General features: G+C 40.8%; 1 protein-coding gene across 4 annotated transcripts; it reads left to right on the top strand.

Annotated features, from left to right (window-relative positions):
- Positions 1–37,359: 37,359 nt before the first annotated feature.
- On the top strand, positions 37,360–131,298 carry LOC147435971 (truncated transcription factor CAULIFLOWER A-like). 4 transcript variants are annotated; one of them, XM_086488869.1, is made up of 8 exons: positions 37,360–37,633; positions 37,710–37,815; positions 127,267–127,316; positions 127,396–127,501; positions 127,649–127,690; positions 127,779–127,817; positions 128,188–128,330; positions 131,153–131,298. In XM_086488869.1, exons 1-8 carry the CDS (start codon positions 37,452–37,454, stop codon positions 131,160–131,162), a joined length of 678 nt encoding a protein of 225 aa, XP_086344995.1. In that variant the 5' UTR covers positions 37,360–37,451; the 3' UTR covers positions 131,163–131,298. The 4 variants fall into 4 exon arrangements, with proteins under 4 accessions (XP_086344995.1, XP_086344994.1, XP_086344996.1 ...); XM_086488868.1 differs by lacking the exon at positions 131,153–131,298 and adding an exon at positions 128,728–129,193; XM_086488870.1 differs by lacking the exon at positions 131,153–131,298 and having other exon boundaries at positions 127,779–127,908; positions 128,188–128,325.
- Positions 131,299–144,179: the final 12,881 nt, after the last annotated feature.

Genomic DNA, 144,179 nt, shown 5'->3' with positions numbered 1-144,179 from the left:
TGAGAATCGGGTAACTCAAGTCACCGAGGTAATTATCACAGTCAGTTTCCATTCGCACCTGATGCTGCAGCACAGATAACGGAAGCATTGGCTCACACTCTCACTAGAGAAACTAGGGACGTATTGAGTTTGTTTCAGGAAAGCACACCACCCTCTCCCACAAGCTTGGACAGTGACTAAGCACGTATAAACTTCACATGAATCAGTACAACCTACCTCAAGACAGATCACACATACCAACACGTGTACGCTCAATCAAGGTAATACTGGACTTGAAGGCTCACTACCAGCACGTCATCGACACCATGCTGGGTAGGGAGCGGTTTTTTGAGGTTCTGGCATCAGATTATCCATTTGTCTTACCTTTGGTACAAGGCAATGTACCGTTTGAAGTTTTAATCTATGTCCTAGTATAAGAGGGTATACACGCCTCCTTGTAAAGAAGAAAAAACTTTTGCAAGTTAAGCAGTGTGTCTTTCTAGCTCTCTCTCGGTAATCATGGAAAGTGTAGCATTTCCAACATTTAAAGGAAAGAAGGGGGAGGATTTGGTAACAGACTTCCTAGATGACTTTGAAGTAGCATGTGTAGTGAGCAACAAAGATACGGATGAGTCCCGGGTTAGAATCTTTAAGCATCTCATGAAGCTAGAAGCTAGATCATGGTACAATGCACTTCCACAAGCAACCAAGGATGACAGGGAGCCTTTAAAAACCGCTTTTAAGAGGCGCTTTGGGGGAGGTACCACTTCAGAAAAGTTGTGGGACAAGTTGAGAGACTTGAAGCAGGAGGGTCTTTTAGAATATTCCACCTATGAGTCCAAATTTGTGGATTTGTGGGAACGGTGGGTTGAGTCACTGGAAAGGGGGGAAGATGCACCCGATTTTCTAAAAAAAATCGGTTCACGCATGGCTTATGGCCGCTTCTCAAGGAGAAGGTGAAAGGTAGATTCCCGGCTACATACGAGTTAGCCGTTGAGATTGCTCGCCTTAAGGACAAGAAGCTGTGAATGAAAGCCAAAGAAACCGAGTCAACAGAAGCAGGAACATCGCATTGACCAACAACTACGACAACCACGATTCCACCACCACCACCACCGCTTGGGGTAAGAGATGACCAACAGGATATGTTGGCCCATATTACTGACTAACTGCAAAATTTGTCTGTCCACTTAATACAGCAAGGGAGGAGTCAAGAAAGAGATCAAGACCCTAGAAGAGCACGACGACAAAACAGGGAGTATCACTCTTAATGAGATTAACAAGAGTGCTTGGGTGGAGAGAGAAACAAAAGCATAACACCTAGTTCAATAGCATGAACAATACTTCAAAATAGAGAGAAATTAAGCAATTGACAACAGTTGAGGACCGGATTTGTATGGAGCCGGTCCCCCCTCCAGAAGGCTTTGTATTATGGTTTCTCCCATCAAGAGAGACATTTTACAATACAATTCCTTGTGTTCCTTCAATACTAGCTAGTGCAATAAAGATGGAAACTTCATGCACTAAGCAAAACACGTATCAAACACAGCATCAATTACCTCACGGTCTCAGACCCATTACCTCACACACCTTGGAATATGGTGAGAGATAGCAGGGTATGAGAGTAGATTGAGAGGAAGAAGGAGTATTCTTACGAGAAAGATGTACATACATCTCCTCACATAATCACTCAAATTAGCATAGCTTAGCTTAGTAATTAGCATGGTAGAGAAGATGAGCATGCATTGAAGCTTGGCTCTTGGTTGGATTTTCATCACAAAGCCAAGAGTTGTTGGTGTAGGTCTCCCTTCTCACAAGCTTGGAGTAGGTGGTAAGATTTCCATTAAAGCTTGAGAAGGAGAAAGAGTCTTCTTTGCTTCACACATGAGATTGTGTGAGTGTGTGTGTGATAATGACTTCCAAAAATCAACCCCCTCTCTCTCTTGGTCGACCTTCCTTGCTAATTACTCATGCTACAGCCCTATTGGATCTCCCCAGCCTCAGCCAATGGGAATTAAGCAGCATAGCATTCTCATGAAATTCTCACTATGTTCATGCTTTTTTCCGTTACACACAAATTACTAGGCCATTAAATGTCACATTGGTATCAGAACACAAGGTTTCTCTTTTCTTGCTCAAGAAGGGAGGTCCTCAAGCTAGCTGTAAATGGTTGGTACTATTAATTGCATGTGAGTAAGTAGAATAGGGATTTTTCAGCCTTGCAATGCGCCTGCCTTTGTGCAGTTAACGGGGCATCAACGTCGAGATCTATGGTCTTAATAGTGGAGTCCTATGGGGCTTGCCTACGGCTTAACCACTATTGAGCTATTAGAAGCTTGACAGGAGCCGGTGTTGTTTTGGTGTTGAATGACCCTCTCTTCTATTCCTTGCAATTAATGGTATTCGAGCCACGGGTACATTAGCTTGAGTGCTTTTTCTAAAGGGGTAAAGAGGAGTAGCAACTAGGGCTTGAAGTGCCAAAGTAAACCTAAAATGTTTACACCTAAAAGTTTTTAGAATGGCTGACAATAGTAAAGAGAGTGAAATTAATGTTGAAAACTTTGATTTTGCTAATGAGCAAGCTACTAATGATGCCCCGATGCTTGTTAATTATCTTGTTTCTAGCCTTCAACAAGCATGGGCAATCCATCACTCTAAAGTGAAGTGCAACGGAAGCTTCGTGCTCATGGGATTCTTTAAGCTCCCCACCATGACGAGAGAGCACCTAGGAAGCCTCCTTGTGAGACTTCCAAAAGAGGTCTCTCTCCGATTCGGAAAGAAGAAGAGGATCCATATGAAGGGCTCAGCAATTTTCTCCTTGATGACGCATCTCCTTCTCAAAGGAGAAATCAAGAGCCTCCACCGAAGGGACAAGAAAGAAGTGAGTCTCCCGCCACCTCGGTGGAGATGGCTCCACAAATACGGCGGTCTAAACGCTCTCCATCACCTCCAAAACGGAAAAGACCATCGCATACTTCTCCACACAATACTTCAAAGAGGGATGACAAAAAGCAAGAGAAGAAAAAGGTGAGAAAGAGAACACCCTCTTCTTTATCCTCTTCCTCTTATGAAAGTGATGGTGAAGACAACAAAGATCAAGGAAAGAAAAAGCCAAGAAAGAGGTAACCCTCTTCTCCATCTTCCTCAAATTCTTCATCTTCTAAAGAAAGTGATGGTGCAACCTTTGAACCATCAAAAAGAAGAGGCCATAGGAAATCCTATGCTGCGTGGAAGAGGTCATCCAAGCTGAAGAAATTCAAAGAGGGAGGGAAGAGCATCTCTTTCCTTACCTACGATGTCACTTTTGGTGCTACGGACAAAGTCTTGGCCTTTATTCAACAATTTGATGCAGCGTTTGGAGATGAGGGCTTCACGGAGTCCTCTAAGCTATGCCATGTAGCTATGAACTTTCAAAAGTGTGCCAGACAATGGGGGTCTAGCCTACGGGCTAGCGGTGAAGCTGCACAAACATGGAAAGCTCTATGAGCTTCCATTATGAAGCAGTTTTTGGCCACCGATGCCAAAGACAAAGTACTCACCGAATGGAGAGGCTTGAAGCTCTCTCCCTATGAATCCATTCACAAATATGTAGACAAGTTTTGGGACCTACAACTCAAATCCACTGTCTTCAAAAAGTTGAATTTTGGAGAGCAAAAGCAATAATTTTGTGCGGGCTTAACTGAAGAAATGGCGGAGTATGTCAACTCCCAAAGGCCATGCACCATATGGGCGGTTATACACCATACTATGGCGGCCTCTCGAATCGATTTCCAAATGGGGGCTAAAAGAAATTCTAAGCCCACGAAAAACAAGGGTACCAATGAGCCTAAGGGGAAGGACAATGTCCAAAAGTCTCCTAAGGGCAACTCCAACAAAGCTAAAGAGAAGGGAGTTTACAAAGGCAAAAATAAACTCTCTCCTTAAGAGCTTGAGCTTTATCACAAGGATAACCGTTGTTTCAGTGCAGTGAGTAAGGGAATGCGTACTGCGCTTGTCCCCAAAAGAACACCCGCCATGAACCTCCTAGAGCTACCTTGGTCGAAATCCAAGAGGATGAAATTCACCACGAAGGATCTCCTCTATGCCATGCTTGGGGAAACGTAACAGAACATGATGCTTTTATTCTTTTTGACTCTAGTTCTACTCACAATTTTATATCTATAGATTTGGCCACCAAGCTAGGCATACAAGCCTACGAGATGGGATATGTCCTACCCACAGACGGTGCTTTCAAGGGACAAGAAGCTTCATTCACTCCCTTAATCGGGAAATCGAGGCTCCATGTCCAAAGCTATGTGGACAAAGAGGAATCTCCTCTCAAGCATGAGGATGTAATCCTAGGGGCACCATGGTTTGATCGCATGGCTGCCAATGTTAAATTCCCTGAAAGGAGAATCTCTTTTAAGTTCAAGGAAAAAGATATGTATATAGATGCTAAGGAAATGGGTAACACTATACCCATTGTACATACACAAGCTTTCAACAAGTCAATAAAGAGCTCTATTTCCGTGTACATGATTTTTGTTAAAGATTCTCAAAACGAACCTAATGTTTTTGCAAAAGAAGATATACACAATCAAAAGGAATTAGAGTTATCCAATTTTCTCAAGGGGTTTCAGGATGTATTTATTGACGACATCCCTTGGGAGCTACCTCCTAAACGAGGTAATGATGACCATTCAATTGAACTTCTTCTAGGAAATTCACCGCCTAACAAACCTCCTTATAGAGTTTCTCAAGCTCAAAGGAGATTATGCGGCAAGTGCATGAGTTAGTTGAGAAGGGCATGGTTAGGCCTATCTCATCTCTATTTTGTTCTCCTGTGCTACCAGTGCAAAAGAAAGACAGCACATATCGTATGTATGTCGACTATAGAGAACTAAATAGGATCACTATCAAAAATAGGTTTCATGTTCCATGGGTAAAAGACCTATTTGATAAGCTACAAGGGTCCACCTACTTCAGTAGGATTGACCTAAAAAGTGGCTATCTCAAATAAGGATAGTTGATCAAGACGTTGTAAAGACCGCTTTTCACACTACGTTTGGTCTTTACGAATACATTGTCATGCCACATTCAACCGCTTGATGGAGAAGCTATTCAGGCTTAACCAAACCTTTACTGGAGTGTTCTTTGATGATATCATCATCTACTCTAATTCATTAGACGAACACAAGAAACACCTCCAGGTAATATTTCAAGTTCTAAGAGAGAATAAACTCTATGTTAATCGAAAGAAAAGTGATTTTTTCTTACAAGAGATTCAGTATTTAGGTCACATTATTATCCAAATGGATCCATCAAAGTTAGAGGTAATAAAAGGATGGCATAAACCAAGGAATCTTCATGAATTAAGAAGTTTTATAGGTATGTGTGCATACTATAGATGCTTCATAGAAAAGTTCTCACTAATAGCACGACCATTACATGACCTAACAAAGAAAAACATTGGGTACACATGGTCTGCCAAGGAGAACAATGCTTTCCAGAAGCTTATCTCTCAACCTGTGCTTACACTACCGGATCTCTCAAAGGATAACCTAAAGGATAACCTAAACCTTGTCAATGCTTACAATGCTTCCGTAGAGTAAGCTACAATTGTTAAAATGAACAAAGTTTTTGTCTTATAAGACTCTCTTTTTCTTTATTGTGCACAAAAATAAAGTAGTATGTATGCTTAGATCAAGTTTGCGCATACGACATCTCCCGAAAACCAAGTAGAGCTTGTCACTCTACTATGGAAGACTGATAGGACTAATGTGCAGACATGCTTGCGGCAGCTCTCTCAAGCGCCAAATGGACTAGTCATCCATTCTGGAACGATGTCTTAGGGTAACATAGGGATCCTCTACCTGCTACGAAAAGGACTAATGAATATGCTTTATCTTCTCTACCCCATAGTCGAGGATGACTATGATTTCAAGAGAGAGGTAATTTCATAATAATCAATATCTAATTCTCCTAAATGATTTTTTGATGTTAAATTGATCATGTAATATGGGAAGTGCCAGGGGAGAAAAAGCTAGAATATTGGCTAAGCTAGCAGACTGGCCACAGTAGGGATCCAAACGAGGAAAAATAGGGATCCAAAGGGGGGCCCATCTGCAAAAGAGCTATGTGCAACAATGGGCTCTAAAGACCCTAAAGTTCGGTCCATTAAGACTTCCAAAATGCTAAGGTTCCAAAATTTAAAGGTTGTGTCCAAAGGTCAAACATTAGGGGAATTGGATGCTTTGCGTGTGTCCCAAAAAGTCTTTGTCAAGACCTACATAGGAGGGGGTAATCCCAAGAAGTAGGGGATGAGAGAGAAACACCCACACACTCACAAGCTTCCTTTTTACACAAGGGGAAAGAGGGACACATGTCAGCTCCCTAGGCCATATGCCCACAAGGTGTAGTCAAATCCTATTGGATGGCCTTGGAGGTGGACCAATGAGAATTAGGCTAGAGTAAGTCTGGTTTAATTATTTTAAAAACACTTAATAAAAGAACCAATAGGAAGTAAGCTCTCTAGAAGACTATTGGACACTCTCCCAAGGGGTCCAATGAGCATTCAGCAGCCCAATGGCTTGCCTGATTCTTATTGGCCAGGAGGCAAATGGGTCCAATGAGATTTTAGTTTCATTAATTAATTACCTAAATCTCTCACAAAAGGGGAAAGGGGGACACATGTCAGAATGCTATGCTGCTTAATTCCCATTGGCTGAGGCTGGGGAGGTCCAATAGGGCTGTAGCATGAGTAATTAGCAAGGAAGGTCAACCAAGAGAGAGAGGGGGTTGATTTTTGGAAGGCATTATCACACACACACTCACACAATCTCATGTGTGAAGCAAAGAAGACTCTTTCTCCTTCTCAAGCTTTAATGGAAAGCTTACCACCTACTCCAAGCTTGTGAGAAGGGAGGCCTACACCAACAACTCTTGGCTTTGTGATGCAAATCCAACCAAGAGCCAAGCTTCAATGCATGCTCATCTTCTCTACCATGCTAATTACTAAGCTAAGCTATGCTAATTTGAGTGATTATGTGAGGAGATGTACATCTTTCTCGTAAGAATACTCCTTCTTCCTCTCAATCTACTCTCATACCCTACTATCTCTCACCATCTTCGAAGGTGTGTGAGGTCTTGGGTCTGAGATCGTGAGGGAATTGATGTTGTGTTTGATAAGTGTTTTGCTTAGTGCTTGAAGTTTCCATCTTCATTGCACTAGCTAGTATTGAAGGAACACAAAGAATTGTATTGTAAAATGTCTCTCTTGATGGGAGAAACCATAATACAAAGCCTTCTGGAGGGGGGACCGGCTCCATACAAATCCGGTCCTCAACTGTTGTCAATTGCTTAATTTCTCTCTCTTTTGAAGTATTGTTCATGCTATCCAACTAGGTGTTATGCTTTTTGTTGCTCTCTCCACCCAAGCACTCTTGTTAATCTCATTAGGAATCTATTCTAATGAAATGCTCACTATGTTCATGCTATTTTCCGCTACACACAAGTTACTAGGCCATTAAATGTTACACAATTTGCCTATGGAAAGTGAGGTCATGAAAGTATGCTCAATATAAATGTATAAAATCATTGGGGATTTAAAAAATTCTCAAGGTGTTGATGTACAAGTGGAGACCAAGTACAAGTCTGTGGTAAAGAAAGTGAAATGAGTGGCATTACCTCTACCAAAAGACTATATGGATAAGATGGATCAAGCTACTTTTCAACCTAGTCCTCGTGAGCTAAGCGAGATTGGACATAAGTTCACACATGATTCTTTGAAGGAGTTAAAGATTGGTTGCAAGGATAGTTTGACAGATGTTGAAAGAGTATGCTTTGAAGACATGATTGCCAAACACGGAAGAGATTTTGCATTTGAGCCTTATGAGATAGGGTGTGTTGATCCATCCATTGTTGCTCCTATGGTGATCTTCAATATCCCTCATGTACTTTGGAACTTGAGGCCTATTCCTGTTCCAAAGGCTCATTTGCCAAAACTCATTGACCATCTTAATGAAAATATCAAGATGGGTATTTTGGAGCCTTCTTGTGCTCCATACTCAAATAGGTGATTCACAGTTCCGAAGAAAAATGGCTCTTTACGCTTTATCTAGGATATGCAGCCTATCAACAAGGTTACAATTAGAAATGTGGGTACAGGGCCAGTTGTAGATGAATTTTCATAGGCATTCGCATGAAGGGCAATATATTCTATGGGGGATTTGTACTCAGGGTATAATCAGTTCCAACTAGCAATGAAAAGCAGGGACCTGACTACCATGAGGACACCTTTGGGTCTAGTAAGGATGTGCACGTTACCTCAGGGAGCAACTAACTCAGTTGCACATATGATGAATGGCATGAAAAAAGTCCTACATGACTTCATACCACAAACTACAATTTCTTTCCTTGATGATGTGCCAATCAAAGGATGTGCCTTTCCTTGTTGTTGTGCCAATCAAAGGATGTGATGTAAGTGATATAGATGTGGCTCTGGACTTGAGGGGATGCCAAAATTATGTGGCAAACCATATCAGTGATTGTGATAATATCTTGTCAAGGTTGGAAGAGGCGAACCTTACCTTGTCTGGGCAAAAGTGTTTGGTGGGAACGAAGTTCTTATTGTGGGCCATATATGCAGGCCGTATGGTAGAAGGCCTTGTCCAACAAAGATTGATATGATTCAAAGAATGAAAGAGACATGTATTAATTTAGTTGAGGGCTCGAAGGTTCTTGGGTGCATGTGTGCTCTATGTTATCTGTATTCCACATTATGCGCATGTTGCAGAACCTTTGTTCAACTTTTGAGAAAGAACCAAAAGTTTCATTGGGAAGAAATGCATACCCATGCCATGAGAAAATTAAAGAAGTTGTTGCTTATGTCTCCAACTTTGAGGAAAGCAAACTATGAATGCAGAAGATATGTAATTGTGACAGTGGATACTAGCTCCACAGAAATTGGATGGGCGATTGGACAAGATGATGATGATGGCAAGCAATATGTGGTGAAATTTTGAGCAAAAGTCCTAGGTACTCGTCAATGTACCTATCCACAGGTAAAAAGAGAGTTATGGGGAGTAGTCACAGCATTGAAATGTGACAAAGAGTATTTGATAGAAGTAAATGTAATAGTGGAGACTGATTGTCTACCCCTTCTTGGAATGATCACAAGCTGCTCAACTCTCGACATTGCTATGTTGAGATGGATTGCCTACATAAAGTCCTTGAATCCAGAATTTAAGCATATTGTAGGGAAAAATAATCGAGTTGCGGATATGCTTTCAAGAGCAAGGTATGAAAATGAAGAAGACATAGTTTTCGAGGGCGATGATGTAGGCACAAGGTTCTATAGTATCTCTCATGCCAAGGGTGATCATGTTTTCCTGTCAAATGCACTTGAGTCATTTACAGAGGACCTATATCAAGGTGATTGGTTGCTCATTGGACACTATCTGAGCACTTTGACAAGGCAAGAAGAATGGACTAATCAAGAGTTCAAAAGAAATTGGACAAAGGCCTATGGATACTTTTTGAAACATTGGTACTTATGGAAGCGTCCAAAAAAAGAAATGGAATTCCCTTGAGAGTCGTGAATCATAAGGACACTCAAAATGAGCTTATGAAAAAGTTTCATTGTAAGACACTACAAGAGGCTATTCATATTAGCGACGCTCACACAGCGACGCTCAAAGAAAAAAATCCCGGCATCGCTATGAGCGTCACAAATTTACAAGTAAATTTGCGACGCTCATAGCGACGCCGGCCGGGCTAAAAAATATCAGAGAGCGCCCAAAAACTCAGATCTCATATCTGAGTTTTTCGGCGCCCTCAAGCAAGGAGCAGGTAACGCTCTCCCTCTCTCTCTCTCTCTCTCTCTTTCTGCTCCACACACACACACACACACACACACACACACACACACACACACACACACACACACGAGGAGAGGAAGGAGAGCCAGGTATGCTCCTTCCCTCTCCTCACTCTCATGTTCCCTTCCCCTCTTTCTCTCTCCCTCTCTCTCTCTCTCTCACACACACACACACACATAGTGTTTTTGAGAGAGAGAGAGAGAGAGAGAGAGAGAGAGAGAGAGAGAGAAAGAGTACAAACATAAACAAAAATGCACACACACATACATAAACAAAGAATGCACACACACATTGAGAGAGGAAAAGAGAGAGAGAGCATGCATAAACAAAAAACGCACACATTGAGAGAGGAAAAGAGAGAGAGAACGTGCATAAACAAAAAACGCACACATTGAGAGAGGAAAAGAGAGAGAAAACATGCATAAACAAAAAAACGCACACACATTGAGAGAGAAAGAGAGAGAAACTAATTTAACGTCGTAGGAAACTAATTAAAATTAAAAGACCTAAAGATCTAGCCGACGAGGAGTTGAACTCAAGACCTATTATTCAAGAGGGAAATGGCATAACCAATCTATCATACTTGGCATGGGTGATAGAAAGGTTATACCATTTATCTCTTTTTATTGGCACACACATCCACACACGCGCACACACAAGAAGAAGAGAGTTATAACGTCGTAGGAAACTATCCTAAAAGACGTTAAAGATTAGGTTAGATGTAGACTTACGTTAAATTAGATTTAGGTTTATTTAAGTTAAATTAGATTAGATTTAGGTTTATTTTTAATTAGATTTATGTTTATTTACGCTAGATTTAGATTTACGTTATATTAGATTAGATTTAGGTCTCCATAGACTGCGATGCCTGCATGAAGCGGGTGAAGAAAGCCCTCAATGGAATATAGGGTATTGCTGCCTTCACTCATGGTGGGCTCCGTCGATCCAAAAGTACTGGTGAAATGTCTTCAGAAGATAGGGAAGAAGACGGATCTTCAGGGCGGCAAGAGTCACTACATCCCCGACAATGACCATCTAGACAACCTCTAGTCATTCAACAGCAACTTCAAAGTTAGTAACAAGAGCAAGAACGGTCCAAAGGGCCAATTGCTGTCGTCAGATGTGGATGGAGATGAGGCAGCGTCACCATCGGAAGTTAACTCTCACATCTTTAGTGATGAGAATGCCAACTCTTGCCGAGTTATGTGAAAAATTATGTGTTAAATCAGTTTTAAGGTTCTTATAATCCCTGTTAGTTTAGTTCTTTGTTTTTAATATAACATAATTTACGTTAGATTTAGATTTATGTTATATTGGATTAGACTTAGGTTTATTTAGGTTTACCCACACACACACACACACACACACACACACACAAGAAGAAGAGAGGTTTAACGGCGTAGAAAACTATCCCAAAAGACGTTAAAGATTAGGTTAGATGTAGACTTACGTTAAATTAGATTTAGGTTTATTTTTAGTTAGATTTACGTTTATTTACGTTAGATCGAGTCCATGCAAGAATTACTTACGGTTTAGGGTTTAGAGTTAGACGAACAGTGAAAAGATCTACTGTGAAAAGATGTTAAGATGCTGTGAAGTGCTACAGCTAGAGAAAAGGCAAAGGGGTTTTGTCCACTACATGCAGTATCATGTAGACGTGGGTCTTTAGATTTCTTGTACCCACAAATATAGGTATTGACCAATAAAGACGAGATTATAACCCGGTGGTTCTGATCTCCATGCACCTCTAGACCGAGGTGTGCGGGGATTGGACATGACTAGAGAATGTGAGGTAGAGAGAGAGAGAGAGAGAGAGATAAGACGAGAATGCCAATAGAATATTAAATTTGTTGTCCAGGTTATAAGATTTTTATCCTCATTATGAGTAGTGACGAGGATGTGGGACCGTCCAACCGAAACACCTATCTCTCAACGAGGGTCTTATGTCCTTGTAATCAATGCAAGCATGCTGTGCGACGGACAAGACGTGTTTCTTTGCAGTACGTTCGCGAATTTGGCGAGTTCGATCCATCTATTATAGATCGAGTTGTTGCCAATTATAACTCGTCGGACTCTGACGCTGGCCAACAAGCAGCAATCTTGCAACCCAATAGACGTGTTCGCAGGCGCTTTGGTCAAGCAGCATATGTGAGGCCACAAGATGTAGCCTCTGACAGCTCGGGGGATGATCATGTAGAGCACATTCCCAACGAGGCAATGTTTGAGCCCGAGATTGATGAAATGATCAAGACGATCATGGACTCAGAAAGGCTTATCTATGATGATATGAAAAGTGAAGCTGATACGCCATTGTATAATGGAGCACGTATGTCTATATTGAAAGCACTCCTGGTTCTTCTCAACATGCAGGCAAAGTTTGGATGGAGTGACACTAGCGTCACAGCGCTTTTCAGGTGATCTATTACAATTAGTTTACTTTAATAAAACTCTAAATGTATAATGATCTGATAGATTTTTACACGACTGTATCGTATTTTTATGTTGTGTAGATTGCTTAAAGAGCACATACTACCAGCTGACAATGTGATGCCAGATTCCCAAGATGAAGCAAGAAAGATTTTGTGAAACTTGGGGATGGATTACAATTCTATCCACGCTTGTCCTAATGACTGCATTCTTTTCAGAGGGGAATACATAGACATGGAGAAGTGTCCGAAATGTGATTCTGAAAGATATCGAGTAGATCTCCATGGGACAAAAATTCCACAAAAGGTTTTGCGACATTTTTCTCTGCTTCCTCGCATCAAGCATTTCTTCAAATGTAAGTCCATGGCCGCCCTAGCATCATGGCATGAGGAGAATAAATCTTCGGATGGTGTGCTACGAATTCCTGCAGATTGCGCAGCCTGGAAACATATAGATGGAACATGGTCGGATTTTGCCAGGGAAGCTCGAAATTTGCGCTTAGGCCTGGCTATGGATGGCGTAAATCCATTTGGTCAAAGATCAACATCTTACAGTGTATGGCCCGTTGTCATCGTCAACTACAACATTCCCCCATGGTTGACTACGAAGAAAGGGCACCTATGGCTAAGCTTGATTGTGCCAGGGCGATATAAAGTGGAGAATATGGATGTGTATCTTCGTCCACTATTGGAAGAGCTACAACAATTGTGGATTGGCATAGAGGTGGTGGATATGAGCCGACACACAGGACGACGGAATGCTTTGATCATAGGCATTCTAATGTGGACCATGCATGACTATCCCGGGCTAACAGAATGCTCAGGTGATCTATTGACACTCCTCACTCAGACACTGCAAATCTTGTTTTTTCCCATAGTTGATCTATTATCATGTGTATACATGCAGGGCTTCAAACAAGCGGATACAGAGCATGTGTCACATGTGGACCTACACTGAATGCACGTAGGGCGCCCTCACTGAAGAAGAAAATCTACGAAGGTCATCAAGCGTATCTTCCAGCGAATCATGTGTTACGCGACGGCTTTTTGGGAAGAGAGCCACCAAGGATGTCTGCACAAGCATGGTTAGAGCAGAAGGAGATGTGCGATGACGGATTGCCTCCAGGGATGAAAAGACTATCTCTATGGTACGAGTTACCATACTGGCTCCGACTCATGATCAATCACTTGCTCGATCCAATGCACATATTCAAGAATGTGGGTAATCTACTATGGGACCATCTGACCGGCAAGAAAGATACTTTGGGAGCCAGAGTTGACCTTAGAAATGTGGATCTTCCATGCTAACATGCTAACCATTCAGGTGCATCTTCTTGTTCACATAGTTGATGAGGTGGAAATAGGTGGCACGGTTCATTCCAGATGGATGTTCTTCTTAGAACGTTTCATGAAAACGCTTAAGGGATATGTGCGTCAAATGGCACGTCCAGAGGGTAGCATGGTAGAAGGTTGGTTGGTATCAGAGTCCCTAGTGTACATTGGAGAGTGGCTAGACAGATTTGATAAAGCCCGGGACACGCTATGGCGAACCATAGATGATGAGCGCATATCTGGGATTGTCATGTGTAATCTCGGTGTTGAGAAGAAGATGACGGAAGATCTAGACGCTAAAATCAACCGATTTTGCATGCTTCACAATCCAGTGATGCAAAAGTGGATTTCATAATATGAGGATGCAAAGCAAGAGCAACAAAGGGCACGAATCGAGTGGAGACGGGGAAGACGACCACCGATGCACTATCCGACGGTTCTGGAGAGCCTACCAACATTCATGAGCTTAAGATGGTTGCACAACCAATTGAAAAGTGCACAACAATGCGGTGACGAAGTGACTGAGGAAGAGTGGGAGTACTCTCGGGGTTGCGCGACCAAGGTAAGTTTGCAATGTACAATTAGCTAGTGACTTTATTTCTAAACGTTTGAACGGCCACTCATAATCTTTGTTCGTTGTAGTATAAGTCATACACAGCAGCATGGTCTAAAGGTCGACATTTTAGGGTGGAACGGATCGACAAAAAGCGTTTTACTCAAGATTGTGGAATCATGGCAAAATTTGAACAATCTATTCGACGACGTTCCTCTGATGCAGATCCTGTGGTGGTGGAACTCACTTACTTCGGCACACTACAAGAGATTTTGAGGATCGATTACAGAGGATTTTTTGTCTACTTGTTCGACGTGCAATGGTTCAAGATAATCATGGAGGGTCGCAACGCTACTGTGCGTAGAGGAGAGTCTGGTTTTCTTGAGGTGGATTCTACTAAGAAATGGACTGACATAAGAGACACTTTCGTACTACCCGAGCATTGTGAACAAGTAAGTATGTAAATAGTTAACATCCCCCTTTTACAAGTTATGTGCTTGAAAGCTCTCATGTAAGTTATGTGGCTCTGGCAAGTAATATTTCATCCTACAAAGTCTACATCAAACTGGTGGTACGTCATAGAGGTAGCCCCTCGTAGTGCAAGGACGTATGAAGGCTACCATGTGCCAATCACAACGGCATCAATGGAGGAGATCAGAGAAGATACTCAATCAGAAGCCGCTGCGGTGGTGCCAGACGAGCATTAAGATGCTACTACTCTATATGGGGTGCATGCAGAGGAGCTACAAAATGAAACAGAGGATATGTGTTTAAACGGAGAGCTCTATATAGATATAGGAAGTTATGCTGAGTTATGCGAGGATTAGAGAGAGATCTCTTAAAGCCACAAATATTGTATTTGAACAATTTTGCTCCGTGTTGTAAAAGCTCTGGCTCTCTAAATACCTTCCATGGTGTATAACGCTCTTTTCTACTCGCGCTCACATCTTTTGATTGAAAATTCTGAGTTTTCGCCTTGCCTCTTCTATCACTCAATTCATTGATTCATTGTATTTATATGCGTCATTACGTGATTGTATTTAATGGTCTTTGCGTCATTGTCTACTCTATTCATTCAATATTAAGTTTAAATATTCGTGTGTTTAATGCAGGTATGGATGATGAGGAGTTTCTTTCTTCTTTGTCACCGCAGCAGAGACGGTGTTAGGTGGAGCGTCATCGCTCTGGCGCATCATCGCACGTTCCTACTCCATCCGCATCTCCCTCTCTTTCGGAGCATTCGGTGCGCTCCGAAGCTTCAGCGTCGACGAGACGAGCTTCACACTCGTCTAGACACCGGCGCTCTAGTGGTGGCGGTGGAGGTTGTTGTGGGGATTCCGCCGCGGATTCATCCACACCGCCTCGTGTTCGACGAGGCTCTTTACCCTCCCATTCTTTGCCCGCCCCCACACCAGCCACAGCATCACCATCTACGCCAGGTTTTGCGTGGCTGACTGTTCCTAGCAGCTACACACCTCTACCTACTCCGCCAGGAGCCACCCCACTCGACACTCCTCGCTTCGAGGCCCAGACGCCGGTGGAGACACCTAACGTCCGTACCCCCATCGACACGCCGCTAGAGACCCCTGCCGGGACACCCAGGTTCACGCGTCACCGGCCAGCGGGCTTGCCTTACTTCGTCGACTTCAGCGGCGGCATCATCATGGATGATGACGACAAGAAGGTGATCTCGCGCATGCGTGGTCTTTGCTCTCAACTGTTTAGACACTACATACTAAACAAATGGAGTGAAGTACCAAGTGATTTAAAAAACAGAGTCATCAGCATACTTCATGATGAGTTTCCCGTTCCAACACAGGATCAACGCTTCAATGAAGACCTGATGAAGATTCGAATGCGCGAATACTGCAAACATAACCGTTCCGAAGTGCAAAAAGCAATCAAGCATGGGTGGAACAGGCCAGATTGGCTTGCCAAAGAAGATTGGAAGAATGCGAAGAAAGCAGCGCTCGAGAATGCCGACAAGTGGAAGCAACAAAAGGATGAAGCCAGAGCGCGAGTAGAGGCAGGGAGCTCGCACCACTTGGGGAGCGGTGGATGGGCGTCATTTGAGGCCGATTTTGTAAGTGTTTTCGCATTGCTCTTTATGTTCGATAGTTTAGGGTTTATGAGTTTTTTAATTCTAACATAATGAAATCTTTGTATGTTTTGACAGTGGTCGATGACAGGACGTGATCCCACACCGTACGAGCGCGAGTACGCAGGCAGGAAGGGCTTAAACGCCCTGATGGACATTCTCAGTTCTCGCGGCGGCATGGTTAGTATTAGGGTTTACTCTTTTCTATTTTTTGTATTGTTTTATAAATGTCGTTATATGTTTATACTTACTGAAAGCTGTCTTATTGTCTTTTTTTGCAGAATCCGACAGATACGCTGCTTGGACGCGATGAGACGTCTGACTAGACGACGTCAGTTTAGCCGTAGCTAGATAGCATTAGTTTAGGGTTTTTCATAGCTTATGTATCATGAGACGGATTTTATACGTCTTTTTGAACCATGTATATTATTACATTTTGCCAATCAATTCTTTATGCCTATGATGTTGTACAATTGTCATTATTACATTTGCCAATCAATTCATTTTGCCTATGATGTGTACAATTGTCAATTTTACGCTTGTCAATTTTGCAAACAATGCGTCTTGTGGGTGACTATTTTGGGTCTATTATCTACCCTTGCACTTTTTTTAAAAAGTGAATCAAGTACAATATGCTTGATGGGTGGCAGGGCATTCAATGCCCTGTCACCAAAAAAAAAATCTCTCGGGCGTCGCTATAACTGTCGCTATTTATGGCTCTGTAGCGTCGCTATAGACTTCTGTGTAAACGTCGCTATAACCGTCGCTATGAACGTCTCTATATAGCGACGCCTATAGCGTCGTATATAGCGACGCTCTTGTAGCGACGCTATTAGCGACGCCGGGGGTTATAAAAACCCAATGTATTTCCGTCGCTAACAGCGTCACAAGAGCACACAACCTCTTGTAGTGAGACCTAGGAGACTAAGACGTAGGATCCTCCTCCCTACCGCCCCTTATATAGGCCTAACGCCTAGCTCTTGCCCTAAGCGGATCCCCAGTCCACACTGGTCCAGTCCTGGACCTTGGCCTAGGTCCATGACCCCCTAGGTTGGGCCTTTCCCCGTAGGACCCTTGTCCTAACATTACTCCCCCCTTAAGGAAGACTTTTCGTCCTCAAAAACTAGAGTGGAAAGAAGAAGTTTTCACAAAAGTTGTAAAGTAATAGACTTGACTGTAGACTAGTCAAACCATCTTAAAACCGTACCCTAAGAATCATATCAAGAGTTGTAATGTGCATATGCTATTTAGCATATCCTAAATGTATGCTCTTAGCACCTCTGAATGGTGTTTCCACTTATATTTTATGCTCGTAGCAGGTTTATGCTCTTAGCATGTCTATTGTCCTTTCTTAAGTTGCAGAATATAAACCTTTGTTTATAACATGCTCATAACTTAAGTTACAGGAATGATTGATGATTTACTCCTTCCGTTCGAAAGAGAGGTTTCATCCTTGAAACAACTGGAGATGTAGTCTCATGCCGCCTTAGACAAAAGAGTGTTAAACAGTAGGGCCCATAACACCTAGTGTGCATGCAATAACAAACTTTTATCCTAGCCTGTAGAATACAAGAATGCATGAATCATCATAGATGAATAGCATTCATTTACTTAGGTAACACACAGAAAACACATGTTTCAGTCTAAAGTGTGTAACTTTTTTCAGTTTCCTTGAAAGTGACTTGCTGACGTAACTCATCGACCAAGTTTAAGTCCTTGACTTGTTCTCAAATTTCATCAATAAACAACCATAACCAATGTTCAAAGTTGAGAACCTGACTTATACATGAAGAGACTAAACCTAGTCGAAACATGCGTTAACTGATAGTAAGTAAACTCCAAGAAGAGCAATAAATGCTTTTGGTGATAATGTACGCACTTTGCATATCCTTTAGCCCAAGATTACACTTTGTAATTTGTCAATCCCCTTGGATAATGACAGTACTCAGATGTGTTTTCCCCACGGTTTACAGAAAGTCTTCCCAAAGGACTGGTAAACGGGAAATCACAATAGCGTATAACATTGTTGAGGAATCAACAATGTCCCGAATAACCATCGTGGTTAATCTTGAAAAATCCACAAACACCCAAACCGAGCCATGACCTCTATTGGTGATTAGTAGACCCAAAAGTAATCTCATAGAGATAGTGCACATAGAGTGCAAAATTCTTCATAAGCAACAACCGGAGGAATATGTATGCCGTTCCAAATCAGCCTTTGCTAAACACTAGGGCCCATAACACCTAGTGTGCATGCATTTAGCAAAAAACAGATCCGAACCTGTATATCCATGGTGATCCTTGCCTTCAACGTTTGGCAAATGTGATGCACCTAGCACACATTAAAGAGGATTGTAAATATTTCTGAAAAGAAAGTAAATACTTTCAGTTGCAATCCTTTGCAAGCCTTGCTGAAATGTCTGAACCATAATAGAAGGTGAAACAGTGATCACTTCTAGGTACAAACAATGAAACTTTTTCATTAACAACTCATAGCCTTTCTATATGTAAAACAACCATCTGTAATGTTTTTTAGCAGCACTTGTACTTTAACAAGCCATTCTAAGTATCCGACAATTTCGAGCCATCGAAATTGCTCCTGATACGTCGTGTTGGAAATGGTCTAGAAAACAATGTGACCAGCACCTAGGGACTTTGTCGTGACACATATTTGAAATAGTGGGCGCCAGTGTCAATCCCACAGACTCATATTCGCCACATGTGGAATATGTCTCAACTAAGGATGTCTAAGAAAAGAACATCCTACAAGTACAAGATGTACTTGTGTGTGTGGAGGTAACTCTAAACACGATGTCACAAGAGTGAGAGGGACCCTCATTCATTGCTCCACATTGGCTAAACCGAACTCCTTGAGTCCCTAGACCATGTTGTATCCCATGTGACAACATGTGCCAAATCGAATCCTACAAGTGGATTCATAACAGCATAATGTACATTAGACATTACGCCCAAAATAGTTGTTTCAATATGCCCTTGGCATGGCCCTAAAATATTCAAGCATATTTAAACGACTTGAGAAACCCAAGCAATGCATACTAAAAACTGGAATAACACCAAATCAATAGATGCGTACCTAGAGATTGAATTAAAGGTTCACTCACCCGTATTCAAATACAGAGGAGCACGTCGTCCACCTCTTGGTAAGATCATGTGTAGAAACTTAGTCGACTAGCAGGTAACGGTAACCAACATAGGTAACCATGTACAGAATGAGTGGAATCAACTTTAGAAGTTGAATTCATCTTTTACCTCATGGTATATTGCGGACTGTTTTCCTTGAAAGTATAACGAGAATAGATCAAACTATGATCCTCCATGACAATGGGGTGATTTAGAAAGCACCCGCGGGGTCTTACCCCAAAACAATGCGTCCATAGACACTCGTAGTGCTAACGAGAGAGCAGGAGATCCACATAAGTGGAAAGTGTAGCTCTTATGGACAGCCATGCTGTCACAACGGTATGTTGCATCTAAAATCCGTGGTAGAAATCAGCTGAGTTGAGTTTATGGTTATGAAAAACTCGAGTCGACTGTCGCACTGAAACTATGTCGTGCAGAAATGACACCATAAACATCCGTAATGACAAGACGCTTGCTTGTCCATTAACGTCGTTATGTAGTCCAGTGGGTAGATCTGTTCGATCTTAAGAACAATCGCCCAAGGAATGCCAACAGTTGGGTCTTACCCAAGATCTGACAATGGCTTCTTAGCCAACCTGTGTGTGGTTCATAGCCCTTATGGCAATTAGTTTTCAATCAATGAACCGATGAAGACTAATGTGAATGGCATCTTGGCCAAGTTCTAGCTAAGCATTAGAGCACCTTGGCTCAAAATGACTCACAAGCAAAACATGTATCAAAGAGCTTCTTAGAAATTTTTCCTTATGCTTCGAAAGAGAGAGAAAGAAGGAGAGAGAAAAAGAGCATGCTGGGCTGAGGAACTTTCCTGTTAATTTTGGTGTGTGTTGACAGCAACCAAAAAATCATGTTAAACAATCCCGAACTTATATTGTCCTTGACAGAGTGTCTGGTGTTATATCGGAAGCGTATTGCATAAGGCGGTAGGATTGAATCTACCTAGCTAGCATGCCGTGCATGTAGAAATTTAAGCCCTTTGCAAAAGTGATGGCCTCAAACGTGAGAGCCCAAAACCATAAGTACCTTGCACAGATGTACTGGTAGGGAGTGATATTCCCTATTTACTAGTTTCCAAAACTTGTGTGCCACTGCCCGTGATTCCAAGTCATTGAGTAGTACCTTGGCACAAGGGAGAAGCCTTGCTTCATGTAAAATTGTCAAAGGACTTTGCTTTACACAAAAGCATTAATTTCCAATGTAAATGTATAAACATGGAAAAATAAACAATACTGAACATGGTCTAACCTGGTCATCCTGCTGTAACTAGTTGTTTGGAGATGTCGGAAGAAAAGCTCCCTCAAATGTAGATCATAACCAGCTCTGTTACGCGAGAGAAATTTGGCCTGAAATATCCTGTAGGCATATGGAGAATTTCCCAAAGGAGTGTGCTCATAGCATATGCCAAACGAGAAAAATCTCAACTTAAGAGTTGTAGATTGAAGCCTTGCTTCACATAAATATGTTTGTGCTAAAAGCCTATGGCGGTAGACACCATAACAAAAAGAATCGACCATGTCAAGCAATTTCAATTGACGTTAACCAGTATTATGTAGGAAGCATCCTCCCTCAGCATGTAAAACCCGTGACAAAGAGTCGGCCATGCCGAGGAACTTGCTTCCTTCTTCAAGTCCAGTAATAGGCCATGCCTGTCATCTTGAGATACTAAAGAATCAGCCCTTGCCATCAAAGTATGTAACAAAATTTGAGTGCTTATGAGAACTGCCACAGGCCTTTGTTGCTTGATAGAAATATACAGCATGGTTTGTAACATTTTGCCAAACAAACTGAAAAATAAAAACTATGCACACCTGATAATCACATGTCGTGACCTGCCGTAGGTCCTTTCCATGCCGATTGCAGCCTTTCTTGGTGGGTGTAAATCTATAATAAGCCTTGCTCACACAAATTTTAAATAACAACACTTGTAATTTACCTTAAGCAACACGTCGCAAATCAATCAGGAACATCATCCTTGTCATAATCTCTTTGTCGAGATTGCTACATGCTCGAAGACATGGCCTTGCCATTGGCTTCCCAATTGCAAATGCTAGCATGAGTGTTATCCTCCTTGATCCCGATATCATTCATTGAAAACTAAGAGTCTGTAATGGCTATTGCCCACACAGGAGCAATAGGCATTACGGGAATGATTACCCACAACTACATTATATGAACATCAACGCACAGAATGACAAGAGAAGGAAGTACAAAGTACACAGACACAGAACAACCCTTGCTTCATTCATCTGTAATCTAGACACAAAGTACAATAGATGATTCCATGAATATCATAGAGATTGGTTAAGTTACATCAAAAGACAGGTATGCCCCTCCATATACAACCGCTGCTCCAGCGCACATCGGGAACGGTGCACACACTCATGTCCCATGATATCCTATGAAGAACTGCCGCTCCGGCCGCCACATACCGCATGACTCTTGACTCCTGATCCGCAGTGTCCAGACCTCCGCAGGACCGCAGGACCGCATGTGCGGCTAATGCCATAACACTTGGCACGCACGGTGGATTGCGCGAACCCACAATCAGCCCCTCCGATTGGAAGGTTCCGGTGATTGCTCTGCACCCTGCTCTGGTGAAGAGGAAACATCAATATAGCCAAAGCCCTGAAAATCTGCAGTATGGGCTCGATAGACCTCATCCAAAAGACGTGGATCTATCTCAATTTGTTCCGGCCAGGCAGCCCGAGGAATAAACTGCGTTGGCAAGGAGATAGATTGAGGCGTCTGTGGCAGAGGAGCAAGAGGTGTATGCAAGGAATAATAACGAGTAAGGTAGAGATTAAGAGCAGCCCAAAATGAAGGGCAAGGTGGGAGACTGAGAGAAAAGGAATGAGCTAAGGTCTCCACCCAAAAAAAGACCCTGCGCCTCTCCTTACAAAATCGACGAATCATTTTCTTCAAACGAGAGACATGAGCCTGGGCTTCAGCACAATCCTCTGTAGCTTGTGCCCAATCAGCAACATCAAAACCCTCTGGAACAACACTCTTACCTCTGTCAATGTTGGGTGACTCGGGTTGGTGCACCACAACCTGCTGAGCGGGTGGTTGTGCTCCCACCTCAGCAGCCAAGCGTGTGCTCCAGCTTTGTAATTGATTATCTAAAAAAGTTCGAAGATCCTCTTGCATCTCCACATTCCAATGCATCCAAATCAGTCATGTTGATCATTACATTGCCAAGGTGCGAGGTTAAGTAAGAAGCTAGGCTATGCTGTGTTCTCAACTGAAGAAGTTCTTGTTGAATAGACCTTACAAACTCAGCATTAGCCCCTCTTAATCTTTGTATTTCTGCCCCTTGCTGGCGAGTAGTGGTAGTCAGCTGTTCATTCTGAGTGTTTAACTCGTCAATCCGAGTCTGCGAAGTCGCTACCTGCGCTTCCAGCTCATTGACTCGTCCCTCTGTGGTTGGGGCTGTCCAGGCCGCATGAATAGACTCTACAAGTCTGCTAAAAAATGTGTCGCATGCCTGTAATTGGTCAGCAGGGATCGCTACTGCCGTAGCCTCCCAGGGTAGCACTGCGGGGAGAATACCTCCCGTCGAGGCAGCCGCATTCGTAATACTCGACGTTTCCGGTTGAGCGGGGACGTCCGCAACCGCAGAGCTCATCCGTAAGGGAGTCGTACTGCTAACTCTTTCCTGAATTCGGCGGTGCCAGCGAGCCACCACAGAATCTTCCCCAATAGGAGATGCAGTTGCTGGAGGTGGTGTTGAAAATTGCTGCTCCGCACGACCGCGCTTGCGGCTTGCTGATCCTGCACCTGCAGTGGCCATCTCCTGGGCTCCAGAGGATACCACCTCCGTCAATGAACCAGGCAATTTCACAGTACCCACCTGTTGCTGCCGTGTTTTCCTCTTCGCCGGCACTGCCAAGCTTTGTGTTTGCGACAGAGGAGGATTAGTTCCTTGGACCACCAAGCAATCATCTTCAAAGTGGCAAAGAGGACGCAGGGCGAGAGGAAACACTTTTCTCAAAGGAAAGATCAATGTGAGCAGTTGGACCACCTTTGTATTGGTTGGGGTACCCCTCCCCAACTGTGCCATCACTCGTTGGCACTCCGCCAGCACTCGCTCTCTGACCACTGCTGCCCAAGCTACTGGCCCAAAGTTGGCCGAATGCAACACATTTCTAGCTCGAGTCGAAATAGTATACGTTTTGTCCTGTAGCCAAATCGCCTCAAGGAACCACCGATATGCATCCCTGGTTGCCACATCTGACAACCCTGACAGTTTATACTCCCCTTTGACCTTCAAGCCAAATTTCTGCTCGACATTTGCGACAGGGATCACATAGGAGACTCGCACCACGCCATCGTTGGGTAAACAACAAATCTTGAGATTCTTTCTGCTGTCAGTTGTATCTGTTGATTGTTGAGGACCACCATATCCCCAACCGTGAGTTGCTCGTTCAAACGTGCTGCCTGCAGGTGCACTGGGATTCCTTGCCAGTCCAGGTTGGCGAACACACGCAGCCGTAAGTCCTGCAGCCATGAGTCCACTTGTTGAAGCGCGAGCTGCTGCACGGGAGTGAAAGGGACACACTGCAGAAGAGAAGCTGTCATGGTGGCGATGAGATGCAGGAGCAGAGAATAAAACACTAAGAGCATGCGACACACGAAACTAGAGAACCACAATAAAAAACGTATGCATGCAATAGTAACCCTTCCACAATGAGTTCCCAAAATAGGGCGATCCACGATGTCGCAACCATCATAGATCTTTTCCCGCTTCCCAAGATTGCATGCAAAAGAGTCCCCAATCATGATTAAGGCGGCTTCCGGCTCTTGTACCGCAACAAAGGGGCACTGAATCGTGGTAGGTGAAACATAATGGCGCAGTCTGAAACCATTGACCGGCACAGAAATAACCTCCCCCCACAAATCCGCCAAATAAAAAGAAATAGGCCCGCATGCTTGAAAAATCCAAAATGGTCCTGACCACCTTAATTTAAGCTTCCCCGGCATCTTCCCGAGACGGGAATTGAAGACAAGGACTAGCTCTCCTCGAACAAATTGCCGTGGTTTCGGGCGATCCAGCCATTTTTTCCGCCTTGACTGCAGATCCTGCAGCACCGCAAAGCTCTACAGCCGATCTTCGTCCAGTTCCTGCAAAACATCCAATCGATAAATCACGGAATCCTCCGGAAGAAGCCAATCCACAATCAACATCCGTAAACTCGGAATCACATGCTCCACCGGAGTGATTGCCTCCATGCCAAATGCTAACTTAAAAGGAGTCAATCCTGTTGCCACTTTGTAAGCTGTTTGATAGGCCCATAAGGCAGAAGGAAGTTTCACATCCCAATCCGTTCTATTCATATTCACTAACTTTGTCAAAATTCGAATCAATTGTTTATTGGTTGATTCTGCTTGCCCATTCGCCTGAGGATAATATGGAGAAGATTTCTTGTGCAATACAAAGTAAAACCGCAGCATTCTCTCCATCACCTTATTCAAAAAATGACTTCCCCGGTCACTAACCAGCTCAATAGGGCAGCCATATCTAGAAAAGATATCCTTATATAAGCATCCCGCCACAGAAATTGCAGTGTTATCCCTCAAAGGCCATGCCTCCACCCATTTGGTAGCGTAATCCGTGGCTGTCAAGATATACTTATTCCGTGTGTGAGCTGCCACTGGTTTAAAAGGACCAACAAAATCCAAACCCCACTTTTGAAAAGGCTCCAAGGGCAAGACTGGCTGAAAAGGCATTCTCGACCGTTTGGTAGGTTGCCCCAAACGCTAACACACATCACACTGTTGCACATAGTTTCTCGCATCTTGAAACAATGTTGGCCACCATAATCCTGATTGGAGAACCTTTCTAGCTGTAATTAGTGCTGCAAAGTGACCTCCGGCAATACCCGTATGTACTTCCTCTAGGACTACTTCCTGCTCCTGTGGTAGCACACATCGGAGTAACACCTCTGCCACCGTGCGGTAATAGAGCTTCTGTTGAAGATGATGAAACAGGAAACAGAAGGAAGACAGCAACTCAGAGTAGGAAGAAGATGGAGAAGGAGAAGACACAGAGCTTGTGTACGAGATCTCTGTAGTCTCTCTCTCTGTATTGGAATAATAATTGTATGTACAAACTCAAAGCTACAAAGCTTATATGAAACCCTAAGAGATAAGGTGTCCTTTCACACCAGATGTCCAGGGGGAAAAACCCAGTGGGAGAAAAGTGCCCCTGGTGAAGCGCGTATACACACTAACACTACTACATGTCTACAAATCCCCCCTGTAGTGATAGTTTGAATCCGTACAAGGTAGCAGATCATCATGTGTATGAGAGTAAGCCCAAAGCTTTTCGAAAAGCTTCAAACTTTTCTCGTGATAACGCCTTCGTAAATAGATCTGCAATGTTATCCTGTGTAGGACAGTAAGTTAGTGTGATCTCCCCTGCATGTAGCCTTTCCCTGACATAGTGGTAGTGAACCTCTATGTGCTTTGTTCTTGCATGAAATACTGGATTCCTTGCAACTGCCATAGCACTCTGACTGTCAGTGAAAATGGTAGCGGGTGCCTGTTGACACTCACAAAGATCTGCCAATAACCTGCGTATCCATACACAATCAACTGTTGCCGTGAAAGCTGACCTGTACTCAGCTTCACAAGTTGATGTAGCCACTGTGGGTTGCTTCTTGCTTAGCCAAGATATACATGCATTTCCCAAGAAAAAACAATTGCCACTTGTGGAATGTCGTGTGTCAAAATCACCAGCCCAATCTGAATCGCTGTAACCAAGAAGCTGCATAGAACTGTGCTTTCCATACATATCCCCCCTTGGAAAGAACATGGCAAGATTAGGGGTACCTGAAAGGTAACGAAGTATGCGCTTCACAGCCTGCCAATGATGCATACCTGGGCTGTGCATAAATCTGCTTGCTTGTGAAACCCCAAATTGAATGTCTGGACGAGTGTTGCCTGCCAAATATATCAAGCAACCAACCGCTGCTGCATAAGTATGTACATCAAAAGGTTCTCCAGCATCGTGCATGCTCAACTTTGATCCAGTTTCTACGGGTGTAGAGATTGGCTTACAATTTTGCATACCAAACTTGTCCAAAATTTTATGCAAATATTTTGCCTGCAACATGTATATGCCATCCTCTGATTGCACAAACTGAATACCCAAGTAATAATGTAGCAAACCAAGATCAGACATCTCAAAGGTTTTTCTCAAAGCATCTTTAAACGCTTCAATTTCATCTGTAGTATTGCCTGTAAGAAGCATATCATCCACATAAAGTGTTAGCATAATGAGAACTCCATCTCTCTTTTTGACATACAAAGTACTTTCTGCTGGACTATTCTGAAATCCCTGGCCAATCAAATAAGTATGTATCTTCTCATACCATGCTCTTGGAGCCTGTTTGAGACCATACAAAGCTTTACGCAATCTACATACCTTTTGCTCTTGACCTTTTACAACAAAACCACTTGGTTGACTTACATAAACTTCTTCCTGCAAATCACCATTCAAAAAAGCAGTTTTGATATCCAACTGATGCACTTTCCAACCATGATGAGCAGCAATTGCAACTAGTGATCTAACTGTGGACGCACGAGAAGTAGGAGCAAAGGTTTCATCATAATCTATGCCTTTCTGTTGCGCATAGCCTTTTGCCACAAGCCTTGCTTTGTACCTGTCAACAGTACCATCTTGTTTCCTTTTTACCTTAAAAACCCACTTTGTACCAATAGGCTTTTTACCTGTAGGCAAGTCCACTAGATCCCATGTATGATTCTTATGAATAGAATCAATTTCTTGCTGCATAGCATCTTTCCACTGAACACACTCTAAAGCTTGTTCAAATGAATCAGGCTCATCTGCATCACAAAGAGTGCTAAAGCAAGCCAAATCTACTTGCTCTCTGCCAAAAGTAGTACCAGCACGTGTTTTCCGTGGCAACGGTGCATCCAACTTGCTATCCTGCAAAGTTTTCTGAACCCATTTAGGCAAGGTTCTTTCTTCCCTGAGAACTTCTTGCTCTTCACGCACAATTTCCTCTACATCATGAGGTGTCACATGCTGATCAAAAGATTGATCAAGATTATCAACCTGTTGTGAATCTTGATTTTCCACAAAAGAAGGAAGCAAACCTTCAAATACATCATGTGTCTGCATATGAGGTACATCAAAAGCAACCATAGGTTGAGCAGTAGTTTCTGCAAAAATTACATCACGACTTTCAAAAATCTTGTTTGTAGCAGGATTGTAAAGTCTATAACCTTTACTTCCACTACTGTACCCCACAAATATACATTTGATTGCCTTATCATCAAGCTTCCCACGTAACTGCTGAGGGATGTGAGCATAAGCAAGACAACCAAAAACACGAAGATAACTGACTGAAGGTTTTTTGTCATACCAAGCTTCATATGCAGTAATGGTCTTCAAGGCACGAGTAGGACACCTGTTCAAAACATGTGCTGCACAAGCAACTGCCTCCATCCATAGCTTATGAGGCAAACTCTTAGCCTTGAGCATACATCTAGCTGTCTCCATTAAAGACCTGTTCTTCCTTTCTGCAACACCATTCTGTTGTGGTGTGTATGGCATAGTGCATTGGTGTTTAATGCCTTTCTTTCCCAAAAAATCCTTAAATGCACCTGACATGTATTCACCTCCTCGATCGGTACGAAGAGTCTGTACTTTGCAACCTGTTTCATTTTCAACCATGGCGACATAATGTTGAAAAACTGCAAACACATCTGACTTTGCTTTGAGTGGATACACCCAACAAAACCTGGAAAAGTCATCAATGAAGGTCACAAAATAAAGGCTGTTTCCTATAGATGGCGTCCTCATAGGACCACATACATCACTGTGTACAAGCTGCAACTTTCGTGTCGCTCTAACTGAACCATCCTGCGAAAATGCAAATCTGTGCATCTTTCCAAGAACGCAACCTTCACATACATGTCTTGGTGGCATCTCCAATAAAGACAAATCATGCACCATATTATGACGTTGTAAAGTCATCAAACTGCCATAACCAACATGCCCAAATCTAGCATGCCACAACTCAGCATCCTGCATGGCCTGAGTCTTTGTTTCTGCAATACATACCTGAATCTGCTTTTCATAACGATCTAGCACAAATAGTCCATTTTCCAGCGTACCTGTAGTGATAAGAGAATAACCATTCTCTCGATCTCGTACAACACATTTGTCATCCTCAAAAATGACCCGAAGACCATTTTTTGCAAGAGAGGATACAGACAACAAATTCTTCTTGATCCCTGGAACATATAAGACATCTGGCAAGCATAAATCTGAACCATCTGAAATGGTAATCAAAATCTTACCAACGCCTTTGATTGGATAAGAAGCATTATTTGCACATGTCACCTTCTTTCCTGCTGGAGCTGCATCCAATGAACAAAACAAATCCTTCCTTGAAGTAATATGCCTGGATGCATCACTATCAAAGTACCAAATCATTTGTGTCTTGTCAACACTGTAAGCAGAAAAATTTGAACATACTACAAAAGCATAAGAATCCTGCACAAAGTTTGCAGACTCTTCTTTAGCTGTAGAAGAATCACCAGAAGCTGAAACAACCAAACTTGACTCTTTCTTCTTTTCTTTAGCAATTCGCTTTTTACACTCACTAATGTAGTGACCAGGTTTCTTGCAGTAGTGACATTTACCTTTCTTCTTGGACTTGTCTGAATCACCTTTAGACTTCTCTGAAGACTGTCCTGCACTAGACTTGGAGTGATGAGCACTCTCTTTACCCCTGTTTTTGTTCTGTACAACAAGAGCATGATCCATACCATCCACCTGTAAAGACTTGTTCTTACGTGATTGATCATCCTGCAATAGCAAAGCCACTAACTCTTCAAAATGAAGAGGGTCAGGATTAGCTCGCAAAGACAGAGTCAAAGAAGTCTGAAAAGTCAAATAAGATGGTGGTAGTGAATTGAGTGTTTTGGAAACCAAGTCCTTCTCTGGAATCACTTCATCAATGCTAAGCAATTGCTCTTTAAGATCCCTGATTTTTGTAAGATGCTCGACAATATCGTCACCTTCGTCCATCTGTATTTTGTCAAGTTGTTTCTTCAAAAACTCTATTCTGGCAGCGTTTCTTCCTCCAAACATAGCTTGCAGAGTGTTCCAAGCATCCTCAGAAGTTCTGCAAGATCTGATATGTGGTGTGATTGTCCTCTTTATGGTTAAGGCAATCACAGCCATAGCCTGTGCATCTTTAGTATCCCATCTCTTTTGCTCTGGAGTGACTTGTGAGGGTCCTGCACCAACAGCTGCACCACGACCAGGCGTGGCAGGTGCAATGCTACCTGGACGAACTTCATCTCCAGATACATAATCCCACAATCCTTTACCAACCAAAACATTTTTGGCCATAAAAGACCAAAGAGAATAGTTGGTACCATCCAATTTGTCTTCGGATGTAAACGCACCAAAAATCTCTTTCTCCGTAGATTGAGCCATACTGTAGATGCACACAAGAGAGCAAAAGAACCTCCAAGAGATTCACAAATCTCCTCTCCAATCCAAGCAAAACTCTACACAAAATCTCAGCACAAAGCTAAGACAAGCTGCTTCCCAAAAGAACTGTTTACCTGAAGAAAATCTGTCAAAAAGCACACCCTCTTGATCTAAACACCTCGGAAAAGGAACTTCTGCTACGCTGCTCAGAACGAAATTCTGAGGGCTCGAACGGCTTCGAAAGGGGGGTAAAACCCCAGGTCGCCTGATCAGAATACTCCCGGAACGTCGAGGATGCTCCCACGAACAAATTTTCCGAAAACTGCCTGAAAACTGCGATTGCGCGCGCGGACGCGAAAACGCAAGTAGAGGCTCTGAAAATCACCTTGCTCTGATACCAATTGTTGAAGATGATGAAACAGGAAACAGAAGGAAGACAGCAACTCAGAGTAGGAAGAAGATGGAGAAGGAGAAGACACAGAGCTTGTGTACGAGATCTCTGTAGTCTCTCTCTCTGTATTGGAATAATAATTGTATGTACAAACTCAAAGCTACAAAGCTTATATGAAACCCTAAGAGATAAGGTGTCCTTTCACACCAGATGTCCAGGGGGAAAAACCCAGTGGGAGAAAAGTGCCCCTGGTGAAGCGCGTATACACACTAACACTACTACATGTCTACAGCTTCCCCATAATGATCTCGAAATTCCTGCTTCTAATAGCCATACGTTTCCTCTGATGGCTGGTCAAGAAGGAAGGTATGTTGCCGCTGTCGAGAAAATGAAACATCTCCTCATACCATGTCCATGGAACGCTCGGAATGACCCTTACCTGACTCGGGACGGTAATATCTTCTGCAGCGACTCCTGTTAGAAACAGAGATGCATCCGGAAATTCATCAGCGACCCTCGTCGGCGGCTCTCCAGAGTCTAGTCGGGATAGGTAGTCAGCCACCGCATGCTGAGCCCCTGGCCTGTGTATGACCTCAAAGTCAAATTCCTGCAACAGAAGCACCCATCGGGCCAATCTTCCCGTCAAATTCTGTTGCCTTACCAGGTATAATAGAGCCGAATGGTCCACATGGAAGAAAAACCGTCGGCCCAGCAGATAGTGCCGGAATTTCTTCACTGAATAAATCATCCCTAAACATTCCCTTTCCGTTACTGAATAATTTCTTTCTGCAGATGATAATCGTCTACTGGCATAATAGACCGGTCGGAACCATCATTGACTTTGTTCCTGCATCAACACACTGCCAATAGCGCGATCCGAAGCATCCACGAACACATGAAAATCCTGCCCCCAATTTGGTGCCAGCATAATCGGAGCTTTGGAGAGCTGCAATTTTAATCTTTGAAAAGCCAAATCACATTCCTGTGTCCATTCGAAATCTATAGCATGAGCTGCCTTGGTAATCGGGATTGCCAAATGCGCGACAAACCGCAAATGCCTCCCATGCCATCGGGCTTGACCTAGGAAAATCTGGCACTGTTTCTGATTCCTCGGTGCAGGCGCTTCCATAATTGCGGCAATTTTATACGGATCCACAGAAATGTCGTCTTCAGAGATGATATGCCCCAGGAGCCTGCCACTGCGAACAACAAATGCACACTTTAAAGGATTCAAACTGAATTTTACCTCTCTGCATTTCGTAAAGCATAACCGTAATTGTTGCAAATGCTCCAATTGTGCTCCAAAAACACTGAGATCATCATGAAAAATCCGCATAAAATCCGTCAAGAAAGGCCCAAAGATTTGAAACATATCCCGTTGAAAAGTGGAAGGTGCATTCTGCAATCCAAACCACATTACTGTGCAGGAAAATACTCCCCATGCAGTAATAAAAGCTATTTTTGGTTGATCCCGCAATGCCATTCTGATTTGATTATATCCACTAAAGCCATCCAGAAAAGTATACATCTCATGTCCTGCTACATCATCCAAAATGGAATCCAAAAACGGGAGAGGAAAAGGATCTGGAACAGTAGCAGTATTCAATTTCCAGTAATCCACACAAATTTGGATTCGCTTATTTTTCTTTGGTACTACCACAATTGGAGAAATCCATTCCGGATTATCAATAGGGGTAATAAAACCCACTTCCAACAGGCGATCAATTTCCAATTTAACTTGCTTTGCCACATTGGATTCATCCTGTACGAATGCTGCTTCACGGGCACCGCATCCGGTTTCAGATTGATCGTATGCTGATAAAACTTAGGATCCAGTCCCTGCATGTCCGCATATTCCCATGCAAAAACATCCTTAAATTCTGTCAGTAATTTGATCAAATCATCTCTAAAACTTGCTTCCAACTGCTTATTAATGTATATGGGTTGCGACTCCGCTTGCTCCCCAAGAAAAACCTTCTCTAATTCATCTTCCTTAACCCTTGTAATTTTTTTCATTTGCGCCTCAAACGCTCGTTCTTGCTAAATCACGTCCTCCAGTGACTCAGGACTTGGAAGCACCTGTTGTTAGGGCTCCCCTATTCCTCTTGGAGTTCCTGAAACCCCCACCGAATGCCCTTTCGAAATCAGAGAAATATCCGCAAGGTATAGAGAAACCAAATCCGGATTCGCTTTGAGAAATTGTTCCTCTTCATCCTCTTCTAATCCTTCCACCATATTAACTGTTTCTGCTATCACCGGCCATGCTGCCTGAACTAGTTGTCGGCATGTTCCCAACATCACACACACTTTTCTTTTACCCTTCTTTACTGTAAGCATATTTGATTCCCAATTATGTTTTACCCTCGCTTGTCGTAACCAGGGTCTCCCCAAGATAATGTGATAATCCTGATTATGATCTTCAATATTCAAAAATACTAAGGAAACAGCAAAGGACAAGCCCGCTACATCCAAAACAATACCCCGAAGTAAACCCACTGGTTGCACTCTTCGCTGATCTGCCATGCGGACTACAAAGGGTGCAGGCTTCCAATCACTGAGACCAAAACGCTCACACGCTGCTTGGGTGATAATGTTTACCCCCGCTCCTCCATCCAAGAGTACCTTGTCAATGTATGTGCCATGGTATCGAACTGAAAGTTCTGGAATATGGATATCCGTGATCCTATTTGCCGGCAACGGGGCTGAATCATCATCCTCGCTTTCAACCTTCCCAATGGCGACTTCCCTCAGCTCAGTGGCCGTTTGTCGCAGCAATGCATTATGGAAATTCGGGACCACTTTGAGCAATGAACCCAGAGGTACTTGAATTGGTGACGTGAGAACCTCTTTCCAAATTGAATTCCACTCCTCCTATTCTTTAATATCACCCTTAATTCCAGCTTTCCCTTCCCTTATTTCCAGGCCTACAGTGGTTGGCATAGTTGATGGTCCTGCTGTCTTTACTGGTGGTGCGGATTGTGGAAACTAGGACATGTCTTTTTCCGAACCTCTTCCCGAGCCGTCCAATCCGGAATTTCCACATTGGGAATTGGAACCACATTTTTACCCGATCGCGTGATTAATGAAACCGCTGGGTCAGACTCCTCCAATCCTTCAATCTGAACCATAGCCACACTAAGCTGTTTCCCTGCAGCGCGTTCCTGCTTTTTCCGATCGTATTCCATAGCTTCACTACACTCAGATCGCAAATGACTATCCCCCAAACAGAAAAGGCATGTCTAAGGGCGATTAAGATCTCGGCCACCTCTTCCGCGGCCTCGTCCTCCCCCTTGACCCCGTCCTCCTGCTTGACCTTGCAAAGGCGGCTCTGGTGTATGAGCATGAGCCATCGCCACAGCAGGCTCTTGTCCCTACCCTATCTGTGGTTGTTGCCATGTAGAAGAGTCCCCTCGTCTCCGACGACCCCGGCCATTGAAATAACATTCCACTGTATTATGAGTATTGGTCGTGCAAATCGCACACCACTTCTGATTCATTGCACATTCCTGAGCAGCATGGCCCAGATTCCGACATTGGGTACACTAGATTTCCTTCAGACTTTTAGCCACTGTAGCCGATTCCGTCGATCCGGAGGATACACCTTTCCCGTGACGCTGGGATTTTTTCCGTGGTGTCTCTTCCGATTCTTTTCCCAAATTGTTGTTGCCTGAGTCCGAGGAATCAAATCCTGCGGATTCCGACTCCGAACTATCACTGCCACTGTCATGTGACTTCCGATGAGATTTCTTTCTATCTTTCTTCTTTGACTTCTTTGGATGTTTCGTATCCTCTAGAGCCTCTCCTGCTACTACAGCCCTAGCAATTACAGTATCCAGTGGAGTAGTTACCTTATCCATTGTCGCCATAGCCGTTCTGAGATCCTTGTTGAGCCCCCGCAAAAAATAGTCATTCAGTACTTCCGCTGCCGGTCTTTGTGCCTAAGGTACCCTCTGCAAAAGCATCCGAAATTTTGCAGCGTAATCCTCCACTGGCAATGACTTCTGCCGGAGCGTTCGAAGCTTCTCCAAATGTTGAGGGACTGTCTTTTCCGTTCAAACCTTCGTAAAAAAGCTATGGATCCATCAGCATACGTCTAGAAATGATCATTATGATATTTGGACAACCATTTCGCAGCTTTCCCTGAGAGTGTAGATTCAAATACTGACTGTTGATGGAGAGAAATCACCACCCCAGGATGATTCAATCCATAAACTTTATTGCATTGGCGTAAATGTGCATCCGGGTCTTCACTCGAAAGACCTCAAAACCGACTATACTTAATCTGAGGATGAGCAACGGGATTAGCCTTTGCCCTTGTGACATTAAGCAACAAGCAACGGGATTATAATTTGGCATTTTCTCTATCTCACAAGAATCTTCTCCATCACATGTGGGGGGTGGGATGGTGGTTTTTTGTGTGTATGTGTGTGTGTTGGGGGGGGGGGGGGGGGGGGGGGTGGTGCAAGGCATTTCTATTTGTTGCCCAAAGCAAAATTAATTCATGGCACGTCTATCGTGAGCACAAGGGGTGAGTGTCTGAGTTGTGTGCATCATGTAGTGTTGGAGAAAAAGTGTGTCTCGGATTAATATTATGCCACTAGAAATTTAATAATATTGTTTAAAAGCAAGAATAGAAATGAGGTATTCCACCTGTTTTTGTTTTGAAAAAAAGTGAAAAAGTACTTTAGGCTTCTAAGATTCCCTCTTTGGAAGTGCATAAAAAAGAGATTACTTTTCTCAGAAAAACTGTGTTAACACTTAGACTTTTAATATAGAAAAGTCACTTTTGTGGCTTTAAGGGACCTTTGGACCAAAATAACCGATGATTCTTTGTATATGTAGACAAAAAAACCCTTTTTAGGAAAATACAAAATCACGTATTATGAGACAATAAAAAATAATAAGATACTAAATCAAGGATTATCTCCAAAGACTAATTTATCAAAATGTATAAAAGTTTACTACATTTTTTAAAAGTGAGATCAAATCATTTTTCGAAGCGAGATTAAATCATTTTTGAGCACGCTCAAACTTCTTTGAAAAATCCCACTAATAGATCTATCAAGATTTAATGATACTCACACACATAAAGGCTGATAGCGTTTTATATTCATCCGCCTAAAGCAATAAGTTTTGGATCTATTCAAATTTGTTATTTTTGAAAAAGTGAATTTTTAATTCGTTGGATTTTGACTCTAACGATGACTCTCAAAGTCTTTGTCACAATATCGATCAAGAAGTTCCCATATATCATATATAGATTGGATAAAGTACCAGAATCTTGTTATGAGCGACTGTTGTGGCTTAAGCTACTTTTGTGACCCATTACAAGATTTTTATATGAAGCAATCGTCCTTGAGATTCTATGCCGCCTAAAATAGTGGTCGTCTTCCACTCCGTAGGAAGGGTTAGAGGGCTTGTTGGCTATGCATAGGCCAACTAGTGGTGGTTTTGTCGTGCCAACCAACAATGAAAGCCGAGTCCATAGATGATCTAAGGGTGGGTTCAGACCGGAAGGGTGGAAGAAAACGGGTTGCTCAGCACTTCCAGGCGGAAAAGAGCACAACTTTCGTCTTCCATCGCCGTGCTATTCTCACACAAGGCGGTAGCTGCCTGGCCGGCTTTGCTTGCATGGCGATTCCTCATAGGCTGCAGGAGACCCTTGTCAGGGTGGAAGTGCTCACGGGCGAAGGGGGGGGGGGGGGGGTTCAGAAGAGAAATAGGGCAGGGTGGAAGAGAAAAAGCGTTTCTCTGCCTTGACATGGCTGCCCTGTCAGCATCTTCCACCGCCCATTGTGAACGGGGCATCAAAAAGCCCGCTTGATTGGCCGGAAGGAAAATACAGTGACTTCCACCAACATTGTATAAAAAAATAAATATGAAGCACCTTTGAATTGGACAGTGGTTGAACCACCCTCTGAATTTGGGCATGAAGCACATTTGAACTGGAGAGTACAAGCAGCAGACATGCGTGTGCAAAGAGTCTGTAAGATCGTAATAGAGCTTCTCATAGCCAAGAGTGGGATGGTGGCAGCCAATCAGGTTTATAAAATGTTTGTGTATGGGATTGGATCACTGTTGCTAAAAGCATCATGTCATTCAAGAGGGCCCTTTACATCAAAGAAGCTACGAGAGTATGAGTGTGGTCACACAAAGCCTAGTTATTAGTAATGCAAAACTAAGGCCTATTATGATTTGCGGCAATTAAAGCAACAAGAGTGCCCTTCACCATGGTCGCATGCAACTATAATTTGGCCGTTTTGTGACAATTGCCAATGTGTAGAGGTCAGCAGTAAGAATCTGCAAGACACTTGCCCGAGGGGTGCATCTTCTACAGTTGTAGGTGTATCATGTGCACTTGATAAGAGGTTACATTTTAACTCATAATAGTTAAGATTTACATCGACAAGAGGGTCTTCAAAAAAAACTAGTAAGTTTATAAAGAAATAGGGGTTGTTTTATTTGAACCTGTAAAATGTGTAGAGGAGGATTTTAATTATCCTTCAAACGCATGTGATACACATGATTTTTTAAGGTGCACAAGGTGCACCGCTCAAGGACACTTGAGAGAGAGAGAGAGACAGAGAGAGGGAGCAAGTCCGCATGAAACCAATGAGAGATCTGCGGGGTGTCACCTGTCCTTGTGCGATAGAGAGGCAAAAAGACAAAACGTGCCGCCTCCACGATTTTTTCTTTGCACTTTGATGCTTCAATGTTCCGTCTTCATTAAAACAAATTCATGACAACGGTCTGCAACTATGCCAAAATTGGCATAAGTTTTGTAAAGTTCTATTGTGCTTGGCTGCTATGTCTCGCGTTACTACGATTGGGGGTAATTATCAAGAAGAAGTATGCCTTGGGTGACCCCTGCCTATGTAGTAGGCCTCTTATTATGCTTTGAAGCTTGGAAGTTTGCTTGGAGCATCCCGTTACAAAATGCACGAAGCCCGGAGTGGGCACGTGGGCAGTGCTCGCCCATTTGTCCGGACGAAGGGTTGAATGTGATTTGCTACGCATGCGGAAAGGCCGTATATAGGTAATTAAAAAGCAACCCCTATGACATGCTTTCTAGTCATAATAATAACCCGTTGAACCTGCTTCGACTGGTCGCTCTCCCCCGCCTCTCTCTCTCTCTCTCTCTCTCTCTCTCTCTCTCTCTGACTGTGTGTGCATTGGCTGGCGATGGGCCGCAGCAAAATCGAGATGAAGCGCATCGACAATAGAACCCGTCGGCAGGTGACCTTCTGCAAGCGGCGCATGGGGCTGGTGAAAAAGGCACGTGAGCTCTCGGTTCTGTGCGATGCCAATGTGGGCCTCATCGTCTTCTCCAGCTCCGGCAGGCTGTTTCAGTACGCAGAAGGCCGGTATGCAGACATTAGCTAAAGCTACTACTGTAATGCTGGCTTATCTGACATTATTGAGTGTGATTTTCATGGCCAGGAGCATGCCGGAAATCATTCGATCGTACTGCAACGTCGATGCTTGTGAGGACCTAGCAGCTCGACCCACTTGTGTTGAAGCCAAGGATACCACCGACTTTGAAGCTGTGAGTCCTCCCACTCCTCTCCTCGTCCTTCCTTAAAAATGTTTCTCTTGATAACGAAGCAAGGGTCGATGACTGATCGATGCAACCATTGTCATCATGCTTGAAACATGCAGCAGCTCCTGAAAATTTATTCTCTATTGTGGCCTCTCTCTCTCGCACTCACTCACTCACTCACTCATACACAGATAGACAACAGGTAGAGCACTTGAGGTTTGCACAGTGTTTTGTACATGAAATTTACGGTACAGAATGGGTAAAGAAGGTCGATAACACACTAGTTTGTATGGGCCGCCGCAAGCGGCACCTCTCTCTCTCTCTCGCCCGGCTGCCCACTGGTCGGACTTTGCAGAGGATGACACGTTTAGGGAGGCGGCGGCGGAATCCCTCCCCCCTTTATATATAGGAAAGATACTATAGAAGTATAGATCCTGGTTTAGACGTGATCTAAATATTTAATAAAACTAGGGTTTTCTTTCACTTAGTTTCCAAATTGAATCATTGATGTAATATTCAAGACGAAATAGATAGATAAATACCTAAGGCCTATTTTATTGGCTGCAAAAAAAGTTGCAGATGGTCTCGCGTGTTGTCAGAGGGCCGGCCTAGAGTGCTCGGCCAAGTTTGCAAAGGCGTGGCCAACTGCAAAAGCGTGCACCCGAAACCAGCTCAGAGCACTTGAGCACTGACCCCTTTACATCTGAACCCCCCCCCCCCCCCCCCCCCCCCCGCCCCCCCCGGGGGAATTTACTTCTACCGTGTGCCATTCGCGGGCGAGGGGGCTCAAGCTTTGATAGCAGGGCTAAGACGTCGCACAACCAAGCTCACATCTTTACAAGTAACTCTGCCTCCATCTCTTGTGAACACGCATGCTAGAGGCACGTGAAAGCCATGGTTGCTACCGTCGGGTTCGTCTGAACCGGGCCTAATACAGAGGTTGTCCATAAATCAATCATATTGTCCCAGTAACAATATAAAGAAAGGATGGATAATATGAAAATCAAAGGATGGATCAATATATTTGGATCATATAGCTTAGGTACTTGCAAGTACCAAATTTGAAAGGAACGAATCGTAATCAAGGGACCATATCTGAGGTGCCCCGCATATGCAAGGGGGTAGTCCATAACAAGAAGAATATTACCCCCTCTACCTCACATTTCCTATTATTATCCCCTCTACCTCACATTCATAGGTAAGGGATGTGGTAATTTGTAATTTGATTTGAGAGCTTAGAGCTAACTACACCCCAGTTGGCCTTAGGCCTTAATGTATCATGAAAAGGAATTTCTTTCAAGTCACATCCTAATGTGCACATTTGTCAAGCATTATCTCTCTCCCTCTCTCTCTCTCTCTCTCTCTCTCTCTCTCTCCCCGGTTTCTTCAACATGAGAATTGGAGGGATTATTATTTGAAATGAGTGGGGTTACTCTTTTCATCATTGTTGTCCGTAACGAATTATAAAGCCAAATGTTTGATCGCTTGTAACTACTACAAGGTGACATAGCGCAACACAATTTTAGTGTGCGATCAAAGCTTTTGGGAAATTTCATTATCTGTAGCTTGTTTTTGGAAGGTCTTTTTGAAGGAACAGATGGAGTGCTCTTGGTGCCACCTACCACAAGAGCTACATGGAGTTCTATTGTTGTGGCTCACTAGACAGAGTATTATTGTGGCCACCTACCAGATGAGCTACGACACAGAGTTCTATTGTTGGGGCTCACTAGGTGAGCTACAAAGGTATTGTCTAAAGCAGAAGTACTCTTAGAGCATCTTTTAGCTATGGATCATATTTTGGATTTTATATTCGTTGCTTATAGGATTTTTTGTATTTTAAATCCTTTGCTTAAAGGCTCTTTGAATTTTGAGATTGGTATACCTGTCTTCCAAGTCATTAGAGATTGAGAATTTCAAAGAGAAGGACAACAAGTGAGTACAATGAAAAAGGCTATTGCTATTGCTTCTTAGATTTGTTGAGTAAAAGTTAGATTCTCAAAACAAGGAAAGTGCTATGGTTATGACGAGATTCAAGGTTACATTGGCCATTAAAACTTCCATATCATGTCCCTTGAGGGGTGTGATGTGTCCTTTGAGATGCCTTGGCACCACCTGAGCAACAAAATAGTAGGAAGCTCTAGTTGAAGAAAGTGAAAGAAATATGTGCTCTCAAATGGAAAACTTAAGGGCGAGATAGTTCTTGGCACAATGGGTATGCCATTTTTAAATTAATTAAATCAAGTTTTTTTTCTTATCGATCCTTGTTGAATTAATGAGTTTATCTAAGGGATATGAATTTATTAAAGTTAATAGAGAGTATATCTCAGTTTCTTTTAGTCACATATGGATTGTTTTGCAAAGAGATTACCTTGTAAGTTAACCCCAAAGTGGCCAAAAGATCAGACCACCAAATTTATTCTAGGGATTATTTCTCTAACCGACCACTATCTATAGAGTACAGCTCAAGAGGACGAGATCATGAGCCAAGTCAAAGGGAGAGTTAATTTTTGAGAGCTGAGTTGCAATCTGAGTTTCAATTGACTCTTCAGTACAGGTGGTTTTTCATATTTTGATCTATGAGTGTTTGTATGCAGTTGTACTTTCTCTTTACAAGGAAGTAGGAGTAGAGAGAGGCATGAGCCTCTGTAGGAGAAAAGAGCTCTATGGAAATAGAGCTAAGTCAATCCAAGGGTTTTGTACCTTGGAGTTTGGGAGTAGATCCACAAATATGAGAGTGGTAGATTCGAGTTTTTTTAAGGACATTAGGGCAAAAAACGACTAGAAAAGAGTTGTTTGTTAATCTGAGGATTAAAGAATAATCCAATAGTCATTTGACATGTATGCAACAGTATGGCACTCTTGTCTCCTCTATCTTAGGTCTTGATGGTCTTATTTTGGCGGAGAACAGCTAAGTGTTTTGATCACAAGGCCGAAATTGTTATATTTAGGTGTTTGGCGGTTAAGCCCATTAAATTTGCGGCTCAAAGTACTGAACTTGATCTTTTGTTCTATTTTATAATTCACAAAATCATTGTCAAAAAATACGAAATCTATATTTGAAGACTCTAAAAACAAGGTTATTACTAAAAAAATGAACTACTTTTTTCAAACATGTTTTTCACCTTCCCTTTATTTTGTGAGAGCTTTGCTTCTTTTCGTCACTGTATTATTTTTCTTCTCTAATAATTGAGTTTCTATGACGTCTTCTATACGTCGCCCTTCTCATAAAATAACCTCTTATGACTTTTATAATGTTAGAGAGGATTGTCTTTGGAAACCCATGTTTTTTTGTGTGAATCATTGGGTAACAATGATTCCTTTATGCAAAGGTGTACATAGAGTGAGGAGAACCAAGCGAGATAAAATAAAAAACCATTGGAAAGGTCGTGTTCTTGTTTTCAAAGTGATCGACAATGGTTGGCTAGCTAAAGTTCAACATGTGTACATGGCCAAAGATATGATGTTAAACTTGGATGAACATCCCACACTCTATTTTTACTATGATAATTATTACATCTTGTCTATTTGATATATTGAATTTAACATTCTTCCATTGTTCTCTCTTATTTTTGATTCCATTTCAAATATCTTTTCTTCAGCAATTGTGGAGTGGCAGCTTGTGGAGAGCCAAAGTGGGATATTCAAAGCAATGCATAAGGAGATTGCAGATGTTATGTATGCTATTAAGCCACCTTCTTTTTCTCGGGGGGGGGGGGGGGGGGGGGGGGGGGGGTGTCACTTAATGATTATGTGACTCACATGAGTGTAACAGAAGGGGTTATACAATTTTATTATAAAATTGGAAAAAACGTTTACAGATTCAATACGAAAGGGATGTTTATTCATTAAAAATTCACAGGTAAAGATTTTTATAAATAGTCTTTGAATGCACGTGATATATACAATTTATACATAGCGACTCCCCCTTGAGTTTTTGTACAAAACAATGGATTTGTTTAATGCAGGGTTTCATAAAAAGAAGGTATATATGAAGAACTACATCATATTTTACAAATATACATTTCTTTTCTATCTTATGATCATTATTTATGTAGTTTTAAATCTAGATGACACCATGATACACAGTTTAGAATTGAATAGTTGGCATTAAATTTTGAAGTACAAAATTATGAATCACCAAAAAGCATATGTTCATATGGACAAAATGAAGAAAAGTGTCTGTAACTTTTTGTGGAGTAATGTAATCAATCATGAAACTCCATTTTTCTTTTTGCTTGAGAGGATCTTGCATCCTCAAAGATCCTTTTTCTTTTGTATTCACGAGAGATTAAATCGGTTCAAGAGGGAGTGGTGGTGAGTTAGGTTCCTTGAGGGATGATGACTTGGGCTCCTCAGGGCTTGGCTTGGGGAACATGGCAGTGGGCTCTATGGGGGATTGTGCTTTGGGCTCTTGAGGGATTGGCTTGGGAGACTTGGCAACCTTCTTTGGAAACATGAATGGAAGTTTGAAAGGTTAGCCAGACTCTTCTCCTTTAATGTTCTTAGTTGAACGACGCTTTTGAGCCTTGAATTTCAATGGTGAATGGAATGGAGGGCCCTTTGATTCCGCTTTTTCTTTTTCAAGGTTCTTCTTCTTGGTAGAGTCCTTCCTCTTGATAGGGCTCTTCTTTGCATGGCTACTCTTTGCAGGGCTCTTTACATGGATCCTCTTTGCATGGCTCTTCTTCTTGTCCTCCCTTTTCTTTGAATCTACATCCTTGGTGGCTCTAGCTTTCTTTGGTGGAATAGGAAAGTGGATCATCTGGGTTTGGTGCCATAGGAGAGTTTGGATCATTTGGGTTTATTGATCTTTCCAAGACCGTAGAAAGTGCCTACTCTTTCATCCGCATGTCCCAAGACTTTAGATATTCATGCAATTGTAGCAAATATAATAAATAAATAAATAACATGAGTACATGAGTTAAAAACTCCAAACAAATCAATGGCACATGTGATGCACACTACCAGCGAGTCTAGTCATCTTGCATCTTGACTCAAGATATTTTCATGTATTGACAAGCACCCTGCATCCACAAGATGTTAGAGCCTGTTTGTAAAGGAAAATTTTGATTGTAGCACTTGAAAGCTTCTATATTGGAATCCTTGTTTGTGGTACTCAGGTCACCGACAATAAGTTTGGCAGCAATGCAAGCATACCTCGATCAAAGAGCTACAATAGAAAATAAGGGACCATCAAGCATAGATCATACTTCAGGCTTACAATTTACTTCTCCCATGAATACTTGGCAATGAAATAATAAAGATAACATCTTTCTCCTAAAGATTGAAGATGTCGTGGGATGGTAGACCGGTACGCGCGAATGGAGTGATGACGTGCGCTCCAAACTTTGAAGACCTTGCTGTATCGAGCCGAGCGAGATGGTAGGAAGATGTCGTGAGATGCATATAAGAATGTCCAAACAAAGCGATGACTTGTGCTTCAAACTTTGCCGACCCTGTTATATTGTGCCGTGCTTCTTGGACATTAGAAGAGAAAAAGGCAACTACAACATAGCTTTGCTTAATGCATGCATATTACTCAAACGAAGCGAGGGGGATCCTTATGAGCAATTACGAGTAAGCTCTATCGCATCGTGCAGGATGAAGCCAAAATGATCGAGCATAGGCCAGGGCGACATGACGGGAAGGGGTGCCAATAAGCAATGCATAGTGTATCATGTCATGTAGGAGCTGTATCGCACCATGTCGAGTGTAGAAAATTTGAAATAAAATGAGGGAAAATTATCAGAACGACGTGATTTGAAGACGTGAGCGAGGCCATGACCCTTGGAGCCTTGCCATGCGGCACACATGCATGCTTGACACGTGTCATCAATGGTCATTTTTTGATTGCATATACAAGATACATTACCATTTCCTCTCTCGTCCCATACCCATCAAACACTCCGTACGGTGTGGTACCGGTGTATCTTCTTTCTTGCAACCGTCCCCATCGCTTCGTAATGTACTGAAGCGTTTGTCCAGCTTATCTTACACGATGTAACCTTGTATACTTCCACACGTACTCCTATTGTGCAGTTAAGGCTTCAAATCTGAACACTGCCATCTTCCCTTTCTCTCTCTTCATCGATCACTTCCCTCCCCATCCATCACTTCCTCTCTCTCTCCATCCACCACCGAGTCTCCCACACGATCCAATCGCAGATATCCATACATTATTATCCTCTACCATATTGTGTCATTTGGGTTTGATTCCTTGATACCCTCTTCTATCAAATCATCCCCAAAGCTTTAGCAAAACGATGTCTGATTACTGAAGGTCAAGAGGAGATTTAGGAAGAGATTCCAAGTGAGAAGTTGTTGGTTCATGGAAGTGTACACACATGCATATGAAATATTTAATCCTAAATTTGACCTTGCAATTATGTTAGACAAATTGAAAGATATTCTGTCAGACGAGATCAAAGAATTTGAAAAAGCAGTTGAGTGTTAGTGTTTTGTATTGGATGTCAAGAGTTATTGTCATCTAACTGAATTTACTACTAACCTAATTGAGAAACGCAAAGTAACAAGGAGATTAGAAAGATTTTTTGAAGAAGTCTTCTTTTGTTTGACCACTAACCATTTCTTGTCGTGTCCATTCAAAGCCTTGCAACCTTGTTCCAAATGAAGCTGCCTTTATTTTTTATTTGTTCTTCAAAGTTGAACAATCTTGTAGCTTGAGAATGGTGAAGTTTTAGAGGAGGAAGAAATTGATGATGTAGCTGAGGAGCAAGAGAATTCAAATTTTGATGTTGCTCAATTTAAAGCTAGTACTGTCATTGATGAGTCCACAAAGGAGGTAGAGTTATCTGACGCCTCTCTTATTGTTTGAGATCTTGCCTTATTTTATATCAATAAAAAAGAGTATATCCTTCTCCACCGTATTCAATGCATGCTTAATATCAGGGAGGACTTCTGTATTGCAACCATTTTTGAAGCTTCTAAGGTGACCAAAGACTTCATTGATATAGAAGCAGAGTCAAAGGACTTTTTTTTGACACTTGATCTGTAGACATCCAATAACTTATTTTTTCCTGCTCATGATGCACTTGCTCTATGTTTGAAAAGAGTGGAGGAGAAGAAATCTACTCTTAAAGATTAGTATTTTGAGAGGAGGCTTGTTGACTTGGTATCCAATCTTTTGGTAGAGATTTGAAGTTAAAGAAGGTAAAAAGGAACGTTGATAGAAGAGAGATGGATGGATCATGCAATCTCCTTTAAGAAAAAGTCATTATCGAGGATGTGTTGCAATAGGTACATTCAAATTTACCTCGATCTCCCTTTCTAATTGTTTTTTTGAGTTTTTGTTATCATTTATTACTTCTTGTTTTGAAGATTGAACTCCTTGACAAGGATAATTTTCTTGAACTCCTTGACAAGGATAATTTTCTTGGGAGAGCTAAAGGCTCCATAGGGAAAGCAACAGAAGACACTTCTAGTAGGGATGCCTCTTTCCTTATACACTACTTGTCTACATTGGTTAATGCCACCTGATTTTCACATGTAGTATTTTGAAGATCCTGAGTTACCACTATTTTCCTTGAAGACATTGTCACAGTTTATGGGATACACTTTCCTTCAAATCAATGCAATCAAGCTCCTGCTACTTGAGCGATCTGCAACACTTAGAATATTTGGATATGTTGTAGGATTCAATGTGTAAAGAACGGGATACTTTCTCTGTTACTCTAGCTATGTAGCTGCAATTGAGGAGACAAATGTCAACCTCTTGGGGGGCTATAGAAGAAGAAAGTTTTTAAGATAGAGTGGTGACATGTCAAGAGTTACCAAAAGAATAAAAAACTGATGTGAAATCGATAATATTTTGCATAAAGATATATTTTTTGAAGTTATATCTTTTTAGAAAGAGGTACAAAGTTTGAAAGTGAATCATAAGTCTCTATTTGTGGTTGAGCAACATGATTGTTTGATCTCATTCTTTGTAATTGCCTCCTATAGAATCAATTGAATAATTCTTTTAGTATATTGTTTCTTTTTTGTCCCCCCTTCCTTTCTTGTAGATCTGGAAAATGAAGTCCTGATTTGATAGTGAGTTTTTTCCATTCATTTAGTATTCCATGTTGCAAGGTTTCCTTGTTTTGCAAAATATGATACATGCAAGTAGAGAATATGCTAATTTTTTTCAAAAAAATTTGGTTCAACTCATATGATGCAATCTGAACTCAAGTGTTATTCTACAACAAAGTCACACATGCCATCGCTATCTACATGGAGTTTTTCACGTGCATGTTGGTGTTGTATAACAAAAGGAATGTGGGATTGCAAAATGAGCCATTTTATTGTATTGTGGTTCTTTATTGGTATTTGAGCCGCTTCAATTCACCATAGCTCCATTTTTTATTGAGTTTTGTGATATGGGGAATCTAGCTTACCCTGGCTATAGTCCAATGTTCTATTCATTAAGGATATATATACTCTTTGCATTTTTTGACATTTTTGAATTTCAGTCTCATTTAACTTCATAACAAATATAGTTTTTCTTCACAATCTACTTCTTGCATTTTATAGTATCTCACCATAGAAGATTGATCTTGTTTTATACTCTCATTAAAAACATTATACTCAAAAGAATTTTTTTTTTGTTTTTTTGTATGGTATTGTTTTCTTTATATGATAGTATTCTCCAAAATGTTTGGTATTTTTTCAAATAACAGATTTCTTACATTCCCAACATTGTGAGGCTTAGGCAACTTAAAAGCTTTAATCTTGTAATACTTAAGGACCTAGAACCAGGTTTAGAGATGGTCCTATAACCCCTTCTACTCACTCCCACTATGTCAAACTTTTTGCATTTGAGAGGGTTGGACCAATATATCCATATCTTTGAGTAAATTTTAAAATAGTAATTTCTTTTGGGTTCGATTTTCGGGAAGTTTAAAAGTTTCAAAATGTCACTCTTGTTCATTACGTCATTGAAGAATCTCACCCTTTCTTGAGCGTTGGACTTATCAAATCCTAAGAGGTTGGTAAATTTTAATCTTTTTTTTGGTCCAGATCCTTCTATCAAGTTTACTATATTTCTCATTTGTTTTATTCGTGCTCTTAATCTTATTGGAGTTTCTTTTAAGGTATGCAACTGATGTTTTTTTTTGTTTTAGAGTGGCTATTTGGTTTTCAAGTTCTAAACTTCTTATTGCATTAAAAAACAAAGAAGTTTGGAGGTATTGAATGTAATGCGTATGATTAATGAGTAACTGAGATATCCTATCAAGCCATCAATCCAATCTCATCAAATCATGGATGTGTGAAAAGATGGATATCTTTCAGTGCTGGGATCCGATGGATACAAAGCACCCATTCTATAGGTCAGTGTGCTTCTTTCCCTCATTGCGAAGTAGTTGTGCTTCATTTGTGTTTGATGGACACTCCGCGTAGTTGCATATTTTTGGTTGAGTCTAATGTTCAGTGAAACTTGTGATTATCACTAACGGAAGATGTATTACTCATTGTAAGTAGTGAAGAGCACATAGGAAGTATAATGGAGATCGTGTAATAGTAGAGCTGTTAGCATGAGAAGAGAAGAGAGAAAGCTCGTGAAAGTGAGTAGAGCACTATAAAAGGTCATAAAAGAGTAAGAGAGAAAAAGAAGGAATTGAATCATTCAAAAGTGGAAATAGATATTTGCTGCCAAGTCAAGTGATGAGAACAAAGTTTAAGGTGAGCCGCAAAGGAATGATTTGAAAATGATATTTTTTTGGATATTTAGAGAAATGTACCTAGATACGCTTTAAATAGAATAGATATGCTCTAAATAACCAAAAATTTTAGATTTGAAACCGTTTTGATCATGAAAAACTTTGGTAATTATGAAGTTAACACTAGGTTGGTAATGGGACACTTTTATGTCCTGTTAAGTGACCATTTTCCTTGAATTATGTCAAGAGTTTCAAAATGGATTTTAAGGTGCTATCTGTCTAGAAAGTTGTCTCATGAGCTGAAAAAAACTCGACATTTTTTTGGAATATCAATTCTATCTTTAACCTTGTCCTTGGACAACATTTCACAACCTAAACTGTGTGAAAAAACGGGTCCTGTTTTTGGCTTTTTTCAACTTTTTGCAACTATACCACTCTAGAATTCATGTTTATGAGGTCTATAATGCTAGAGAACTATCTTTAGTAGTCCTCAACATGTCCTGCTGCTTCTAGGGAGAAATAAACGTTAAAGTTGTAAGTTATGACCAAATTACAAAAATTGTCAAATCCTGTTTTTTAGCCAATTTTAGCTCTTCTATGATTTTTTTGGTGCCTTTCATGATATCCAAATGTAGTTTTGATTTTCTATGTCGCATATTGTGACATAAACCTAATATTCCTTGAGTTTTGGGGCACCTAATACCCTATTTTGCATAGTAGACAACAATGGTTGATTTTTTTAATTATAGAAGAAAACAAAACATTCTAGTATATCAAGTATAGCTCTTTCAATATTGTTAGTTTCTTGTGACAACTACATGCATTTTGTAGGTAGTAACCATATCTAGTCATAAGGATCAAATTTGGCTAGATATTGAATAGTTTCTATGGGATTTTACAACTCATAATGTTGAGCCCAGTTTTTTCATGTTTGCTGTATTTAGTACTTCATCTTTGTCCCCAAGATTCTCCTTGGTAAGAGATGTATTATTCTTTTGACATGCTCCATGGCTTCTTATGAACCTAAAGGACAATAGGGAGCTAAGAAAACATGCATATATTATTTGTATTGAGCGTGGCTATAGAAACTTTGATGATAGGTTTGCAGAATGGTAAAAATTCAACTTTTTCGTACCTATTTCTTTTGGCAAAACAAAAAATAGTGAGTGAGAAGCAATCATATGTTCTGATCACCAACCCATTGAAGTTAACTAGGGAATTTATCTTAAGTCCTACAAAAATCCCTAATCTTATTTTTATGCAACAAAACGTAAGAAATGACTGTTTTGATGAAAATGTACTGGTCCATCAACTTTGGAGGCCTGGTGTGACCAAAAGATGAGAAATTTTACAAGTTTCTTATTTTTTCCATGTGTAGTAGGCCTTGAACTATAACCTCATAAAAGGATTTTACAAAATGAGTGGATCTACTATGGTTTTGGAGGTTTTTTTTAAAACCCTGAAAGGACACTTTTATGTCCTGTTAGGTTACCAACCTAGTGTTAACCAATTTCTAATATAGCCCTTTTTGAGCTGTTTTTGGTTCTGATGAAGAACTTTGTGTCCAAGATAGAATAGTGGATGCTAAGATTTCTAGGACAGCGACTTGCAAAATAGTGTGAAAAGAGTTGTAGGGATGTCCCGTCCCGAGTCTAGAAGGTAATTTTCAGATGCAAGAGCTTTGGTTATCAAGGATTTTGAGCAAGAAACAGAGGCTTCTAGAAATAGGGTTTGGTGTTGAAAATAGGAAGCTGAACGAACGTTTAGTTCAAGTGCTTATAGAAAGACTTCTCCTTAATTAGTAATAAAGATACTATCAAAATATATTTGATATATTTATGTGCTTCCATTCGTGAAATGGTATCAAAAGCATGGTGTACTCTCTTTCTCTATAAAGGAGAACGACTCTATGAATACATGGAAAGAAGCCACGACAAATCAGAGCACAAGAAAGTACCTACAAGAAAAGCTAATAAAGTTTAAAAATTCTTCTCTTTGTTGGACATTGATAAGGACTAAGCATACAAAATTTGGTGGATTTTGGAGTCCATTAGGTATTTTTCTCGCGAAAAGTTTCTGTCGGAGTCAAAACTAGGGCTAAAAATGTCAAAAAATGATGTGAAAAGGCTTAACATTAGGAAGAGGATGAGGTTTAGGAGGGTCTATTTATTTTTCATGAGATTATGGAGGTGATTAACATTTTGAAGAATAGGTGCATGCCATGTGTGCAAGAATGGTTGATGTGTAAGAGAGGTGTAAGAGTCGTCAAAGGATGCACTTATTCCCCCCAAAAAGAGATGGAAAACTTTATGATTTTTAACCTTCCATAGCTCCTACATACAATCTCTAATTTGAGCGAAGATTATAGATCGATAGTCTACACACCAAGACCTTTCCATAGACATGTTAGATTATGTAGTTTCGCATGCTAAATTTTGAATTTCATTTTGTGGGGCAACGTTGAATTCAAAAAAACTAGATGTTTGTCTCATTGAATTCAAAAACTATCCTTTGATTGGTTTCTTAATACTAGAGAGTTTGACTTTCGTAAATTGCCAAATAAAGAGACCCTCCAAGACCCCATTCTCTTCCTAATGAAAATGCACATTACTCACGGTTTCGTGAGTATTCAATCTGAAAAAGAGATTTTGAAGCCAAAAATCATCACGTTCACCTCTGTGTGTGTGGGAGGAAGTAGGGTTCCTACAGGTGGTCTGGTGCAGTCCCGTTGCATTCGCGTCCTGTTTTTGAGTGTGTGGAGGAGTAAATGAGAGTTTTTTCTCTTCAATTTTGCACTTGGGAGAGTCTATGGAATTGTTGAGGTTTCCATGGATGTGTATGTGCGAGGAATTGAGGGAAGAGGACGCGGCTTTCAGCAAGACTATGTGACATTGTACTGGTGCCATTAGGGTTGAGGCTACTTCAAAGAGTCCAACAGGGCGGAGTTTGGTGAAGCTTTTGCAATGGTTTGAGAGAGGTATTTTGTGGCTAGTTTTTTTGAGTTTTTAATGGTTTTTCTTGTATATTTGGGTCACCATCGAGTGTGATTTCAAGCGTTGATAAACTTGACTCACCTTGAAGTGTCTGCATGCAGGCAAGGGCTTGTAGGTTGAGGTGTTTGGACTTTGAATAGGGATTGTGGGGAGAATTTTCATTGAGCTCTTGAGTGGTGGTGTGTGTGGTGTGAAATTTAAGTAAATCCCTTGTGTTATGTTGAGTTCTCTGGGTGTGTGTGTGCGTACGACGTCTTTTCTTCCATCATCGTCTCATCGTCTCTCTCAGTTATTTAAGTATTTGAACTATCTAAATGTGAAGTTTACAGTTATGTCTGTATTTTTGTCTGGTCCATCGTCGAAAGTAATTACAATGGTATCAAAGCTTCAGGCATGTGCTTTTTTGAAAGCATACTGGTCCTATCAAAGAGCGGCAAGATGGTGCTTCCAAATGTTTTATCAAAGAATCTTTGTGTCCCTGTCCTAGACTAACTAGCCACTGCCACACTTAGCCTACAGTGCATCAAACACGCTCTTGTCTTCATCACTTTATCTTAAGGAGGATAAGCCATAAGCATTAGGAAGAGAATGGGGTCTAGGAGGGCCTCTTTATTTGGCAGTTTAAGGAAGTAAAAGCTCTAGTATTAAGAAAGCAATCAGAGGAGAGCTTTTGATTTCAAACAGGCAAAATGGCTAGTTTATTTGAATTTAAATTTTTCTCCCAACCTGAAATTTAAAATTTAGCACGCAAAACTATATCAAGTAATATATGTACGGAAAGAGCTCGGAGATTGTATGTAGGAGTTATGGAAGGCCAAAAATCATAAAGTTGTCCCCTCTCCCTTTTTGGGGGGGAAAAGGGCATCCTTTGACCATTCTTACACCTCTCTTACACACTCACCATTCTTGCACACATGGTATGCACCTATTCTTCAAAATGTTAATCATCTTCATAATATCATGTCAAATAAAGAGGCCTTCCTAGAACTCATCCTCTTCCTAATGAACCCACAAAGCACAAGTTGCTTCCTTGTCCGCAAATTGAAGCACGATCCTGTCGACATGGGTGGAGAACATAGAGATTCTACAAGAGTTATCTTTTTGTTTTCTCTTTCTCAGGGGGAAACTTATCTTACACCAACCTAGAGATGGAAGCTATGGAGTGGGATGAAGAAGAAATGAGAAGAGAACGAGAAAAAGGAGAAACAATATTCTGTTTTTGTCCTAAAAAGCTTAAAAAACGGGCTTTTTGATGTCTTTTTGTTTTGCAGAGACATCTAAAATCTCTTCGATGGTTGAAAATTTGAAAATGCGACAGAAGGAAAAATCGATTCTCTCGATAATCTCTACATATTGTCGTGAACAAATTTTGATCTTGACAACTTTGAAAAATAAGGATTTTGCAAGAGAAAATTAGGGTTTCTATAGCATGTGTGAATTAATGTTTTTGAAAGTTTTTGTTATCTTTGTACAGATAACAAATAATAAGAGCAAGAAATACGTATCTATAATCATTGGAAAGCATGGAGCTGCACGTTCGGATGAGATGACAAGGAATTTGCATATGAAAGCAGTTGTAAGCAACAAACGCTCAAGAATAAATTTGGTAACTTTACGATTCAAGATAAAAATCATGAATTTTGTTTTGAAATTTGAATGAATGATGATGCATGAGAAATATTGAATGATGAAATGAGATTCTAGTGCATCAAGATCAGATGATAAGATATTGTGATGAGCGTATCAAAAGTTTCGGAGGGATGAGATGGCTACGCAAGGATCTAGGTGGATCAAGACTTTTGGATGGATGAAATGACTAGATTGAATGAGTGAAACACAATGTTAAGTGTGAACTAAGAGTGTGATTTATGAGCCGTATGTTTAGTGAATGTACGTTCTTGTGGACTCTAGTACATGGGTACTTTTTGTCAATGTCTGGTGAAGAAATTTTATATTGTTTAGCTATTTTGTAGGTGTAATCGAGGATGATTACTCTCCTTTAAGAGAGGGTTATAATGAAAATCTAGTGACGTGGTGGATTCTCGGATTTTGCGCTGGTTGGTAATGTGGTAGAGTTTTTCAATTTGCGTTGAGCATGATGATGTGGCACCTTTGAACGTTTTGTTTTTTTGCGCTGGTTGAACTATCAAGTTTTAGCGCTAGCTTTTGGAGTAGCTCTTTAGTGCTTTTAAAATTAATACTTTTGGGACTCTGCTTTTAGAAACCCTTGTACTCCTTATAAGTACCCACAGGCCACTCTTGAGGGCATCTAGACGTAGAGTCTCGGAGAGAGTCAGACCCTCGGGACTACATTGTCAAATCTATAATGAAGAAATACCAAAAGGAGCACTAGTCTTTAGGGCCAATGCATCTAGGCTCAGAACTCCGCCAGACGGTGTTGTCTCTCTCAGATTTTTAAATATTTGAAGTTTTAAAGTGTGAAATTTATATTTATCTCCGTGTTTTCGTCCAATCCATCGTTGGAAGTGATTACCTACATAGCTTTATTGAGCTTGCAATGTACGCACTCAAAAGATTTCTTCAGCTTCTCATGATTTTTAGAGATGATACTCAACATAAGATACAAGCCAAAAGTTATGGTTTGCCAATCTGAGGTATGAGCACAAAGTTGTGCTTGGTCGTTGATAGTGCACACGAATTGAAGGGCAATATGTATTTCTTAAAAATTTTGGGACCGCTTGTTCGGGCCTTGGGAGTCTTATACTGCCTAGAAGATGAGCGGTCTCAAAGCTCAAAATGTGAGATTTACTCGTCTTTACAAATCATGAATTGGATTTGGAAGCAAGAAGAGGTAATTGGATTGGAAGCAAGAAGAGGTAATTGGGCTAATTGAGTCAAGGAATTTGTGCCATCTTGAAGCTCAAAAGAAGGCACTATTATATGGCTTCCATATGTCATGAAGAGAGATCTTGTATGCATTGCCAATAAATAAAAGTTTAAACTATATATAGTGGAGAGGAACACTCCTCATATGCACAAAAAGGGGGGTGTCCTGGCCCTCGAGCTCCCCTTGCCCACCCATTACTATGGTGGATGTGTATTTCTGCGTGTGTTGGGGCCAGTGATGTTTTACGCTATGCGTTGTTGATGGATTGTCCTCCCCACGATCGTGATTGGTTTGATTTTGAAGTTGGATCTGGGAGTGGATTTACACTTGGGTACCAAAAATGGGGCCCAAAATCTTTTAATTGAAAAGGATGCTCCCCCTACAAATGCCATCCCTCATTGGGAGGGGGAGGAGGGATCATGCAGTGATCAAATTCTTGTGTGGTATGTTGGATGGGAAACTCCAAGACAAGGACAAGTTTCCGTGCAAGGTAGTTGTGGTGTATGTGGTTAAGAGAGACCCAAAAAATAGTAAACAAAAAAACATTTTTTGCTTTATGTTTTGAAAGAAGATATTTTTTAGCAGAGAGAGGGAAAAGAGCTGAGAGGAGGAAGGAAAAGAGCTAAGTCTAGGCAAATGTCATACATTATAGCGAAAGCATACAAAAAACTCATTTTGTGAGAAGTTCATTCCTTCAAACTTGCCTTGCCTCGCCCTCCCTCACATGGTTGTGTATGGCCTCACACATTGTATAGAGACATATTTGTCAAACTTGAATTGTCCTATTGGTCCATGAAGAGATCCTTAGAATTGTGTTTCTCCTTGTATTCATCTTCTATAGATGTAATAGTATCCTTGTTACGGAGGGAGACACCATTGTGTTGTAATCAAGCCCTAGCTTGCATATTCATGGTCATTCACTAATCTTGTATACCTTGCATACCAAACAACCTTGTGTACATGCATCGACTATCATTGAGAAAATGAAAAGAAATGGAAGAATTCACCTTGTTTTCCTTAGACATGTGGTGAAACATCATAGAAACTCACCTTGGTCTTGTCAATTTTCCAAAGCTTGGAGCCCTTCAACTCAATTTGAGAGAAACCCTTGATTCTTGTTTTGTATCCCAATATGCCATAGCCACTTTCTTGAGCCAATTAATATCTTTGAGAGAGCCTTAGAATCATGTACTGGATACTCGAGCATTCAAGACTGATACTTTGTATATACTCTTGTTTTTGGCTATTGATACCTTGTATATACTTTTGTTTTTGGATGTTCGGTTTGATATTGAAGGCCTTCTAGGTTTGACTATTGTATTTGGGTGCCTTGCAAATATTAAGATTTCAAATCAATGCGTGCTTTGATTGTTGCAAGGCCTTCTTGAACGAGCAACTACCTTACATGGATCTATAAGCTTTGATTCTTAATTTTTGAAGCTTATTTCAATTGAGATGCCCAACCGGTAAATTTTTTGCATAGGTGCAAATCTTTGTAGGTGTTAATGATCCTTAAAGACATCAACCTCGTAGCCCTCTCGGCTCTGTAATTTAGCAAGAGGAGGTCAAGGCCTTCCCTATCCTTGTTACCATGAAAAGTTACCCTTAGGGTATCCAAGGCTAGACCTTTGGACGTCCAAAAATTGAATAACAATCTGAATTGGAGGTTAACCATGGGGAGCCCCCCAATCAATGCTAGGGTTATGTAAGTTGAGCCATGGTAGACCAACAATTGGATTGCTTGGACATTGAATGATATCAAATGAAATTCTTGAAACATGATTCTTTAAGGTTACTTCTATGGGACGAGTTTTGTACATGATATCTCTTGAAGCGAGGGGACGACCATCAATTAGTTCTACGATTACTAGGCTAGACTTCTCCACCAGTGGTATGCCTTGTTCTTTTGAGGATTCTTTATTCATAAAGCACGCCGTTGCGCATGATCCAGTAATGCTTCACAATCCATTTGCCTATCTATCATATGGATCTTGATTGGTAGCATCAACGGGTAGAAAGATACTTCTTTTACCTGGGTTTTCTCCAGCCGCATGGGCTCTACTAATGTTGGATGTCGAACACGTTTCCTTAAAATATTGAGGTTGTTGCACCATGATCCTTCATCCTTCTCTTCTTTGGACAATGTTGAGCAATGTGTCCATGCTCTCCACAATTATACATAGGAAGTTGATGCGTCCTCTTTGGTTCTCGAGCTAGTAGAATTTCAAACTGAGCTGAATCAATTTGCATGTGCTCAATGATTGATTCATGGACCTCTTGAATTGCAAGACCATGACACGTCATTGTGGTTTCAAACCATAATGATGTCCCATGACACTTCTCTTGTTATCTTTCAAATAGTCGATTATAACATTCTATTGCTTGAGAGATGAACTCGCTTAATGTATAAGCCTTTCGCATAGTCAATAAAAGATGTTTTACATCATCCTTTAATTTCCTCTAAAATTGGTTAATGAAATATTCTTCATGCCAAGTTAACATGAGTTTGATAACTTAATAAGACAAAAAGTGTCCTTTTAGGGCTTTGAAAAAGGATTGTATACTCCCGTCACACGCATGTGTTTGTAATAGTTCTTACTTTAACTCAAAGCTAGCATCATACCTTATGTAAAAAAAATAAGAAACACTCACAAATCTTGATTGTATGGTCATGAAGAACTCTCAACTCCAAGAGAATGCTCAATTCGATAAAAAATAGTATATTTTCTAGATGACTCCCATTTTAGACAAGGTAAAAAAATTCTCTAGACAAGGAGCTTGATTTTTTTTGTAGATGTCGATGAGTTCTTGACCAAAGTCTATGGTTGTTGTAGGCCCAAAAAGTTTATTATGAACATAGAATTAAGTACAAAAAATGTGCATTTTGCTAACCTATCATCAATGTTTCTATGTGTACACCTATCATTACCTTTATAAATGCTTCCACTTTATTCCCCTTTGATTCTTTACTTTCATGTTTGAGCACATAAAGCACTATATCATCAAAACATGTCCTGTTAAGACAATTTGGAACACACCTATAAAGTATAAAAACTACACGGATGAAAAGATTGGCTTCTATAATATGGCCTCCCCTATGGTATATAAACCTATCAAGTTAAACCAAATTGGAATTGTACGCTTATAATTGTACCTAATCTTAAAATGTAGCACATTAGTAGAGTGAACTTAGCAATTTGAATTTGAAGACAACATAGTGAGCGGATTTTTGAGATGGGACTCAACTCAAGGCTCCCACCATACAAACCACTCCGTGAGGCCCTACACGTGCGTATTTCTTAGGGGCACCACCCTCTTTTATGGAGAAAGAAGGAAACCAAAACAAACCATATGCAAAACACACACACACACACACACACACACTCACACCTTCCTTATGTGCTTCAACACAAAATGCCCTTCAACCATTCAACACACACTCCTTAAGCAATCCCTTTAATCACTGCACAAATTCACATGCAAAGAGTGACCTTGACCATATTAGTGCTCATATACTTCTAAGAAAATCAAGCACACAATCTCTTAGCAAAGCTCAAAACACCATAATGCACAAATACATGACAACTCTTTTACTCTCCCAAAAGAAGAGACTACTTACACACATAAGGCGGCATGCATAGAGAGCTCTTCTCCATCTATGCAGCCTCAAGACTTACTTACACACAACATAAGGAGAGAAGCCAAGCAAATAGACACCATGGTGCACAAAACTTTCTCAGCAAAACAAGCAATCCAATGAGCACAAAATATGAGAAGCTGCCAAGATATGCTTACCAATTTTACAATCGTTTAGAGCAATAGTGTGACGACGACACCCCAATTGTAGCAATTTGTTGATCAAACCATGAGATAGATCATGGACCTTGATATCCTTGCTCTCATATAGAATCTACAATCCTTATTTAGGGATGAGTATGGTAAGAGAAATGTTTGCAAGAGAATGGTAGCAATAGCATATTGATGCTCTCTCTATGGCAATGCTTATGATAGCGAGCTTAGGAAATGGATAGGGAGACGAGAGGGGAGAGAGATTAGGGATCCTCTAACCTTAGAGAAGCTTATTTGCAGCAATGGAGTAGGTGTGTGTGTTTTTTTGTGCTTGCCAAAGGGCCTTTTTATAGCTGTACAAGACCTTGGGTTAGGTTAAACTTGACTAGGGTAGGTGATTAACCATAGTTAGGGTCCCTTTTGACCATTCCTTCAATTATGCAAATAAGGGACTTATTTTATCATTAAAAATAGCCTTTTAAGTCGTGGAGACTCCATAAGGGTTGAGAATGTATGTGGGTCCCACCATGATGTCCCTCCAATGGCTCCTGCAGAGTGTCCCCATCCTGTTTGTTGTGTCTCTAGAAGCATCTCGAGCCTACCCCTCCACATGCAAGTGGTTTTTAACTCCCCATTGGTATTTTAGAATTTTGAAGAAGTCAAGAAAACTTTTCACCTTTGTGGTTTACCTGATTGTAACTTTGACCTGCAGTAACAGTGTCCACAGCACCTTGTTTTCACCATAACTTTCAGCCTGTAACTGAGAATTGGGTGCTGTAAAAGGCGAAGTTGACCTTCTCAAAGTGTTTAATCTGATTTTGGAGTGTTCTTCAAGTATATCCACGAGCTAAGGCGTTCAATATGCATCCAAAACACCTTTTGCACCAAGTCTCCTTGTAGGGGACCCTTTTGCATGCATCCAAGGTGTAGCATGCTTTTTCAAAAGAGATTCCACCTTAAACAAATGAGGTAGGCTCCAATAAAGTTTGATTTATTGGCGATATACATTATATTTAAGATTTGTTGACCAACACAAATAAATGATCCAAGAGTTGGGTCACATAGTGGTGGGGAAGGGAAGGCCTACAAGGTTAACCCTACCCTTGAGAGAAGATGAGTAAGATAAGTGCCCATAAATTATTTATTTACAAATTATGGGATGTAGATAGCTATTTAAATTAGTAAAGGTAATTAGTTAAAAGAATATATAGTAAAAAATTAGGAGAGTAGAATTAAGTTTACTATTTACATTTAGCATGAAGAGAGAAATATAATATAAATGCATAAAGATCTAAGAAGAGTAAGGTGTTTGTATGGAAAAACGCTATTACGAAAAGAGAGAATGAACACTAGGTTAAAACTTTGAAAAAAAATATATACATTTGAGTAGAAATGTAGTGCAAATGCAAGGTTACCGTTTAATGCTACTCAATAGCATTAACTCAAAATACGTTTGATTTTGGTAAAATAAAAAATTACTGAACTGCCTATGTGTTGTTTGCTATTTAGGAGGTTGGGTGTCCCAAAACTCAGAAAAAAGAGTAACATAGTGAGAAATCCATAAACACACTTACAATTTACAAAGAGACTTTCAAAATATTTATCAAAATGTGAAATTTACTAGTTAATCAAGACAGAGAATGTTCCATAAATGGGATGTAGTTTCCAATACATAGCCTTTTCATTTTATTGAAGCATAAAAATACCTTTAGAACTACCTATGATATCTATGTAAGCACTTTAGAGGTCATCAATTTATGTGTTAGGGTGATCTGAAGCCAATTCTATGAAAATTGGTAAAAAATAGCACATGTCCTTTGGCTTTAGTTAGGTTTAAAAATGTTTTTAATATTGAACTATAAAGGTGGAATCAATAGTCCCAAAAAATTCCAAGTTTTTTTTTAGTCATAAGATAGATTTATGGATATAGAACACTTTAGAACCTCTTTGGTATCTCAAGCAATAATTATTGAGACAACACAGAAGTGTTCAAGGACATAAGTGTCTTAGTACCAATCTAGTATTAAATCATAGGTGAGTTGTCAAAATTTTGATGCGTATGCTAATGCAAGCCTTATGTGAGGGCTTTTAGGCTAGGACATTTGCATCAGCCCAATGTGTTTGTTTGGCCCCCTAGACTCACTCTCCCTTGGAAGGTGGTACATGCCAATCTTGTGGTCAAAATTGGAATCTTTTGTGTCATCATTAATGTCATTTGCATGGTAAGACATCTAAGCAGTGAACTAGCTTGAACAAGTTATACAGGAATCAGTTGAGGGGCCTAAAACCTAGAAGAAGAAGAAAACACAGAGAAATTCCAATTGATAAAGTTCCACCAAGGAGCCTGATACACACACACACACACACACACACACACAAGGGTTCACATAGCATATGATGATGTTGTACATCAATGCAAACGTCCGTAATGTGTGTTGTTTCTACGTGTCAACTTGTACAAATTCTCCACAATTTGCACTAGTATACTAATGTGGCACTACTGTACAAACAATTTACTTTTTGTGTGGATTGATGACATTGCGCTGTTGTAAACAAATCCCGCTTCTTATGTTGGTTGCGGATAGATTTTACGTGAAACTTTTTCGAGCAAGAGATTTTAGGATTAACTGATTTTGGATATGATGCTTTTGCGGGCTCTGCTTTTGACATCCCTTGTACTCTTTATAATTGTCTAAGGCCACTCCTTGAGGGCATCTAGATGTAGAGTCTTGGAGAGACTCGAACCCTCGAGATTTGTACTTCGGGAATAGTAGTAATAAAGAAATATCAAAAGGGCTAGTCTTTGGGCCAATACCTCTTTACTCAAAACCTTGTTGAGTCGTGTTATCTCTCTCTTAGTTATTTAAGTGCTTTGAAGTGTTAAAATATTGCCCAGTGTAAAGTTTGCAGTCCCTCATCGAAAGTGATTATAACTGTACAACATGCTCCTTTGCGCTCTACAAAATAGAGCATGATCCTATCGACATGGAAAAAGCGCCAAGAGATCACACTATCAAAGGAGGAAATCCACCAAGCCTATCTATTCAGAGGCACCTTGACAAGACACATGCTTAGTAGGTGTTACAAAAATTGGTATATTTAGTAGAACAACAAAAATAGAGACCGATCGAGGACATGGTTGACTTGAAAGTATTGCATAGCTATTTATGCACTATGAATCTCCCTATTATAACCCTGTTATGTCACCCCAACCATCTCAAATTTACTCCTCTCTTTCGCATGATTCTTCTCTAAGTCACCCAACTACCTCTTCATGATAGATGTTTCAAGATGTCTCTCAATTTCTAGGAGGTATTTTTAAGAATATGGATTTAGGAGAATGACCACGTGTGGCTTCTAAAGGATCCTTACCATTTTCCATTCCACTTCTAATCTGTGTCCCACCACCTCCTTTTACACCTACCTATTCATCAGATGGGAACTATCATAATAATTATTATTCCTCAGCACCTTTGCTAGCAGATTTGGGTCCAAAAACCTTCAAGTATAGTGGTGCTATGTTTAAGTTTTTCACGTTCTCAAGAATCTAAGATTCCCACAAGTTCTCAAGTTCTTACAAGAATAATACGAAAATTATACGAAAGGATCAAAGTTGTTACGAGCCGCCTCTTTTCTTAAAGATAGTGCTTTCACATGGTGGGCTTCCCTTACCAAGAAACCAAATAGTCTGAAGCTTCAAGCTTGCTTTCTACCCAAGATCTCTTAATGAGACATTCAAAGTAGATATAATTGCAGAATGATTTGGCCATAGGACGTACTCCTTGGACATTCCTTCAAATTACAACCAAATGTTTTGGGATGCCTAACTCTCAAATTTCACCTTTCAAGATATTAATTTTCGTGGAATAGATTGTGAAGTACAATGTGGGTCTACCCTTCCCATTGTGGACCTATCCTCCCCACTACAAAATTAGAGAAAAGTGGTATCAAATATACGAGAACTAATATCACATGCAAGAGGGCTATCACATTATGAAAAAAGGCATGATACTCAATAACATTATCACTCCTTTCTAGAAGAGAAATCCAAACTCTTAATCATCCACCCAAGATACCCCACAACTGTGAACTAGTACACTTGTCAATATGTATTCCTGATGGCTGACACCTTTAGAGACGACATAATATCAGTTAGAAGAAAGGTGTTATACAAATGTGGTCTTCATAGCCATATTGCTTAGGACTGCTCGTAATACCCCAATAACAAAAGATCATCCACGTATGAAAGCACAAAAAATAAGAAATCTTGACCTCAATTCGACGTTGGTGTAACCAAAGTTGGTCGGTGCTGGAAAGTGTTAAGTGAAAGGTTGTGTATATGGACATGTGCATGGTAGTGGGCTAAAGCCAGTGTGGAAGACCTGGGCAAGACAATGGCAACAAAGTTGTATACTCAAAGTGATTATTTAGGCCAGGGAGCCTCTAAATTGGGATAATCAGGATAAAATATCAAGGTGTCCAAAATGTGGGAAATGCACCCTGGAATGTAGTGTTTGAGATGTCTAGAGGCCCGTTCAGACGGCTCGTCAAACGGAGCTTCCGTGTGAAAGGTGCGCTAGTTCAAAGTTGGAAGGTTTTGCAGATCCCCGACGAATAGGGAAGATGGCGCCAGGTGGCTCGGGCCGGAACAGGCAAGTAGGCATGTAAAGCTTGAGTTGTGGAGCATGCCAGTCTTTTTGGATTTCCAATCAGAGTTTGGATGGGAAAGTTACGGCCAGCTGAAAGTTTGTCGGGGGATTTGGTGTGGACCAAGTTGTCCGCATTAAAAGAAGTGCCATCAGGTTGTTTTTTTGCCCTTGACCATGTTTGCTAAGATAGCATGCACTGCATGGAGTCAATTGAAATCGACAGCTTGCAAATCAGAATCATGGGTGACTAGATACGCCAAGGAGAATGTTTGTGAGGCGGTCACAAACATTTTTCCGTCTTTTGGCGGTTTCAATTGATGAGCTCAAAAAAGTTGGAGTGCGAAAAAATTGCTCACGGCTTTGAGCCGGCAAAACGGAGTTCCAGTTCGTTGACGAGGTGGGTGTTTGCGGAATTCGGCATGGGGGACCACCAACAACATGGGAATGGCATGTCCAAGTTCCTATTTAATGAGTGCAAAAAGGAAATGGTGGCTGAACTTTGGAGGAGAGCTTTAGAGTTAAGAGGGAAAAGGAAAAAAAGAAGTGGGAGGGATGCCCCAAAGGGCGCAGGCGCTAGTGCATAGGTCTTTTTTTTAGGAGTTTGAAAAAAAAGAAAAAGAGGAGCAAGGGAGCAAAGACGGCGTCATCATTGCACCTTTGGGGCAAAAAAGGAGGGCTTCTTTTTTCGAAGGAGGAGAACTAGAGGGGTTTTGGGGGTCGATCTTTTTCTTCGCTCGCTTGGTCGAGGGTGAGGCAAGCCCACGGAGAGGCTCTTGGAGGGAGGGCTTTCGGGTGATGAGAGCTCAAGAGAGGAAAGAGCTCACGTGTGTGCATGCTTCGACACAAAGGCAAGAGGAGGAAAGTTCGATTCTCAGCGACGACACCAATGAGGGTTGCCGTGGTCAGTCTTTCGTTCCCGTCGAGGTTGTTTGACGAGGTCGTTTGTACTAGGTTGTGCAAAGCAAAGGAACGCAAGGATTGCCTGCACTTTGGTGTCATTTCCCCTTTCCTCCCTCGGTTTTATCGCTCTTGAACTTGTGTCCGCAATGTCAAGTATGTGTGTAGGCAAGTGTCCCCCATCAAATCGGCGGTGTCTTGTAGTGAAGAGAGAGAAAAGAGGATCTTTGTGTACATGGGAAGTTGTGAAATGTTTCATGCGGCGCGTGTGATTGATCGTGAATCGATAAAGTGTGATCGAGTTGAGAGGTGTGCCGACAGTGGTCTGGTAGTAGGAAGGAGGATTTTGAAGGTGAATTGCAATGGATTGGGGTGCTTTGTTTCCCCTGAGTTGTAGAGAGGCAGATTGTTTGACTTCTGGGTGTGTACCCTCTTCCCCCTTTCTATTTTTTGGTACCCCCATAGAGGAGCACGTTGATTGCTCCCATTGATGAAGTAAAAAAAGCAGGTTTTTATATTGGTAAAGATTGCGTCTAGAAGCTATGGTCCAATTTTTACAAGTGAAGAGAGTCTAGACGCATGGATTGTAAATTTTGAATTGTACATGTTGTCTCTATGAATGCCTAATGAGGACAGCAAGATGCAAAACTTGCCGTTGGTGATGCACAAAAAGGCTAAATTGTGGTTCGAAGCTTTGGAAATGGGGCCAAGACAAGCATGGCCGGCTCTACGGACAAGATTTTAACATGATTTTCACAAAGAAGCATCTCCAGTTGAGATGGATTTAAGGATGAAGGCTTTAAAAGCAAGATGCAGGCGAGGATTTCAATCTGTTTTTGGATTGCTTTGAAACATGTTGGGCGGAGTTAGCATCGGCTATGCATCTAGCCAATGGTGAGTACTTCAAATTGGATAAATTAATAGCATTCTTACATCCGAAGGTGCGAGAGAAAGTGGACTTTGAAAGCCCAGAAAACCACAATGGGGAAGTGGCGATCGCAAGGTCAAAAAGTAGGAAAACTACAAAGAAGAAAGAATAGGGCGTAGCAGGTTATGAAGCGATGGCACTTGCTCAACTACAAAGTCCTTGAGTGTCAACTCGAGTAAAATCAAGGGAATAGGGCTACAGTTTCTATTTTGCAACAGTGGATACGTATGGTTCAAGATCTATCGGAGTAGATGCAAAAGCTGTGGTTGTGAGTGTCATGGACAAGGGATAGCCAAGGGGAGCAAGGGGCATGGCAAGGCCGCTACCTGGAAGTTGCTATAATTGCAGTGAAGAAGAGCATTATGCACCAGACTCTCCTCATCCGCCAAGGGAAAGAGGTGGCATCTACCTATTGTTTGGAAGAGGGAGAGGCCTGAGGGAGCAGGCAATTGAGCATCAAGTATAGCCGGTCCCTCTGGATGGTGGTGAAGTCCCTAGAGCGAACATCATTGGTATGGATAATCAGGATGTTGAAAGTTTGGCCAATAAAAGGACAAGAATGGAAAGAGAAATAGAAATTGAGCGAGAAACTAAAGTCTCTAAAGGCAAAAAGAAGGTGTATGAGGGAAAAGAGCCGTTTGAAACTAGCAAGAAAAGAAGGTGTCGCAGGATTAGACAAGCGGATTTCTAGCTTGGGTGCGGCTATCCAGAGTATGATTTGGTAAAGTGATGTCCAAATTCAAAGAGCTAATATTGCTTTTGGATAGTTGCTAGCATTGAACCCAAAGTTGAGGCGATAGTGGTCAACTAGCGTTAGCACCACGCTGCCAAAAGGTAAGGGCAATGTGCAGGCAGTGCAAAATATGGCACTCAGGATAGATAGCTCGACAAATGTTCTTCCCTTGGTCGATGATGTCATCAAGGAAAGGATGCAGGTTCAAGCCTATATAGATGGTGGAGCACAATTTTGCATCATGACGGAAATTGCAATGAGGGAAACATGTGTTAAGGCAGTAGCCAAGTCGAATGTGCAACTGAGGATGGCTAACCATGCTAAAGCTATGTGTTTGGGCGTGGTCCAGGACATAAGAGTGAAAGTGATGGGCATAGAGTTACTAATCGACTTCTTTGTGATGAAAGTTGGGGATAACACGTATCCGATCATCTTGGGTAGGCCGTGGCTACTGACAATAGGTGCCAAACAGGATTGGAAAGCAGGGTGTTTACCTTGCTTGATAAAGAGAAAGGAAGGCAGGCGGTGCTAGATCTGAAGACCAAGGAAATCCATTTCCATCCTATGGCAATGAGAGACAAGGATGACACCACCAGCTATGAGTACGAGACTAAAACCGCCTACCGTGAAGACTATACAGATACAGAGGAAGAAGAAAGCGAGGATGATATGGTCAAGATTGATGCTAACTTGTTTGGGGTCAATGTGCAAGAACCTGGTGCGAAAGAGGAGGTGCAAGCACAGGTGCATGCGATAGGTACTAAAGACGTGGTCAATATGCTAAGTGGAGACTTGACCAAGCAAGAAAAGAAAGCAATGTCGAGTTGTGTGCGTCCTTTCCAAACTTATTTGCAAAGGAGTATAAGAATTTTGCGAGGAGCAAGGGTGTTGAGAACAAAATAATCCTCAAGGAAGGATACAAGCCTAAGGCGCAAAAGCTAAGGAGAATGGGTGAAATTCAAAAGGAGGTCCTTTGGCAGGAGATCAATCAATTATTGGATATACGTATCATATAGCTCGTGAAGGAGTCAGAGTGGGTTTCCCCAGTGGTTATCACTCCTAAAAAGAATGGGAGATGGCGGATGTGTGTCGATTATAAGCCATTGAATGCTGCGACCAAGAGGAATCACTATCCATTGCCGTTTCAAGATGAGATTTTGAATCGGATGGCTAGACATAAACACTAGAAAGAGAATGGGGTCTAGGAAAGCAAAACGGCTAGTTTATTCAAATTCAAAGTTTCCCCCAAAATGGAATTTAAAATCTAGCGGGTAAAACCATATCATGTAGCATATCTATGGAAAGAGCTCGATGCGTAGATTATAGTTCTATGATCTCCTTTCAAATTGGAGATCATGTGTGGGTGTCATAGAAGGCCAAAAATCATAAAACTATACACCTCCGTTTTGTGGGGGGAGAAGTGCATCATTTGACCACTCTTACACATCTCTTACACACCCACCATTCTTGCACAATGGCATATACCTATTTGTCAAAATGTTAATCACCTCCATAAGCTCATGGAAAATAATGAGGCCCTCCTACACCCCATTCTTTTCCTAATGAAGGTATTCTATATGGATGGATTTTCCGGTTACTTTCAGATAGGGATTGCACTGGAGGATCAATTGAAGACTATCTTCATCTCTCCATGGGGTTGTTTTGCTTATCGTAGGATGCCATTTGGGCTGGCAAATGCCTATGCTACCTTTCAAGACTGGATGAATAGGGTTCTTGGTCCCTATCTAGACAGATTTATCAGGGTTTTCATGGACAACATTGGATGTTATAGCTTAAGGGTGGATTATTTGTTGAAGTTGCGGCTATGTTCTCAAAGGCTGGATGAAGAGGGAGGTCAGCTGAACCCCAAGAAGTACACATTAGCACAATCTCGAGTGTCATTGTTGGTCCATGTGGTATCACAAAATGAAATTGAAGCGGATCCAAAAAAGGTCAAGGCTCTAGTCTTGATCGAGCCTCCTTCCAGCACACAAGGTTTAGCGTCATCTGTGCATAGACTGAAGTATCTGCCAAGGTCTTTTGGATGCTATCGCAGTATGTATACCCCTACAAAAGAGGGTGCAAGAAGTGTATGGTTTTGGATGGGATAAAGAGGCTCAAGTGGCTTTTGACAGGGTGAAGGAACTCCTGTGTCAACTGCCTACGGGGTGTCCTCCCAATTATGAAGATGATTTTTATGTTGCCAGGACAGTAGACACCGTAGCCATTGGGGCAATACTATTGTAGAAGATTAGAAGAAGCTATAAACCTATTTATTTGTAAAGTAGGATGACAAGGTCTGGGGATGCAACCTACACCAAAGCCAAACAGTGGGTCATGGCCTTAGTTTTTGCTTGCACGAAGTTCAGGTGTATCTCATGGTGCAAAAGTTTTCTGCGCTGACGGCCAACAATTTATTGCCAGAGGTAATGCTGCACTTGAAGCCAAGGAAGCGTATCATGAAGTGGGTGATAGAGCTACATGAGTTCGAGTTTAAATTTAGAAGTGACCATACAAGTCGATCTCACCTGGCGGATATTTTGGTCAGCAAGGCCGTTGATTTGTAAATCTATCCCAGGGTGGTGTGGGGTGAAACCAAATAGGAACTTGATTTAGTGGGAGCTTTTACCATGTGGTTTGATGGAGCATACAAAAGGATATTACAGAAGTCACGCGGAGGTGTGGTGATACAGGATCCACATGACAGGGTGATCTTTTCAAAAGTCTACGACTTGGAGGATGTTCACATCACTAATGAGGCGGAGTATCTCACCCTCCACTTAGATTTGAAGCTGTGTCAAGTTTTGTATCTCAAGGCTAGTAGTGAAAGGTGATGCACTGCTAGTCATCAAGCAGTTGTTGGGACAATGGCAAGTGAAACAATATTCATTAAAGCATTGGTTCTATGCCATCAAGAAGTTGTTGATGTTTTTTGAAGAGGTTCAGTTCAAGCATGTTAGAAGAGAGCAGAACCAAGAAGCAGATCAGCTTGCAAGCAGGAAGATACAAGTACAGATTATATGGATATATGTGGCCCCCGCCATCTATGCTGGTCGTGAGACATTAAAAGATATTGAAGACTTTTTGAGCATTGATCAGTGCTCTGAAAGATTGTCGAAGCTACAAAAGTGGAGGGTAGTGTAGAAGTTTTGCAAATTTACACTGATAGGAGAGGATCTTATGACCTATGGACAAGATGAAGTGGTACGAAGGGTACTTTACAAGGAAGAAATTGATATGGTGCTACAGAAATGTTAGGAGGAGAGTGGACATTAGGGGAAAGACTAGGTTTATTTTTGAATCTTGAGAGAAGGTTTTTGGTGGTCCATTATAGTACGTGATGTACACTATTGGTGAAAGACATGCCACGAATGCCAGACTATGGGTGAAATGATGCTGATAGATGAGTTGCAAGGAGCTATCATTGCTCAAAATGCTTTTCAAAAGTCGGTCATGATCGCCATTGGTCCTCTCTTGAAGTCGGCAAGGAAAAAAAAGCACATTGTAGTGACGATTGACTACCTTACCAGGTGGGTCAAAGCCAAATCCGTGAAGGAGGTAAATGCTCATGTGGTAGCTCAGTTTGTTTTTGACAGCGTTTGTTGTTGTCCGGAGTGCCATGGGTGCTCTTGTTGGATAGAGGAGAAGGATTTAGGAGTAAACTTATGAAGGCTTTAGTGGAGAATCTGGGTGTTCAACACCAATTTTATTCACCTTATCCTCAATACAATGGTTTGGTAGAAAGTGAAAATGGCCAAAGCAGCAAAGATGATGACAAAGTATGTTTACAAGCAGGAGGTGGAGTGGGAAGTGAATCTCAAAAAAAGTTTGTGGGCATACAGGACGTCGTACAAGGTGGCGACCAATTTTACCCCATTTGAATTGGTCTACGGTAAGGAGGCGGTGTTGACTGTGCAGATGCAATTGGAAGCTTTAAAGGGGATGTAGAGAGTCAATCCCGCACATTACAGGATGCTACAGGATCAAATTGTTCATCTCCAAGCATTGCAGATGAACAGGGAGGTAGCAACAGATTATTATGTAACGTAGGGAGAGAAGCAAATTGTTAAGTTTAATCAGAGCTTGCTCGATAAAAGGATAGAAGAAGGTGATCTGGTGATGAATTATGAGAGCTATTTGGATTTTAGTTTCCAAAATAAGTTCAAGAAAAAGTGGATGGGTCCGTACAAGGTACAAAAAGATTTTCCAACAATTAATATGGGCAAACGGCAAGCTGCTTAGAAACAAGGTGAACAAGGTGAGGCTTAAGCTGAACCTTGATAGAGGTTTGGTGCTTGATGTAAACCAAATTGTAGCTAGGGGGGTTGGGCAACCCACCTGAGGAGACTTAGGACTAACGAATATGCAATGTTGTACATATTGTACATATAGTTGTGCCTTTTTCAAGATGCTTGAGTGGTAGCAAAGTGTTGCACGTTTCAAGTTCTGTAAATATGCTTGTGGTTGAACATAAATGTTCAACTTGGGGGTGGGCAATTTGATGGTGCAACCAAATTTGGTCCGTGATGGAACGTGTTAAGTGCAATGTTGTGTATGTAAGCAAGTGCATGGTAAAGGGTTAAAGCCAGTGTGGGAGACCTGGGCAAGACAGTGGTAACAAAAATGTATGCTCAAAGTGGTCTTTTAGGCAAGGAGGCCTCGAAATTGGGATAATTGGGATGGACGATCAAGATGTTCAAAATGTGGGGAATGTGACCAGGAATGTAGTGTTTGAGATGCTCTAGAGGATCGTCCAAACATCTCGTCAAACAGAGCTTTAGTGTGAAAGATACGCTAGTTCAAAGTTGGAAGATTTTGTAGATCCCTGACGGATAGGGTAGATGGGGACAGGTGTCCCGGGCGGGAACATCCAAGTACGCATGTGAAGCTTGAGTTGTGGAGCATGGTGGTCTTTTCGGATTGTCAATCAGAGTCTAGATAGAAAAGTTATGGACATTTGAAAGTTTACCGGGGGTAGGGTGTGTACCAAGTTGTCCGCATTAAAAGATGTGTTGTCATGTGTTTTCTTGTTTGGCAATGTAGCATGTAATTCATGGAGTCAGTTGAAATCAATGGCTTGCAAATTGGAACCATGGGCGACTAGATACGCCAAGGACAATGTGAGGTGGTCACAAACATTTTTCCGTCTTTTGGTGGTTTTGATTGACGACCTTGAAAAAGTTGAAGTGCGAAAAAATTTCTCATGGCTTTGAGTGAGCAAGATGGAGTTCCAATGCATTGACAAGGTGGGTGTTTGCCAAATTCGACATTGGAGAGCATCGACGACATGGGAAGGTTATGAAATTCCTATTTAATGAGTGCAAAAAGGAAATGGTGGTTGCACTTTGGAGGGAAGAAAAAACACAAGGGCCGAGCTTTGGAGTTAAGAGGAAAAGGTGCAAAAAGAAGTGGGAGGGAGGCCCCAAAAGCTGCTAGTGCAGAGGTCTTTTTTATGAGGTTTGAAAAAAACAAAAAGAAGAGCAAGGGAGCAACGATGGCGCCTTCGTTTCCTCGTTGGGGAAAAAAAAGGAGGACTTCTTTCTTTGAAGGAGGAGAACTGGAGGAGTTTTGGGGGTCGATCTTCTTCTACACTCTCTTGGTCGAGGGTGAGGCAAGCCCAAGGAGAGGCTTTTGGAGAGAGTAAAGAGCTCACGTGCGTGCGTGCTTTGACAACGAAGGCAAGAGGAGGAAAGTCCAATTCCTGGCGACGGCACCATCGAGGGTTGTCTTGATCAGACTTTTGTGCCCGTTGAGGTCGTGCCTACAAGGCCATTTGTACTAGGTTTAACTAAGCAAAGGAATGCAAGGATTTCCTACACTTTGGTGTAATTTCCCCTTTCCCCCCTCTGTTCTATTTCTTTTGTGCTTGTGTCCATGGTGTCCAATGGTGTGTAGGCAAGTGTGCCCCCCGCGAACTGGCGGTGTCTTGGAGTGAAGAGAGAGAAAACAGGATCTTTGTGTACAAGGGAAGCTGTGAATTGTGTCATGCGGTGTGTGTGTGTGTGTGTGATTGATCGTGATCCAATATAGTGTGATTGAGTCAAGAGGTGTGCAGGCAGTGGTCTGCTAGCAGGAAAGGATTTTGAAGTGGATTGGGGTGCTGCATTTACCCTGAGCTTTACAGAGGCAGATTGTTTGAGTTCTGGGTGTGTATCCCCTTGCCACTTTCCAATGTATCCAATGAGCCATGTAAAGCTATGGAAAAAGTTAAAGATCAAGGTATCCTTATCCTCTTTGATTTAGGCTCCATAGACAATTTTATCTCCCCAAAACTAGTTGCAAGATTGGGTGTTGAGAAGGGAGACACAAATTGAAGCACAAATGGTTAATGGAACCTACACATCATCAGCACCATTGATCGGATTACTTTGATCACAAGTTAAGACATTCAGAGATCCAATTGACTTCTATATTATGGATTGAGAGGATGTGTTCTACTAAGAATTCCTTGGCTCTACCATCATATCTGCTTTTTCACAAGAGAACAAATCATTCAATTGAAGCACAATAACAGAGATTTGATGTTTAACTTTGATAATCAAGCTACTCAAGCAACGACAAACAGACTAGGAATCATGAGTCAAAGGCAAGAAACTATGAATAAAGATTGATGGTGAATTGAAAATTCTTTTGTATGAATTTATGATTAATAAAGATTATGATTATAATAATAACTATGATCTTGGATGTTGTATATCACAAGTAGGATCCAATGACATTTTATAGACATTGGTTATGAATTTGGTCTTGGGTATGTGATTGATTCCACAAGCCGAATCTAATAACCTTTTATAGGAATTAGCTAAGCAATTGGCCAGAAGATCGATTTTTGTATGCAATTGAGGTGTGTGTGCATGGCTATCATGGCACAAGAATGCATGGCTGAATGATCAATTTTCTGAGATTTGAAGTTGCATGAATGTCAGAAGTGTGAATAGTTTTTAATCCCACAATTGAGGATAAATTTTTTGGTTCTAGAAGGCAATATGTGACGGTTTTTGCATTGAGTTCATAGACACATCGGCTCACATCATCACCTACATCATCCCTCATGTCATCACCTACATCATTACTTATGTCAAACCTTTGTAGAAGGAAGAACCTAAAAGACCCTTAAATCTCTTTAGGCTTTAGTATAAATAGAGGTCTTGGTCTACAAACCCCTTAGTCTTGCCAAGAACAACTGTGAGGTTTTTGCAAGGTATCTAGCCTTGTTCTTGTAATCACGTGTCACCTTGTAGGTTAGGTCTTGTAATCCAAGTTTCTTGATCAAGTATAGGTATTGTAATCAAGAATAAGTGTCATAATGAAGTTTCCGTCTTATGTATTGTCAGTATCTCCTTGCTTTATTCTAACTCGAGACGTGCTCATAACAGTTTGACAAGACTCCCATATCTTACTATTGTTGATCCTTCCTAGAGTCAATGATAGACGATGTCGTCATGTCACAAAGTGAGGATGTGGCATGACCACCCGGGACAAAAGCTTATGAGAAGCGGGTAGTATGGACAACTATACAAAAGTTTGAAAACTACGCTAACATGCTGACGTGGCAGCAATATGAATTCTCGTGTTTTGTACTGTGCCTCGTGCTAGGCTGTACTAATTTCCACGATTCACATTGGCTGCTATTGGGCCAAGGAGATTTCGAGTTTGCAACTTTTCATGTAGTTGCTTTTGATTTTGAAGGCCATGGGCCCATAAATAAGAACTTGAGGACCTCCTCAACCCAGTCTATTGGCGATAAGCTGAGCAGAGAGGATCGTAGGACTCTGCAACTTTTCTCAATCATTAATATAAAAACAAATACCGAAAGGGACGTCGGATTCTAGGACCAATATCTTTGGGCATGAAACTACACCGGGCCATAAACTCTTTTTTAAAACTATCATAAAGTTTGTGAAGTCTTTTAAGTGATTCTCTCATGTGATGTGCCAGATTTTTGACTTGGGGTACCTAAGTTTGTAACAGTGGTATCAGAGCTCAATTGATTTTCCTTTCATCAGGAAATCCAATCCTTTTAGCATGACACACATGGATTCAAATGAAGAATCCCGCAAGTATCAGATGAACCTAGCCGACAATTTGGATCGGGTGAAAGTATGGAGATTTCAAATGGGCAATCGTACCTGGCCTCCACGTCCTACCGAGTATGAATGAACGGAGATGCACTATCAACAATAGGTTGATGCTTGTGCTAAGCACATTCTCTAGTATCTGAAGGATCCCCAGTATACAAAATTTTTGACCCGACACTGAATTGATGAGATGCATTCCCGTGGCGTACAACCATTGATTCACCATTGAAGAAACACTTGTCCCATGGATGTAAATTGAAGATGAAGTTGATGATGTGATCGAACGACGAGTCAACCAAATATTGAAGACCATAAATCCTCCAAGGAGACATAGCGAGGAAACAGATTACCTTGGTTATTTGGGTCAACATTAATTGTTTGCAAATGCACGAAAAGCCAAGAAGCACTATACTTTGAGGGAGTGTTCAGCTCATCCTCATCCTCATCCTCTTTTGATAATTTCGACAACTCTTTCTCTTTTGATTCCACTGATGAGGACAAAAATGGGCAAGAAATGACAAAAGAAACAAAGGCATGGAAAGAACAAGAAGGCGGCCAAGAAAAGCAGATCCCACCACAAATCTCATAAATTTTTTGAGAGTTCTAAGGAGGATTCATCCTCTTTTGAGAGTTCGGACTCTGATGACCAGATGTTTTATTCTAAAAGGAAGCACTTTAATAGTCAATCAATACAAATTTCTCAAAGATAAGAGCAAGAAGACCAAAGAATTTAAGAAGGGTGGACAAGCAATAACATTTGATACCTTTTCAGGTTTTTGAGATACACAAGGACTCGCTTCTATTCAATAGTTTGACATAGCATTTTTGGAGGATGCTATTCAGAGCACTCCAAGATTAGAAGGGAAACATTCTATTGAAAAGGAAATGCACGGACATGGTGGTCGACTCTTCTATTATGAAAAGAAGCATCGACAAAATAGCTGTTGTTGAAGAGACTTTTTATTTCCTCGTGGCTCACTCGAGTACAAACATGATGTGATTACTGCTTGGAATCATCTTAGGATGGCAAAGGTAGAGATACTTTGGATAGGTATTGCAATAGATTTGGGATGCTTTTCTTCTTACCTCATCCTTTAAAAAGATCAAGTTCAAGTAGCGGATCGAGGGATTTTGCTGTAAACTTCCCAAAGAGATACGAGATTATTGTTCATTACAGAAATCTGATTCCATATAGCAACTGATGGGAGATGCTAAGAAAGGGTTTTCTATGCATTAAGGTAACTTGAATTATCCAACATAAAATTTTTTGACAAATGATGACAGAAGAAGAGAAACAAAAGATGCAGGTCTGCGACTGACAAAGGAATAGACAAACAAATACCTTAAAACCGGGAAGTGTTTTTACTGTGAAAAATAAGGACATATATTTGTGTAATGTCCAACAAGGCATAAGAATGACAACGACAGATAGATTGAAATAGAACTGGGCAAAAAGATACTCGCTCCGGAATAAATGCTAGATAGAAAATAAAAAAGATACTGATGTGCTCATAGTATTTTGCTTTATGACTTTATGAATGAATAATTTTTATAAAAAGTTTTGAAGATGACTCTGATTTATGTATGAAATTAATGTGTTTGGAAGGTCTGGATATTTGTGAATAGAGTACAGATGAAATTAAGAATGAGATCATGGCAAATTTGCGTATGAATGCAATTGGTAGAAATGATGACTCAAGAATGAACCGGATCACGATTCAATACAAGAATCACGAATTTCGAATAATGATAATATAACAGATGATGGAAAATTGAATGATAATGTGGTGAGCACATCAAGAGTTACCGAGGGATTAGATGGTTATAGAGTGATAAGATGACTAGGTTGAATGACTAAAACACTCTATTCAATATGAACTCAGTGTGTGATTGATGAGTTGGAATTCCCAAAAATGAAGTTGATTTATGAATATTCACTTATGTGATTGTCTTTGAGTACAAGATTGAAAGACGAAATGACTGCAACATTTGGTCTTAAGAATCTATAGACATGATTGCAATAAGAATTAGTTAGTCCGACATCAATGAGGGTAGGTGTGGATTTAGATGCGATTCTTAAACACGTTGCCAAGAGTCATGGTTCTACATTTGGTGTGATATAATCTATATGTGATTTGAATGTTCGGTGACTGTTTTTTTTTGTGCAAGTGCGAATTTCTGTTGTCTAGTGCGTCGATACTTAAAGTCACTGTCTACTAAAATGGTATATGGTTTATGTCTGATTTTCGAGGCGTAATCGAGGGCGATTACAATTCTTTCAAGAGGGGGGTATATGTCATAAAGTGATGACATGGCATGAACACCCAAGACAAAAGCTAATGATGTGGCGGGCAATACGGACAATTGTATGGAATTTTGCAAATTGCATTCACATGTTGACATGGCAGCAATACAATTTTTTGCATTTTGCGCTCTGCCACGTGTCACGTTGTTTGGATTTTAGCAATTCGCGTTGACTCCTTTTGGAAAAAAGAGCTTTTGAGTTTGCACCTTTTCATGTACTTGCTTTTGATTTTGAAGGCAATGGGCCTATAAATAAGAACTTGAGGACCTCTTCAACCCAATCTGTTGACGAGCAGTTGGGTAGAGAGGACCCTTGGACTCTGTAACTTTGCTCGAGCACTAATATAAAAATAAATACCAAAAGGGGAGCCTGACTTTGGGGCCAATACCTTTGGACATGAAACTACATCGGGTCATGTCGAGTCTATTTTAAAACTGTGATAAAGTTTGTGAAGTGTTTTAGGTGATTCTTTCATGTGTCATGCCAAATTTTTGACTTGGGGGGTCCAAGTTTGTAATACATCACCACCTTGCAAAGCATCCAGTAACAACTTCAAGAGTTGTGTAAGAGCAATACTCAACATCAAGAAAAACAACCCAGAGTCTTCGTTCTAGTGGTGCAACATTTGTAGCATCAAATCCAAGAGCTTAGAGAGACAAGCATACAAAAAAATAGGAAAGAGCAAAAGATCAATTTTCTTGAAACATTTGATGGAACTAGATCAAAGTTTAGAGGCTTTTTTCAGCAAGTGTGGTTCATCATCTGAATGCAATGAGAGCGTTATCCAAATGATGCTTTTCAAGTGGGCCTTATTGACATACTCTTCTCAAGTACGACTCTCTCTTGGTTTCCCCTTTACTTGAAAAGAAATCTCTTTTCTCCATGGCCTTAAAGCTTTTATACGAGAGTTTCGTAAGACCTTTGGGGATATTTAAAGAGAAAGTGTTGTAGAAACCAAGCTTGGAAATCTCCACCGAGGATCAAGGTGTAATCACTTCTGACGAGGGATTGGACTCAAGTACATAGATAACTACAACCTTTATACTGGGAAATACTTTATACTGCAACCAAAAGTAGAGCCCCCAAAAGATTCATATCTAAAAGTACTTAATACTAAAATCTCTTGCTTCAAAATGTTTCACGTAAAATCTATCCACGGCCAACAAAAAATGCAAGTTTCTTGTACAAAAGTTCCATGTCATCAGTCAACGTAGAAACCAAACTATCATTAGGAAAAATCCGAACCCCAAAAGGGCCTTGTAAGAGCAACCTATTGGATTTCACTCAACAATAGGATATAAAAGGGGAGGCATGGAAGAGCCCATATTTATGTACCTCAAAACTATATCATGTAAAATATCTATGGAAAGAGCTCAGTAATGCAATTCAAATGCACTATTTTTTGACAAATTTGAAGTTAAATTATTCAAGTTGTGGGATTTAAAAAAATGCAAAAAGTGGTGGACTGTGGCCACACATCCATTCTCATTGGTGTAGACAGTATATTCCAAAAGCATCTTTGACACCAAAGGGCCCTATGGAGTCCATATTTTCCCTAATGTCCGTATAATAGTGCCATGCCAATATGTCATCACAAATTGCATAAATTTGTACAGGTTGACATGTGGCATGTGCCATCTTGTGCAACTACAATAGTGCCACATGAGCATGTCAAGGCAAATTGTGGGACAATTCGTACAGGTTGACACGTGGTAGTAAGTGGTCTATTTGTTCCCTCCTCCATTTTTTTGGATCTTCATCATACTCTTGGATGGTTTTTGGACTTGCTTTAATATTTAGAGGTGCACCTCAAAAAATGTAGGTATAGCCATAAGCTCAAAATAAGGGGATTTATATTTGGTAAAAACTAAAAAAATTGAAATAAAAAATGGGGTCTTTGCAAAACGCATAAGTTTCTAAAGAAAAATGAGCTGCAAAGCCTTCTTAAGCCTGCACACTTTGTATTCCTATCTTCTTTGAACAAAAACACTAAATTGCATGGTATACACTTTCTTATACAAGTTACCATTAAGAAAGAAAGTCTTCATGTCCAATAGATGTACATTCCAAATATCATGAGATCTCAATGTTCGTATTGTAATCATATAACAAGTGGGAGTAAAGGTATCATAAAAATCAATGCCCTTCTCTTGAGTATAATATTTTTCCACAACTCTTGATCAATACTATTATCAAACTTATGTTTCAACTTGAAAATCCATTTGATACCAATGGTTTGGTTTTGACGAGGGGTTGGCCACATAAATACCGTGTGCCATTACAATAGCATCATATTTAGATTAGCTTGCACCAAATTTAAAAAAAAGTATGTGATTGAATGAAAAAGGTTCTTTGTCATTGTACATACTAGACATAGTCTAAAGCCCAAATATATATGGCAAAGCATTGCTTTTGCCCATACCTTGTGCTATCTTCTCAACAACACCATTCTCTTAAGGGATACATAACACTTTATATTGATGTTTTTTCAACAACTTGACAAACATACAATAAGTTTTGTAGTTATGTACTCCTCTCCTCAATTAGAAGGATTCTTTCAAAAGTACCAGCTACATTTTTAACCATAAGTAGAAATTGTTTGAAGCACATCACTGTGGGCTTTGCCATAAGCGGGTACACTCATTTTTTCCGAGAGTAATCATCAATCAAAGTTGCAAATTACAATCAAAGTTGCAAATTACAATGACTCTCAAAGTATTGATCACAAATGTAAATATTGAAAAATTTCAATTTATGAGTAGTTTGTAAAAAACCCATTCCTATACTCTGCCTAAAATATAGCCTTCATATATATATATATATATATATATATATATATATATATATATATATATATAGAGAGAGAGAGAGAGAGAGAGAGAGAGAGAGAGAGAGAGAGAGAGATAGATATATATTCCAATGGTGATCAAAGAGGGGCAATGAAGAAATCATATTAAATATCTGCAAGCACAAAAAATTGGCAAGATTCAGATGACCATTGCGTGTATGTCACAATTTTATATGTTCAATAGTCTTTTAGGGGAGTCACTATATGTAGAACATAAATATTGCATGTTCAAGTACTATATATAAAACCCCTAAAGCTGTAAATTTTTCTCTAGTAAAAAAGATCCGTTTTTTGTTCAATCTATAACTTTTTTCAAGCACATTTTTTCAACACCCTTTTATACGTGAAAATATAAGAAAATAGAAAAAAATACTCCCTGGTATTGAACCCATGTGATAGGATTTTTTCAATTGTAGTGACCTTTCTCCCTTCCCCTTCAAAAAAAAGCCCTCAAAAAAAAATTGCACATGTTGTCTTCCACATATTTCTTGTAATTATTGGTCCCATATAAACCATGAACCAAAGAGTCAAGTATTATAATAGTATCACCAAAATTGAGAACATGAATATTATATTTGTTATCCACCACAAACATGAGTACAAGACCTTGTTCTGCAAGTGTAGATAAAAACAAAAGGTTCTTCTAGATTCCGAGTACATACAAAATGTTAGTCCCTTACCAGACCCATCTTGCACACATGACATGATACAAGCCATACTCATGTATAAACACTCAAAATTTGGAGCTTGCAATCAATGCTCTAGTCTCTACCTCAAAGGATAGTGTCCCATACCACCAAGCCCACACCAAACTAGTGTGCAAGTAAAGCTATTGAGGGTCTAGAGTTCAAGTGTGGTGATTATACTATATAGCTCACCAATGATCCTAGGGTCCTATTTATGTATCCAACAAGCTAGCCTCTACCGCAAGGATTGATTTTCATACCACCAAGGTTATACCAAACTAGTGTGTGGGTAGAGTTGTGAAGGGCCCAAAGTCCAAGTATGGTGATCACACTGGATAGCACACACTTTGCCTTCCTTAAAAAGTAACCCATCATGTATGGAGAACTTTTTTGTTACCTTATCTTTGTAGCTAGTCGACGGGTACCCAGACTACCATTGCTCTTTAGGTTGCTATGTAATCCATTTTGAACTTCTTGCCAACCAAAGTGAAGCTTAGTCAGGCAAAGCCCTTTGAGAGAATGAAGTTTGCCCAAGTTTCAATAAGAAAATGGCCATTCACATCTAAAATTCTATTAAGGAAATCACAAGCTCATGAGCTCTAGTGGTTTTTCATACAATTACATGTCCTATGGAAGAGCAAGAAGAACATTATATATGAATGATAGACCATTTCTAGGTCCATATTACACACATGACATGACACAAGCCATACTCATGCAAAAATAAGCGTAGAGAGTGGAAATCAAGCTCTTCTTCCAACCAAAGAGTCAATAGAGGTTCACCCTCAATCTTAGAAGCCTAGACCTAATAACCTAGCCTCTACCTCAAGGGCTATTGTCCTAAACCACCAAGCCTATAGAAAACGGGTGTGTGGGTAGAGCTGATAAAGACCTACAACCAGAGTGGGATCATCACACTAGATAGCTCACAAAAAGCTCACAAAAGGCCTTAGGGTCATCTTTTTAAGACTCACGTTCAAACTTGGGCGATTGTAGATTAGACATCCATCGTGATGTTTGAAAATGTAGCACAAAGTATCTAAAATTATGAAACAAATAGCATCTACAATAGTAATGACATTACTTTTGACATTTTTAATTAGATGAGGTCATAATCTCGATTAGAGAAAATTTCAAGAGAAGTAAACAATTCAAGATGAGACACAATGTGCTTAGCTGTACCACTAACAAAGTACCACATACCATCCATAGATTTTGTAATGCATATATTATAGATAAAAGGATGATATTGACATTGTATACTAAAAGCCCATTCTGAATCCAACAACATAAATTTTTTGACTCTAAATTTGAGAAATCATTTGCAAACGACCGTATTTGCCTATTTCATATAAAGCCTCTTTAGCCTCACTCTTGGGATATTTCTTGATGACATCATCATTTGATCTATAGCCATGGCATTTGACCTCTCTCTTGCCTTTATTGCTAGATTTCTCATACCTATATTTATTTGAGGTGTTGTTAGTTATGTGGGCATGCCTACTACATGTAGAAGCATTAAAGGAGGCAACAATGGCTTTTTTTAATCTCCCTAGACTTCGTCTCCTACATCAATATAGAGATAAGACCACCAAAATTCACAAGATTAGGCTCACTCTCTATCACAAGTCTAAAGGGTTGATGCAACATCAGATAAGAATCTAGAAAAGCATCAAGAAACTCACAAGAGTACTACCACAAACGACCTCACCAGTTATAACTAATTTCTCATTGAGATCTTTGGTCCCACAAGAAAATCATCCATATCATAATTCTCATTTATAACCTTGTACTCTAGCTCCTTAATTAGGTAAGAAATATCTGCCAAATTAGAGCTTGCATAAAAAAAGCTATTATATCCCATGCCTACTTTGTTTTTTGGCATAATCCATATGTAGAGTAAAGGAATTTTTATCAAAAAGCACAATCAACACATGAGCTTCTAGCATCGCTTTGTGCATATTTTACGACATGCAAAATAACCCTAGCCATATAGCATATTGAATATACACCATCACCCAAAGGACCTGTATTCAAAGAACCTATTCTTACATTATAACCAAAGACTGTTCTAATTTTTTTTTCAATAATAACATGTTGCAGCATGGCAAGAAAGGTGTTCATAGTGGTAACTTATACCAAGACTTTGGTAGAGGTAGAGGTAGTTGAAAGAGATGATGGCGTTATAATAATGGAGTCTTTGAAAAAATAGGGTCTCTTAATGCAAGAAGCTATAGTGGCTAGCTAAGCAAGCATAGCTTGAGGATTTTAGCGGTACCACCATAATGAGAATAATCATTTGATGTGAGTGAATGTCATAACCATTGTGGAGCCTCACTATCTGAGACCTTGGTACAATCACACTTCACTAGTATAAGCGGCTAATCAAAGTATGGACCACTTGCTGGCAAGACTTATGTCCCACACCCAAGCTAATAGAGCCCCACTATTACCAACAAAAGGAGTAGCAGATAGTTTGGGAGCAAGTTATTGAGATAGTCAAGAATGCATAGGTAGCCCCACTATGACCAAACAAAAGGAGTAGCAGATAGTTTGGGAGCAAGTTATTGAGATAGTCAATAAGGAATAGGTAGCTATCAAGTCACTGTGACCCGGATAAAATCAAGAAAGAAAAACTCTTAGTTTGGAGCTATGTCAAAAAGATCAAAGAACTAACAAGACAACTGCATGAACCCCCATCAGAGAAGAAAATGTAGACCTCGCTCTTCAATGGATTCAAAAGTATGAAGCTTAGGAAACACTAGGTTCTAATGCCAACTAGAAATTTTAATGATCAATTCTAGAGAGCACTAAAGGTGGAGCAACAAGCTAAGAAATAAAATTGTCATAAGGGAAGACGTGATTTCAGTGACAATGACATATTATCTAAGGAGTTGGAATCGAGTTCTAGTTCCACTTTATCTGACAATGATTCAAATGATCAAGTTAAAGCCAAAAAGAAATTGTCATGGATAAGAAAGCTTGAGTAAATATCAAAGAAAATAGCCTGCATGACAATGTCCAAGACTACACTCTTAGTTGGAAAGTTGGAGATGGCCTAGAGTGAGGTAGGGTTGATTTTGGAAAGAGAAACTTTAAGTGATAAAATTGCGAGAAATATGATCATTTTGCATCCCAATATCACGATAAAATGAAACCAGGAGTTTGGCCAAATCCAACAGAACGAGTCTCAGTTTGTGTTATCACCAAAAGCAAAGGAGTGGTGATTAAGGACCTCCTGGACGAGTTTGAAAAGTAAGTAAAGCAGAATGAAGAAGAAAAAATATGGAAACGGCATATAGCTACTTAGAAGGCAAATGGCAAGGCAAAGGTGATCAATGAATGGTAGGAGCAAAGGACTCTGACAACAAAGACTATAAAATATTGGCAAAGAAGATGCCAAAGCAGCCCGAGTGCTCGATGTCTAAACCCATCCAAAGATTTCCACCGTACTCTTTAGTGGCTCATGTGGATAAGCCCATCATAGTGTTTGGTGAGGAAGAGGTTGGAAATGGACTGGACGAGACAAAAGCAACTGCTACAGAGACTCTAATTGAGGAAGTGAGGTAAGTCAAAACATACTTTTGGCTAGAGCTAGGAAAACTAACATGGGGAGGGAAAATTCTAGTGAGAAAACCAAATGCTCATCAAAGGGTCAACTAGCCACCGAACATAGGAGGTCAGCTCAGTGGCACTATGAAAAACAAATTGGAAGAGAGGTCTTCTAGCTCAAACAACAGTTTTGATAATGAGCAAGACAAAATTTATGTTAAGGTGCGTGAGCAGATTGAAAAGCTCATAGTTCAATTGGATGATATTAGAAGAACCTTACCAAAAGTTGTAAAGCTCATTAGAAATAAGAGAGAAAAAAATCAAAAGCCATGGCAATGGATTTAGGAACCATCAAAGAGATGAGGTACCTATTATCCAGGCTGACTACATGATTAGAAAACAATGAAAACCATTGTCAGAAGTAATACTAACTAGATGGTGGAGAAGGAGGGAATATCATAGGATAGAATCTTTGATAGAAACTTGGTATCCATGATCTCAAACTAGCACCTTTTTGGATACAAATGGCTGATCAAGGAGTAGTCGAGGCTATGTGTTTGATAGAGAACATGCAGATCAGGGTGGAAGAAAAGAATTCTAAAACTAATTTTCTAGTAATGGACGTGTACAAGGAGCATATGGGATACTATTGGGAAAACCTTCTCTCAAGACTACTGGAGCCATATATGATTATGAAAGTTAGACATTGATTATCCAAGGGCCCAATAGGTGTATTCAGGTAAAGAGTGATAATATTAAAAGTTGGAAATGGACTAAGACCGGGAGAACTCTCCAAAATGTATGAGACAAAGAAGATGGAGCATATGCTTGTATCTATGAATATTTTTTCCATTGCAAAGATTGATTTGAATATTGTCTTGATAGACAAAGATCAAGGCTAAGAGACAAAGAGCAATGCTCGCATCTATGAATATTTTTGCCATTGTAGTGTTTGATCTGAATGCTATCATGATGAACAAAGAGCAGACTAAGAGATAAAGACAACAATCCTGATCTATTTACTGAACCCAATCTTGGTGAGAGGACAATTTAGTTCAATGGGAGAACACTAGACCAGTCTGATCAAGATAAGAAGAACTATAGATCAGATAAAGGTCATGACTAGACTAATGTAGAGAATCCATACTAAATTGTTGAGCGAGTAGAGATGAAAGCACAACATACTGAGTTAGAAGACCCGTTCAATGGGTTGGGTTCCAAGCCGAAGTCTGGTTCATCCGTGTGAACATGTGGCAACATTATCTTGGAGCATGCAGATACACTTTAGTCCTCTTTGAGTTAAGTTTGCATGGCTAAAGATCTCTATATATGTAGGTCCTCTTTTTTCAATCAGTACAAGAAAAAAATAAGTGTATTCTTCTTTTCTTATTGAGCCCAATTCTCTCTCTCTCTCTCTCTCTCGTTCAATCTCTGTAGTTGCATGCTCTTAAGCTTCCATGGCTTTCTCTCACCACCGTCCACTCTAGCCTCCCTATCAACTGGTATCAAAGCCCTGGATTCAGACGAATCCTAACGCTGCGATAGCCCAAGTATGGTTCGTCTCCCTATGCAACATATTGAAACACCTACAAAACATAGGCAAGGAGAGAGTGGCCTCGTTATGTGTAATTGTAGCATTCTAAAATTTTGTGAACAGAGTCCATAGGCACAGGTGAACAAGCACATCAAGTTGGCATTTTGAAATGTTGTCTCAGTGAACCATTGTTGACGAGATTGCAAGGTGTTTGGACCTAAGGCTACCGTTCATTGGCAGTTTTGCAAGCAACAACACCTCGCTTTTGGAATCCCTCTCAAGATGCAAGGCAAGCAATATCTTTTCAAGACACATGTACAGAAGAACATAGTTAGCGATGACAAGTTAATGCACCTTGATAATTTCACAGCATCGCACTACGCTCTCTAAGGTGCATGCAAAGATAATTGGAGATGAAAACCTCCTCTCTGAAGATTAGGCCGGTGCAATAATCAACAATACAACCTCGTTACTAGGCTTCTTAAAGACTTCAACATGGCATCAAAAGTCAACAAGTTTAGCAGATCTGGCTTTCATGCCTGGCAATTTAAAATGAAAGGATATCTCATGCAAAAGAATCTCTAGAGCCTGGTCAAACCCCTATCAATCGACGAATCTAGCACATCTCTTGTAGTTACAAGAGCGCTATCTGTCGGGCAACAATGCAAGGACGAGTAAGAATTAGGTATTATTCTAACAACTCTCAACGATGACATTTTTCATTATTTGGATGACGTGAAATCTTCAAATGCTGCTTGGATGAAATTAGAGAAAGTGTTTGGTCCTAAAGCCACCAAGTGTTTGGTCCAAAATGAGCCTTAAAATGGAACTATATTCTCTTTCCATGCATGATGACAAGAATATTTCAGCTTTAGCTAACATATTGAAAAGCATTCACAACTCAGTTAATCTTTGTTGAAGCCCCTCTACGCGATGAAAATCTTGTACCTGTTTTCCTTAATAGCCTACTTGAAAAATTGTCACATTGTAACTATTTTAAAAGAGAAGGATGCACCATCTTTTTGGACAATATTGACAATTCATTGCAAAAAGAAGAGAAACGAGTACCACATGTTAGTTATATCATACCTACTATATATGTAGCCGTGGTTGCACTTCAACTACAACTTCAACCAGACCTACTACCAGCAGTAGACCTTGTGGGATCTATGGCGACAACAATCATCAAACCAAGTATTTTTTTAACAAAAATCCTTGCATCCATGATGGAAAGACCAATCAACCTTTGGATAAGTATTTCAAAAAGAACAAATGATAGCTCAACATGATGGTTTCGTAGATAGTGATGTCTTGTAAGTCCTAGTTTGTTTTTATGTTTGCCTTTTATGTCAGTTATTGTCAATAAATTGTATGGGTTATAGACACTACGACACATTAGTGCTAAGACAGCCTCCCTATCACAATGAATATGCAATTGATACTCAAACAGAAAACGAGGGTAGAGTTTCTAGCCAAGAGAAAAGGAGGTGGTTGAACTTGGCTACTTTGAGATGATCAAGAAATAGAGAAATGGAATCATGGCTCAAAGAAGCACCCTACAGTGGAGCTGCCCAGAATGATCAAGATCAAGAAGCATATGAAAGTCAAAGCATTATTTCATAAATATAACTATGTGTTTGCCTAGGAGTACCTTGATTTGAAAGATGTCGATCCAAAGGTATGCTAGCATTGTATACCAAGCAAGATGCAAGACTAGTGAGGTTGTGGTGGTATAGAATAAATTCCAACTATGCTAAGAAATTCAAAGAGGAGATTGATAATCTTTTGAAAGACATATTTGCAGCAAAGATAGCAATCAACGATCGGCTATTCTCAATTGTGGTGATACCTAAGCAGAATGAAAAGTTGCAAGTGTGTATGTACTATCGAAAGCTCAATGCTCAGAAAATCAAAAATCCATATCCACTCCCATTCATAGACATGCTATTACATGAGATCACATGCCACAAAATGTAGATGGCTATAGTGGCTATAATCAGCTCAGAATTACACCAAAATATCAAGCAAAGATGACTTTAGCATTGAATGGGGAAGCATTCATGTATCTGGTAATGCCATTCAGATTGTGCAATGCTCCACCCACTTTTCAATGATGTATGATGGAGATCTTCAGTGAGTTTTTACATGCTATCTTTATGAATTATTTTACAATCTTCTCAAAATGGTCTTTGAAAGATTAAGGAAAAGAATTTTTTTTTAATCGATTCAAGTCAGTATTCATGGTTTGAAAATGCCAACTTCTAGGATACATTGTTTCTAGTAATGGTATGGAAATGGCCGATGGTGAAACGAAGTATGCTGAGCAAGTCTCAGCATCAAGAAATATATTTGAGCTTCCTTTATTCCGTGGTATGTCAAATTCTATCATCGATTCATTCACATGCTGGCAAGAAAGAATCTCCTGTTTTATCAATTGACGAAGAAAACAAAGAAGTTCATTTGGACCCAAGAATGTGAGACAAGTTTCTACTGCTTGAAAGAGACTAAACCTAATGATTTGTCAGCTACACTGAGATGTCATTTTTCATGTGCACATAAATGCATTTGGAATGGTGATGGGAGGTCTATCGGCCTAGCTTGATGGGAAGATGGACTACCCAGCCTACTTTGTCAGTTGTGTCAATTCAATTTAGTTGAACAAGGATACTCCACGATCGAGTGAGAAGTACTTGGAATGGTATTTAGTGCAACAAAGTTCAAACATTATTTGTTGATCAAATTGTTTTGCTTGTATATCGATCATCAGGCTCTTTTATTTTTGATCAACAAAGAGATTATCCAAGGAAGATTGATGGATGATGTTCCTAATAGAGTTTGAGTTCGAAATTTTCCATAGCTAAACAAGATTCACTATGGTGCTGAATTTTTATTGAAAAGCATAGGAGGCATCTCAAAAACTTCAATGCGAGATGATCCGGTAGATGCTAAGCTGTTTCAAAATTTGACAGTGGATGGGCTACATCGAGACTTGAAAGATGTGTATATTTTATTCAGTTTTAGGGATTTTCAGAGTATTGATCCTATGCAAAGAAGAAGGCACTGATACTCACAAGTTTGGTATTTACCATCATTGGAGGTGACTAGGCAGTGATGGGATACTATGAAGGTGTGTTTACTAGGGAAGAATGCAAGTGATCACAAAAGCTTAAAGTGGTAGTTCAAGAGATCACATATAATTTTTTTTTGAAAGTAGGGCTATGGTGGTAGAGTATGATGGTTGAAGTTATGGTCTTCTATAAGACTTGTGATATTTGTCAAAGAATGAAAAGGCTAACCGCAGCAGATAGGATACCTCTGATCTCCATACAAACCATTAGAGGTGTTTATGAAATGAGAATTGAACTTCATGGATCCATTCAAAAAGGTCACCCCCAGGAAGAACAAATAGATTGTAACAAAAACATGTTATATTAGTAAGTGGATGTGAGGCTAAAGCATTATCCAACAACAATGCAAAGTCAACAACATGGCTCTTGTATATGCATGTGATTTGAAGATTTGGCTATCCAATTGAAATTGTTTCAAAATAAGGGACTGATTTCATCAAGGAGACAATTCAGACCATGAAGAAAATCTTCTTGATCAAGGAATGGACAAGCAAAGAGAATTAACAAGGCAATCAAGACCGTACTAACAAATTATATCATCATTGGGACAAGAAGCTTGAGATAGCACCATGGATATACAGAGTTGCATCAATCCATTTACAATGTTCTATGAAACAAAAGAAATCGTATTGTAGCAGGACTTGATTTTGAGGTGTTTTAGCAATAAATTTTGTTTTTCTAAGAAGTTTTGGTCGTTTTAAAGTTAGTCCACTGTGTAGAAGGATGTGTGGATTGTTTTTGTCCAATAAAATTTTTTTATCCGGAAGGCACTTTCTGGGGCATTTTTGAAGGTGTTAATGTGGGATTTTGGAAAAGTGATGTATGAAGCGATTGAAGCTTGTGTTATAAGGAACAACTTTGGTTCTCTGAGTCTTTAGAGATTTTGATGTTTTGATGCTCGTTGAGGGCCAAAGATTAAGAAAAAAAGTGGGATTTGCTGTTTTTGCATCGTTTTTGTAGAAAATGTTGTTTTGCAGGTTGATTTTCAGCAAATCAGAGCGGACTATGGAAATTTTCCATCACATAGCCGTCGAAGAGCGCAGCGAGGGCAACAAGATTGTGTGAGACGGACTTAGGTTATTTTGGCTCCGTTTGGGAGTTATGTTCAGTTGAAGACAGCTGAAAATTTGTGGACAATCTAACCTTTACGGATCGCTTCGTGATCACGTTTTTTACCTTATTCATGCAGGTATACTTGGCGCGCAAGTTGAGTCGATCGAACGCCAAAAATAGAAAAGCGGCTATTTTGAGAGGTTGCATGCTTTTGGAGGAAAAATCAGAATAGAAAGACGGGTGGTGCGTTTTGGGGATCATTCAACGATTTCTCTTCTGCGAGTGAGACGCTGCATGCAAGTGAACTGAAGCTTGGGGGTGGTCGGGAGGTTCGAGCTCCGTACAACGGAGTGCGCCCATATATTTTATTGCTCCTCTGTTGTATCAAACACTATCAATACAAAGATCTCTTTCTCTATCTTTGCTGTCTATCTCTATTATTCAGTTCCTGTGACACGTATCCATGGGATTTGCAATTTGCAGTTTTAGAATGGCCATTGAACATGACAGGGATTTGAATGCAAATCTAAAGAGCAAGGTAGATGAATTGTTGAAGCTTGATGAAATGAGACTTCATGCTATGTTAGAGCATGAAGTAGTCTTGTAGAGGAGAAAACATTGGCATGATAACAAGATAAACGTTCAAGGGTTCAAAAAGTGAGATTTGGTTATAGTTTATCAACCAAAACTAGGCCCAAAGAAGCCTAATGTGAGGTTGCATGGTCTATATAAACTTGATTGGGTTTTTTTTCAATGGTAAAAGTTTACTATTGTCAAGGGTCTATAATGATGCTAAAATTAAGCTATACCATGCTAGATCAAACAAAAAATCTAGTGTCAGTAGCTCAAGACTTGAGAAATTGCAAATCATACAAGGAACCATTAAACTTGCTCAATATCATACAGGAAGCAATGGGAGGAGTAGAAGAAAGTCGTAACCTAGGAATGGTTTTGGTTCAAGATCATACAATCAAGAAATCAAAGGAGTTCAAAGTCCATCACAGTCACTGGTAGGTCATTAATCATCAAATCCATTTGAAATTTCAGCAAGTAATCATTACAAAGACTGACCAATGCATGCATGCCATGTCAAAAAAATTGTGGACGTAACTTTAAAGCTGCAAAGGAGTGGTACATTCATGGCTCAAGTTTGTATAAGGGCGACGCGTGCATTAGTCTCTCAATATCGCACATTGATGTAGCTTGGGAAAAACACCCCATTGCACACACTTTTCTCTCTCTTAATAGCTCATAACACCCTATTTCTTTATAAACCACTCACGAAACATCTTTAACTCGCTCTTTCTTGCTCTTCTCCTCATATATCCAAATTTTAGAGAGGATGAAAACGTTTTTGCATCATGTACAACTCTGGGAGGGTTGAGTTATACAAGGGGAGCCGAATGTCCATTTTTGAAAGAAAATTTGGAGGCCCTCTTCCACTCACAAAGAACTCTCCCTTATTCCTTGTCCTCAGATATATCTTTAAACCAATGGACTCTAAGAATTGGAGGTGTCTACAGACTCAACTTGTGGCCATCTCCCCATAGCAATGACCTACTCACAAAGAAAATCTGGAGGCCCTCTTCCACTCACAAAGAACTCTCCCTTATTCCTTGTCCTCAGATATATATTTAAACCAATTGACTCTAAAAATTGGAGGTGTCTATAGACTCAACTTGTAGCCATCTCCCCATAGCAATGACATACTCACGACTGCATACCCTCAATTCTCCTCCACCCACACTCTCTCTTTTCTTGCTTTTTGATAGAGATATCTCTTCCTCTTCAATAGTGCATTTCCAACTAGTCCATTCTCTTTGCTCCTTGTCTAAGAGCTCTCCCCAACTGGTCCTTCTTTGACCCTGTCTCTAGATCCCTTAACCAAGCGACTTGTCCTCTAACAGCTTGAATAGCATCAACTTCACAACTGCTCAGGGATTCCTTTCAATGTCATCTCTCTAAGGTGACTCTCCTCTCTGCTTGACGTCACCCTCTTGTAATTGCCTCTTGTGAGCTCACATTAAAGTTCCTTCACCTACCTCCCCCCCCCCCCCCTTGCTTAGCGGCCAATCCCCCCCTTGCTTAGCGGCCAATCAGCACCACCTCCTCAACTTTCTCTATCAGCTTCCCTTTGGCACCTTCTATCGCGTCCTGGGTCACTCCCCAACCTCGTGTTCATAGCCTTGCCCAACCCGTTTTAGTGTAGCCTAATAATCCCACCTTGAAATCACCCCCTTTTGGTTGCACCTCGTCTCCCTTTCTCTTCACTCACACCAGTGCCTTCTAGATTAGTTGCCCTGATCGATCACCCCCTTGCATTAATCGGATCCATCAAAGCTCCTCTCTCTCTCTCTCTCTCTCTCTCTCTCTCTCTCTCTCTCTCTAGCTGAGGCCCTTTCTCTGCCTTGTTTTTTAGCTCTCCCCCCTTTAAAAGTTCTTATAGAGCTCTAAACTCTCCTGGTTTTCCCTACGTTCACGTGGCCTACCTCTCAAGCTCCATATTCAGCCGTCAGCTTGGTCAAAGGCCCTCCCATCAAATTGAATTATTTTTTGATAAAGAAAACCATGTGAAGGGACCATTCTCACGATTGCTTGCCTTCAAACATGCTTGATTCTATCCAACATGCATTTGTTGATGGGGAATTATTTATTGGCCTCCACACAAGCTTTGGGATCTTCCACTAAAGCCATGCTCTTCCCCTCAAATAGGTATAGTAAATGTATCGTGGCAAGCTATACCTCAACCATGTATGTGGTTTAGGGTCGGCCATATGAACAATTCCAACAAGGTTGTAGCATAATGAAGCATTAGACTTGACCTCCTCTAATTTGGAATATTTACAAACGACTATGCCCAAAATGCTACATAATACACTGGCTTCAGTTCCAAGCTCTAGAAGGGAAGAGAATGCCTTTTAAGTTGCAAAAAACTTGGTCTTCATCAATGTGATTAGTACAGGCTTGGCTTGAAAAGCTCCCTGCACCATCACCTACATCACCATCGGCTACATCACTTATTGCTCACACATCGTTGACTCCTTCACCTTGTCTAGTGTTTTCTCCACAACTAGGTTCTTTGAAGTTCCTATGTTTTGCCTAATCGGCCTTATCAAGTGAATTTTGTTTCTCTCCACAGGGTTCTTTGCAGGGTTCAGAGATGGGGAAGAACAAGCAGTCAATGTCATAGGTCATACAAGAGGCAATCGATGCTAAGATTGTGAATCTTGAAGAGTTGCTCAATCTAGTTGAACAAGAATTTTTTGTGCCACATCATAAAATAGGAAAGTATATATTACACCAAAAAGAGATAACATTATTTAGAATGTGGGCATGGAGGTGGTGCTTGAGCCCACTAGAATCAGTTTTGATGCAAGGATTATCCAACAAGTGATAGATATATTCAACCCAAAAACAAGCACAATTGAGATCAATGATATACAAATACACGCAACAACGAAAACACTTGCTCATGTTTTGCAGTTACCATTTTAAACAAAGGCAACCCATGTTTAGGTGAGGATGTCGTCACTTTTTTGAAGGAAGACAATCAGGTAAAAAAGAAACACAAGACTAGAGGGCAGGTTATCCTAGTATTTACATTGGAATACAAGCTGGCATACGAATTCATAGCAGAGGATACCAATCTATAGAAAAATCCAATATATATTCAAAGAAAATTATCATGTTATTAACACCGATCAAGAATCCCAAAGATGATATTAGTCTCAATACTTTCTTGCATAACAATCTGATGCGGCAAACTGCAAAAGTACAGATCCTGAATTTGTTCAAAATGTGGTATGCCTGACCATTTCTATATTGGGCTACTTGTATTCCACCTCATGTGAATGCTATCGCTATTTGGAAAAAAGGCAGAGTGGCGGGAATTCACTAATTTGGAACATTGAAAAGGAGACATAAGAGGGCCAGGTGGGTGAATTAGCTCTGGTCACAAAGTGATTCAAAACGGATAGTAGAACAATCGTAGGCATGCACTTGAGATTTGGAGGCAAAGAAGGAAAAAACAACCATTTGGCTAGCACAATTTAAAGCTAAATAGAAGACAAAAAGAACTAATTGATTTGAAAACTGTGTAATCTAGAGTTGATCAAGTCAAGGGAAATTTAGCTTAGAAGGCTATTGAACTACCTAGTACACCTCCTCGGACTACCAAAGATAAAGGGCAAGAACAAACGTAGGCCAGTACTTCAAAGGATGTTGTCGTAGTTTTTGGACTTGTGTTCAACATAAAGTACACCATCCAAGCAGGATGGAACAAAATGGTGAATGCTATTCTCGAGATGATGCAAGGCTAAGGCTCTGTTTCAATTGTTGATTTGACTAGGTTGCAGGAGGAACTGAAACATGCTGGAAAGCATGCCGAAGAATAAAAAAGAAAACATTTTTCCTAAAAGATTTCGCTTTACAACATTAGATAGAGCAAGAAAAAGATGGGTAGATTATGATAAACTTAAAAAAAGAGTTTAGATCACTTGAGCGTCCCTAACTCATTTTTGAAGAAAGAGAAGAAAAACGTTCTTTAAGGCAAACAATGCACTAAGGACTCTACTCAATCATAAAAAACTGCTCTCAGTTCTCTCCAATATGCTCACAAGACCCTCATGTAGTGTATTCTGGATAAATATATCTATCTGGTCTTGGTGGACATATCTGACCCAAAAGATAATCTCACATTGGATCTAGAAGATTTATAGAACTTAGTGGGATCAATAAGGTTTAATTTGGATGAGAAGTTTGGAGAGTACACTATAACATTGTTCAACCAAGAACTAATGAATCACTTAAAGAACCAAGAGGATAATGAAGAGGATGATGATAGAGACAATGAGCATGAGAAGGATGGCATTGTCCCAAGCAATAGCACGAATGATGATGATGATGGACAAGCCCCTCGTGGTCACCATACGAGTTCAGTTGTGTGGTGGGTTTATGAATTGACATCTCAATGATTTTTACTACTTGTGTGAGAGACACGTTTGGATTTGTGTTCAAATACATGAAAGTGATATGAGACTTTCTGGTTTGCTTGATGGTGTGGATGGGTGGAATTTAACATTCTTGAGGACTCATCTGATAGTGTGAGAGATAGTTGAACTACAATTCCAAGAAGTGGCAATTTGAGCATATATAATGTAGGACAATATGAGGATTCTTAGAGCAGTAGGGGAGTCTATATTTCTCACACTTGGATAAGTGGTAGATAGTGTTTAACCTCTCACATCTAGATTGATTTTATATGGAGAATTTCTTTGGACCTTGGGGCGGATACATGACTATTTTCAAAGACTCATCCTTCGCCATCCATTTGCTTATGATTTTTGTCATGGAGGAGGGTGTGAAAGAGTAGAGCCAAAGAGTTCTTTGCTATCTAGGATGGTGGAGATGATTTGGCAAATTTTTATGAGCAACTCAAAGGACAAGTACAAGGATTGTGGAAATGAGTGGAGATTTTCATGAGGTGGATCTTGAATGGTTGCTATAGGCTAAAGAGTAGAAGAAATTTTTGGAAGCATCTGATTCCTTCCACAGGATGCAAAAGCATAAGAAAGTAGTGTTTGGGTCAAAAATCACCTTGACCTAGCAAAACATGAGATAAGAGAGCTACAGGAGAGGAGGCATGTTTGATTTCTCCACAGTTTTGAGCAAAGTTTTGAGCAAAGAAGGATGTCGCTCAAAAAGAAGTTGTGCTACATGGCCTGATAGACATCGAGGTTCGAGGTTCTAGCTATGTGTTTTTGAGAGACAAAAAAAACAAAGTTCATAGGCAAAAAATGATTGCCGCTTGAGATCCCTTAAATGTTTTGCTTTATTGAGAAAAACCTTATACAACAATGTGATCTTTGAGTCAATACATTGAACTTAATGCACATTTGTTTAATCCAACTAATTATATGGTACTCAAAGCCTTCTCAAAACCTTGCCTGTTGAACTTATCCTTAAAATGGCTAAGAAGCATTTGAAGATTGCCTCTCAAAGACCTTCAACTTGTCATCAAAGAACTCTTCAACTCTCGTATCATAGCCATGAGGCTCCTCCTAGATTTCCCTCAAAACTAGCTCCAAGTTGCACTATATTGGCTTATAATGTGCGTTCATAGCTTGGCCACAAAGTTTTTTATAATCAAATGCCAAGCCACAATCTTCTTTGGGGATGCCAATGAAATATAGAAGAATGGATCGTTCACTTTGGATGGGGAATGCATAATGGTGACCAAAATGTACTAATATAGTTGAAAAGTTGTTGACTCCAAGTTCAAGTTGGAAACCACTGTAAAAGACAGGACAACAAAGGGGTGGGGATTCCCCTTTTCAGCCAAGCATTTCCTTACCTCCAAAAGGCTTAGTGTCTTCAGAGCTTATGTATACCCAATGATTATCTTCGGAGTAGATCTCATGGGGGCACATGAAGAAAACAACTTCTTCCATGCTAGCATCTCGTGGAAACTGGAATGAGGTCCTTAGTTGGAAAGATAACTAACTTGACTTTGGTGGTGGCCTCCAGCGTATGTGATGAGCTAAATGTCATGCCAGTGGTGGACTTTTGTGAAGGTCAAATAAAATAGGATTTTGAGAAGTAAGGTACAATAAGTATACTTATTAAAGGTTAAGATGAGTCCACTCTTGAATCTCCAAACGGGGCATGCGTCCTATGCAATAACCCTATAAGGGCAGACAATCTCTTATAAATATTCATGTGATCTTCCTTGCCTTGATTAGCCTTGGGCTGCTTTTCTTTATCCAGTAAACTGACACACTAGGCCATTAGCCTACTTCTATTTGGTACTGTGCAATGCCTTGCCAAGAAAACCTACTACAAGTTGGTGCCCCACAAGTGCCCCCCCTTGATTACAAATATGGGTTAACAAAAAAGATCAAGAAAACTCCGCGAGTCTTCCCACCAAGGAGGATAGCGGTAAGTTCACCATCATTAAAAGCATCATTTGGTAGGTCTTTCAAGTCCCTAAATGGTAGATGATTCAAATCTCCTCTTATATCCTTCCTTGCAGAAAATCCAATGCTATGTCCCGTTGGCTCCCTCTAGGTCTTTGAGGAGCCACAATCTTCTTTAGGGATGTCAAGGACATATAGAAGAATGGATCGTTCACGTTCGATGGGGAATGCATATTGGTGACCAGAATGTACTAATATATTTGAATCATCGTTGACTATGAATTCAAGTTGGAGACCACAATAAAAGACAAGACAACAAAGGTGTGGGGATTCCCTTTTGTAGCCAAGCATTTCCTTACCTTTGTAAGGCTTAGTGTCTTTAGAGATTGTGTACACCCAATAATTATCTGGTAAGTAGAGCTCATGGGGTCACATGAAAAAAGGAAACTTCTTCCATGCTAGCACCTCGTGGCAGCTGGAATGAGGTCCTTAGTTTGAAATATAACTAACTTGACTTTGGTGGTGGCCTCAATTGTACGTTATTTGCTGCGACTCATGCGACTGGTGGACTTTTGCAGAGGTCAAATGAAATAGGATTTTCAAAAGTAAGGTACAATAAGTATACTTATTAGAGTTTAAGTGGAGTCCAATCTTGAATTTCAAAATAGGTTGTCTTAGACAACTAGAAAAATTTCTTGGTTTTTTTTACAGCAATCGTGGGACGCAATGAAAAGCTCAGGTTGAGGCATCATTTGGATGGTTGAAAAAAGGATTTTGATTGTGCCTCCTTCACTTCATAGAAGCTCCCGGGAATGGATATCACTTGCAAGTATCATAATCTTTCTAAGCACATGAAGCTTGGAGGATTGAGACTCAATGACAAACTGTTTCCTAGGGGGAGTGCATGCCTTCTATCCAATGACCCTGAGGGTGGTCACTCTCTTATACATATTCATGTGATCTTCCTTGCCTTGGCACAACCTTGGGCTGCTTTTCTTGGTGACCTATCATCTACCATTTGGAGATTGAAAGACTTGGAAAATGTTGCTTTTAATGATGGTGAAGTTACCACTATCGTCCTTAGTGGGAAGGCTCATGGAGCTTGATTGATCTTTTTGGTTAACCCACATTTGTACTCAAAGGGATCAACAGTGGGGCACCACCCTGTAGTAGATCTCCTTGGCAATGCATTGCAAAATACCAAACAACATTAGACTGATGGCCTAGTGTGTGTCAATTTGATGAAGCATTGATGATTAAAAAATCCTCTTGTATCCTTGAGAAAAATCCAGTGCTCTATCCCTTTGGATCCCTCTAGGTCTTTGGGGAGCCATAATCTTCTTTGGGGATGTCAATGACATATAGAAGAATGGATCATTCACGTTGGATGGGAAATGCATACTGTGACCAAAATGTACTAGTTAATATACTTGAATCATCGTTGACTCCAAATTCAATTTGGAGATCACTCTACACCTCTCAACAACAAAGGGGTGGGATTCCCCTTACTAGCCAAGCATTTACTTACCTCTATAAGGCTTAGTGGCTTTACATATACCCAATAATTATCTACGGAGTAGAGCTCATGGGGGACACATAAAAAAAGACAACTTCTTCCATGCTAGCACCTCGTGACAAATGGAATGATGTCCTTAGTTGGAAAGATAAATAACTTGACTTTGGTGGTTACCCAAAGCTCAAACAATCTGCCTCTCTATAGCTCAAGGTAAACTCAACACCCCAATACATTGGGATTCACCTTTCATAAACCTCCTTCTTGCTAGCAGACGACTGCTTGCACATCTCTCGACTCGATCACAATATATCGGATCACGATCAATCACACACGCATTGCATGACACATTTCACAACTTCCCATGTACACAAAGATCCTCTTTTCTCTCTCTTCCCTCCAAGACATCGTCGGTTTGATGGGGGCACACTTGCCTACACACACCCAACACCGTGAACACAAGCACAAGAGCAATAGAACAGAGGGGGAAAAGGGGAAATGACACCAAAGTGCGGGAAATCCGTGCTTTCCTTTGCTTAACACAACCTCGACGGGAACAAAAGATTGATCACTAAAACCCTCATTGGTGTTGTCGCTGGGAGTCGAAATTTCCTCCTCTTGCCTTCGTTGTCCAAGCACACATGCATGCATGCAGGTGAGCTCTTTACTCTCTCGAGCTCTCGTCACCCAAAAGCCCTCCCTCCAAGTCTCTCCCCTTGGGTTTGCCTGACCCTCGTGACCAAGCGAGCGAAGAGGAAGATCGATCTCCAAAACCCCTCTAATTCTCCTCCTTCAAAAAAAGAAGCCCACCTTTATTCTTCCAAAGGGGCAACAACGACGCTGTCCTTGCTTTTTTGCTCCTCTTTTTCTTTTTTTTCAAACTTCTAAAAAAGGACCTCTGCACTAGCGCCCTTTGGGCCCTCCCTCCCACTTCTTTTTTCCTTGTTCCTATTAACTTCAAAGCTTAGCCCGTGTCTTTTTTTTCCCCTCCAAAGTGCAGCCACCACTTCCTTTTTGCACTCATAAAATAGGAGCTAGGACATCCATTCACATGCCGTTGATGCTCCCACATGCCTAGTTTGGCAAACACCCACCTCGTCATTGCATTGGAACTTTGTGAATTTTTGTTTTGCACTCCAACTTTTTCGATCCCGTGAATCAAAACCGCCAAAAGACGGAAAACATGTTTGTGACCGCCTCACATTCTCCTTTGCGTATCCAGCCGCCCATGATTCCGATTTGCAAGCCGTCTATTTCAACTGACTTCATGCAATGCATGCTACCTTGCCAAACCTAATCGAGGTTAAAAAAACACTTGACGCCACGCCTTTAAATATGGACAACTTGGTATACACTCGGCCGCCAACAAACTTTCAACTGACCATAACTTTCCCAACCGGACTCTGATCGGCAATTTAAAAAGATCGGCATGGTATACAATTTTAGCTTCACATGCCTACTTTCCTGTTCAGGCTTGGGCCACTATCCCCATCTGACCTATCCATCGGGAATCTGCAAGACCTTCCAGCTTTGAACTAGCCTATCTTTCACACCGAAGCTGCATTTGACGAGTTGTTTGGATGGGCCTCTAGAGCATCTCAAACACTCCATTCCAAGGCGCATTTCCCAGATTTTGGACACATTGATCTGCCATCTCAATTATCTCAATTTGGAGGCCGCTTGGCCTAAAACCCACTTTGAGCATAGATTTTTGCTGCCACTATCTTGCTCAGGTCTCCCACACTAGCTTAAGCCCTTTACCATACACCTCTCCACATACATAACATTGCACTTAACACTTTCTAGCGCATGCCAACTTTGGTTGCACCATCATTGCCCATCCCCTAGTTGAACATTTATGCTCAACCACAAGCATATTTACAAAATTTGAAACTTGCAACACTTTGCTAGCACTCGAGCATATTGAAAAAGGCACAACCATATGTGCAGAACGAGAAATATATATAACATTGCATATCTGCTACTCCCAAGTCTCGTCAGGTGGGTTGCCCAACCCCCATGGCTACAATTTGGTTTACATCACGCACCAAACCTTTGTCAAAGTACAGCTTAAGCCGCACCCGATTCGCCCTGTTTCTAAGTAGCTTGACGTTTGCTCTTATTAATTGATAGGTCCCGTTTATAAAAGCTTTTTGTAACTTGTATGGACTTGTACACTTTTCCTTGAACTTCTTTTGGAAAGTAAAATCCAAATATCTCTCATACTTCATCACCAGATCACCTTGTTCTATCCTTTTATCGGGCAAACTCTGATTAAACTTAGCAATTTGCTTCTCTCGCTGTGTTACATAAATATCTGTTGCTGCCTCCCTGTTTATCTGCAAAGCTTGGAGACTAATAATTTGATCTTGTAGCCTCCACTATTGTGTGGCATTGACCCGCCACATTCCCTTTAAAGCATCCAATTGCGTATGCACTAGCAACATCATCTCCTTCCCGTAGACCAATTCAAATGGGGTGAAATTGGTCGCCACCTTGTAGGACGTCTTGTATGCCCACCAACATCTTTTGAGATTCACTTCCCACTACGCCTCCTGCTTCTAAACATACTTTGTTAGCATCTTTATGATTTGTCCATTTGCACTTTCTACCAAACCATTGCATTGAGGATGATAAGGTGAAGAAAATTGGTGTTGAATAGCCAGCTTTTCCAGTAACGCCATCATAATTTTACTCCATCTAGCATGAGCACCCATGGAACTCTGAATCGACAACAAATGCTAAAAAAAACAAACTATGCTACCACATGAGCATTTACCTCCTTCACAGCTTTGGCTTTGACCCACTGGGTAAGGTAGTCAATCGCCACTACAATGTACTTTTTCTCGCTTGCCAACTTTGAGAGAGGACCAATGGCGTCCAAGCCTCACTTTTCAAAAGCATTTTGGACAATGATAGCTCCTCGCGACTCGGTTATGATCCTCCTTTCACCCATAGTCTGACATTAGTGTACATCACGTACTATGGACCAGTTTTTGTACCAATAGTGTACATCACATCACTTGCTCTCAAGATTCAAAACAAAACCTGGTCTTTCCCCTATTGTCCACTCTCCTCATGACATTGCTACAGCACCATACCAATTTCTTCATTGAAAAATGCCTTTCACAACACTTCATCTTGTCCAAAGGTCATAAGATTCTCTCTTATCATCTACGAGACTTTTGCACTATCCTTTGCTTTTGTAGCTTTGAAAATCTTTTGGAGCACTAATCCGTGCTAAAAAAGCCTTCAACATCTTTTAAGGTCTCACGACCACCATGGGTGGCTGGGGCCACATATATCTTTGTAATCTGCAATTGTACCTTGCTGCTTGCAAGCTGGTCTGCTTCTTGGTTCTTCTCTCTTCTAACATGCATGAACTAAACCTCTTCAAAAAACTTCACCAACTTCTTGATGGCATAGAACCAATGCTTTGATGAATCCTGTTTCACCTGCCATTGGCCCAACAACTGCTTGACTAGCAATGGATCACCTTTCACTACCAACCTCAAGATACCCAACTCAACACACTGCTTCAAACCTAAATGGAGGGTGAGATACTCCGCCTCATTATTGGTGTGAACGTTCTCCAAGTTGTAGGCTTTTGAAAAGATCACCCTGTTGTTTGGATCCCATATCACCACACCTTTGCTTTCCTTCTGTATTATCCTCTTGTATGCTCCATCAAACCACATGGTAAAAGCTCCCACTAAATCAGGTTCCTCTTTGGTTTCACATCGCACCACCCTGAGATAGACTGGCAAATCAACAGCCTTGCTGACCAAAATATCCTCCAGGTGAGATCTACTTGTATGGTCAATTTTGAGTTCAAATTCAAACTCCTACATAGCTGTATACCCACTTCATGATCTGATTCCCTGGCTTTAAGTGCAACACTACCTCCGGTAATAGATTGTTGGCCGTTAGCACAAAAAAAAAGTCCCCACGATAAGATACACCTTGAACTTCCTGCAAGCAAAAACTAAGGCGATGACCCACTGCTCCGCTTTGGTGTAGGTCACCTCCCAAGGAATTATCACCCTACTCTCAAAATAAATAGGTTTATAGCTTCTTCTCGCCTTCTGCAATAGTACTGCCGCAATGGCTACGGTGCCTACTGTCATGGAAACATAAAAATCATCTTCATGACTGGGAGGAGACACCGTAGGCAATTGACACAGGATTTCCTTCACCCTGTGAATGTCTACTTGAGCCTCTATATTCCATTCAAAGCCATGCACTTGGTGTGCCCTCTTTTGAAGGGGGTATACATACTGCAATAGTATCCAAAAAAACCTTGACAGATACTTCAACTTGTGCACGAACAACACCAAACCTTGTCCGCTGGAAGGAGGGTCTATTAAGACTAGAGCCTTGACCTTTTTTGGATCCACTTCAATTACCTTTTATGATACCACATGTCCCAACATTGATGCTCGGGATTGTGCTAATCTGCACTTCTTGTTGTTCAACTGACCTTCCTCTTCATCCATCCTTTGAAAACAGAGCCGTAGATTCAACAAATGATCCGCCCTTGAGCTATAACATCCAATGTCATCCATGAAAACCCTAATAAATTTGTCTAGATATGGACCAAAATCCCTATTCATCCAGTCTTGAAAGGTAGCATAGGCATTTACCAGCCCAAATGGCATCCTATGATAAGAAAAACAACCCCATGGAGAGAGGAAGGTAGTCTTCAACCGACCCTCCAATGCAATCCCTATCTCAAAGTAATCAAAAAATCCATCCATGATGGAATACCTTTCATGTCCAGCCACCTAATTTAGAGTCTCGTCTTGAAATGGAAATGGGTAGTGATTCCTCTTGGTCACAGCATGCAATGGCTTATAATCGTCACACACCCATTCTTTTTAAAAGTGATAACCACTAGGGAAACCCACTCTGACTCCTTCACGGAGTATATAATATTTGCATCCAGTAAATGATTGATCTCCTGCCAAAGGGATTCTTTTTGAATTTCACCCAATCTCCTTAGCTTCTGCACCTTAGGCTTGAGGATTATTTTGTGCTCAACACTCTTGGCTCCTCACAAATCCTTATACTCCTTTGCAAATAAGGTTAAAAAGGATGCACACAATTGGACATAGCTTTCTTTCTCTTTCTTGGTCAAGTCTCCACTTAGCATATTGACCACATCTTCAGTACCTATGGTATGCACCTGTGATTGCACCTCCTCTTTCGCACTAGGGTCTTTCACAATGACCGCAAACAAGTCAGCATCAATCTTGAGCATATCGTCATTGCTTTCTTCTTCCTCTGTATCTATATAGCCTTCATCATAGGCCGTTTCAATCCCGTACTCATAGTTGGTGGTGTCATCCTCATCTCTCTCTTCCATAGGATGGAAATGGCTTTCCTTGGTCTTTAGATCTAGCATCACTTGGCTTCTTTCTCTTTATCAGGAAAGGTAAACACCTTGCTTTCCCAATCCTATTTGGCACCTATTGCCAACAGCCACGGCCTACCCAAGATGATAGGATACGCGTTATCCCTAGCTTTCATCAGATCGAAGTCGATTAGGAAGTTTATGCCCATCACCTTCAGTGTTACGTCCTGGGCCACGCCGAAACACCTAGCTTAAGCATGGTAAGCCATCCTCATGCACACATTTGACCTGGCTACCGACTTGGTTTCCTTCATTGCAATTTCAGTGATGATGAAGATGTGTGCCCACTATCTATGTAGGCTTGAACCTGCATCCTTTTCTCAATGACAACATCCACCAAGGGAAGAACATTCTCTAGGCTACCTACCTTGAGTGCCATATTTTGCACTGCATGCACATTGCCCTTACCTTTTGGCAGCCTAGTGCTAACGCGAGTCGACCACTATCGCCTCAAATTTGGGTTCAATGCTAACAATTGTCCAAAATAAATATTAGCTCTTTGAATTTGGACATCACTTACCAGATCATACTCTGGATGGCCGTGCCCAAGCTGGAAATCCGCTTGTCTAATCTTGCAACACCTTCTTTTCTTGCTAGTTTCAAGCGGCTCCTTACCCTCGTACACTTTCTCTTTGTCTTTACAGGCTCTAGTTTTCCACTAAGTTCCTGTTTCTTTCTCCATTCTTGCCCTTTTATAGGCAAAAATTTCAACATCTTGCTTATCCACACCAATGATGTTCGTGCTCTAGGGACTTCACCACCATCCGGAGGGACCGGTTGTACTAAATGCCCAGTTGTCTGCTCCCTCAGGTCATTAAATTGTGCTTGGCCTCTCCCTCTGCCAAACAATGAGGACAGTCTGGTGCATAATTCCCTTTTTCATTGCAATTATAGCAATGCCCCTTGCTCCCCTTGGTTGTCCCCTGTCCATTACACTCAACCTCAGCTCTTCCATCTCCTCCGATAGATCCTGAATAGTACCTATCCACTGCTACAGAATAGCAGTTGTACCCCTATTCCCTTGGATTTTCCTCTTCAGTTGACTCTCAAGGACTTTGTGGTTGAGTAAGTGTCATCGCTTCATAACGTGCTACGACATGTTCTATCTTCTTTTTCATTTTTCTACTTTTTAACCTTGCGATCGCCACTGCCTCATTGTAGTTCTTTGGGCTTTCAAAGTTCACTTTCTCTCGCACCTTCGGATGTAAGCATGCCATAAATTTATCCAATTTGAAGGACTCACCATTGGCTAGTTGCATAGTCGTTGCTAACTCCGCCCAACATGATTCAAAGTGACCACTACCTGCACACCTCTTGACTTGATCACACTATATCGGATCACGATCAATCACACACGCACCACACAACAAATTTCAGAGCTTCCCTTGTACACAAAGATCCTCTTTTCTCTCTCTTTGTTGCAAGACACCACCGGTTCAATGGGGGCACACTTGCCTAGAAGCACACACCCACAACGCGGACACAAGAGCAATAGAATAGAGGGGGGAAAGGGGAAATGACACCAAAGTGCGAGAAATCCTGGCTTTCCTTCGCTTAGTACAACCTAGTATAAACAGCCTTGTCGGCACAACTTGGACGGACACCAAAGACCGATCACGCCAACCCTCATTGGTGCCATTGTTAGGAATCGGACTTTCCTCCTCTTGCCTTCATTGTTGAAGCACGCATGCACGTGAGCTCTTTCCTCTCTCCAGCTCGCGTCGCTTGAAAGCCCTCCCTCCAAGAGCCTCTCCTTGGGTTGCCTCACCCTCGAACGAGTGAGTGAAGAAGAAGATCGACCCCCAAAACCCCTCCAATTCTCCTCCTTCAAAAAAGAAGCGCTTCGTTTTTTCCCCAAAGGGGCAAAGACGGTGCCGTTGTTGCTTCTTTGCTCCTCTTTCTCTTTTTTTTTTGAAACTTCTAGAAAAAAGACCTATGCACTAGCGTCCTGTGGGGCCTCCCTTCCACTTGTTTTTTTCCCTTTTCCTCTTAACTCCAAAGCTCAGCCCTTGTCTTTTGTTTTTCCCTCCAAAGTGGAGTCAACATTTCCTTTTTGCACTCATAAATAGGAACTTGGACACTGTTGGGTGCTTTAGCTATGGAAGCATGGTGGTGCAGGCATGCTATAGTAGAGAGAGAGAGAGAGAGAGAGAGAGAGAGAGAGAGAGAGAGAGAGAGAGAGAGAGAGAGAGAGAGACTCAATTCACAGAAAAACACGCTACTTGTTTTGATTGATAATACTTTCTTAAAACCTTACAATGTTTATAAAGCCAAGAGAATCCATGCAAACTTGACTTGCAAAACTGAACGGGTGGCCGATAGCTGCATGCACTATGAGGGTGTTCGCACAGACAGATGTCACTGAAACCCGAGCTTCCATACCCAACAACCCCCCCTCAACCCCAAATTATTGACAATGGCCTCGAGACAAACCATGGTAGTGTTCATTCACTTGAAACCATGAGTAGAAGTCCCCCCCTTGACTATAGCATAGGTGTGTACTTCCCTCAAACAACCATTAGTGTGAGAGATACCAAAACTCGACCAAACAACAAAGGGTGGTCTTACCACTTTATTTTGTGGCAGTGTCTATAACCCATATAATTATTGATAAATAACTAACATAACGGAAATATAAAGATAGACTAAAGAGAAACAAACTACAGTAAATCACTTTCTACGAAAAGCATTGGTGCTTCATCGTCTTCATCACCTTCAACCATATTGATCTGTCGCTTATTCTTCCTAAAGCATTTGTCCGATGGATGATTAGTCTTTCCACAATGGGTGCAATGATTTTTGTTGAAACAATCCTTGGTTTGATGATTGCTGTGTCCACATATAGCACAAGGTCTAGTGCTGGTAGTAGACCTGGTGGAATTGGCAGTTGAAGTGCAACCACGGGCTACATATGCAGTTGGTACATAAGAGCTGATTCGTGGTACTCGCTTCTCTTCTTTCTGCAATGAGTTAACTATACCATCCAAAGAAGGCAGAGGAACCTTCTCCTTCAAAATAGTGACAATTTGATGAAATTTTGCAGGGAGACTATTCAGAAAAACGGCTATAAGGTCTTCATTTGGCAAAGGGGCCTTAACATAAACTAGCTGTGTTTTGATGCTCTTCAGTCTATTAGCTAAAGCTGCAATATTTTCATCTTCACCTATGCGAATAGAATATAATTCCATTTTTAAACTCATTTTTGAATACTTAGCTTTGGCACCGAGAAGATTCTTTGACTCTATCCAGGTAGCACTTGAAGAGTCAATATCATCCAAATAATGAATAAAGTCGTCTTCTAAGGAAGTTAGAATGATACGAAAAGCTTGTTCGTCTTTCCTCTGTTGCTCGGCAGATAATGCCCTTGTAATTGCAGTGGATGTGCCAGATTCGTCGGTTGCGAGAGGCTTGAGAACGTTCCATAGGTTTTTCCGCATCAAATTGCCTTTAACTTTGATTTGCCAAGCGTGGAAACCGGTCCCGTTATATTTGTCGACTTTCGACGCCATACTGAGGTCTTTAAAATAAAAGGTGAAGAGTTTGGTCAGATTTGACTTGTAGCAGAAAGATTTTGCAAGGGGGGGAATGCCCGTTTGCTTGAAAAATCAAAATAGGGTTAGGTTTTCCATCAACCGACGTCTTACTTGACTCGGCTAATTTTCCTTCAGCAATAGCTTTATGCCTCCCGCCCCCGAGACGGTGGTCCAATGCCTTAATGTTCCACAAAGTTGGCTTTGAATGTGAGAAGCACCTCTTTCATAGGGGGTGGCCAAGAAAATAATGGGTGGATAGGCTCAAAATAAGCCTTGTGTGTGAATTTTAATGCAAAGAAATATAAACAGCTAGTTTCTTTTGTTGCAGATGACGTCGAGATGACGGATTTGCTTTGCAGTAGGCTAAGGAGGCTTAATTAGGAGACGCTCAAGTGTAGAAATTTCACCAGGGTGCTAAGCGAACCTGTTGATGGCAGCTGCAACCGAATCTGAGCAGGTCCACAAAGCCATCGTCTTCTCTGCAAGAAGCAGTTCACGCGAGGGTAACTCCAGAGCTGAGGCTCTGATACCGGTGTTGGGTGCTTTAGCTATGGAGGCATGGTGGTGCAGGCGTGCTACAACACACACACACACACACACACACACACACACACACACACACACAGAGAGAGAGAGAGAGAGAGAGAGAGAGAGAGAGAGAGAGAGAGAATTCACAGAAAACAACACGCTAGTTGTATTGATTGATAATACTTTCTTAAAACCTTACAATGTTTATAAAGCCAAGAGAAGCCATGCAAACTTGACTTGCAACTGAACCGATGGCCTACAGTTGCTTACAGCTACATGCACTATGAGGGTGTTCCCACAGACAGATGCCACTGAAACCCGGGCTTGCATACCCAACAGACACACCATTTCCATGCTGTTGGTGCTGCCCCATGGCGAATTTGAAAAACACCCACCTCGTCAATCCACTAGAACTCTGTCTTGTCGGCTCAAAGCCATGAGAAAGTTTTTTGCACTCAACTTTTTTGAGCCCGTGAATTAAAACCGCCAAAAGGCGAAAAAAATGTTCTTGACCGCCTCACATTCTCCTTGGTGTATCCAATTGCCCATGATTCCGATTTGCAAGCCGTTGATTTCAACTGACTCCATGCAGAGCATGCTACCTTGCCAAACCTAGTCAAGGTTAAAAAAAGAAAAACACTTTATGGCACGCCTTTTAATGTGGACAACCTTGTACACACCTGACTCCCGACAAACTTTCAACTGGCCATAAATTTCCCATTCGGACTCTGATCAATAATCCGAAAAGATCGGCATGCTCTACATCTTGAGCTTCACATGCCTACTTGCATGTTCCGGCCCAGGCCACCTGTCCGCATTTGCCCTATCCGTCCGGAATTTGAAAACTTACTAACGTTGAACTAGCGATCTTTCACACCAAAGCTCTGTTTGATGAGCCGTCTTGACAGGCCTCTAGAGTATCTCAAGCACTATATTTCAGGGTGCATTCCGCACATTTTGGACACCTTGATTTGCCAACTTGATTATCCCATTTTGGAGGCCCCTTTGGCCTAAAACCCCACTTTGAACATACATTTTCACTGCCACTATCTTTCCCAGGTCTCCCACACTGGCTTTAGCCCTTTACCATGCACCTATCCGCATACAGAACATTGCACTAACACTTCCCAGCATATACCAACTTTGCTTGCATCAACATGATGAGAATTTCAGCTAGAGGCATCTTTTGGGATAGTTAAAATAAGGATTTTGGTTGTGCCTCCTTGCAAGTATCATAACCTATCGAAGCACATGAAGCAAAATAGCAAGCCGAACTGATTGCTAGCTAGAAGTGGAGGATTTAGCCTCGATGAAAAACTGTTTTCCAAGGGGAGTGCATGCCTCCTATGCGATGACCCTGAGGATGGGCACTCTCTTATATATATATTCATGTGATCTTCCTTGGCACAAACTTGGGATGCTTTTCTTGGTGACGTATCCTCTACCATTTAGGGACTTGGAAGACTTGCCAAATGTTGCTTTTAATGATAGTGAAGTTACCACTATCCTCGTTGCGGGGAAGGCTTGGTGGAGTTCGATTGATCTTTTTGGTTAACCCACATTTGTACTCACGGGGAGCAACTGTGGGGCACCACCCTGTAATAGATTTCCTTGGCAAGGCATTGCACAATACCAAACAACATTTGTCTGATGGCCTAGTGTGTCAATTTGATGAATCAGAGATGATTCAAACTTCCTCTTGTATCCTTCCTTGAGAAAACTCCACTGCTCTGTCCCTTTGGCTCCCCATTTGTCTTTGGGGAGCCACAATCTTCTTTGGGGATGTAAATCACATATAGAAGAATGGATCGGCTATGTTGGATGGGGAATGCATACTGATGACCAAAATGTACTAATATATTTGTATCATTGTTGACTACGAATTCAAGTTGGAGACCACTATAAAACACATGACAACAAAGGGGCGGGGATTTTCCTTTGTATACAAGCATTTTCTTACCTTCGTAAGGCTTAGTGGCTTTAGAGCTTGCATATACCCAATGATTATCTACGGAGTAGTACTCATGGGGGCACATAAAAAAGACAACTTCTTCCATGCTAGCACCTCATGGCAACTTGAATGAGGTCCTTGGTTGGAAATATAATTAACTTGTCTTTGGTTGTGGCCTCGATCGTACGTTATGAGCTGAACGTCATGTCAATGCTGGACTTTTGTGGAGGTCAAATAAAATAGGATTTTGAGAAGTAAGGTACAATAAGTATACTTATTAAAGGTTAAGCCGAGTTCACTCTTGAATCTCAAAACGGGTGGTCGTAGACAACTAGAACGGTTTCTTTGTTTTGACAGCATTGGCAAGATGCGATGAAAATTTTTGAGCTTGAGGCATCATTTGGGATAATTGAAATAAGGATTTTGGTTGTGCCTCCTTGACTTCATAGAAGCTCCCGCCAATGGATATCACTTGCAAGTATCATAACCTTTCTAAGCACATGAAGCAAAATAGCAAGCCGAGCGCATGCCTCCTGTGCAATGCCTCTGAGGGCGGGCACTCTCTCATATATATTTATGTGATCTTTCTTGCCTTGGCACAACCTTGGGCTGCTTTGCATGGTGACCTATCATCTACCATTTAGAGACTTGAAAGACTTGGAAATTTTTTCTCTTAATGATAGTGAAGTTACCGCTATCCTCATTGGTGGGAAGGCTCGCAGAGTTGGGCTGATCTTTTTGGCTAACCCACCTTTGTACTCAAGGGAAACATTTGTGGGGCACCACCTTGAAGTAGATTTCCATTGCAAGGCATTGCATAGTACCAAACAGCATTAGGCTGATGGCTTAGTGTGTCAATTTGATGAATCAAAGAGGTTGCAAATATCCTCTTGTATCCTTCCTTGAGAAAAATTCAATGCTCTGTCCCTTTGGCTCCCCCTAGGTCTTTGGGGAGTGACAATCTTCTTTGTGGATGTCAATGACATATAGAAGAATGAATCGTTCATGTTGGATGGGGAATCCATAATGGTGACGAGAATGTACTAATCTATTTGAATCATCGTTGTCTCCAAATTCAAGTTGGAGACCATTGTAAAAGACATTATAGCAAAGGGGTGGTGTCACAAATTGGTGACGTGGTAGGCCCCCAGATACATACACATAGCCCCACGTGGCAGTAACCCGTATAACGCATTGGGCTTATGACGTGGAAGATCCTCAAAAATCACGCCGACACGCTGAAATTGCAGGTTGTACGGATCTCCGCTTTTCCTGCTGACATGCTGACGTGGGAGTGTACGGACACCCATAATTTGTGCTACCTATTTTTGGTTCACAGATTTGAGCAAAGCTTTTGGGAATAGTTTCTTTTGAGTTTAATAACCTTTTGAGTTTAAACTTTTGGGTCAACCCTTGTAACAATAAATAGTTCTTTTAGGGCTCATTACTCAGAGCATTTGGATGCAGCGTTTGAGTGTGAGATCCAACGAACTCCCTTGTACTTTGCACACATAATAATATAGAAAGAAATTCCAAAAGTGTCCCCAGTCTTTAGCATGGATCTCTCAAAGTCCAAGAGTTCCATCAACAATATCCATGGAAGCCTCAGTCAAGGAACACAACTGCTCCGTGTTCGTTGCTAGAGGAGGGGGTAATGTCATGGATGCTTGAGAGTCAGTCTCGCTGCCTGCATCATCGCTAGAAGGCTCTAGAAGAATCTAGAAGATTCTAAAACTATCAAGGAATTCTAGAAGTTTCTAAAAGCATGGAGAAGATTCTGAAAGAATCTAGAAGTTTCTGGAAAGCTCTAGAAAGTTGAAGAAGGATCTAGAAGGTTGGAGAAGAACTAGAAGGATCAAGAAGCTTCTAGAAGCTTGGAGAAGATTCCGGAAGAATCTAGAAGTTTCTGGAAAGCCCTAGAAAGTTGAAGAAGGATTTAGAAGGTTCTAGAAGAACTAGAAGGATCAAGAAGGTTCTAGAAGATTCTAACCTCCTCAAGAAGAACCTAGAAAGTCCTAAACTCCTCAAGTAACCTCCTCAAGCACTAGTATAAATAGAGATCTTGGGCCACAAGCCCCTCAGTCTTGCCAACACCAGTTGTGAGGCTCCTACGAGGAAATCCCTCTTCTAGTTCTTATGTTCAAGTCTCGACCTTGCAATCAAGCCTTGTCTTGTACTGAAGTCATGTAATCCAAGCCTTGTTCTAGCTCTCTTAATAAAGTATTAAGTCTTGTAATCAACATTAAGCTTATCATCAAGTCCAAGTTCCTGTACATTGTGAGCGCCTCCTCTTGCTCTCTTCTAGCTCTATACGCGCTCATAACAGTTTGGCAAGACTACCATCTCTTAATCTTCTCAAGCCATCATGGAGCCGACGATGGAAGGTGTCATCAACGTATTGCAAAGCATCAAAGCTCAATCACAAGAACTTAGCAAAAGTAACGCTCAACTTCAAGCAGGGCAACCCCTAATCTTTGGACCGGCATTGCAAGATCTTAAACGTTAAATTCAAGAGCTTCAAGAGACAAGCACACATCAAGCACAAGCTGCAAGATCTAGCTATTCTCAACAACATAAGAAGGAGCCGTAGGTCAGCATGTGTGAAAAATTTGATGGGGCTAGATAAAAGTTTAGAGGTTTTCTTCAACAAGTGTGTCCCTTCATTCAAATGCAACAAGAGAGCTATCCAGATGATGCCTCTCAAGTAGGCCTTATTGGGACCATCCTCTCGGGTACGGCTCTCTCTTGGTTTGCTCCCTTACTTGAAAAAGAATCTCCTCTCCTGCATGACTTTGAAGTTTTTTTGCCGGAGTTCTTTGCAACCTTTGGGGATAGTGATAGAGCAAGGGTTGCTGAAACCAAACTTAGAAATCCTCACCAAGGATCAAGACATGCATCCGTCTATGCATCCTAATTTCAACAGCTCACTTGTGATCTGACTTGGCATGAGGAATATTTCATTAGCCAATTTCGGTGGGGATTAAAGGATGACGTAAAAGATCTTTTATTGACTATGCCAAAGGTTCACACACTAAGCGAGTTCATCTCTCAAGCAATCGAATGTGATAATCGACTATTTGAGAGGAGACAAGAGAGGCTTCTTGGGGCACCATTGCGACCCCAAACATAAGTGACACATAATGGCTACACACCTCAACAGGGCCATGAATCAAGCATTGAGCTCATGAAAATTGATTTAGCATGGTTTTAACCTCTCTGTGCCTAGGAGAAGCAAAGGCGACGCATTAATGGCTTATGTATGTATTGCGAAGAGGAGGGGCATATAGTTCAATAGTGTCCAAGGAAGAGAAGGACGAAGGTTCATGGTGCAATGGCCTCAACGTGTTCAAAAAACATGGACGTCCAACCCCAATAGATATTGACCGGTTGGACAAAAGACAAGCAAAAAAAGGTCTCTTTCTTCCTGTTGATTCCAATTCAAGTTTTATGCTACCAGTCAAGATCCATATGCCGGGTAGGCACATGGATTGTGAAGCACTACTAGATTCAGGTGCAACGGCGTGCTTCATGAACAAAGAATTTGCAAAATTACAAGACATACCACTTGTGGAGAATTCTAATCCAGCAACTGTATAAGTCATTGATGGTCGTCCACTCCCTTCAGGGGATGTCAGGTATGAAACTCGCCCCATAGACATAGAAGTAACATTGCAGGAGCATGTTTTGAGAATAGCGTTCAATATTATACAAAGCCCAAGCAGTCCAATTGTTATTGGGCTACCGTGGCTTGAATTACATAATCATGACATTAATTGGAGGGCTCATAGAATTGAACCACGAAAAGTCCAAAAGAAGAAGGGAAGGCATAATAGGCCTATATATCTTGGAGCCAAGGTCTTCATGCATGCAACCATAAAGCATCTAACTTTCCTGATATTTGTGACACCAACCGACACGTCGACAACAAAAATCATGGAGGCATTGCCACGTCAATATCCAGATTACGATGATCTTTTTTAGAAGAATAATGCGGACCTCTTACCGGAGCATCGATCCTATGATTGTGCTAAAGAGCTTCAGGAGGGAACCCAATCCCCTTTTGGCCCAATATACAAGCTATCTCAAGATGAATTGGTAGAATTATGAAAAAATATTGATGAGAATCTTGCTAAGGGGTTCGTACGGATTTCAAAGTCCGCAACAGGAGCTCCAATACTCTCTGTAAAAAAGAAGGACGAAACTCTTCAAATGTGCGTGGATTATAGGGGCCTGAACAAGATAACCATCAAGAATCACTATTCCCTTCCCTTGATCCCAGAGCTTCTTGAGTGCCTTGGCAAGGCAAAAATATTTACAAAAATAGACCTGCGTGGTGCTTACAACCTAGTCAAAATCAAAGAAGGTGATGAATGGAATACAGCCTTTCGAACAAGGTATGGCCAGTTTGAATATACCGTCATGCCATTTGGTCTCACAAATGCCCCAGCTGTTTTTCAACATTTAATGAACGATATCTTTGGGGAGTATTTGGATTATTTTGGATGATATCTTGATAATTTTCAAGGATCAAGAAGAGCACGAGCACCATGTATGATTAGTGCTTGAAAAGCTTCGTGCATCAGGGTTATATGCAAAGTTGGAGAAGTGCTCTTTTCATGAATCTAAGGTGGAATTTCTTGGTTATGTAATTTCTGAAAAGGGAATCTCCATCAATCCAAAGAAGGTTCAAACCACCCTTGATTGGGAGACACCAACCTTGGTAAGAGATGTTCAATGTTTCCTCGGATTTGGAAATTTTTATCGTATCTTTATACAAGGATACTCCAAGGTGGTTACAACACTCACAAGGTTGACATGCCATAGTAAGTTTTCTGGAACTCAGAGGCCGCGAAAGCATTTCAGACTCTCAAGCAAGCTTTGACGAACGCTCCCATTCTAATTCACACAGATCCTACAAAGCCTTTCATCCTAGAAACAGACGCTTCAGATTTTGCCCTTAACGTTATTCTATCCCAAGTAGGAGAGATGGTTGAGTACATCCAGTGGCTTTTCATTCCCGCAAGTTCTCAGCTGCATTTCTGCAAGTTCTCAGCTGCAGAAATCGATTATGAAATCCATGACAAAGAGCTCTTAGCAATCATTGACTCCTTCGACACTTGGCATCACCTACTTGATGGAGCTCCTCATAAGATCATTGTCTATACAGATCACAAGAATTTGGAGTACTTCATGGCATCCCACGTCTTGAATTGTCGCCAAGCCAGGTGGAGTGGTATCCTATCAAGGTTTGATTTTCTTATCTCCTATAGACCTGGCCGTCAACAAGGTAAGCCAAATGCCTTCTCAAGAAGATCCTACCTTGGACCAAGAGAAGGCGGCGCAGCATTTGATCAACAAGAGTCAGTGATTTTGAAACCTGAGTAGCTTAAGCTAAACGCCACCATGAGCCAAGCTCCTGAAGATTCTACTTTTCTTTCTAAGGTGAAGATGCAAATTGCCAAAGACCTACTTGCTCAGAATATTAGACAACTACTACAAGGACAAGAGGTCTTTCAAGAAATTGATGGACTAATTTACTATAAGGGTCTTCTCTATATTCCGCTAGGACGAACACGCTTGGAGGTACTTCAGCAACGGCATGATCTTCCATCAGCAGGGCATTTTAAGGTTAATAAGAGAATTGAGCTTCTCTCCCGTGACTTTTGGTGGCCTCAAATGTGGAAGCTTGTCAAGGAGTATGTAGGCACTTGTGACACTTGCAATAGATCAAAGGCACCTTGTCATCGTCCTCATGGGTTACTCCATCCCTTGCCCATTCCAAGCAAACCATGGCCATCCATCTCCATGGATTTCATTGTAGAGATACCCTTGTCACAAGGATTTGACTCCATTTTAGTAGTCGTGGATCAGTTTACAAAAATGGCACACTTCATTCCAACCACTAAAACGATCACCGGCAAAGGTACGACCAAACTCTTTCTACAGCCATATCTATCTTTATCACAGATTATCGGATGACATAGTTTTTGATCGAGGCCCACAATTCGTCTCTAGCTTTTGGAAAAGCTTATTCAAGCTACTCGGAGTACAAATGAACCTCTCCTCAGCCAATCACCCACAAAGTGATGGACAAACAGAGAGAGTAAATCAAGTTTTGGAACAGTATCTCCGTTGTACTATCAGTTATCACAAGGATAATTGGGTCGAGCTCCTACCGCTAGCAGAATTCTCCTATAATAACAGTTCTCATGCCTCCACCCATCACACTCCATTCTTTGCTCATTATGGTCAACATTCCAAACAGGATATCCACAGACACCATCAAGTCAAGAATCTAGCTACTATTCATCTTACACAATAATTATCTGCAATTCACAAAGAACTTACAATTCATATCAAAGAGGCTCAATCCAAGTATAAGAAAAGTGCAGATGTCCATTGCATGCAACATCAAAAATACAAAGAAGGGGATAAAGTGTGGCTTCTCCGACACGATGTGCATTCATCTTGTCCCTGTCAAAAGCTTGATTATCGAAGGCTTGGCTTGTTTAAAATTATCCGTCAAGTCAATCCAGTCACCTATCAACTCCGATTGCCCTTATCCATGAAAATCCATCCGGTCTTTCATGTCTCAGTCCTAGAACCTTGTCACACATCTAAGATCTCAGGAAGAGTCCTACAACCACCTCCTCCGGTTGAGATTCAAGGACATGAAGAATATGAGGTCGAGAAAGTCCTAGATTCTCGAGTTTCGCGTAGCAGGTTACAGTACTTAGTGCATTGGAAAGGCTATGATGTTAGTGAACAAATGTGGGACCAGCACACAATCTTCAGCATGCATCTTTCAAAGTCCAAGAGTTCCATCAACAGTATCCATGGAAGCCCCATTCAAGGAACACCACTTCTCCGCATTCGTCGCTAGAGGAGGGGGTAATGTCATGGATGCTTGAGTGTCAGTCGTTGCCTGTATCATCGCCTGTGTCAGTCGCTACCTATTCCTACCCGCCCCTGGGAAAGTATTGCTATGGATTTCATTTTTGATCTCCCGAAGACACAGAGTGGGAATGATGGTATTTGGATTGTCATCGACAGATTTAGCAAGAAAGCTTACTTCATTCCAGTGAAGAAAACAATCAATCCAGATCATTTAGCGAGATTGCTCATTGCACAGATTTTTGGATTACATGGCATGCCTGAGACAATAGTCTCCGATAGAGATCCTCGATTCACAAGTTTGTTTTGGAAGGCTATTTTGAAGAACATGGCACACGGTTGCATTTCGTGTCATCATTTCACCCGCAAACAGATGGACAATCTGAGATTGCAAATTTAGTTCTTTTGAATTTATTGAAGTCTTAAATTTCTATCAGAAGACTCAGTGGAAATTTTTTTTCCCTTGGTGGAATTCGCCTACGATAACACGATCCACTCTTCAATGGGGAAGGCATTATTTGAAATCATTAGAGGTGCTTCAAAAAGTCCACCCTCTTTTAGCACAAAAGATAAGAATTTTGAAGCCGACTAGTACAGGAGAGACTTGGATACTTGTTTTGCAAAGAGCCGATAAAGGAACGACCTTTTTCAAAGCTTAGCATGAGGTACTATGACCCTTTCCAAATAAAATAAAGGATAAATGATGTTGTCTTTAGACTGAAGCTACCCGATACTTGGAAGTTTCACAATGCATTTCATGGGAGTCTATTGAAGCCTTTTAAAGGCAATGTGTCCGATGGTGGGAAGCCAGATGAGCAATCGAAAGTGGAGGAAAGCAAGGAGGTACTCGTTCCACAATAGATATTGGCTTACAAGGACAAAAAGATAAAAGGTAAAGTGATTAGGCGGTTCTTGGCTAAGTTCAAGAACTATCCTGCATTGGATGCAAAGTTGACGGAGGAGGACTCTGATAGGTCCAATGCATTTGGTTAATTATAGTCTACTCTGATAGAACCTCGATTTTAGTCTGGGTGAATCTAGTAGAGCAGGTTTGCACAGCAGGGGAGTCACTTGGCTCCTTTGTCAATGGATTACCCCAATTTTGAATAGAGTCACTGATGTCTTCTTTTGGGTTTCAGGGATACTTCAGGGCTGAATAGTATTCTGTTGTATGACTTTATAACTGGAGTTCCAAAAAATTAACATGATTGATTTGTACTTGACTTGTTTGAGTGCAAGGACTAAAAGACAAAATGAATGAAGCATTTTGGTCTCATAAATCTATATAGACATGATTGCAATAAGAATCAGTTAATTTGACATCCATGAGGTCCGAAATGGATCTAGATACGATTACTAAATATGTTGTCGATTAATCATGGTTTAAGATTTGGAATGAATTTGGATATGATTTGTCATGTGATGTTCTGTGATCTCAAGTGATGTCCGGTGATGTGACTATCGTTTTGTACAAGTGCCAGATGTGTTGTGTCTAGTGCAACGGTACTAACAGTTAGATGTTTATGGCCTCTGTTTGTTTTGCAAACGTAATTGAGGGCGATTACAATTCTGTCAGGAGGGGGTATGTCACAAATTGGTTACATGGTAGGCCCCCAAATACACACAAATAGTCCCTGTTGACGTTGCAGCAGCCCGTATAACACGCTGGGCTGATAACATGGCAGATCTCTAGAGATCGCGCTTCCAGGATGACGTGGCAGGTCGTACAAATCTCCATATTTTTCGTTGACATGCACATGTGGCAGTATACGGACACCCGTAATTTGCGTTGATTGCTTTTGGATGGAAGATTTTGAGCAAAGCTTTTGGAAATAGTTGCTTTCAAGTTTAAACTTTTGGGGCTCTGCTTTTGGGGCAACCCTTGTAACACTAAATAAGTCTTTTGGGCCTCATTGCCCAAAGAATTTGGACGCACAATGTGAGTCTAAGATCCCGCGGACTCCGTTGTACTTTGAACATGGAATAATAATTATAAAAAAAACAAAAGAGGCACCAGTCTTTGGGGCCAATACCTCTTGGCATGGAACTACGTCGGGTCGTGTCGTTTTGTGAATTTTTTATAAGTGAATATCTGTTGTGTCGTGGTAGAATCTTGGCTTGGGGTGTCCAAGTTTGTTACAGGTGGGGATTCCCCGTTGTAGCCAAGAATTTCCTTACCTCCATAAGGCTTAGTTTCTTTAGAGCTTGCGTATACCCAATGATTATCTGCAGAGTAAATCTAATGGGGGCACATGGAAAAAGAAAACTTCTTCTATGCTAGCATCTCCTGGAAATTGGAATGAGGTGCATACTTGACTTTGGTGGTGGCCTCGACGTTATGAGCTGAACGTCATGCTAGTGGTGGACTTCCCTGCAGGTCAAATGAAATAGGATTTTGAGGAGTAAGGTACAGTAAGTATACTTATTAGAGGTTAAGCTGAGTCCACTCTTGAATCTCAAACGGGTGGTCGTATACAACTAGAGTGGTTTCTTAGTTTTGATAGCAGTGGTGGGATGCAAAATAGCAAACCGATCATACCCCTAGCTAGAGTTGGAGGATTGAGAATTGATGACAAACTTTTTCTTATGGGGAGTGCATGCCTTATACATATTCATGTGATCTTCATTGCCTTGGCTTTCACAATGGATGGGGAATGCATATTCATGACTAAAATGCACTATATATTTGAATCATCGCTGACTCTGAATTCAAGTTGGAGACCGTGTAAAAGACTTGATAGAAAAGGGGTGGGGACTCCCCTTTGTAGCCAAGCACTTCCTTACCTCCATTAGGCTTAGTGTCTTTAGAACATGTGTATACCCAATGATTATCTGCATAGTAGAGCTTGTGGGAGACACATGACACCTCCTCGCAACTGGAATGACGTGCTTAGTTGGAAAGATAACTAACTTGACTCTGGTGGTGGCCTCGACCGTACGTTCTGAGCCGAACTTCATGCCTTTGTGGAGGCCAAATGAAATAGGATTTTGAGAAGTAAGGCACGATAAGTATACTTATTAGAGGTTAAGCTTAGTCCATTATTGAATCTCAAAACGGGTGGTCGTAGACAACTAGAACGGTTTCTTTGTTTTGACAGCACTGGCGGGACACGATGAAACTTTTGAGCTTGAGGCATCATTTGGGATAGTTGGAATAAGGATTTTTATTGTGCCTCCTTGACCTCATAGAAGCTCCCATGAATGGATATCACTTGCAAGTATCATAACCTTTCTAAGCAAATGAAGCAAAATAACAAGCCTGTCTTACTGCTAGCTAGAATTGGAGGATTGAGACTCGATGAAAAACTGTTTTTCAGGGGGAGTGCATGCCTCCTAAGCAATGACCTTGATCTTCCTTGCCTTGGAACAACATTGGTATGCTTTGCTTGGTGACCTATCATCTACCATTTGGGAATTGGAAGACCTTGCAAATGTTGCTTTTAATGATAGTGAAACTACCACTATCCTCCTTGGTGGGAAGGCTCGTGGAGTTTGATTGGTATTTTTAGTTAACCCACATCTGTACTGAAGGGGAGGAATTGTGGGGCACCACCTTGTAGTAGATTTCCTTGGCAAGGCATTGCACAATACCAAACAATATTAGCCTGATGGCATGATTCAAATATCCTCTTGTATCCTTCCTTGCAAAAAATCCAATGCTCTGTCCCTTTTGCTCCCCTTAGGTCCTTTGGGAGCCACAATCTTCTTTGGGGATGTCAATGAAATATAGAAGAATGGATTGTTCACGCTGGATGGGGAATTCATACTGTCGACCAAAATGTACTAATATATTCAAATCATCATTGACTCCAAAATCAAGTCAGACCACTGTAAAAGAATTGACATCAAAGGGGTGAGGATTCCCTTTTGTAGCCAAGCATTTCCTTACCTCCATTAGGCTTAGTGACTTTAGAGCTTGCATATACCCAGTGATTATGTGCGGAGTAGAGCTGATGCAGGTACATGAAAAAAGACAACTTCCTCCATGATAGCACCTCGTGGCAAGTGGAATGAGGTCCTTAGTTGGAAAGATAACTAGGTTGACCCTGATGGTGGCCTCGATCGTACATTATGAGCTGAACGTCATGCGAGCACTGGACTTTTGCGGAGGTCAAATGATATAGGATTTTGTGAAGTAAGGTACGATAAGTATACTTATTAGAGGTTAAGCTGACTCCACTCTTGAATCTCAAAACGGGTGGTCGCGAACAACTCAAACGGTTTCTTGGTTTTGACAACATTGGTGGAACGCGATGAAAATTTCATCTTGAGGCACGATTTGGGATAGTTGAAATAAGGATTTTGGTTGTCTCCCATTGACTTCATAGAAGCTCTCGAGAATGGATATCACTTGCAAGTATCATACCCTTTCTAAGAATATGAAGCAAAATAGCAAGCCGATCTTACTGCTAGCTAGAATTGAAGGATTGAGACTGGATGACAAACTGTTTCTTAGTGGGAGTGCATGCCTCCTATGCAATGACCCTAAGGGCTTGCACTCTCTTGTAAATATTCATGTGATCTTCCTTGCCTTGGCACAACCTTGGGCTGCTTTGCTTGGTGACCTGTCATCCACAACTTAGGGACTTGAAAGACCTAGCAAATGCTGCTTTTAATGATAGTGAAATTACTACTATCCTCCTTGGTGGGAAGGCTCGTGGAGTTTGATTGATCTTTTTGGTTAACCCACATCTCTACTCAAGGGGAGCAATTGTGGGGCACCACCCTGTAACAGATTTCCTTGGCAAGACATTGCACTATACCAAACAAATTAGCCGGATGGCATGATTCAAATATCCTCTTGTATCCTCCCTTGCAAAAAATCCAATGCTCTGTCGCTTTAGCTCCCCCTAGGTCTTTTGGGAGCCACAATTTTCTTTGGGGATGTGATTGAGGTCCTTAGTTGTAAAGATAACAACTAACTTGACTTTGGTGATGGCCTTGACCATACATTATGAGCTGAACCTCATGCCAATGGAAGACTTTTGTGGAGGTCAAATGAAATAGGATTTTGAGAAGAAAGGTATGATAAGTATACTTATTAGAGTTAACTAGCTTGACTTTGGTGGTGGCCTCGATCGTACATTATGAGCTGAACTTCATGCCAATGGAAAACGTTTGCGGAGGTCAAATGAAATAGGATTTTGAGAAGTAAGGTACGATAAGTATACTTATTAGAGGTTAAGCTGAGTCCACTCTTGAATCTCAAATGGGTGGGCGTAGACAACTAGAACGGTGTCTTAGTTTTGACAGCAATGGCGGGACGCGATGAAAATTTCAGCTTCAGGCATCATTTGGGATATATGAAATAAGGATTTGTGTTGTGTCTCCTTGATGTCATAGAAGATCCCGGGAATGGATATCACTGTCAAGTATCATAACCTTTCTAAGAACATGAAGCAAAATAGCAAGAAGATCTTATTGCTAGCTAGAATTGGAGGATTGAGAAACGATGACACATTGTTTCCTATGGGGAGTGCATGCCTCAGGGCGGGCACTCTCTTATACATATTATCCTTGCATTGGGAAAACCTAGGGCTGCTTTGCTTGGTGATCTATCATCTACCATTTTGGGAATTGGAAGACCTAGCAAATGTTGCTTTTAATGATAGTGAAGTTACCACTATCCTCCTTGGTTGAAAGGCTCGCGAAGTTTGATTGATCTTTTTGGTTAACCCACATTTTTACTCAAGGGAAGAAATTGTGGGGCAGCACCCTATAGTAAATTTCCTTGGCAAGGCATTGCACAGTACCAAACAGCATTAGGCTAATGGCCTAGTGTGTCAATTTGATGAATCATAGATGATTCAAATCTCATCTTGTATCCCTGAGAAAAATCCAAAGCTCTATCCCTTTAGCTTCCCCTAGGTCTTGGGGGAGCCACAATCTTCTTTGGGGATTTCAATGACATATAGAAGAATGGATCGTTCATCTTGGATGGCGAATGCATATTGGTGAGCAAAATGCACTTATATATCTGAATCATTGTTGACTCTAAATTCAAGTTGAAGACCACTATAAAAGAGACGACATCAAAGGGGTGGGGATCCCCCTTTGTAGCAAAGCATTTCCTTGCCTCCATAAGGCCTTGTGGATTTATAGCTTGCGTATACCCAATTATTATCTGCAGAGTAGAGCTCATGGGGTCACATGGAAAAAGGCAACTTCTTCCATGCTAGCTCATAGAAACTAGAATGAGGTCCTTAGTTGGGAAGATAACTAACTTGACTTTCGTGGTGGCCTCGACCGTACATTATGAGTTGAACGTCATGCCAATGGTGGACTTTCACGAAGGTAAAAAAATTAGGATTTTGAGAACTAAGGTACAATTATTATACTTATTAGAGGTTAAGTTGAGTCCACTCTTGAATCTCAAAACGGGTGGTCATAGACAACTCGAACGGTTTCTTGGGCTCGATAGCATTGGTGAGACACAACAAATATTTCATCTTGAGGCATCATTTGAGATATTTGAAATAAGGATTTTGGTTGTGCCTCCTTGACTTTATAGAAGCTCCCGGAAATGGATATCACTTGCAAGTATCATAACCTTTCTAAGCACATGAATCAAAATAGCAAGCCGAGCTTCATTAGGAAGAGGATGGGGTGTAGGAGGGCCTCTTTATTTTCCATGAGCTTATGGAGGTGATTTAACATTTTGACGAGTATGTGTACGCCATGTGTGCAAGAATGGTGGGGGTGTAAGAGATGTGTAAGAGTGGTCAAAGGATGCACTCTTTCCCCCAAAAAGGAGGTGGAAAGTTTTGTGATTTTTGGCCTTCCAAAACTCCCACATTTGATCTCCGATTTAAGTAGAGATCATAGATCTGCAATCTACACGTCGAGCTCTTTCCATAGACATGCTACATGATATGGTTTTACTTGATAGATTTTAAATTCTATTTGGGGGGAACTTTGAATTCAAATAAACTAGCCGTTTTGCTTGTTTGAGTTCAAACGCTGTCCTTTGATTACTTTCTTAATACTAAAGGTTTGACTTCCTTAAACTGCCAGAGAAAGAGGCCCTCCTAGACCCTAGTCTCTTCCTAATTATGACTACTAGCTAAAATTGGAGGATATGAGACTCAATGACAAATTGTTTTCGAGGGGGAGTACATGCCTCCTATGCAATGACCCTGAGGGCGGGCACTCTTCTTATACATATTCATGTGATCTTCCTTGCCTTGGCACAACCTTGGGTTGCTTTTCTTGGTGACCTGTCATCTATCATCTAGGGACTTGAAAGGCTTGGCAAATACTGCTTTTAATGATAGTGAGATTATCACTATCCTCCTTGGTGGGAGGGCTCGCGGAGTTTGATTGATCTTGTTGGTTAACCCACATTTGTACTCAAGGGGAGCAATTGTGGGGCACCACCTTGTAGTAGATTTCCTTGGCAAGGCATTGCACAATACCCAACAACTTTAGGCTGATGGCCTACTGTGTCAATTTGATGAATTAGAAATGATTCAAATATCCTCTTGTATTCTACCTTGAAAAAAATCCAATGCTCTATCCCTTTGGCTCCCCCTAGGTCTTTGTACTCCATAGCAAATAAGTTGAGATACGACGAACATATCTCAACATAGCACTTCTTCTCTTGCTCGATCAAACCTTTATCCAATATACACTCTACTTATATTGCATCCACCCCACAATTTCCATACCTTTATTGGGATTGGAGGAGTCTATGGTGGCCCCAAAAAAAATTGTATCAACTTTCAACGAGTACTAGTCACTTTCTTCCTCTTTGTACTTGTAGAACCCTCATTATATGTCGACTTTGACTCGTACTCATACGTGGTTTTAAATATCTTCTATCACCTCATACCATAGGGTGAAAACAAATTTCCCTAGTCTTGAAATAAAGTATCACCTGCCTTCCATTTTCTTTCTCTAGCAGAGTGAAAAGTCCCTTCTCCCAATCATGCTCAGCCCCAATTGCAAGTAGCCATGGCCTCCCCAGAAAGACAGTGTAAGCATTTTCTCTTGCTTTCATCACAAAAAAATCATTGAGGTATTCATTTTCCATCATTTTAACCTTCACATCTTGAGCTATCTCTAAACACCTTGCCTTGGCATGGTTGGCCATCCTTGTTCACACATTGGACTTGACCACAACTTTGATACCAATTTCCCTCATAGTAGTCTCCATTAGTAGACATATATACATATCAATATATGTGTGACCTTGCATATTTTCTTCAATCAAGAGATCAATAATAGGAAGCACATCCACTAGATTCCCTACCGCTAGAGACAAATTGTATACTACAAACACATCATCTCAAACCTGTGGAAGCTCTGCTGACACTGCTAGACCACTACCTCCTTAACTATGGTTTAATGCTAGTAATTGTCCAAATGTAATCTCTACTTATTGGTTTTGGATATCACTTACTAGGTCATACTCCGGATGACCCTGTCTAAGTTGAAAATACGACTGTTTAATATTGCGATGTTCTCTCCTGTTGCTAGTCTTTGGATGCTCCCTTCATGAACTTTCTCTTTGCCTTTTGCGAGCTCTAGTATCTTGTTCAATTTCCATCTCTCTTTCTCCTCGTGCTCTTTTATTGGCCAGAACATCTACATCCTTCTTGTCCATGTTGAAGATATTAACTGTAGGGACTTCATCATTACCTGGCAGAGCTGAATGGTACTGGATTTTGAGCTACAATGTACTCTCTTGACCATTGAACTTCCCTTGTCTCTGCCAAATAACGGGTACATACTTCCTCTGTCCTTGGATGGAAGCAAAAAATCTAGAGCATAGTTGCCCTCCTCCCTACAATTGTAGTACCGGCAAGGCAATGGCCTAGATCTTCCTCTACTAGCCCTTGGCTGCCCTTTGTCCATTACACTTAAACAAAGCTCTTGCAAATTTCCATGGACAAACCTTGAACATATATACCCAATGTTGTTGAATGGTTGCCATGCCTTGATTTGCTTGACTCTCTACCTAGATTTCAACCCTTAGACTCGGGAGTGGGCTAGAAGACATTGCTTTATATCCGAGTGCGCCGTGCTCAATCTTCTTCTTGATCTTCCTATGCTTTTCTTGTACAATTACGATTGTACTGTTGTAGTTCTCCCGACTCTTGAAATCCACCTTCTCTCGCACCTTGGGATGTAAACATGCCATGCATTTGTTTAGCTTGAAGTACTCTCCATTGACCAATTGTATAGCGGCTGCTAACTCTACGTAGCATTTGTCAAAACTATTGGAATTAGGGTTGCAAAGAAATGCACACATCTTGGAGAAGAGGAAGGAAGCTCAAGGCACACAATAGAGCGTGTTACTTAGTGTGCAATGGAAAGATGGATAGCCCTAGTGTGATGGGGGTATATAGAATGCACGGGGGGGGGAAAAGCTCCTAAAGAGGAAAAAATGCTCCGATGGTTCCAATGTGTTCACACACATCCCTATCACATGTATATGGTAACAAATCCCCCCTTGAGTGATGCGGTGAACGAGAGCTGGCACATGAGTAAAGGGAAGTGCGATGCCCTAAGGACATGATCAGTCCACAAAGGGAAGTAAGCCCAGAGCTTTTGGGAAAGCTTTGAGCTTCTCATGAGACAATACCTTTGTGAAAAGATCTGCAAGGTTTTTCTTTGTTGGCACATAAGCCAAGCTGATCTCTCTTGCTAAGAGCCTCTCCTTGACATAGTGGTAATGCACCTCAATGTGCTTTGTGCGAGCATGAAAAATTGGGTTCCTTGCAACTACCAATGCGCTATGACTTTCAGTGTAGATAGTGTTAGCAGTGTCCTCTCCAACACCCAAATCAGCCATAAGGCGTCTGGGCCATATACACTCAACCGTAGCTATGAAGACTGCCTTGTACTCAGCCTCACAACTCGAAGTGGCCACAGTAGGTTCCTTCTTGCTCAACCATGATATACATGAATTGCCAAGCATGAAACAAAAACCACTTGTGGACACTTGCGTGTCAAAACAACCAGCCCAATCTGAGCTTTGGCCTTCAACTTAGGACACTACTTGATCAGGTGATCATTAGCTTTACAATAATGGCAACGCAACTTCTTTTTACCCTTATCACGAGAATTTTCATACGAATTACTGCCAGAAGAAGCATTAGGAACAAAATTTTTGCCACTCGCAGTAGAACCACAAGAAGTGGTTGCATTGCTGCTACCACCCTTTCTTTGAGAAGCAATAAAAGCCTATTTAGTTGCACGCTGCCTAGTCCTGTTTTTCTAGAAAGTGACTCTTGCAACAGCAATGTGCATAATGCATCAAACTTGACAACTTCAGGATTTCCTCGGGTCATTAGTCTCCAAGTACTAGCAAAAGTCTGGTATGAATCTGGTAAGGCATCAAGCACAGTTTGCACAAGGGAACTGTCTGAAATGACTTCACCTGCAGAAATAAGTTGCTCATTGATATCCTTGACACCAGCAAGGAAAGTGTCCATATCATCTTCCTCATGCATAATCTTCGATTCCAGCTCTTTATGCAGCAAAGCAATTTTAGCCTCATTGCGGCTTGCATAAAGACCTGCTAGAATATTCCAATCCTGTTTTGCAGATTTTGCTGATGCATGAGTCTGCGCATCCTTTACATCCCAACGAGATTGTTCTGCCGTAGGCAAAACAACGCTAATAGCAGCAATCCTTGCAGCAAGACCTACAACATCCTCAACATTGTCTACATCCTCAGAACCAGGACGTACATCAATGCCCTGCACAATATTCTAGACGCCCTTTGACACAAGAACATGCTGCCTTATATAAAGCCCACATAGGGTAATTGTTCCCAACCTCTGCAACAAACATCTTGAACACATCTGTGTTGTTGTCAGCCATGGTAAATGTTGTACCTGATGTGAAAATTGCGCGAAAATAGGAGAAAGGAAGCGGCAACAACACGTGCTATATAGCATAAATCGTAGAAGATTGTAAGGCACCTGCTATGCAGAAAACGGCACTGACATAAATTCTTCACAAAATGACGAAATAGCCTGTGAAATACTGTTTGTAGTGGAAACGAAGGCCAAAATGACCCCGATTAGAAATCTGAGCAGACTAAACTCTAAGAGCTTGCCTGAATTTTTTGTCTACCTGCGACGAACGCTCGCCAAAGCTCACTGAAATCGGAAAAAATGAGGAGGCGTGTGGTAGAGTTGTTGGCGACTAAGCCCGGGAGGACGCAACCTGCTCTAATACTAATTGTTGGAATTAAGGTTGCAGAGAAACGCACACAACTTGGAGAAGATGAAGGAAGCTCAAGGCACACAATAGAGAGTGTGTTACTTAGTGTGCAATGGAAAGATAGATAGCCCTAGAGTGACGGGCGTATATACAATGCACAGGGGAAAAAACCTCCTAAAGAGGAAAACAATACCCCGGCGGTCCTAATGTGTTCACACACATCACTACCACATGTATATGGTAACAAAAAAATCAAGAAACACATGGTCAAACTCTTCGCTTACGTCTTGCTTTAGAGCCTTCAATTGTGCATCTATCTCGACAAGTGTTACGTCTTGACAAGTGATACTTCCTTGTAAAAATCGTGCAAGAATCGGGTCCGCAAGGTTGGTCATGCTTGTCTTGGTTCACCTTCTGAAGCATCAAACCATATCTTTGCTTTATCACGCATGAACAATAAAATCTTTTTCATCTTGTTGTGTTTGTTCAGCATATGCAATGATAGCATAAACAGATCAAAATCGGCCATCCATTTGTGTGAGGATCAACCCGTAGCTTCGTGCTGCCTTCACTTCTTGTCGAAAAACCGCTTCTTCTAATGAGCAATAAGATGCTCCTCAGTGGGAACACTAGAAGATGGAAAGTGAGAATGAGAACAAACCTCAAAACATATGCAAAATTCCTATCTATAGCCAATAGCATTCACAAGACCCCAATCCTCTCGAAATCACACTTGAAATGATGCACTGATCAAGAAACACACCTTCAATAGCAGGCTGATGAATGCACACACTCCTATAGGAATTAATAGCCATATACATACCCTAAATGCTACAATTCCACACACCCAACGCTCACAAAACCTCTCTCTCTCTCTCTCTCTCTCTCTCTCTCTCTCTCTCTCTGCACATCACAAATGGTTCGGGGGCACAACCACACATCGGCAACGACTAACACAAAATAGAAGAGGAAGAGAAGGGGGTGGAGGGAAGGAATGAGTTATGGGGCTTAGCACTTCAATCGGAACTCAAGTATATACCACTCTCCTCTCTACACATGCTTTCACAAAATAGAAGAGGAAGAGAAGGGGGTGGAGGGAAGGAAAGAGTTATGGGGCTTAGCACTTCAATCATAACTCAAGTATATACCACTCTCCTCTCTACACATGCTTTCTCCTGTCTACACAAAATAGAAGAGGAAGAGAAGGGGGTGGAGGGAAGGAAAGAGTTATGGGGCTTAACACTTCAATCAAAACTCAAGTATATACCATTCTCCTCTCTACACATGCTTTCTCTTAACACACTAGCAAGAAAACCCTCAAACCATCAAAAGGGGGCCCTCCTAAGGCGTTTTTTACATTTGTCTATGCTCACCGGACACAAGTCCAATTCAATTAGTTCATTTTTTAAGATATTGTCATGGTATTTTCTTGCTTGGGCAAGACCAGCCCCGTGTCGACTTTCCTCTTTATCCTCCACTTCAACTACAGTGGGCACCAAGTGGGACCCCGTCTATGGCCATCAAAAGGGGGAAGGCCTATGGCCCAATGTGAAACCACTCAAACCGTCTCCCCCCATGTCAAACCAGAGTGGAGAACCAAAGTTGACATCTCTCTCTCTCTCTCTCACATATATACACACACACACACACCCCACTCCCTTTTTCATGTCAATGTTTAAGTTCTAGTGCGATTTAGGGTTGAGCTCTCCGTCTTTACTAATTTCCTCCTCCTAGCAAGCTATCTTAAGTCGCTAGCTTAAAGGTCATAATTCCGTGGATGAGCATACAATTGAGCAGGACTTGAGAGCTAAGACATGAATCAACATCTTATTGTGAATTATTGTTGCTATGGACAGAAGTTGATGCACCTAAAGCAGGAATGCCAAAGGCTCAAAAGAGAGGAGGGGTAATATTTCTCTTATAACTAAAATCAACATCGAGGAGCTAGTTGGACGAGATACATTTATGTGAGACTGGTGGTGTAGGAAGAGGAGTGGAGCGGCGGAGGCGCTCGAGGTTTTGTCAATGGAGGAGCTGGTGTGCTTGGAGAGAGAAGGGGAAAGCATTTTGCGTAGCATCCGGGAAAGGCAGGCATGTAAAGTATTGTACTTGGAGGTTGATGTATGCTCTGATTTCGTAGCCATAAATAATGAGAAGCTTGGGAGTGTTGGCAAGCAATACGTAATTAATAATTGATAGAAGGACCGATGGTGCGCATGATGATGTGGGATATTGCAGGAGCGGTTGAGGACAGCAGAGAAGGAGGAATCGCTGAAAAAGGTAGGATGTGGGTGTGATCAGAGTGAGTGAATATATGTATTTGATTGAAGGGGATTTAGTGGTTTAAAAGTTGGTGGTGTGCATGCAGGAAGAGCTGCTAAGGGAGAATGAAAAACTGCGGAAAGAGGTAAATAGTTTATGGAAGCTGGTGATGATGCAGATAAGCAGAGATGTGCTGGTGGTATTAATATGACAAAAAGATTTAGAAATTTTCTCATGTAGGAAAACGGAGTCTTTCTCAATGTTTTTCATACAATGCATAACATCATGAGCTTATGCTCGAGAGGCACCGCATACCTAGCTAGGTACGATTGGGGATAGGGGACCGTCGGCCCGGTGGGGGTTTTGGGGGGGTGGGGGGGGGGGGGGCTGGCGGTCCCCTACCCCCAATCGTACCCAACTAGGTATGCGGCACCTCCCTCACAGAAGCTCATGATGTTGAGGTAAGTCCACAATGTGGGAAATATTGACGACGTTGACAAATGGGTGGAGTGCAGGTGGAGGCGCTGCATCGGGCCAAGTGGCAGGGCTGCGGGCTACAGGCTGACAAGGCCACGTCGGCATGCAGCTCCCACAGCATCTCGCACCAGCCGTCGAGGGACTCTGACGACGACTCCTCCGACTCTTTCCTCCAGCTCAGGTTTTAATTCGCGCAAGTTTTTCTTTTCTGGGCACTAACTCTTCACTTTGCCAAGTAAATACGTATTAGCTCATGCCCACCCGAAAAAAACTACATGTTGACGTCCCTCGTACGTGATGCTCCCATGGGCTCTCCACAACACTAAATCCCATCATGTCCAAGTGCTGGGACCTACGATGTGGAGCGACACATAATCTCGAGGAACATGGATGGTCCCAAAGAATCTGCGGCATTCGAGTTTCAAAACTTGGGTCCCTGTAGTCCAAGGCGTGTGCTATCCATGCACCCACTTACAATTCATTGCAATGCATGTGTGTTTACTTTTACTTATGCTGGTCTGAGTTTACTTTCTCGAAGTCCGAGTTTACAAAATCTGTTCTGAGTTTACTTTTTTCAGATCAATCAGACAGCGATGCGCCTCTGATCTGCTTTTGTGCTCGGACTTCTCAGACCGAGGTTTCATTTAAGACCCCATGCTCCTTAGTGCTCTGAGGAATCGCAACCCCATGCTTGACTTGTGCAACGAATATCGCTTCTTCGTGTCCGTGGCTTTAGAGCCCCATTCCCCTTTGTCCCATCGTCGTCCCTCTGTCATCAGCCAGGCATGTTTGATACACAAGTGCCTCTCTTGGAGCCTGTGCACCTATAGCAACGAATACCACATCTTGTCCCTCTGTCATCAGCTAGGCATGTGTGATACACAAGTGCCTCTCTTGGAGCCTGTGCACCTATAGCAACGAATACCACATCTTGCCTCTACTCCACGCCTACACATGTAGGTTTCCCTGCACATCTAAGTTTTAATACTGCAAGATATTTATCAAGCACAAGAAATCAAGAAAATGAGCTATGCATGTGTGGCTGTGGGCTCCCATGCTTACTTGAAGTTCCTCAAGTGATAGAGGGGGGGGGGGGGGGGGGGGGGGGGGGGGGGGGGGGGGATCTAAAAAGATTCCACCTTTTCAAAATCGTAGAAGTGAACGGTATTACTAAGCTGTGGAAAGTAGTGGGAGCATCTCTGAATATTGAAAAATCTTAATATTGTTAAATTCATTAATTTCATAGTAAGACACATCTGTGTGTTGCTTTTTGTCCACTTCACAATGAACTAGAATACCTTGATTGCTTTGTATCGTAAGAAGAGTGTGTTTAAGAGCATGTTCATGAAAGCAATGCATTTCTTGAGTTCCACTTGTCGTTCGACTCCTTGAAAATCATAATAGATGGGGTCTCCTCTTACAACATAACATGATGAGAGTGATGTAGGTTTTAGCTTTTGAATTGATGGACTAAATTTTCTCATGTAAGGAAATGGAGTCTTTTTTATACAATGCATAATATCATGAGCTTCTGCTCGAGAGGCACCGCATACCTAGCTAGGTAGGATTGGAGGCAGGGGTACCTCCCCTGCCCCCAATCGTATCTAGCTAGATATGCGGTGCCCCCCTCACAGAAGCTCATGATGTTGAGGTAAGTCACGATGTGGGATTTATTGTGAGAATTTGTCCAAAACTTCTTATGTTGGTGCTTGCATAAAGATATGATCCGAATATCGGTATCTCATAATGTACATCAAGCAAAAGGCCGTTAGAAATGGTATCTAAATCAGAAATGTTATCTTTAGATATATAATCTCAACTTTTTTATTTATATCTAGAGCACCATCAGAACACCCCTCTCCTGTGTTTGCGACTTTGCGACTCCTCTAGGAGTCGAGAGATCACAAACAAGAAAGCACTCTAGAGAAAAGTCCAACTGGAATTCTAGGTAGTGTCAAAAAAGAAAGACAGAAATAAAGATCAATTTTGAAAAGTGTCTGATCATAAAAAGAAGGCAAAGCTCATGGGGTTGATAATCCAGAAGAAACAAGAAAAAATTAGTAACATGGACGAGAGGGAAGAAGCATGTGAATTAATAGGGAATAAATACGCAAACAAGAAAGGGACACCACACATACATTGTGGCGGAGGGGTCCAGAACCAATAGCAATTGTGGACAACCTTGGCCATCGAAGCCCGTAGCGAAGTAGAGGTGAACTGAGTGTTAACTAGGGTGAATTGTCCCTAAACCCTAAACCCTAAACCTATGATCATTTGACACTAATTCACCTAGAGGATCTAAGAGTTGAGAGCACCTTTGATCTTGGTGCCTAATTTTAGTTGTGGATCGACCTCAACGATCCATGTCAACTTGCAATGCGTGAAAAAAAGCATTGCGTATGCATTTAAGAGTGCACTACTACAAAAATATTATGCATATTGTGTGTTACAAGGAGAATTTAGCGAGCCTCATCTTTATTTGCATCTTTCGCTGAAAACAAACATTCCAAAATCGTACTAGACATACTTGGTTTTCTCATGGGGAGTGCACATGTTCCTAGGACCCCCAAAGTACAGACACACTTGCCTATGCACGAGTGCGCGGAAAAAATCATTTTTCCAAAATACAAAATTCCTTTCCTTGAGTTTGTCAAGAGGAAATTTTAGAGAATTACTTATTTTTTCAAGTTTTTACATTATTTTCCTCTATTTTGGGGCAGAATTTCTCCTTTTCGTCTTGCCCTCAACCGGCATTTTGGAAATTGAAAACGGCACGGTATTAAGCTTAAGCTGAGACACATTTCTCCCGAACATTGGTATGCACACACACAAGGTGCAAAAATGGTTAGAAAGTAGGAAACAGACAACAAGAGCAACTGAATGTTTTCATATGCCTTTCTGTTTACGAAGATCTTTATTTTAATTGGTATCGGCATTATCTTGAAGATTTGTTTCCCTTTCATGTTACAGAGTAAAGGTTTTCTTTCTTTTTATTTGGTGCAGGCTCAGCTAACTGATGAAACCCAATGGTTTGCATCTACTCATGGAGCCATTTATGTGTGACTCACAAGTGTAATCCATTATAAGACCTTTTAAACAAGCATTGTACATGGTGTAATTCAATCTTTTAATGATGGTTTTCAAATTCATTTCGGTGGGAGTGTTGCTCTTGTAGTGATTATCTGTTCAAACTAGTGTCTTCCCAGTAGGTAGGGCTCCCCAATCTCGGAAAAATAAAAATTCTTTCAAAACATCTCAAATGCATAAGTGAAAGGCGAGCTTAGGAAATGAAAAGCCTCGTGGAAGGAAAGTCAAAGGACTTTTCATCTCTATATAAAGAGCTTTTCGACCTTAAAGTGGGAATTGATTCATTTATTTATTTTTTCTTTGCCTCGTCTCTAGCGTTTTCTTTTCTTTAGAGCTTCTTTGCACTATTCACTATAGGTAGTGAATTTATTTCTTTTGAAGCCATTAGGTATACTAGTGTGGCCGGCGGCCAAAGGCTGTCGCTCTCTCTCTCTCCCCCCTTTGCGTGCGCACTGTCCTCACTGTAGCCGGACAAAGGAAATTGCGATACGTGACACTGGAAAACCAGTCTCCTTAATATATAGTATAGATTGTTCAAATTAGTGTCTTCCCATAGATGCCCTTCTTATTTGTAAACGCAAATCATTATTTAGGGCTTACATAACTCTTAAGGTGGCATGTGCAAAACTATTTAGCAAGACATTACTGAAAAAGAGATTTATCACTCAATTTGGGAATGTATCAAAGACGCACCAATAGAATGTACATGAAATTTGATACATTGCCTAGTCAAACTAGGCCACCTTAAAATTCAAAAATTGACAATGATGATTTCACTAAAATAATTGGAAGATTTAACTTGAATCTTTGGTGGATAATCAACGATGAGAAATTCTAGTAGCTAGCCACCAATCGTAGTAGAGAATGCTTGGGGGGTCCCACCTTTCAAAAGTACCTATAGCATTTGTATCCAAGAGCAACCAATGGTAGGAGGCAATGCTCGAGGGTTCCGCCTTTGAAAAATACTTATGACACATGTATTGAAGAGGTATTTACAAAACTGCTTTCCATATATACTTCACCAAAACAGGCAATGCTGAAGGTTCTAGCTCTAAAAAAACCTATAGCACATGTATTCAAGATGTACTTGTAACGCTGTTTTACATATAAACCTATAAGTTTTATTCAAGTTTACATTTTCAAACTCCTCATGTATATGTAACTCTATAACATCTTGAAATATAAAAAACCCTTTCATGTGAACTTGCATGCTACATGTACATGTTTTGAGGTGGACCCCTCGAAAGTTAATTGACCACTTAAAGAGACAAAGCTTAATGAAATTCAAACTTCGATAGAAAGTCTAGCCATTATGGAGAGAATGGCCTCTAAGAGGGTCTCTTTATTTTCTATGGGATTTATAGAATGGACAAATGGATGGATGTATGAACGAAAAATGGTGGGTATGATAAGGCCTAAAAGTGAGTGGTCAAATTTGTACGTCTAGAGGTGGTGAAACATAAATCTTTTTAGTATAAAATGAAAATTACTTGTCGAATAAAAAAATTGAATTTAAAAATTAGGATAAAAGTAAATCTTTTCTCTCTCTAGTGTTTGTCAAGTTTTGTCTCCTTATTTTAAAGGGGGTCTCTCCAAAATTGTGTTTGTCATTCCCTTCCTCTTTCGACTATAGTATGTTTATCCTCTCTCCACCTTGCAATTTGCATCTCTTTCTTCAATGACACTTGTTTCTTCCAAAAAGATGCAGAGAATCGAATCTCGTTTTCCTCATTTGTTTTGCATTCTCCTCAATGATAGCCACTATCTATTGAAGCCCTTCATTGTTCTGTGCACTTCTCTTTGTACTCAACCACCTAGGATTGATATTGACTTGATTTCTTGCAATAATGTACAATATGACACTGGTCGTGTTACTATCAAACTAGAAACAATTTATGTAGGTGATTGTACGCAAACTCAAGAGGTTACAATAAACTTTCAAGGATACACATGGCTTCTCAAGCACACCGTTGGAAGGAAATACTAATGGAGTTAAAACAAACATGTGTATATAGCTACACAATTAAAGCTAGGGATAACATTGACTCAACTCAGGATTCTTGCAAACTCTAATTTCACTTTTGTGCGAAGTTTTTAGGATTGTCTATTTTTTACTTTTAACTCATATGCTGCTTCTAATATGTGTATGATCTATGTTTTTTGTTTATTCTTACCTTTGCCTTTTCATTTCCTTTCGTACTCGACCACCTAGGATTGATATTCACTCGATTTCTTGGAATAATGTACAATATGATAGTGGATGTTGTGTTACTATCAACTACAAACGATTTATGTAGGTGATTGTACGCAGGCTTAAGAGTTCACAATAAATTTTCAAGGATACACATGGATTCTCAAGCACACAGGAAATACTAATGGGGTTAAAACAAACATGTGTATATAGTTACACAATTAAAGTTAGGGACATATGCTAGACAACCATTGATGGTAGCAACTAAAAGGAGATTGGATGTCCATATGGCATCTCGTCATGAAAAGTGTCTTTGAGTCCCACAAAGCAATGATAGGATGGTTTATGTCTTTTTTGGGATAAGTTAGTCACTTCTAACATCTATTATATGTTGGATTGTTAGAGTTATTCAGATTACATCAGGTAAGCAAAGTTCATATACAAGATGAAACAAAGACTGAATTGAAATATAGACAAGAAACTGATATTGAAATTGAAACTAAAATGTTTATTCAGATAAGAGTACAATTGGTAGCCCTTACAATAGTGAGAGCCAATTGATACTCAAAGTAAATGTCAAAAGAATTGTAAACTAGACTCGAAAATGATGTGTGATAATGATAGATTCTGCAAAATGAGTAATGGGCCTTATTTATAGGTATCAGACTAGGCCTCTCACTAACTATTGCTTGTACATTCATCGTGGTAGCTGAGCTCAATTATGTCTAGTTCCTACTATTGATCTAATTTTTTATTAGGGTCTATTTTCACTATCTACATTTTTGCAAAATGGAATGAGCTGGTCACTTTTGATATCTATTTGAGGTTGGATTGTTAGAGTTAACGAGCTGGTCACTTTTGATATCTATTTGAGGTTGGATGAGCTGATCAGATCACGTAAGCAGACTTTAGAGACAAGATCAGAGAAGGACTCTATTAAAACGGAGATAAGAGACTAACACTAAAATTTAACTTTGAGTGTATACTTAGATAAGAGTAAAACTGATATAAAGTATAATAGTAAGAGCTAAGTAATGATTAGAGTAAATGCCAAAAGAGTATAAGAGTAGACTACACTCACAAATGACTAGTAACAACAATAGATACCATTGGTTATGATATATCCTGCAAAATGAGTAATGGAACTTATTTATATGTGTCGGATTAGGCCTCTGATTGAGTGTTCCCGGTACAATTATCATGGTAATTGAGCTTGATAATTCCCAATTCTTATTATTGATCTGATTATCGACTGGTGTTTATTCCTACTATGCCTATTTTCTTCCCTCCATTCTTTGAATTTGGGAATATTTCCAAAACCAGTTATATTGCTAAAAATGACTGATATCCTTGGAGGAGAGGTCTGAATCTACCCACTTTCATTCTAGTTCAGTCTTCTGCAACATATTGCAAGTTGTATTGGGCATTGTAACACTATAATTCTTTGAAGCTGAGGTTGGGCTTCTCAACTCTTTATGCTTATGCAATGGCTTGCATATCTGGACACTCTCTAGGGAAGTAGTGTTTCCTTTTCATGTGGAGCCTTCTTGCTTGTGAGATTCCAAATAGACAGAGGTGGAGATTGAATTGCTATACATTGATCTGTACCTTGAGCACTAGTTTCAACCTTCTTCTATTGAACAAGCCAAAATATAGATTCTTGCTCTAGCTACTCCCTGTAATTAGTCATCATCTCCATTTTGTATTGTGTCGGAGCATTCCACATCTTTGTATCACCCTCATACAAGGTATTCCTTCCCCTGGTTAATCTGTCTCTATAAATTTTGTGAGATAGTGATGCTGTGTGAATCCATTCCTCTAGTAATGGTTGATTTTCCTTGATCCTTACTTCAAGTAAAGCCCCATCCGTCACTTTGAACAGTGGCTTTGATGCAAATTTACTCACTGGTTACTTTTCTAGGGTTTTGAAAGCTTCAATGGATTGTTGAAGAAGCTCTTTACTTAGTTGAATCAATTGCCTTATTTGATCTCTCCACTAAATCCTTCCTCTAAAGTGATGCAAATCCTCCTTCAACTCAGACATAATTGATTTTTGTTTAATGTCATTAAGAGCAATCTTCCATGCAACCCAGTCTGCTTTACATTCTCTTAATTGATCCACTATCTTCAAGGACTTATGTTGATTAGTCGGCTCATTGTACTTTGGCTAAAGGGTAGGGAAGAATTGTGGCAACTCTGTATCCTTGATTGACAAATATACAATAGAGAAGGTGAATCAAACACAAATGTGATAAAATTTGTAACAATTCTAGTCTCATGTAGCATCATTTAAAAAAAAAGAATTGAGTCAGCTGAAAGACAATTTCCAAAACCATTTCCTATTGTTGAAGGCTCATTCTATTCTAGGATCCTCTATTACTAGTAGCATTATTTTCTAGCAATGTTTTGACTTTTTGATCCAAAACATTCTTGGAAATCTATAGCTATGCAAACATAGCCTTGATTTGTACTCAAATATCTCTCATGCATCTATATGATGGTCGATTACCAATTAGGAATTCAAGTTGTGATAAACTTTGTAAACTCATTGTAGAAGGTTGGTCCAATTGTGGGTTGACTACCATATCATTAGCAGAAATCATGTATTCTAGAACTCTCTCCAAAAATAGAATAGTACTTGGATGAGGGGATAATTTACAAGTGTTTTTTTCATGATAGCTTAATATCTACGATTGCTCTACCATTCTTCTAGCTCCTAGATATAATATTTGAAAACGTTCTAAGTCGAAATAGGCAGTCTCATCATGCAAGTACTCTTGGATTTGAGTAGCCTTCTGCTTCACCATGGGCTTGTCCACGCTTAGCAATTTAGCATAATAATCTAGATATGTATATGAATCCATGTCTATCCTCCAAATATCTTTCCCTTTTGCCAACCCCTGAACTTCTAAAGCATTGTGTTGTTTGGTGGACTGATGTTGGATCTGTTGTTAGTTCTTATCAGACTAAATCTGATCCTCCTCTGCCTTTGTCTAATCTGCCTGTTTGCCACCCTTCCCATTTATACCTTGTGCAATATTGGTATGTTGTTCACCCATTGTTAAACCAGGTGATGAAGGAGAAAGTGGACTATCACCGTCATTGTCATCTTTGATATTGTTGGAACCTACAACATCCTTTATCGCTAGATGTGTGAATCCCCTGGTGGGACTGCCTAGGAATGATCCTCCTAACCTCTCTTTATATAGCCCCTTGGGCCTCATTCCCTATCCACACTAGCAACCGCCCTCTTCGGCCTAGTCCTTGACCATCGAGGTTTTTGCCCTTGGCATGCATTAATCCTCCCTTGGAGAAGCGTTTTTGTCCTAAACAACAAGAGTGGTGATAAACTAATGTGTTTCACACTGGCATCCTTCATGGATCCAGCTGTTCATTTGATGGGAACATGGTTGTGCGAGAGGTTCAATGAAATCATGAATGACATCCATATTTTCCACATTGTTATCCCTTTGCAACCATGTTGGTGTAACCATCTCATATACAACACAACGTATAAAGTCCATTTAGAACTCACTTGAATATGCTAAAAGAGTTATCACAAGTAAGATGTACACAAAAGAGTACCTCTTTTCACTTTCCATGAAAGTAGCTTGCTGACGTAACTCATCAGTCAAGTTTAAGTCCTTGACTTGTTATATTCTTGTATCAGTAAAAGCCCACACCATAACTAGTGTTTAAGATTGAGAACCTAAACTATACATGAAGCTCCAACTAGCGCAATAAATGTTTACTAATTGGATTGCTTGGTGCTAACATATGCATGTCACATATCCTTTAGCACAAGATTATACTTTGTAATCTGCCTAATCTACCTATCCCTTTGGATACCAACAGTACTAAGGTGTGTTTCCCCACGATTTATAGACAGTCTTCCCAAATGAATGGTAAACGGGGAGCACAGCATCGGTTAACATTGCTGAGGAGTCCACAATTTTCTCAATAACCATCTTGGTTAACTTGAAAGATCCACAAGCACCCAAACTGAGCCATGACCTCTATTGGTTATTGGTAGATCCAAAATCAATATCATAGAGATACTACACATAGAGTGCAAAATTATTCATGAGCAACTAATGTGATGAATATGTATGCCGCCCCAAATCAGCTTTCGCTAAACACTAGGGCCCATAACACCTAGTATGCATGCATTTAGAAAAAACAGATCCGAACCTGCATACCATGATCATACTTGCCAATACTTATGGCGAATGTGATTCTCATAGCACACATAAAGAGGAGTGTAAATAGTTCAATGTATTACAATCATTTGCAAGCCTGACTGAAATGTTTGAACCATAATAGAAGGTGAAACATCAATCACTTTGAGGTACAAACAATGAAATCTTTTCATTAACAACTCATAGCCTTGCTATATGCATTAAAAAACATCCGTTAATGTTTTTTAGCTACACCTGTAATCTTAACAAGTCATTCTGCGTGTCCGACAATTTTTGGCCACTGAAATTGTTTCTAATACATATATCATGCTAAAAATTGTCTAGAAAACGGATTTGACCAGCGCTTAGCGACTTCATCGTGACACATAATTGATATGACAGACGTCAGTGTCAGTCCTAGAGACTCATATTCTCCACATGTGGAATATGTATCACGTAAGGATGTCTAAAAAAAGAACATCCTTCAAGTACGAAATGTACTTGTGTGTGGAGGTAATTGCAAACACTCCACGACATGAGTGAGAGGGACCCTCATTATCCTTACTCCACACTGGCTAAACCGAACTCCTTGAGTTCCTAGACCATGTTGTATCCCATGTGACAACATGTGCCAAATCAAACCCTACAAGTGGGTCCATAATTATGTAATGCACAAACTTATTTTGGACACTACAACCTAAATTTATTGGCTCATACATAAGCTTGTCATCTCACTGACGAGCAAAAATGGATGAAAACATAGAAGTTTATGCATCCTACTTGGAAAAGGAAACCAAAACATAGAAACAAAACAAAACCAAATGCGTACCCAGAGGTTGAACATAGTGTTCGCTTATACATAGTGAAAGGCACGTGCCAAAATTTCCCGCCTGCAAAGGCCTAGGAACACTAATTGAAATTAGTGAAATGCAAATAATATTGCACATGTAACCCTCGGGGTAGCCTTTGCAATCTAAAACCCTTGATTATAACTTTGGGTGTTTCCTTTGCAATCCAAACCCCTTGGTTATCTACTGCATGGAACCTAGTAGCCGATAATGACCAACAGAGCCTATCGTGTTGAGATCGTGTCTAATAGTAATGAAAATCAGCTTTGAAAGTTGAACTTGTTTACTACCCCTTGGCAGTTTGCAAACTTCTTTCCTTGAAAGTACAATTGTGATAAGGTCAAATCATGACTCTCAACACATATGGAGGATTAGTTGGATGATACCCTAAAAATACCACTCATAGATACATAAGCAATGCTACAACTAAGGAGCAGATCTTCAACTGGAATCTTTTTCACAACTAAGTTGTGAAGGAAGCTTCTTCCTCCATGAAGAGAGATTCCCATGTGAAGGATCTCTTAATCTATGCAGTTCCTTCCATGAATGACTTGCTTGATAGGAAGGTGATGCCTACTTACTATCCTCATGAAGCATCAAATTGATTGGTTGCACCTTGTGCACATTGCCAAAGATCTAAAGTGCCTACCCTTGTATACATATAAAACAATCACAAGCCCATCCAAAAATCTCAATTCATTGTGAATAGAGTAGTGGATATTATTACGAAAGCGTAAACAATAATGTAGTAGAACTCACGGTACTGGCATGCGATGCATGCACATCATCAAATTATTGTAAAAAGCCAATGGCTTTAGTGACGGCTTGGAGCCGATGGCATACATGCCTTGCACAATTTCACAGGCATAGATACATCACAATTTGTCGTTGCCAAACATAATCTGTGAGCTTATATACACTTAATGCCAAATAGAGGTTCCATTATCCTGGATTTGAAGTCAACGGATAGTATCGTGGCACATAATAGAAGCCTTGCTTCACATGAAGTTTGTCAAATCACTTTGATTTGCATAGTGTGCTTCTCATGGATTCTATCAAAGCACGGTGCTTTGCACAGGAGAGAACAATTTTGCAAAAAAAAAAAGTAAAAAAGAGAAAAAACAAGCATAACTTGAGTGGTCGTCGCGTGAGTGTGGCTCATAGCCATTCATGCTTCTAAATTAGAGTTGTCGGATGTCCCTTTTATGCTCTCTGGTTAGGTGCCTTCCGAGCTCTAGTGAAGAAAAACATGTAGACCTATTGCAAAATTTCCCAAAATTTGTATGGTGATAGCATATTCCAATCTTTGGAAGCTGCTATGCAGTATGTCTTAAAGTGTAGCCTTGCTTTCTAAAACTCCATTGGAAAGATGAGACAAAACTAATCCTGAGTGCTCATAGTAGCAACAGGTAATCCTGTTGACACACATGTGTCAAAGTAGAAGAGAATTGAACATGTCTAAATTTCATAGAGAATCGGCCATGCTGAATCCTGCAGATTATTGAGAATCATGAGATTTCCCAATATTGATAGAGATAGCATCTACGGATTAGCTATCAATTGTAACCTATTGCCAAACACATTTTTGGTAACCACCACCCTTGGCACTAAAGGCGTAGCATAGTTGCTGATGCCAATCTGCTTCATGTATATTTTTTTCGCCTGTACTGTGGCAAGCTATAAATATTATGGAGTGACAATGCACCCAATGCATATACATAGGTATGGAGCCTTGCTCTTGAAATCCTTGCTTTTTCATGGTTTTGATTGGCTTGTCTCTTCCTCGACACTAGGTCGGAGATACAAGCTTCAATGTTATGAAAACTATAAGACAACAGTTGTTTACACAAGCCTTGCTTGTGGGTGGCCGCATATAGAGTCCTACTTCATAGGATAAATATGCTTTGTGTATCCAATGTGTGGAGCCATGATCCTGAAAGCCTTGCTTTCCCCCATCTCTAGGTAGCACAAGGAGGAGATATCAAAAGTAGTGGATGGATCCTTGCTCCCGTAATGTAGCTGGCCAATACTGTATCGTATAGACCTGCTGCCAAGTATCTGTGAAAATTTATTGGATCACGCTTCTCGATACTAGGTGGATCATATCCTTGTATGAATGCATCACTGACAAACAACTTGTCTAGGAATCATGCCCTAGCAAACTTTTTGGATAGTGTCTTGGAATTGTAGTTAATGGTCAGTCTTGCGAGTATCTAAACCATATAATTCAAAGGTGTACCGTTCAAGCCATAGGCCTTGCATGTACATGCATGCACTGCTAAAAACTCTTGTTTGCACTTGTTGTTGGCCACCATGAAATTTGTCCTTGACAAACAACCCTTGGAACAAACTCCCCTTCCACCATAATCCATGGTCTTAAAGTTTGCTTTCACTAATGCAAAATATAAATGGATGAGAAACATAAATTTTAAGTTCTCTATACTTACCGACCATCAAAAACTTCTATATCACCATCGCCGTAAATTAATTGTTGATATGTCCATATGCTAGCTTGTGTCCATGCTCTAAGCCTCGACTGAGCTAAAAATTGACCACACCGCACAAGCTCTGCATGGCAGAGGCCACGGATGGAGCCTTGCTCCAATCTAGGAAACCTCTCGGATCCACATGGATTTGAAACCCCACTATTGGAGATCTTGGCATGTATGTTGGCTCGTAGCCTTTCTAATTACATTGCAATATTTGGTCGTACCATAGGGAATTTCCCGTATAGAGATTTTTTTTGATTCACTGAAGATGATTAGAGGTTGTTTGGATTGCACACAATCCATTGAATGTGTTGCTTGAGCTTTCTTGCAAAGAAAAACTAATTTGTCTTGTAAGTCGGTGGCTATCTCAAGAGGGTAGGGGCGGGGCTGCCGTCCGTGGACACGCTCACTTCCTCTCTCTTTTTTTTTATATAGAAACAAACCCTAATAGGGCCTTGCCCTTTGGGCGCTCAATGGGAGCTCATGTCTGCTCTATGTATACATGAGCTCTCTCTTTTTTTTTAATAGAAACAAACCCTAATAGGGCCTTGCCTTTTGGGCTCTCAATGGGAGCTCATGTCTGCTCTATGCAGGAATGACAAGGCCGATGATGGTGAAGCAGGGTACTTTCCACATACCCCAAACCATCGCATTGAATTTCGAAATATGCTCCTCTCTTCAACGTGCCCTCAACAAGCCGGAGCACGCCCCTTGTTGCTGTGGTCAACTGACGCCGCTTCCCGACACAAGGGCTATTGCCCATGATTCTTGACCATAACTTTCCTGATTGTCAAGGGCTCTTCTCCACATGTCTTGCATGGACATGCACAAGGTGAAATTGTAAGAAGATGAGGACCACTCCTTTCCTTCCCAAAAAAAACATAAGGCTCTGATACCAATGTGAAGCCCCTAGTAGGACTTCCTAGGAATGATCCTCCTAACCTCCCTTTATATAGCCCCTTGGGCCTCATTCCCTATCCACACTAGCGGTCGGCCCCTTGGGCCTTGTCCTTGACCACCGGGGTTTATGCCCTTGGCATGACAAGATGTACCAGCATGGTTGTGGGCCTTCATGTTTAGCATCCAAATCAAATTTAATAAACTCGACTGGATTTTGCAAATCTTCCAAATTCATAGTTAAATTCCCATCCTGCTCAGAGATATCCACAAACAACTTGTAAATGTACTTTTCTTTAATTGACTACTTTAGGGTTTTGTAAGATTCTATATGAGAACTTAAAGCATCTTTTTTTAAGTAAGCAACACCCATAATGCCTTAGTAATGTTAAGTGCTTCCTTCTTATCTTCTTCCAAAATTGAAGTCTGGGTCATCTCATAATCAGTCTTTCTCTACTGAATAGACATTATTCTTGCATCATTTACTTAATCAAGCTGATGTTTCAAAACCAGTGTTGAGGCACATTATTCCATTTTTTATTTCCTTGAGTTTGGGATCTTGCTTGTTCCACTTTTGCTGTCAGAGTGGTCAAATTGGGAAGATGGATGGAGCCTTAAACTTCCATCATCTGGCTGATAGCACTGACAATTGTGTTCCACCTTGCATGGATTGTGGTTACACATCCATCAGGTATAGTATCAAGGTCACTCTGATCAATTTCATATACCATGAGCAAAGTTTGTAAGGTAGCAATAATTGCTCTGGAATCTTGATCACCAGATTGCCCACAATAGGCTTCTTCTGAGGTCTCTACAGCCAATCAAGCCCAAGTTGTTGATCAGGAGTGTGGACTACTAGATCCTTCTTGGAAGTACTAACTGGGAAATTATCGTTTCCTTTGTCGGTAGTAGTGTCTTTAGGTTCCATGATCTTTGGTGGAATATTAGGAAATTTAATGACTTTATCAACAGAAGTCCCTTGAGTCTTCTCCATTGAAGGTTGCAACAACAATTTCTTCAATGCTGGTTGTGAAGTCCTTGCTTTTGATTGTTCGTTTTTACGTTGGGAGCTTGAAGTAGTGATGACCATATCCAATTCCTTTACTTTACCTTTGGGGGTCTGTTTCATTCCCATCCCCTCTTGGGTTTCTTGTTCATTGGTCTAAGTGCTTTCAGTTCCTTCACTCACAACTTTCTTCCAATTAGAGGTGGCATTGACGTGAGGTGGAGACCTAAAATATGATCAAAACTGAAAAAGTTCGTGTCTAAGTGATTCACAAAACTCACAAGAAGCAATCTCATAGGTCCTCTCAAGTTTTGTGGTCGAACATGGATCATGATTCATGTCTCCTAGAGACAAATTGAAACAGATTTGAGACCATCTGAATGATACCGCTTCCAATCAACTGAAACCAAGTTTTGTGGTCAAACTAAAATAAAACCATAGTTAAATCAAGGAAATTGGAAGAAATCCCAAAAAGCTAGTCAAATTGACCAAAATTTAGGGATTTTTAACTTTTTTTGATCCAAGTCCAAAAAGATTTGGAAATTAAAATAGCTTCAAAATAGCATAGAAACTACCAGACCAAGTTTCATGTCAAAAAGAGATTAAACGTGGATCACGGTCCATGTACCTTATCATAGTTTTTGATTGAAATTTGAGCGGTGAGTAGTTGAGACTTAGTGAAACACATTTCCTAAAAGAGGTATTTGCAAGAAAGGTGAAGAAAGTAATCAAAAAAGCTAAAATAAAAAAATAGTCAAAAACCATCAAAGCAGACCTAAGATTTCACTTTTGGCTGATACAAATTTATGCAAAGTCAAATAGATTCTGGAGATAGCCTACAAATATCATAGTCTATCAGCTCACCAAATTTCAAGTCCAAAAGTGATGGGACATGGATTGTGATATATGTCCCCTATCTAAGATTCTTGGTAGATTCTTTTTTAGTCTGTAATAAAGAGATCATTAGAAGCAATACATTCCAAAGAAAGGTTGCCAAAGGATTCCAAAAATCTCATCAAATGTGTTGGGTTTGTGGCCTTTGGCCTAACGCCAACAACTGGTGTGAAAATCGTCTCTTGTACAATAAGCAAGTATGCATGTGAGGGCACACGACTTAGCATATGTGGAAGATGAGTTGGACAAGAGTCCAAATTCCATCCCAATCAGCATGGATTTTCCACACTTTATGAAGCCACTCTTGACCTTTGGGGTTTTTTCCCTTGACCCTTGAGAAAAGACACATGTGACCCTTGAGAGGTGCATCTAGTCACTAGCGGCTATTGTATAAATAGCTAGTTTCTTGTACACATTTTCAACCTAATTATCATTGTATG

The sequence above is a fragment of the Adiantum capillus-veneris genome, chromosome 18 (genome assembly GCF_014529385.1).
Source record: "Adiantum capillus-veneris isolate H3 chromosome 18, ASM1452938v2, whole genome shotgun sequence".
Classification (NCBI taxonomy): domain Eukaryota; kingdom Viridiplantae; phylum Streptophyta; class Polypodiopsida; order Polypodiales; family Pteridaceae; genus Adiantum; species Adiantum capillus-veneris.
This window is presented reverse-complemented; position numbering and strand designations above follow the sequence as displayed.

Excerpts from the sequence above, each read along its gene's own strand:
- LOC147435971 (XM_086488868.1), top strand. The coding sequence starts at position 37,452 with ATGGGCCGCAGCAAAATCGAGATGAAGCGCATCGACAATAGAACCCGT. Across the intron at positions 37,816-127,266 it reads ATACCACCGACTTTGAAGCT|AAGTTGATGCACCTAAAGCA; the intron begins GTGAGTCCTCCC and ends TGCTATGGACAG. Across the intron at positions 127,317-127,395 it reads AGGCTCAAAAGAGAGGAGGG|GAAGAGGAGTGGAGCGGCGG; the intron begins GTAATATTTCTC and ends CTGGTGGTGTAG.